The sequence below is a fragment of the Corvus hawaiiensis genome, chromosome 22 (genome assembly GCF_020740725.1).
Source record: "Corvus hawaiiensis isolate bCorHaw1 chromosome 22, bCorHaw1.pri.cur, whole genome shotgun sequence".
Lineage (NCBI taxonomy): Eukaryota > Metazoa > Chordata > Aves > Passeriformes > Corvidae > Corvus > Corvus hawaiiensis.
The window spans coordinates 2717046-2860157 of NC_063234.1; the positions used below are offsets into that span (position 1 = coordinate 2717046).

General features: G+C 46.3%; 1 protein-coding gene across 1 annotated transcript; it reads left to right on the top strand.

The window, feature by feature from the left end:
• The first annotated feature begins 10026 nt into the window (after window positions 1–10026).
• Window positions 10027–112019, top strand: SKI (SKI proto-oncogene). The gene is made up of 8 exons (XM_048326197.1): window positions 10027–11123; window positions 11231–12152; window positions 99692–99817; window positions 100287–100402; window positions 101949–102229; window positions 102627–102928; window positions 105001–105231; window positions 107248–112019. The coding sequence occupies exons 2-8, from the start codon at window positions 11241–11243 to the stop codon at window positions 107434–107436; spliced, it is 2157 nt and encodes a 718-aa protein (XP_048182154.1). The 5' UTR covers window positions 10027–11123; window positions 11231–11240; the 3' UTR covers window positions 107437–112019.
• Window positions 112020–143112: the final 31093 nt, after the last annotated feature.

Here is a 143112-nt window from a genome sequence, read left to right on the forward strand (position 1 = left end):
GAAAGTGCAGAGCTGCTGGAAAGTGGAAGTGGAACTCTCTGAAAGTCTGGTGGAAGCTCATTTGAGCAGATCCTGCTGGAACATCCCCAGTGCCTCTGGGGCTGTGGAAATGTCCTGCTGGGACACAGGGACTGGAATACTGGGAACCTGCTGCCCCAACATTGCCTGTCACCAGCTTTTGTGCTCCTCTCTTCTGACACAGCTAATTAAATATTGAAGAGACTTGAAATGGAAATGCTTTACATAAAAGCTAGTCTGACAGTTGATGCTGTCTAGAAACGAAAATGTTCAGTGCCTTTTTCCTGAAAAAGAGAACAGGGCAGTGTCAAACCAGACACTTCAGTAAATACAAATCTAGTGGGGGACGTTCACTACCTGCTTCTACCAGACTGAAGTGTCTGGTTCAAAACACAGCCTGTCTTGCCTACTGAAGTATGGAACAGGTCTTATGGACAAAAAGAAAATAATTCAGACAACACCAGTCCTCTTTGTTTTTCAGTGTTGGATTCTGTTATTGCATAGTTTTGATTTGGGAGTAGTTCTAGGAATATTGTGGAGTTTTGTTAGGGAAAAACCCAGTCACGAAGTTAAAAGCAGTTGATTTTAACTTGGTAAAAGATTTGGATTGTGATAAAGATCTGCAGGGTGGCCTTAAGCCAGTTGTATATCCTCTCTGTTCTGCAGTTCCACATCTGTAAAATGACAGAATGAATTTGTTTCATTTTCATTACATGCTTGTAGGAAAAATCTCATTATGCTAATGAGGTGTGCATGTGCTTTAATCACAGGTTCATTCAGAAAGGCCATAAATGAAATAAATATGAGATCAACGCATAAGAATTTGTGAGAAAGGAGTAGAAATCCAGGATTTTTAGGACAGCACGTTCTGAATGAGTGTGAAGTGATGATGCAAGCACTGATCTCCACAGAGAGCCTGGTGCTCTGTGTGTTATTTATAGGAGGCACAGGCCTCTACAATAAATTGCAGGTTCACCTGTCAGACCAGCAGACAGGGGATCACTTTACAACAAGAGGGAAGAGGTTGTAAATTTCAAGCAGATTCATTCCCTGCCATGATTTTGGATGTTGAGCTGTTGTAAAGGATGTACCAAAGGACATGAGGAGAGACACCAGGATCAGAAGCCGTGGTGATAAAAACCCAGCGAGCAGATCAGAAGGTCTGACAGAGTCTTTCTAGCAAAGGGGCATTAAGCTTATCAATATTATTTGCAAAATACAGATATCATGATGATGAGAAATGATCTCAAAGATGGAAGAGATTACGTAAGAGAGAGGTGAATTCCCTGGAGTCTGTGAGAGGCTGTGGAGGGAGGAATGTTTGGCCTGTGGGTTCTGGATGAGGGGGAGCGAGGCCGTGTCACTGCTGCTGTCACAGTCGGTCACACCAGTTGTGGAGCCCAGCTCTGCTGCCCTTTACTCATCCCAGCAGCTGCAGCAGATCCAGTCAGCATTCCCAGAGCTTGTCCTCGTGGCAGAGCGTGTGGGGGAGGGCAGGGGAGGGCAGGTCACCCACCTTGTTTGGTGCAGCTCGGGTTTTGCTAATCCAGAGCTCCCGGAGGGCAAGGCTGGCACACTCATTTCCTTTGATATGGATTGCTTTGGGATAAGCTTAAATCCAGGCTGAACTTTGCCTGAAATGTGTTGATTTTTCTTCCCTAGAATGGTGATGGTGGCTCTGGGAGGAAATGCTGAGGGTGGGCAGCAGCAGTTCAGTTCATTCTTTGCAGGGACAAGGCTATGGCTTGGTGTTCCTGTCCCTTCCTCTGCTGGATGTGGATGCTCTGCTTTGTTTGCTCATTGCTGGCTATGCTGAGAAATGAAAGATTTGGTGTTCAGATAAATGCCAAAAAGTCTGTGCAGCTCTGACTCCCCACAGGACTATTCTGTGAGCTCCTTTGGGAATCCCAAGAGTTCCAGCTTTATTCCCTTCTCTGACTCTGATTTTCCCAGTGAATTATTTTTTTTATTGGCAGTAGCTAGCATGTTTTTTGGATTTTTTTTTTTGGTGAGGTGTTTGGCAGCATCCACTGGGGCATGTAGGTACAGAGTGTGTGAGGGAGGGAGGGGCAGCCCTGAGCAACATACCAGGCAACTTGGAACGAAAAAATTCCAAAAGATGGAGAACTCTTTCATGTGTTTGTAACAACCCCTCACCTCCCATACTTCCTGGGATGCCTGATGATTTCCTGCAAATTAATTATGAATTTTAGGTGAGAGCGAGTAGTGTTTTAAGCAGGTCATATGTTCATTACATGTATTCATCATGGATATATGGCCACCAAGAGGTTCTGTGCTTGGGAAGGAAATAAAAGATACAGGAGACAGGCTATGGAGCTGAGCTGGACAGAGCCAAGAACTGGGGAAAGGGTTAAGAAAATAACGATGAATTCTGAATCCATGGGTAGAAGCTGCTGTGAACATGGTAAAATAAAATCAGTTAGCTGGACCAAAGCCCTAAAACAAAGCCTTGCTGCCATTGCTGAAAAGTCACAGCCACCTCACTGAGCTCTTTGCCCTGAAAGGTGTGCTGTAAATAGTTGGTTTTTCCATTAATTAAAAAAAAAAAAGACTATTTTTGTTGTCACGAGTCTATTACTGATCTTCTCAGACAGTGAAAAGTTTTGTTTGGTTCATCTTAAGTATGACTGATTCTTGAAACTTTTTTTGGTGACTTTTTAGATGTCTTAAATTCACTTATTTCAGTGCATATCTCAGAGAAATATGTACAAAAAAGAAGTGCTGTCTTTAAAATAAATGTTTCAAAAAATTTTTTGGCAAAAAAATAGCTTAGCTCACATTTGTGAAATAATTTTCTGTAAACGGAATATGTGTGTTGATGAAAAATTGAAAGATTTGAATGCAAAAGACCACTTGACCCTCAGATAATCCTTTCCAATAGAGAATTTGAAACCTTATTCCACAGGTTCTGGCTAGTTTGGAATTCCCCAGTTTCGCTGTAACTGATCAGTGAAAATGACGACCTTGATAAATGATAATCTCTAAAGGAAAAAAAGGGAAGGAAATATCCTGGCCATGCAGAAATTGTTTTACTTCTGTCACAATTAGCAATGAATATGTACAGTACAAGCATGGAGGAAGTGGAAGTTGGCTGCTCCAAGGGCTGTGCTGTCTAATGTGAGCTGCAGCAGGAATTTTGACGTGTCGCATTCGCACCCACGCTCCCCCCCTTCCTTCTTCACAATCTTCACAATAGGCCCTTCCCAAACGTTTTTTCAAATAGCTGCAATATGCAGCACAGCCCTTGCTAATCCCCAGTTCTCCCCGAGCAGGCAGGCAGTGAGAACCAGAGGGGGCTGGGGGGAACCCTCTCGGAACACACTTCTCCTCTGTGTGTACAAACATAGGCACAAACATCCCCTCAGCCTGGGGGACGTGCAAAAGGTGGGACCCGGTGCTGGGGAGAGGCACCGGCTTCTGGGAGTGAAGGCGATGGGGAGGGAAGCGAACTGCCTGTTAAATATGGAAAATGGAGTCTGCTTTTTGTTCTGGGCCTTTGGAATCTGTGGGTGGATTGGAACTGGCAGGCAGGGAGCAAACACCCACCCACCATAGGGCTGTGTGGTTCAGAAGTTTACAAGAGTGTTTGTGTTCCAGGAGCTGTTGGCCTTGAAGCCAATGGAGAGGGGGAGGAGAAGAGGGAGAGAGTGAGAAAAACACTGTGGTGTTAGGGCCCTTCCTCAGAGATATTTTCCCCCTCTTCTTTCTCCAGCTCCAGGGCTTTGGAACTGGAGCAAGACAAACAGTTACTGTGGGACAGATTAATCTGATTTTAGGATGCGCAGCACTCACAGTCCGTCATCGAGAGGCAGAGACGCCACTGTCACCTTCATGCCACATGACGGCTCCCTTTGCTCCCCCTTCTCCTGCCCTGCTGCTGTTCAGTTCTGCAGAGTCTGTGGGATGTAAAGACATGGAAGTTTTGCTGTGTTGTTACTGCAGGAGTTGAAGCTTGGTTTCTGTCCCGTCATGGCTTTCGGTTTGGAAGCTGCCACTCCAATTGCTCACTGTCTGGGTATTGCAGATACAGAAACTGAGGCACAGAGAGACTGAACAACTTGCCCAAGACAACAGGAAGTCTGTGGGAGATCTGGGAATAGACCCCAGATGTCCTGAGTTTTCTGTCTTAACCGCAAGACCATCCTTCCTGTCTCTTTGGTAGTCCCCTCTGCTTCAGGAATTCCATTTACAAATTCCACCCATAAACAATCTGTTGCATGATCCAGTGATTTACTTGCATTAAAAAGTCATTTGGAAGAGAAAATGGCACCTCTCTTAAAATGAACTGCAGCTACTGCTTGCTGTCCTTTTTTTCTAGGAGATCAAGGAGAAGGGAAAAAAACCCCCAGCTTCCAGAGCTGAGAAGCTTTTCCATTGCTATCCAAACTTCCTGCAGGCATTAGTTTGGTTCTTTAACAGAATCGGGAACTCCGTATGTGATGTTTGAGTATATCTGGCCATTTATATTTTAGTGGATTAAAAAAAATAATAATAAAAAAGCCTGAAACTGCGCTAAATCCATCTAGGGAATGATCCTGCTGCTGCTCCCCATTGTATCCGAGTGTCTCTGATGACAGTCTGGTCAACTGCCACAGCCCTGGGGGAATTCGCTGTGTGTCTGGTGCTTCTCCCTTGTCACAGTCACAGTCAGAGCTTCTCCAAGAGGAGGCTGAATGCTGGGAGGGGTTCTCATTCTACCAAAGCACACCTTTCGGTTTGGAAATGATGGAGTGGATGGATGTCCTGCATATTATCAAAAGGTACCATACACACCTTCTGAAGAATATAATTAAAAATTTATTCTTAACTATAACCTTTTATATACTCCTGTTACCCAGTGAAGAATATTCCTAGCCCTGCTTTCTCTGAAAGTGGTAACTTCTTTAGCATCAGGAATCAACAAGGACTGTATGGCCTAGATTGTTAAATCCCATCTTTAGACCTTGGTATTGTGGCAATATCTAAAAATCCCACTCGTGGATCACCAAATCCATGTGTGATGGATTGTATAAACAGAAACTTCAAGGGTCCTTCTTGCCACCAATGGCTTTCTATTAAAGCAAATTGGTGAAGACCCTGCAAGTGTCTTCTCTGAGCACATGAAGACAGCTGCTGACTTGGACCAATGTGTTTGGTTCCTGCCTTCTCTGAAGCCATTTAACACTTTAAGGGTTGATGTTGAAGTTGAGTATGTGAGAGTGCGTTCCTCTCTGGGGAATTGCTGACTTAGAGGCAGGGTTAAAGCTCTTACACAACTCTGACACCTTTTCCCTTTATTCTGAATGGGATTTCAGAATATAAAAGTACAAATAAAACACAAGAGCTTGGTGTGTGCCCTGCCCCATTACAGTGAGTCTGAGTAAATCACAGTGGGTTTGTTTTTGCAATTGCTCTTTTAATCACTGTTTGGATATTTGTCTGTTTGCTCCTTCTTTTTTGTCCTGATGGGTTTTTTCTGCTGTTCCACTGCCATGGTGACCTCTTTCAGAGGAGACTGTCCAAAATTCAGTGTCTGTGTCACTCAGTCACACTCTGTGGATGAGCAGTGCTTAAAGTCCTTGTTGCATTACAAACACTATTAACAATTGCACTGGTGTGAAAGTGCTCCCCAGCCCTTTTTGGCACACACTGTTGACAGAGCAGTGAGATAACAGTGGAAACCTTTTCAGCTTGTTCCTTATGGTGGTGCTAAGTGGTGATTGAAATGTTTGTTAGAATTCTGGGTGTGCAGTCCATGGAAAATGGGAGAAGACACAGTTTTTTTTTGCTTTGAAATTTGATATTAATAGAAAGTAAGAGCATCTCACTCCTGATTTGAATAATAAATCCATAATGGAGTTGGCAGTGCTGCTGGGTGCCCGTGCCTGGTCATTGGGTGTCCATGCTGTGCTCCATGGGTGTCCATGCCCTGGGCAGTGTGTGTCCATGCCCTGGGCAGTGGTGTCTATGCCCTGGGCAGTGGATGTCTATGCCCTGGGCAGTGGTGTCTATGCCCTGGGCAGTGGTGTCCATGCCCTGGGCAGTGGTGTCTATGCCCTGGGCAGTGGTGTCTATGCCCTGGGCACTGTGTGTCTATGCCCTGGGCACTGTGTGTCTGTGCCCTGGGCAATGTGTGTCTATGCCCTGGGCAGTGTGTGTCTATGCCCTGGGCAGTGTGTGTCCATGCCCTGGGCAGTGGTGTCCATGCCCTGGGCAATGTGTGTCCATGCCCTGGGCAGTGGTGTCCATGCCCTGGGCACTGTGTGTCCATGCCCTGGGCAATGTGTGTCTATGCCCTGGGCAGTGGGTGTCTGTGCCCTGGGCACTGTGTGTCTGTGCCCTGGGCACTGTGTGTCTATGCCCTGGGCAGTGGGTGTCTGTGCCCTGGGCAGTGGGTGTCTATGCCCTGGGCAGTGTGTGTCTATGCCCTGGGCAGTGGTGTCCATGCCTTGGGCAGTGGGTGTCCATGCCCTGGGCAATGTGTGTCCATGCCCTGGGCAGTGTGTGTCTGTGCCCTGGGCAGTGGGTGTCTATGCCCTGGGCACTGTGTGTCTATGCCCTGGGCAGTGTGTGTCTGTGCCCTGGGCAGTGGGTGTCTATGCCCTGGGCAGTGGTGTCTATGCCCTGGGCAGTGGTGTCTATGCCTTGGGCAGTGTGTGTCCATGCCCTGGGCACTGTGTGTCTGTGCCCTGGGCACTGTGTGTCTATGCCCTGGGCAGTGGTGTCTATGCCCTGGGCAGTGTGTGTCCATGCCCTGGGCACTGTGTGTCTGTGCCCTGGGCACTGTGTGTCTATGCCCTGGGCACTGTGTGTCCATGCCCTGGGCAGTGGTGTCTATGCCCTGGGCACTGTGTGTCCATGCCCTGGGCAATGTGTGTCTATGCCCTGGGCAGTGGGTGTCCGTGCCCTGGGCACTGTGTGTCTATGCCCTGGGCAGTGTGTGTCTATGCCCTGGGCAGTGTGTGTCTGTGCCCTGGGCAGTGGTGTCCATGCCTTGGGCAGTGGGTGTCCATGCCCTGGGCAGTGTGTGTCCATGCCCTGGGCAGTGTGTGTCCATGCCCTGGGCAGTGGTGTCCATGCCCTGGGCAGTGTGTGTCCATGCCCTGGGCAGTGGTGTCCATGCCCTGGGCAGTGGTGTCTATGCCCTGGGCAATGTGTGTCTATGCCCTGGGCAGTGTGTGTCTATGCCCTGGGCAGTGTGTGTCCATGCCCTGGGCAGTGGTGTCTATGCCCTGGGCAGTGTGTGTCCATGCCCTGGGCAGTGGTGTCCATGCCCTGGGCACTGTGTGTCCATGCCCTGGGCAGTGGGTGTCCGTGCCCTGGGCACTGTGTGTCTATGCCCTGGGCAGTGTGTGTCTATGCCCTGGGCAGTGTGTGTCTGTGCCCTGGGCAGTGGTGTCCATGCCTTGGGCAGTGGGTGTCCATGCCCTGGGCAGTGGTGTCCATGCCCTGGGCAGTGTGTGTCCATGCCCTGGGCAGTGGTGTCCATGCCCTGGGCACTGTGTGTCCATGCCCTGGGCAATGTGTGTCTGTGCCCTGGGCAATGTGTGTCTATGCCCTGGGCAGTGGTGTCCATGCCCTGGGCAGTGGTGTCCATGCCCTGGGCAATGTGTGTCCATGCCCTGGGCAGTGGTGTCCATGCCCTGGGCACTGTGTGTCCATGCCCTGGGCAATGTGTGTCTATGCCCTGGGCAATGTGTGTCTATGCCCTGGGCAGTGGGTGTCTGTGCCCTGGGCAATGTGTGTCTATGCCCTGGGCAATGTGTGTCTATGCCCTGGGCAGTGGGTGTCTGTGCCCTGGGCACTGTGTGTCTATGCCCTGGGCAGTGTGTGTCTATGCCTTGGGCAGTGGGTGTCCATGCCCTGGGCAATGTGTGTCTATGCCCTGGGCACTGTGTGTCCATGCCCTGGGCACTGTGTGTCTGTGCCCTGGGCACTGTGTGTCCATGCCCTGGGCAATGTGTGTCTATGCCCTGGGCAGTGGGTGTCCATGCCCTGGGCAGTGGGTGTCTATGCCCTGGGCACTGTGTGTCCATGCCCTGGGCAGTGGTGTCTATGCCCTGGGCACTGTGTGTCCATGCCCTGGGCAATGTGTGTCTATGCCCTGGGCAGTGGTGTCTATGCCCTGGGCACTGTGTGTCCATGCCCTGGGCAGTGGTGTCCATGCCCTGGGCACTGTGTGTCCATGCCCTGGGCAATGTGTGTCTATGCCCTGGGCAGTGGGTGTCCGTGCCCTGGGCAATGTGTGTCTATGCCCTGGGCAGTGTGTGTCTGTGCCCTGGGCAGTGGTGTCCATGCCTTGGGCAGTGGGTGTCCATGCCCTGGGCACTGTGTGTCCATGCCCTGGGCACTGTGTGTCTATGCCCTGGGCAGTGGTGTCCATGCCTTGGGCAGTGGGTGTCCATGCCCTGGGCAATGTGTGTCCATGCCCTGGGCAGTGGTGTCCATGCCTTGGGCAGTGGGTGTCCATGCCTTGGGCACTGTGTGTCCATGCCCTGGGCACTGTGTGTCTATGCCCTGGGCAGTGGTGTCTGTGCCCTGGGCACTGTGTGTCTGTGCCCTGGGCACTGTGTGTCCATGCCCTGGGCAGTGTGTGTCCATGCCCTGGGCACTGTGTGTCCATGCCCTGGGCAGTGGTGTCCATGCCTTGGGCAGTGTGTGTCCATGCCCTGGGCACTGTGTGTCTATGCCCTGGGCAGTGTGTGTCCATGCCCTGGGCAGTGGGTGTCCGTGCCCTGGGCAGTGTGTGTCCATGCCCTGGGCACTGTGTGTCTATGCCCTGGGCAGTGGGTGTCCGTGCCCTGGGCAGTGGTGTCTATGCCCTGGGCAGTGGGTGTCCGTGCCCTGGGCAGCGGTCAGTGGTGTCCGTGCCCTGGGCAGTGGTCAGTGGTGTTCGTGCCCTGGGCAGTGGTCAGTGGTGTCCGTGCCCTGGGCAGCGGTCAGTGGTGTTCATGCCCTGGGCAGTGGTCAGTGGTGTCCATGCCCTGGGCAGCGGTCAGTGGTGTCCGTGCCCTGGGCAGTGGTCAGTGGTGTCCGTGCCCTGGGCAGCGGTCAGTGGGTGTCCGTGCCCTGGGCAGTGGGTGTCCGTGCCCTGGGCAGCGGTCAGTGGTGTCCGTGCCCTGGGCAGTGGTCAGTGGTGTCCGTGCCCCGGCGGCGATTGCGCGGGGCGGTCGCGGTGATCTCTCGTCGGTCGGTAGAGGGCGCCCGTCCCCGGCGTGCGGGGGGCGCTTGGTGCCCCCGGACAGCCCGGACACACCGGACAGCCCGGACACACCGGACAGCCCCGGACACACCGGACAGCCCCAGCCCCGCGGGTTGGGTGCGAGCCCAGGAGCCGACCCGCCCGTGTGCCACCAGCGTGGCCTTAGTGCTGCCTCTGCCTTCCTGCTCCAGCGAGGGCTCGGGCAGCCCCCAACCTCTGTCCACCCGCGCTGCGGTTGCGCCTCTCGCTCCTTCCCCGCGTTAAGCGTCGCCTGTGGATGGAAGGAGCGTGTGACGTGTGCCGGGAGCGGGGAACACATGTGTGTCGGGACAGGGAAGCACATGTATGTCGGAGCAAGGGAGCACACGTGCGCCGGGACAGGGGAGCACACGCGTGTCGCTCGCCTGTAGCGCTCGGTGGGTTCGGGGCTCCGGTGCCCCGTGGCGCCCCGAGGATGCGCTCTCGTCCCGCGCGGTTGTCGCCCATCAGTCGCGCTCTCACGCCTGTGATTGCTGTCGGCGCGGGGCGTGTGCCCGCAGTTGACGCCGGGCAGGGCGCTGTGAGTGCTCACACACGCTCCGTGCCCGTGCGAGCGCGACCAGCGCCGCTCCGTGAGCCTGCTCCATTTCACCGCTGCCAGAAATCCAGCGGCGAGAGGGAAAAAGCCCTCGCCCTACCGCCCCTCCTTGGCGGCGCGGCGGTCCGTGAACCCAGCAGTTTATCCTCCACCCCCGCTCCCTCCCTCCCTCGCCGGCGCTGCCGCCGGGGCCGCGCCGCGCGCCCGCCCGTGCAGCAGTTCGGCTCGGCTCGGCTCGTCTCGGTTCGGCTGAGCTCGGCACGGCTCGGCATCATCAGCACAGCTCGGCTCGGCTTGGTTCGACTCGGTTCGGTTCTGTTCGGCACAGCTCGGTTCGGCTCGGCACGGTTCTGTTCGGCTGGACACGGCACATCCCAGCTCAGTTCGGCTGGACTCAGCTGGGCTCGGATCAGCTCGGTTGTGCTCAGCTCGGCCGGGCTCGGCTCGGCTCGGCCGATCCCGGCACATCCCGGCCGGTCTGGGCGCAGCGCGAGGGGGGAGGCGGGCGCTGTTCCTGGAAGAGCCCGGCCCGGGGAGTTGGTCACATTCTTGGCCGGGATTCAATGACTGAGGCAGACACCAACAAACAGAGGGGGGGAGGCGGAGGGCGGGAGGCTGAGCCCGCCTGCATTAGCTCAGCTCTCAGGCACTCTCAGTCACTGCTGGAAAGAGGAGCTGGGAGGATGTGTGCGCTCTCACCGCGGCTCCCCACGGCACAACGAGAGCACCGGCAGAAATAAGGGAAGGAAGGCGAACCGAGAGCCGAGGAGCCCTCCCAGGCCGAGCAGAGGGACCACGAGGGGCAGCGGAGCCGCTCTTCGCCCGTGCGGAGCCCCCGCGCCGCTTCGGCAGTGCCGGAGATTTGGGCCTTTTCTCCTGCGTTGTTCCTTCCACAGACCGAGCGTTCTGCCTCCTCCTGCTTTTTACTTTCCTCCCCCGCGCCTTCCCTCGGTGGATATGGACAGAAGGGAGATCACTGCAGAGAAGCAGCAGCCGCCAGAACATATTTGAGCCCCGGGTGCTCGGAGCGTGGCACAGACTTTTTGTGTTTCTGTGGGTGGTGTGTGTGTGTGTGTGAGTGAGTGTGTGTTGGAGGTGTGGGAGGAGGGATTGGTTTGCCTGGGGGTTGGCTGAGGGGGTGAGTGCTCGGATGAAGACCTCTTTTTGCCGTGATTCTGTGCTCCATCGGGGCAGCTTGGAGACTTGGAGGGTTTGAAATTGTAACGCGAACCAAGAGAAAAGAAAGAAGAGAGAGACACGCATACAAAAGGATTTATTTCCTCTCCGTTAGTGGATTGCTGAGTGAAAAGGAGGAAAAACACAAGGGTGGGTTGTTTTATTTTGTTCATATTTTTCCTTAAAAAAATCCCTTAAGTGGATTTGCACCAGGGTGGAAGATAATTGGGGATTTTTGCTGTTTGTTTTGGGAATAGAAACTAAAAAATGGAGACTGTAAGTAGAAGCAGCTTCCAGCCTCATCCAGGACTGCAGAAGACCTTGGAACAGTTTCATCTGAGCTCTATGAGCTCCCTGGGTGGCCCTGCTGCTTTCTCAGCACGATGGGCACAGGAGATGTATAAGAAAGACAATGGCAAAGACCCAGCGGAACCTGTACTGCATCTGCCCCCGATCCAGCCTCCTCCGGTCATGCCTGGTCCCTTCTTCATGCCCTCGGACAGATCCACAGAGAGGTGCGAGACCATCCTGGAAGGGGAAACCATCTCCTGCTTCGTGGTGGGCGGAGAGAAGCGGCTTTGCTTGCCCCAGATCCTGAACTCGGTGCTCAGGGACTTCTCCCTGCAGCAGATTAATTCGGTGTGTGATGAGCTACATATTTACTGCTCCAGATGCACTGCTGACCAGCTGGAAATCCTCAAAGTCATGGGCATCCTGCCCTTCTCCGCTCCTTCCTGCGGGCTCATCACGAAAACTGATGCTGAGAGGCTTTGTAACGCTTTGCTTTATGGTGGCACCTATCCTCCCCACTGCAAGAAGGAATTCTCTAGCACAATTGAGCTGGAGCTCACGGAGAAGAGCTTCAAGGTGTATCATGAGTGCTTTGGGAAGTGTAAGGGACTCCTGGTGCCAGAGCTTTACAGTAACCCCAGCGCAGCCTGCATCCAGTGCTTGGACTGCAGGCTCATGTACCCACCTCACAAATTTGTGGTTCACTCTCACAAATCGCTGGAAAACAGGACTTGCCACTGGGGCTTTGACTCTGCAAACTGGAGATCCTATATCCTCCTCAGCCAGGATTATACTGGGAAAGAGGAGAAAGCTAGACTGGGCCAGCTCTTAGATGAAATGAAAGAAAAATTTGACTATAACAACAAATACAAGAGGAAAGCCCCCCGGGTAAGTGGCGCCTGTAATTTTAAAGGGGGCGGGGGGGATTTCGGTAACATTTATCGATATACCCAAATTGTTGCCAGCTGCTTTTCCTTGGAGTCATTTAGCAATTTTAATCGTGTTCTCCATTCTCCCCGTGTGTGTGTTGCTGTGGAGCAGCAGCGCTTGAGATGGCACATTTATTTCTCTGGTTGTGTTCTGAGCACGGTGTTTGGAGTTTGTTTAAATTACGTATGTGTATTTGTATATTTTACTATACGTGGACCCTGGTCTTTGAAGCCCATCACCCTGCCCCAGACTTTATCTGGAAGTGCGTGAGTTCGGCTCTTAAGGGCTTCTTCACTCAGGGGTCAAGACAAGGGAGAAGCCAGAAAAAAGGAGCAGGTACTGATGGCTCCAGACACAAGTCCGTGCACTCTTCTGGTCGATTGAGTGTCGCCAGGGATGGAGGTGGGGGTTAATGCTCTAAATGGTTGTATGGAAATAAAATGTGCCTGTTAAGAAAAGAATCGTGCCGGTAGTGCAGGTTACTGGTTTTCAGATGAAGAGTGCGGAACGTGAATGGAGAAGTCCCTGCTTTTAGAGTATCCCTGTGGAGCCTAAATTTCCCCAGCAGACAGGCTTTTGTATATTGGATTATGTATACATCCAGCAAATGACTCTGTCTAGGGCCAGCTGCAGCAGCTCCTTAAGGTATTCCATGCCGTGCTGTGCTGAGCCAGACAGCTAAAGCACATTTTTTTTTTTAGGTGTCGCTTGTTTTTCTTTCAGTCTGAGCTGCCTTTAGATCCCAGAATCCCTGGTGTGTGGGTGGGAGGCTGCCTTGGCATCTGGCACCGGTCCTGCTCCATGGGCAGCAGTGCCACAAGGCCTTGAGGACTCCCAGACAGCGGGATGTCTGTCTGGCTCCTGGCGATGGTGCAACTGGCTGGGGATGAGCAATTCTGCTTCCTGCTCCTTCCCCCCGGTGCAAGGGGAAAGCAAACTCCTGCCTCCCGAGTTTTCCCCTGCAGGTTTGTTGCTTGGGCTCTGCCTCATTGTCAGAGATTTCCAAACTTTGGGTTTTTATGTCTGGAGTGGAAGGGCAGTACACAAGCCTGGAAAAGAGAAGCGGTATTTAAAGCCCACGGTGAAAAATCTCAATTAACTTACCAAATACCTGTTTAAAGGGTCAGCCACGCACTCTGACTAAGGTAGAGCTTTTATTTCTAAAAAAGTGCAACAAAAATACCCAACCAAAACCCAGATTTTTTTTTTTTTAAATATGCTGTGCAAACAGTACAGTAATTCCACAACCAGCCTAGGAGGCCTAGTGAGCCCATCTGACTGGGCTCCATGCTTCTGGATTAGGAAGCAGAGTCTCACTTTTCCAGTTCCAGTTTCTCTCCTGGCCCCCGGCTCAGTCCTTGTCTTCACCCCTCCTTTTCCTCCCCGGAGTGTCAGGACGCTGTGACAAAGCTGGGCTGTAATGAGGCACATTATCCCCGTGGTTGGAGGTGGATGTGTTTTTAATGGCTTGTCTATTCTCCGTCAGTCATGTGCTGAGATGGAATGGTGGGATAGATCTACATGGATGTGAGAGGAGAATATGGCTCTCAAACTGGAAACATTTTTCATGCTGGGAAAGGAATTTCCTAGGGCATGCTTCGTTTGGGAAGTAAAATTAAAAAACCTCCACATTCTTGTTGTAGAAAGGTCTTGTGCCCCTGACTTGGTCTTTTCCAGAGTTTAATTAAAATGAATGTTAGTAGAGGAGTACTTTCCTTTTCTTGCAAGGCTTTTTCAGTGTTCTCTTCAGCTGCATCATTTATCCAACACCCCAGGCGAGGCTGCAGGACAAGAACAAGAAAAGGTTACTAAACCTTGGCTGTGCCTCAGTTTTTTTGGGGACCCTTTCATAGGTCCTAGTTCAGAATATGAGAAGCACTCTTCCCTCACCCTCCAAAATCTGCCTGGAGCGCAGCACTTCTTGCAAGAGTGAGTTAAAGTTATCTAATAGTGAACGCCAAAAATTCTGTGAGGAAATGGTGGCCATCTATTTTTTGCAAAATTTTGCCAGAAATCCATCATGGTGAAATGCTAAGTCTCCTGCATAAATTCATTTGGAAGGTGGCAAGGGGTGAGGTGGGGAAGAATAGAGTGGTGTCTGCTCAGACGATGGGGTAGAGAAAACAGAATGTTTTATCTCATATTAAGTTTCAAGGCTTTTGAGCTGCCTTCGGGATGCTTCTAATTGAACCAGTGCAGTCCTGAGGAGACCCTGACAGTGCTGGCAGTGTTTTGTACACTTATCCTTCCTTTTCCTGAAGTCTTTTTCCATTGGGCTTAGCCAACGGATATCATATGCTAAGGTCATTTGTGTTGTAGCAGTGTGTGTGGATAATTATGGAGAGATTTAATCAGGCTCTAAGATTGGTAGGCTGTGGCCAGGGGCAGGTAACATTGGAGTAAAGTTTAGATGCCTAGTGAGGAAATGACAGGATGGTCCCATTCCATGTGTGTTAAATCCTGTGTGGGTTTTGTGTGTCTGTGGGGCTCTGGCTGTCTCCGGGGATGAAAGGGTGAAGCACATGTGTCTTTGTGGTGGGCTTCCTTTTTGATGTAGATCTCAGCTTTGCTTTGTTCTGTTTCATACAGAGGTGTTCCTGTGCGTGGCGTGCCATAAGCTGCTGTGTCAGATATTGGGTTTTCTGCTTTCAGGAGTGGCCTTATTTTTTCAGTTTCTCAATTTATTTATTTCTCTCTGTGTGTACACGCATTGTGTTGTGTGGTGTGTTTGCCCTGGGGTTCTGGCAGTATGTTGGTAGCATGGGATGCATATGACCAATTTTATGGCTGTTTAAGCAGCAGTGAGTGTTTTGACCTTTTCATGTGTCTCCATGAGGTTTCTGTGATGAGGTCTGGAGATTTCTGCCAGCACAGCTCTGCCTTTTAAGGGTCTGACTTAAATGGAGGAGCTGGGTTGGCACAAGCCCCTGATGCAGATTCAGCGTAGTGGCAGAACTGCCTTTTTTTCCTCTCTTTTTTTTTGTTTCCCTTTTCCTTTTTTTTCCTTGGCGTGGTTTTAAAGCTTTGCTACAAGGTGTAGTTTTTCCTAGATATTTCATTCCCAGTGCATATTTCTCTGTACATCGAGTATCTGTAGTGCATATCCATCCGTCTGTACCAGGAGATGGATGTGTAGCTGCAGAGGTCTCATCTCTCGGTCAGCGGTGTTGGTTGAACAAGACTCCTGTTGCCTGGTCTTGCAACTTGCAGAAGAATCCTTTGTCTAGACCTGTGTGAAGCCAGCAAAGGGTCTTAACCAAAAGCTGGAGGGAGTTGTGACAGCTGGAGCCCCCCCACTAGAGCAGGGACCATAAAGGCCTCAGTCACTATCCTTTACTCTCTTTTAAAATTTTCGTTTTTATATCCTCCTTGTTCATGCTTGGATGAGTAATTGACTGTCCATAAGGTCTTTCACCTTCCTGCCACTTCCCAATGCTCTTTCTTTTCTTGAGCCCTATAACTTCTCCGTTTTACTTATTTTGTATCCTTCACGGGGTGTTCCACCTTCCCATGCAGGGTTTGTTGTGCTTTGCTTTCTCTCTGCACCAACACGGCTTTTACTTGTGTAGGTGTCCTGTTTCCCTACCTGTCTCATTTCATCCACCATTACTGGCATGCAGCACAACCATTACATTCTGGGGTATTTCTAGAAATTAAAAATGTGAATAACCTGATGGGGTTGCAAAACAGGGTCCTAGATATCCACCATCAGTGCCAAAGCCTTTTTCTTGGGCTCAGCCTCTGGTGCCTGGTGCATGTTCTCCTGTGGGACTGATGTGGCTTCAGTGTGTCTGTGGCGCTGCTCTCCTCTCCCGTGTGACAGACAGCTCCCTGCTTGCCTCACATCAGGATGCTCCACTCGCACAGAATTAATTCAGACGCAGCCCTGAAGGCTTTGTTGGTTGCTATTTCCAGAAGAGGAGGGTGGGTTTGACTGTGTCTGTTTCTAACCTTTTTTCTCTAATGCTGAACCGAGCAACATTTCACAGCGCTTTGAGATTCCCCACCTGTGTGCCAGACATCTGTGCCCTGAGCAGGACTGGCTGTGAGCAGGGCCCAGGAGAGCCAGAGCTGTCCTTGCACGCGTGTGAGCACACCCACACACCCAGTGCTGCCGTGTTCCCACGGTTCAAGTCCCAGCAGCACTTCTATGAAGTAGCTGGAAGCCAGAAGCAGCATTCTGGGTACTGACACACAAATGAGCACATGAGGCCTCCCACTTTATTTCACAATGCCTCCCAACCCAGTGCTGCCACAACATGCAGCTCGCTCAGCTGGAGGAAGGTTTAGCCAGGTCAAGTGTGCAGCCGAATCAAAGAACCCAAATTGCTGCGAGTGGAGCGGCGCGGCGCTGGCGCGGCTGGAGGGAGGACGTGGGCTTTTAGGTGCTGCCCAGTGGTTGCTGTGCTGTGCTTTATGGCCACCTGAAAGGCTGCAGGAGTAGGGCTGGAATGTGTGTCTTATCCTAAAGTCCTGCCTCCTGGCAGTAGTAACCTTTATGTGTTAATAGGGTATATCCTATGGTGGGTGTAGCAGAGAGGTTCTGAGTTTATTCCCTGGCAGTGGTGTTCAGACTGCAGGATGGATTTATTCTTGATGCAAACTGACACAAGAAATACTGTTGGAAAATTTTTGCCTGAGAACTGAGGGTTCAGTTGTTTTCCCATAGAATATTGAAGTCCTGTTTTCTACTTGATGTCCAAGAATTGTTTTAGAGATGCTCCAGTAAAAATTTAGAAGTCCCTAAAACAAAAACATTGACGTCTTGGGGCAGTAGCTCGGTTAAGAAGCCTTTTACAGCTTAAAAGTTGGACTTCAAAAGTGACACCAGCCTGAATGAAATCCCATGTACCTGGGGAGATTGTCAGTGTTTAAGCAAACATCAGCAGTTTTTCTCAACCGTGCAAACAGTTCTACAGATGTTGTAGATCGAGAACAAAGCAGCAGGTACGTGCATGTGTGTTGGACAAAGAGCGTGCTGTGAATGATCTAATGGTGTTGAGTCAACCATGGCTCTCTCTTGCTGCAGAAGAGTTCCTAAGTTCCTCAAGTCAGTTCTCTTGAATTAGGGAGGGAATTATATGCAATCTCTGCTTTTGAAAATCGCTGCCTAAAATATTTAAACCTCTGCCTCTCCCTCCATTGTCTGGGCTGTCTCGCTTGCCTCTCCATTTCTGTGGTTTCAGGCTTGGGCGTGTGTTCTGCCCAAACAGTAGTGTGCTTTGAAGATGCGTGTAAACACCGCTTATTTTTTGGATGTGCTGGGAGCCCGACACCTGGTCCCTGGCAGGCTGAGAGCCCAGTTATCGCTGGCTGGGGCTGGCTGACCCGGGAGGGTGTGTTTGCACTTGCTGAGAGGCGCCTTTGGATCGGTGTTGTAAAAGCATCTGGAGGCGTCTGCGCCAGGCTGCTCCAAGCGTGTCCGGGCAGCGCAGCAGCCCTGGGCTGGAGCCTCTCGTTCCTTATCTGCACCCCCAGCACCAGCACTGCCAGAGCAGGGGGGCTCCAGAGCCACAGGCATTGGGTGTCTACAGAGATGCAGTGTCCAGTCTCACTGAAAACTCACCTTAGGTTCATCTGCCGGCAGAGTAATTTCACCGAAGCGAAGGGTTTGAATGTCCCCAGTGCCGTAAGGAGTGGGCTGGCTCTTACTGGGGATCACTGGTGATTGAACTCACATTGCTGACTCAGCTGGCCAGACTGCTTTGCCATCACATGAGGAGCTGTGTCTCCATGTGTGAAGTATTAAGACAGAGGTTTTTTTTCTAAAAAATATTTGGCTTGGTTTGGTTGTTTTGGTTTTATTTTAAAGCACACTTTGGACTTGACACTGTAATTCTTACTTAAGAGGGAACTGTCGTGGAAGAGTTACAGCAAAACCAATAGGAGGATCTTGGAAAAAATAAGACAAAAATGACTTATACTGGATTGTGGAGAATCTACTGATAGAATCCCATCAATTACTAGGCTGATCTATTTTAGCTGAGTGGCCGTAGAGCACTTAATTCAAATTAATCTTCACATACAGGAAGCATTACTTTAAAATGTAGGAATATAGCATGTTTTTGTTTGAAGTCTGTCAATTAAAGCATGTGTGCTAATGACACATTTTATTAGATAATATCTACTTTGCATATGTTTTGTGTATCTGGGTAATGTGTATTATGAATTAATAAATCAGCACCAGTTTTTTAATGCCATTCCACTCTCTGTCTCTAATACAGGCAGTGTATATTCTTGGAAAATAATTTCAAAGAAGCAGGTTTGCTCTGAAAAGATGTGCTCTGGTCCCTTCCCTCCTCCTTTACACCTTGTGCAGTCTTGTATGCCTTACATTTCATTGTCAGCATAGAGATTCAGACTCAAATCATTACTGAAATCACCTGCTCCGTATCTTCTGGAGCACCAGAGGTTAATCCGAAGGTTTGGGGCTTTGGAGCCGGTTCTACAGCTCCCACTCAAGCAATCAGCCCACAGTAATTGGAACCAGTTCACCCACAAACCACAGCAGACTCTGTGTAATAGACTCCTTCCTGTGTGTTGACTGGCAGTAGTGGCAGAGACCAGGGACAGACTCTGAACCAGAATGTCCCAGTGCTGAGGCAGAGTGGCTTCACCAAGTTAATGGCCTTAGCTGGTATTTACAGGACTGTGCTGACTCTGAGACCCTGTAGTTCTGCTACTTGAAGTATTTTCATTTTGCTCATTAATGAGGATTTGGTTTAGTAGACATTTGGTGCTCTGATCCTGGTGGACCTCACTGAATGGGGCAACTGAGAGCTGGCTTCAGACTGAAGGGGTTTTGTCTGTTGGTCACTACATGCAAGATTTGGTTTTAAGGTTGTGGTAGAGATCTACCACAGAGATCTTCTCTTCCTGTATTGTCCTTTTTTGTTTGTTTGTTTTTTTAACAATGAAGAAATATGTCTAAGGTTGGGATAAGGATCAGCCTTTTTTGCTGATGCAAATTCAAGGACCGTAAGCTTGGCCTCAGAGTTAAATCTGACGCAGTTCATGGGGTGTGCAGCTTTCCTTGGCGTTGGGGACTCCTGCTGGCTGATAGAGACTGGCCCCTCTGCACTGAGATAACGATTTTACTTTGACTTTTGGTTGGATGAGGTGACGAAAACACTGATACTAATTCGAGCTCTGATCCTGTCAGTGTGTGATGGACAGAGCTCTCTGGGAGCCAATGGGAATTCCCATGTGTGGAGCTCTTATCATCGCCTCCATCTATGGTTTGGTTGCTATCATGTAAGATTGGGCTTCTCCGAGCAGTGGATGCATATTAACACAGCCTGATAAGCTGCAGAGACATATGTGCTGTGAAATGAGGCAGGTCCTGCCGTCCTAACTCAGGCAGTCTTGTTCTAACAGTCCTGTTTAAAGAGTCAGGGAAAATGTACCCGAGGCTGGAGATTCTATGGGTATGTAAAAATTGCAGCATCATTCTGTATGCTGGAGGTAAACAGCAAAGTAGCTAATCAATAACGTAGGCTCTGGCTTTGTTGTTTATTGATTTCAGTACAGTTACCTTTGCACATGCTTTGTAGAAAATGGGACTTTTATGTTTGGTTTTCTGTAGATTTTTTTTCTTTTTTCTTGAAGAAAAAATGGAAGCTGTTTGTGTTTTGGTATGAGAATCAGTGCCACTGGAAGCACAAGGACTGCTCAGGCTATAAGGATTAAAAGACAGCAGCAATATCAACAAGATAAGGTAGAGCCTGGTGCTTGTCTTTTCCTGGGGAAGACTTCAGTGATGGATTTGGGGGCCGCGGTACCCTGTGCTTTGTTCCTCGCCCGCTGTTCACTCAGTGGTATCGTTTTATAGAATAAGGTCATTGACTTGGATTGCTTCTTGGTTTCTCAACTCTTTTCACCAGCCAGTTTGTGTAATGTCTGTCTGAAACATTGAGTAAGGGCATTGAAATAGCAGACAGGATATCAAGTGTTCGGAAGTCTGGGTTAAGTATAACAGACAGTTCTGACTGGTGAAAGGGGAGCAGCCCCTGGAGCTCTCTCACAGCTCAGTCTCTGTGGAAACAGCAGACTCGGGGCTCTGCATCCCTGTTCCAGCTCTTCCCCTCTGTTCCCTCCACACCCATATAATTAATCGTGTGTGGGTGCACCTCTTTTCTAGATATGTCTTCCTTGTTTCTTAGTGGCACAGAATTGTATGTAATAATGTCTCTTTCTAAGGATTACATAAGTTGAAGATGATTTCTCCACTGGGAGAATTATGCAAGTTTAAACTGAAATGTATTTAGAAAGCTTTTATGTGTGTGTTTTCTGACTTGCAATGCAGAGGGTGATTTATTTGCATCCTTAATTGAACAACATCTGTTGGGGTTGGAAGAAAAACCATTTCATATCTTTTCACTGTCATATCCTGCATTTTTATTAAGTCCTCTACCCCCTCCACTTCCCACATTACCTGTGTTACAGGTGGTGATTTTTGTCCAGGTAGATCAGCCAGGCACTCATGTGGGACATCCTTCTGGGCTCTGCAGCACTGTTGATGCATATCTGCTGTAGTGTTTTCTTTCAGTTGTTGGATTTCAGGGAATCATGCAATCATTGAGGCTGGAAAAGACCTCTGGGGTCCTGGAGTCCAGCCACTGATCGCCACCTTGTCTAGAGACACTTGAGTGCTGTGTAAGAAGTCGTTGCCTTTATTACCATTAAAAAGTCTGAAATGCCTCTGTAATGCTGCTCTTGGTATTCTTTGACCATTTATTAAGGAAGTTCCTGCTGCCCTTGAGCAAAATCAAAGTTTGTGTCCCAGGAGAAGAAAGCACTGCAGTCAAGAGTGTTTATTGAACTTGAAGAGGGTGAAACAACTTCTTGTTTCAGTGTGAATTTCTGTGGGAGGCTCTTTGTGTGACTGAGTCCTGGCACCTGTACCCATTCCAGAGGGTGCACAGGTCTGGAGAGCTGTTCCTGCAGTTCCACTGGCATTGGGAGAGTCATTCTCTTTCCATCCCTGTGGAATGCTGGAGTGCTGCACTCATGGTGCTGGGAGCTGCTGTTTCCAGGATCGAGCTCACAAAATTAATTCTGCTGAGTAGTAAAAAACACAGGTTGCACAGGCATCCTGCTGCTTACTGAGACAGAAGTTGCAGTAGTACCAGTTAGAAGCAGTGAATTACTTTCAATAATTAAAAAACTAACTATTAAATTTTTCTAGGTTCGATATTTTTTCACCCTACAAATTCCTCAAGATTGTTCAGGTTTACCTCTTCATAGCAGTAAAATAAGTTTTATAGCTTTTATAAAGAGTAATGGACTAAAAAAGGCAGAAAATGCACAATATTAAGGCTAAAGTATGGTTTGATTTTGGTAACCTTCATTGATGTAGTGGATTTCAGACTTACACTTCTGTTATTGTGAATTATATGTCAAAGAGGCTTTTCTGAAGCACCATCATTCCACAGTTGGAAAACTTATCTGAGTTGAAAGGATAACAGTCATCCAAAAAAAAAAAAATTGCCATTCTTAACTCCCCACTGGCAGTTCCAGTTTATTCAGTGAATTATCTCACCCATGCTGGTATAATTTAGAAATATTCCTTTGAAATAACTGTGTTTAGAGTGGTGCAGAGCTGCTGGGAGAAGTAAATCAGCCTCAGAGGAGCACAGACTGCAGCATCAGGTCCATCATTGATATTTCTTTGTTCCCATTCAGTCACTAATAAGAAACAGGGCATGCAATGAGTCCTTGCACTAATATAGCCAAAGATTTACTTTCATTTGGCTTTTTGCCCTTTTCTTACCACAACAGTGGAGTTTTTTGTAAAACCAGGGGAGCCAAATAACCTTTGGGCCATATTTAGTGACAGACAGGGATAAAAGTGGAGTAAAGTGCTCTCTTTTCCTATCAGTGAATATGCAGAACTACTGCTCAAAGGTCTTGGCCCTCACAGCCTGCAAATTAGATACTCCTTTTCTAAAACCTTTATTTCTAAAAACATTTCTGTGACAATCTTTTTTTATAATGGATTCATTGATCTTTCTTTTGCCCTGTTGATTCTAGAGCAAAGGTATTGTATTGAAGACTACTGAGTTCTGAAGGAAAAAATTAAATTATATTTTTATTATTATATGGTTTTATACTTTTATTATATAAAATTGTGAATACAAAATAAAAGTAAATCAGTAATTTTGAGGGGAAAAAGGAGTAGAAGGAGTTGGCAGTGCCTTAACTACTCTTTGCTTGTATTTGTTGTATGACTTTCTTCATTATTTGTAGCATTAACTTACTCATGTGTCTTTTAAGTAAATTTGGTCTTTTTGCAGTTTTTTGGCAATTAACCTAGCTGTGATGAGGCTTGAAAGAATATCATCTGCACACCTGTTTAATGTTAAAGATGAGGCATTCAGTGCTTTGTGGCTTTAGCTTGAAATTCAAGTTGCTTTGAGTCATCCCTTTAGTCTTTTGTTTGGGTGGAAAAAAGGAGTGGCAGCAAAGGGCCTGCAGCTAAGAAATGAAAGAGTTGAATTAGGTTTTAGAAATGTTAGTCTTGGCATTTGGGCCATTTGCATTTGTAGAGATCGTCACGCTTCGCTTTAGTTGGGGTTGAGCAGTTCGGAGCTGGGGATGGAGAATGTTCCACGTCTCTGTCCCAGTCACTCCGCAGAGGTACTGGGACAGTGGGGAGGAGCTGGAGTGGGAGCTGTGGGCTCACTTTCCACCGCATTCCCTCATGGGGATTATTGCCTCACCTGTATTTCCATGCTGTGGTGCACAACTGACTCGTTTTTTTCCTGACAGCAGCTTCTAATTCTGTGACCCAGAGGACTCTCCACTCTTTAAATCACAAACTGAGTCCATGGGACACAAACTGCTACCAAAGAATCGCAGTGTTCTCTTTGTTTCCCTTGTTTTGGGTTGTTTTGTGAAGCTTCATGAGTTCCTGCAGCTCCAGGAGAAGCGACAGTGGCACAAGCAGAGGGGACAGCGTGTGGGGAGGTTCCCAGCAGGAACATCTTCCCTGGAATCATGGCTGAGAATTGTGTGAGCAGCCCAAGCTTGTGTGACATCACTGCACTGCTTAGTCCTGCACTTCCATTGGTGTACCCATGGTGAGCTTTAACTCCTGCCATTAGAGAAAAGAGAGAATATTCTAAATGTCCCTGTGCTCCACACCTTGAGGGTCTTTACCCAGTTCTCTTGGCCTGGGATGCAGCCAGGATAATCCATGTGGCATCAGTGCTGTCAGGGAAACCCTGCCAGGGTTCGATGCAGGGAAAGGGAAGAAGTTGGAGCTTCCCTGCCCCAGACCCTGCCATGGAACCTGGACTGCCTCGCTCCAGCCTCTGTGGTTTGACTCCAGTGAGGTCACTAGACTTGGTCCAAATTTATTAAAATGTATCTCAAAGTGGAAATCACTCCCAAATGTGGCCAGGTTTTCCTCACTGGCAATAATCTGAGGGTCACATTCTGCTGAGATGTTACAAGTGAAAATTTTAGTAATTGATGGGATTTCAGTGGAGGTTTTCCTTTCAGATGTCTATTTCAACATTTGAATTCTGCTCTTACAAATTTACATGCAAATTTATAATTTAGGTTTCTAAAAATTTTATCAAATTTGTCCTTGTTAGCTGGACTAATTTATTGGTGCAGTTTTCTCGTATTATAACTTGATTTGATTTCAGTGGAGTCACACAAAACTCCATATATTCCTTTGTTTCTAAGAGGGATGCTCATTCATATGCTTGTAAAGGAGCAGCTGGATCCCATCTTAGCAGATGTGAAACCCTTACATTGAAATTGCTTTACTTCTTGTATGTGGGTTTTGTCCTTGAAAAAATCTCTTATTAATTAGATCCCCCTCACTTTTGAACTTTTTTGCTCCCTCAGCCAAAATCTTAATTCCCTGTGACATCAGAATTAACTGCTGTAGACAATTATGATGTCACAAAGTCTCAGGGAAGAGAAATATGGAGACACACAGATCCTGCTCAAACCAATTTCTTAACTAAGAAAAGGTTGCTTGGGTTTTGTTTTCATTTTAAAACCAAAACCAGTTTTTGCCTCAGATTATCATGTCAAAGTAACAGTTGAGTTGGTCCAAATTCACCCTCAGCCGTCGTGTAAAGGCTTCTCCAATCTGTGATTCCTCCTTGGGCTGGGGAGAGCTGCAGCTTTGGGCGGTGTCACCGTAGGGCCAAAAGTGAATTGCAGCCCTGGAAAATTTGGTAAAGACCAGCAGGGCAGAGCCATGTCCCGAAGGAGAAGTCTGCAGAAGTAAATTCGTAATTACCAGCTCCGTTGCTCCTCTTCCTGCTGGTTTGGACACACTTGGTAGCGCTTCTTTTCCTTCTTTTTTTTGGAGGGGGTGTGTGGTGGTGTTTTTGTTGTTAGGTTTGTTGGTTTGGGTTTTTTTCTCCAAGCTCCTTCTCTAGGCTCTGTGCCTGAGTGCATCTCGGGATTTCCCTTTTGCTGAATGAGCTGCTTGTTTGAGAGGGAGGAAGTAAGGTCCCTTCTGGATTAGGAGGGAATGGGGGTGGAGGGTGGGGAAATGTCCTGTTTCATATGCAAAGCACACTGAACTGAAAAAACCCCACATGAAAACCTTTTAACAAAACCATCCATGTCACAGACTGGCAGAGCAGCTGCTGGCTTTGTTAGGGAGAATATTAATGTTTCAAAGACTTACAGAACCTTTTAAAATGAGATAAAGAATTGATTTTATTTTTTTTTTTAAGATACAAGATGAGGTAAAAAAATATCTCCTTATCAATATCTGTGAATGGAATGTGCAAATCAACTGATGTGACACCAACTTCTACACCAAAGTGGTGAGATGTTGTTATGATCTACACTCTTCTTTTGGAGACTGGAATGCCAGAATGGCCCTGATTCTCCAGGTGCTCATGTGTACATTGGTGTAAGAACTCTCACTTGAAAAGCAGATTATTGAGAGGAACTCCTAGAACCGGTTTTTACCATGTGGAGAGGTTGTGTTCCTGACTCTGAGTCTTTACCCACTTTAAAAAAACCTCATCTGGCCTCCTTGGAGCAGAGCTTCTGCCAGGCTGGATTCATCCTGCACACCTTGGGTCATTTGGGATGGGAATGGCAGATAGTTGTGCATTTTCCTTGACTGTAGTTGATCTTAAGAGTCAAAGTGTTTCTTTGCTGCTACAGGTCTGGAGGCTTGCTCAAACCTTCCTTAAATGCACACTAAGTTTAGTGGTAGAGAGGGACAGACACTGATACTTTTTATCCTATGGTTATTGAAATGAAGGTATGGGAGTTTTCCAAGTAGAAATGGCTTCTCTTGGTTGTAAACCCATTTTTTAGAGTAACTGGGAGCTGTATGGATGAGCAGACAGTGATCATGGGTTAAATAGTAGGGAAATAGAACAGATATAAAACATTTGCTGTAGTTCTGAATATTACTATTGGGTAGTAACTGATTGCAGAGAGTTCTGTTCTAATGTTCCTCACAAAACCATGTTGAAAATCTCTGCTGGAAATTTCTATTTCATTCAGAAACTGGGCATTGTTTTTGTCTTATAACTTAGTTTATGTTACTGAGCTGCCTTCCTGTACAAGGAAGTGCTTGTGTAATGCCCAAGCCATTCCCATTCCTCACTGAATGATATGCAAATCTAGTCAATTAAGCAGGGGGGATTTAATTAGCAGTTTAAGTTCATGTGTGAAGTGTCTTGCCTTAATTACTTAACAGTTTTGTTGCAAATTTGCTAAGGTTTTTTTTTTTTCCCACAGAACTATCAAAACTGTGATTATATTTATTTATTTATTTTATTTTTTTGGTAACATTTTCCAATCCTGAGCATTGTCCAGTGCCTCTAACCTCTGTGTGCATGTGTCCCCCTCTTTCTGCAGCTCTTTTCAAAACTGGAGGGACAGAGCAGAGCTATGGTTATTGTCTCAGAGCAGAACAACACATAGAGGAAAGAAAAGAAGGAACTTTGGAGTGAAAAGCCATTTATTTGTTGTTTTTTTGCAGCTAGGTGACACCATTATAGTATCAGTAGCAGCCTGAAGGAGCCCTCAGGACCATGTCGGGGGTGGATGCTGTGGCTTTCTGGCCCAAGGGTTTGATTGCAGCCTGATCCAGGCTGTGGGATGGAGCCATCCTGAACTCTGATCCCTTGAAGAGCCTTTCTTGATGGACTGAAGGTGTCCATCTGTTTGTCTCTCATGGCAATGTGCCAGTTGTGATCCTTTTCCTGCTCCCTGGCTCCAGTTTTGGATCTGTGATGTGCATGCATGGAGGAGAGGCTGGTGAGGAACAAGAACATTTTCACATCCAAGGGCACTGCACCAGATTTACAGGTGTGATCCAGTGATTTTTTTAAAGGGTCTGTTCTTTAGGATTGACATAACTTTTTGATTTCCCTTCACTACCTTGTGAAATTTTGTCTTCCACAAAGCACGAACTGCCTTTAACTTCTCTGGGTAGTTGATGCTGTAGTGGTGACATCCTGGGTTTAGAACTTTCAGACTTGAAAATGGGGTTTCTGCTACACGGGAGTTTGAGACACATGGGTAGGAAAGTACTGCATTAGTTCTAGTGACTAATTCTCACATCTGGGCATCTTGTAGAGAACAGATTTTAAATAATTCAATGCACAGATTGAATTGTCTGCAGTAGGAGCGTTGTTAGAATCACTTCAGTCAGCAGACTTCCAGTCTGGGCAAAAGGCTGGGGTGCTCATGTTACCTTCAGGTCCTTGGGTTAAAGGATCCTGTTTAAAGATTTACTGTAGCACCCTGTGATGGGAAATTCACCCTTTTAATAATTCTCTTTATGAAGACAGGACTCCTCATTTCATGTAACTGCTCTTTATAAATTGCTTTTGTGAAACAAAGTGATCAAAAAAAAGAATAAAACCACTACACTTCTTACAGGCAGAGACTGAAATCCTGAGTTATCTCCACCACCCAACCCCCAATATTAGTGGAAATGCCAAAGAATACTGTAATACAAAGCACTTCTCCCTCTCCATGGCACGCAGCACATTTCATATCAGCCTGTTGAGGTCTTACTTCCTAAGTGCGATGTAAGGGGCTCAAGAAAGCAAAAGTTACCAAAGAGCATGGAGTGACCTGACCTGTTTGGTTTCCAGAGGTGTAAACGATGTGATTCAGAGTTTTCATTTTGCTTTTAAATTTCATACCACTTCTAAAAATAGAATAATAAAAAATACCCACTTTTAATTGGATGTGTTCATTCCTTCATTTTTTTCTTGTGCTTTCCCAAGCTACGTTCTGGAGGCATTTTCTGCAAATTTATTATTATTACTAATCTTATTAAGATCCTGCATTGGTACCAGGATATTTTTAAAGAGAATTTCTTTCCAGTTCAGCCAGGGCAACCCCTTTTGTTGAACCTTCTTTTGGATAGTGTTCCCATGTGCTGCAAAGGCGCTGACACATGACCTCGTTACACATAGAAAATCCTAAATGTCCTGCCCCTTGCCAAACCTATCACAAAACTACCCATCACCCCCTTTTCAGGATCCCAGATGGTAAATAGCAGCAGGAGGTGAAAGGGGAGCTTTGTCTCCATTCTGAGGCCTGTTTTAAGTATTCTGTGTCTGTCTGTATCCCTCTGCTTTTCCCACTCTGCCCATAAATTAGCAAGCCAGCTTTTCTGACGAGGGAAGACAAAATGTCCATAAGCTGCAGTAACATCACCTACTCAACAGAATGTTTTTGAACAGTTCCATTTATTTGCTTGTCATCTCTCTTCGTTTTGCTAGAACCTCTGCCTGCCCTGCCCACTGCAGCACTGAGGGAAAGGCGGCTTTCCCCAAATACCAGGCTGCAGTTTATAATCTCTGTGCCACATTGGAGTTTACCTACAAACGAAAAACCCGAACCCAAAAAAGAAAAACCCTACAAAGATCTGCCTGTCTGGTTCCAGTGTTTTCATAAAGCCAAAGTGACAGGAGGAGCAGCAGTTCCTGCTGGATGGGGAGTGCTGGGAGCAGCTGGGAGCTGAGTTAGGAGGGGATTTCTCAGGCAGGCAGTGAGGGGAGCAGGGATATGGGCAGGGGATTCAGCAGCAAATCTGGGACCGTTTTGAGGAGCTGTGGGGATGCACCAAGCAGGATATTGTCTCTGCACACTTCCCATGGAGTTCCCCTTGCTGGCAACAATTTCCTGTCGCTTAGTGCAGGAAAGATGTTGTTGACTTTTGTGCAGGGGGGAATTGTGTGGTGTAAGCTGTGCCGCCCTCTGGACCAGCCCTGGCAGGGTCTGTATGGAGGCAATAGCTGGGTACTCGCTGTGGGTTTGGGCTGGCAGGGGTGAAGGACGTGTGGAATTCACACATGAGCATCTCTAAAAGCCAGATGTCAAACTGACCTAAACATGCAAGAATAGGAGACTTGGTGGTTTCTGTGCCCTGCTCTGTGCAGGTTTCACACAGTGGCTCCAGTAGCACTGATTTGTGCTGCCCGAGTACATGTCCTTGTTTGTTGGCACAGGTTGTTTGTTTTTCCTTAATTAAGATACTGCATTCTCCTTATTCTCCCTTATAATTCCCCAACCACCCTGCATTCATCCTGAACCTGGAATCTGGCAGCTTTGTCAGTCTGGGATTAGTCTTTCCTCTGACCTGGGCTGTAGCTGAAGTAATGACTTTCCAGTTTCAGCTGACTGGAAATCAGAGACTGGTGAACTGAAATACTGAAGGCTTAATGAATTCCCTGGATTCTCTGGTGGTTTTTTGGTACATCTTTATTTTAAACTGTTGAATATTAATAAGGAAAGGGGAGTGGGAGTGCAAGGCCTATTTACTGTCTAGTACTTGAAAGGGATATTCTTTTTTATTTGTTTGTTTCATTTTATGTTGCAAATATTGTTGTAGAAATCCTGTATGTTTGCCAAGTTCCTACCTAGCCTTCGGATGCCAAGTTGTTGTCAGCTGGGAAGCTGCTAGGAGGGATTTAAAGCAATATTACCTCTTTTGCAAATGTGGCTCTCAAACCAAGAGTGAGTCCACCTTTGACCATTTTTTAATGAGCCTTCATTTGTAAGTTATGAGGAGAACGATGAAGAAGAGAGAGAAGAGCTCATGTGTCGTTTGCTCCTTTTTTCTGGGTGAGATTACTCTGCTTTTCACATTGTAAATTAATTAGCAAAGGTTTTTTCCTCCTCTGAGATCTTCTGTGTTTCTCCTGACCTGTAATTCTATGTATAGTCATCAAGTAAACTAGATCTGATGGGCTCAGTTCTGACATGTTGTGTTTTGACAGCACATTTTGTTCATACTGACTCAATACTTTTGAAGCTGTAGTTGCTTGGTCACTTTAATTTGACATATACTTAGTTGCTGCCAAAACTCCTTTTGGCTTCTGCCCTAACACCAGCCTACTGTTCCTGTCACCTTCTTTGACTGTCACTGGTGCTTTTATGGCTGCACAATGTGCAACAACTCACCAGGGAATCAATCTGCCTGAAAATTAGTTGTTATATAAGGGAGAGTCACAAAAATTAACTGAACAAATGTGCTGTTGAGTGCCCAGCAAAAGCACTTTGGGGTCGGCTGGTTTGTTTGCTGGGGTTGTGTGTTACTGTTTGAGATTGCCAAAGGTGTTAGAGTTTCACTTAAAAGTAGGGTGTGTTCATGTTGATGGTTTATCCTTTATCCTAAATCCAAAACCCATAAATAACAGACCAACAATGGTGGGTGTGTGGGTTAGAATCAAATAGTACTTCTCTAAGTACATCTGTAATTTGTTAAACTTTTGTGTAGTAGATATGGCTGCTAAAGCTTAGGTCAATGTCTTAAACACCTTATTACGCTGTTGCTCTAAACCAGGAGCTTCTGGGAATGCATTTTTCAATTTTTTTAGAAAGGCTTTTGATGGATGAAGCTGTAAAATGAATAGAAATAGTGTCTCCCTCTTCCTTTTTCCTCCTACTCAACGCTCACACACAGTCAGCCCTGGGGTCTTTTCTTTCTGTGTGGTTGGCAGAACAGAGGAAAAGAGAGAGAGCAGGAGACTGTCTGGGCCCCTGGTGCTGTCAGGAGAAGAATAGCCGTGCTGTTACCGCTAAATCCAAAGGGACAGCCTGGGAGATGTGTGCTGCAGCAGCCAGCGGGCTGAATTAGTGCCATTTAGGCACTGCTAAGAGGCTAATTGAGTCACTGGTACTTGCTGATTAAACCAGCAAATCCAATAATGTATGGATGTGCATGTTTGGGTTTGGTTCTGTGTTCCCTAGAAAATAAGCACGCTGAGTTTGCTGTAACCCCTTCCACTTTGGTCAGGTTACTCAGTAGCTTAAGGAATATCAAAATGTCAAAATGAATGTTTTGGGAAGAGCTGCCTGTATTCCTGTATTCGATTCTCCTCCTCCTTTTTGCAGTAGGATTGGATGAGAAAACATTTAAGCAGTTCCATTGCCAATGGCTGAACTCCACCAGTTTTAAAAACACTGCCTTAAGTGAGCCCTTGGTTTAATGTGGGATAATCTGAACTGGGAGGTGACAGAAGGTAAAGAACTGAAGCCATCTCTGGTGGGTGATACATCCGTGCCACGTGGGGATGACAAAGCCTGTGTTGGAATTTTGGTTGGCAGCTATCTCCAGCCACCCCACCTTCTCAGAGGTGTGTTAGTAATGCACAGGTGGTGCTGGCACTGTGTAATAATGAGGATTAGAATGTGGGTAAAGAGAATTCCTGTTTTCAGTGGGTTATAAGGGGAGTTCATTGAGAGTCTGTAAAGCTGACCTAAACTTTAATACACGCTTGCCGTGTATTTTCTACTCCATTGTCACTCCTGAAATGTGCCCACAGGCAGGCCCTGCTTCACTTTTGCTCACAGTGGTTGTTACAATGATTGTGGCTTGATTGACTTCAGCAGAATTATTCCTAATTTGCAGCACTCTGACTGGAGAGCAGAATTAGATTCTTGTGTTTTTCTTTGAAGTATGCAGAGCTCTCAGGGAGGCTGTTGTGCTGAGGGCATATTGCTTTCAGTGATTCTTTTTAATTTCGTTTTTAACATTTAAGAAGAATAAGACGCCTCTCAATCTAAAGCAGAAGGACTTGTATGAAAAAATAGTGAGACTCAGAGGCGAATGGTGGGTTCAGAACCTTGTGAGTCACTGCGGGGAGATTGACAGTTTGGGAACATGAACGCGGAGGAGTGAGGATGGGATGCTCAGGGGCTGATGAGATAAGGGAGTCTATGGAGTGGTAGCACAGGGGTCAGCAGCAGCGTGCATCTCATTCCAGAGTTAAACTCAGGCATTGGGAAATGGCATTCCTTGATGGCAAACACAATCTGACAGTTCTCAGCTAGCTACAGTATTCACCTCCTCCTCCTCCCCCCAACTGCGGAGCAGTGGGTGCTTGGGAGATCGTGTCTGTTCTTGCCTTCAAAGCAGCAACAAGAAAATATTTAAAGCCACAAGCACACCTTGGAGGCTGAGCAGGGTAAGTCAGGTTAGCGAGACATTTCTGCACTTTAAAACCCGTGTCCCTGTTGAGGCAGCTCTGTCCTTGGGGCAGTCAGTCTGGTTTAGCTCCTGCTCGGGGATTACGACGCTTTACTTGATATGGAGCACTTCACTTCTGTCTTTCTTCTTTGTCTTTCTTTCTTCTTTCTGTGTATGTGAAAGAATTTCCCTCTGTTCGTGGGCAGGCCTGAACTGGATCAGCCCCTGGAATTAACTACATAGGAGTTCATTCATCCCTCCTCTGGAATGACTTGGTGTTTGCTAGGTATAACTTGTTCATGGGTGGTGGTATTGTTATTACCAAAGGTGCAGGGAGGTAATGCTGCCTCAGTGGGTAGGGCAGAAGATTGAGGCAAGAGCAGGTTTTTATAGTCCCAGCTCCTGACACCACTTAACTGGGTGACCTTGGGCAAATTACTTCCCTGGCAAGTCACCTCACTTCTCTGTGAACAGGACTAACAATATTTACCTCCCTGCCCAACACGGCTCTTAAGAGGAATTTGGTGAAGCATTTTACATATAGACAGGAGTGTGTTACTGCTGAGAGTTGTTGTTTCTTTATGAATATGTATGAAAGGTGCCAAGACGTTACCTCACCTTGGCCTTCACACGTTACTCATTACAGGCTTGTGGTTGCTCTGAATTTAGGCAGTGGCAGAGACAGGGAGTGTTGTCCTCAGAAGCTGGTGACGTACTCAGAAGAGAAAGTGCCAAACAATTTCTCCTCTAATTAGCACTGTGTTAAAAGAAAAATGTATTTATTGTGAACGTGCAGTCCTTCTGGTGACATTTTAGGGATGGGGCCTCGGAAGGCTCCTGTCAAACTAAGCCTGTATTGTTTTTCTGTAGACCTTTTTGTGAGATCCTACAGTGCAACTCATACTGCTGAGGGAGGAGAAATAATGGTGAAACACGTTGTGCTATAGTTTTATTTTTGATTCCTGACAACTGAGCTTTGACAGGGAAATCAAGAGCGCAGCCCCACGAGGAGGTTGCACAAGTGCCGTCTCCAGGGTGTCACTCCTCTGGTGGCAAGGAAAACTTCCTCTTTTAATCAATTCCTCAGTGCAGCTGCTCTGAAAGGGTGCTCAGAGCTGGGAGGGCTTCCAGTTTGTAACAGAGAGACGTGATCCTCATCTCATTGGATCTTTTAAGCAGGGTGGGGAAAGGGCAGGAGTGCTGTAAAGGAGATCATCATGGATCTGGGATGTGGAGGGGGAATGTTCTTAGGCAGAAGCTGAGGAACACAGCCTTGTGTAGTGGCACTGGTGCCCATACAGCCAAACCCTGCTTATTTTATCATAAATGTATGTTCCCAGCTGCCACACGAAGAATTTGTAAATTCATTTTTAAGATTTTATGGATGTTATTCTTGAGCTCTGCCAGTATTTAATTCCGTTTCTGTTGTGCTGTCTATGAAAAAAAAAAAAAAGGAAGGAAAATTTTTGATGGAGTTGCCATAGGACTTTATGTTTTGGTTGCAGCTGTTGAAAGGCAGACAGACCTGAGTACCAAGTGCTTTGTAATAACATCCCAGCCCTGCAGTCCAGAGGTCTTCTCAGGTGATGTGACTCAGTGGTATAATGACAGCTCTCAGATAACATCTGTCCCTGCTCAGAGCCAGCAATCTTAGATTCAGTCTGCTGTGTTGGCACGGCAGGTTTGGGTCAGAGAGAAACCTGTCAAAGTTCTGATCTGAATAGAGAACTGGGCTTCGTTCTCTTCTGACACCTTTGGGTTTGTGCTTTTTGGCCAGGGCGTTAACACTCGTCTCTAAAAGCTCATGGTGTTCATTCCACGTGGTGGATATGAGGAATTAAAAAGTGGATATGTGACATGAAGAAACATAAAAGGCTGTAGAGCGGGTTAAGCGTTGCTGTTGTTCTTATCAGTCTGTAAGAAGTTTCTGGAGTGCTACAGTTCGCTCTTCCACAAGTCTTGTCAAGCTGAATGGTTCAAGAGATGCAGTGAATTTTCACACATTTTAGGGGAGGTCTATGATGAATTAATTGGGGTTTATTCACTAGTAAAACGTTTGGTGGTCAGTTTTCTCCCCAGTCCTTACGTGAGTGGATTTCTGTGCTGGCTGAGAGTGGGGCACACACAGTTCCTCAGCTCCCCATCCTTTTTCTGGGACTCGTTCTTCCAACTGCTTTTCACCTTCAGTTCATCTGGGACTTCCTGGAGGAGCTCTTTACTCAAGGTGTTTTAGTGCAGACTGTGATAAAGGCTGATGGAGGAGGACAAATTGCTTGCTTTGGTCACAGAAATACTTTTGTTTCTAACTTACCACAGGATCTGTAAAGTAGAAGTGCTTCATATGATCAGACAATGTCCAGTCTTTGAATGAACCCCCTGACACCTTCCCAGCCAGCTCCTTGTGCACTTGGTGTCTGAGGTCTCTTATTTCCTTATGCCATGTTGGCCTTAGCTGAAATCTTTGAAAGAAACAATGGTATTTTTTCTGTATCCATGTGAATTCTGGGCAGATCTGTATCTTCATTTGCATACTTAGAGATTTCACGTGGGGTTTCTCAGTTTTGTGGGTGTTCACATTTGCAGATGCAGCTTCTGTAAGTGTGTGTGTGTTCTTATGAAATTCTGTATCGGTGTGGTTAAACTGAAAATGCTTTACCTGGTAAATCAATGAACATGTAAGGTCAACCGTTTGTTAAGGTTAAAAAATTCTTAATATAAATCATTATTTACAATTTCGGCCCCATATTCAGATTATTGTTTGGAGAAAGAAAAGTTACTTTCAGTGGTGGAAGATGGAATGAAACTCAAGCTTTTTGTTAATTTTTGGTTTTTGTTAATTGAGGACAGAACATAGCATTTCCAGATTGCAAGCAAGGTGCTACATACAAAAGTCTGGTTGATTTTCACTAGAGGCAGGAATTGCTTGCTGGATTCTGTCCATTTTAAGGTTTGGGAGGTTTTGTTGTTTGTCATGTCTCTGTGGGCTCTTCTACCCCTGACACAGCCTTGATCCTGGAAGGGCTGTGTGAGCACAGTGGGGTGACCTCTATTAAACAGCCAGGTGTTGTGGCTGGTGGGGACTGTTGGAAGGTTACAAAATTTGGTGTGACCCGTTCCTTTGTCCTCGCCTTCCTCCTGACCCTGACTTGCTAATACTTTAAAAATCATAGGTTTGAAAAATTTTATTTTATTCATTTTAAAATTGCATTATCAGTAGGCATCAGGTAGAGGATTGGTGTAGATCAGAACTTTCCACAGTAGTAAAAAAGGTTCACATAAAGAAACACTTCATTTCGTGGTTTGAAACACAAGTGCACTGATTGATACTTCCTCCCTGTATTTGTGGCTGACTTCATCTTGTGACATTCGGGGAGATCTGTGTCACTTAGCACCTGATTCTGCTGTGCAAAGGTCAGGCAGCTTTCACAGAGGATCTTTTTGGGATGTATCAGGGATACTTTCCGATATTCTTACACTCATACACACTTAAACTCATGGCACCTGTGCATTCCCTTCTACTCAGCTGACAAAGGGAGTTGAGTGTAAGTGAGAAATAGTTTGTACACTTACTAGGAGTAGCATTGCCTGGAAAGCACCACTGGAACAGTGCAGATGCTTACGGGAAAGGTCTCCAGGTTTGAGGTTGGAATTCTTACCTTTGAAAGCAGGAGAGGAATTTGAATACGGGCAATTACTCTATATTAAATGTGCTTTCTTAAAGTGCTTGAAGATGTACTGACATGAATGGCTCTGTAAAAGGGTGAGTCTATGGCAATAAAAAAGGAATTTTGCAGATTTCTGCTCTGTGTGAGGGCTGATTCGACTGGAATGGATTTGTTTAGTTGAAGTGGTTCTTGTTTGAGAAAATTAGAAGGGCTTCATTCCTGTCATAACAGAATTGGGTCACTGTCTTTAACTGGGTCATAGGAGTTTCCAGCAAGAGTTGCCTCTTACCATGTTTGATGAGGGTAAAGTATGAAGCAGCCCAGTCCTGTTAACTCTTAGAAGGTGGTGTGTTTTCTGCCTGAAGTAGTTGAGAGAAAACCGCATGCCCTCCGAACGAAATGCCAGGTACTGCACTACCCATGTTTTTGGTAACTGAACAGGGAGCCAGGTTTTGGCTTCTGTTGTGGCCCGAGGCTCTCCTGTATCTCACTGAAGGAGAGAGAAAATGCAAATATGTAAGGAGCTGTGACCTGCGTGCTGTGGGCTCATCTATTCCAAAGAATCCTGCTCTAAAATTACTGCGTTAGTGAAGCACTGGGTGAGTGTGGGAAGGCTTTAGGAGTTACGGAGCAAACCCCCTCTCATTAGGGAGAGAGGGAGAGTCTCCCCATTTGTCTGCGTGCTGTGAAAAGAGGCAGTGTCTGAAAACCCAAACAAAACCCCCGGAGCACAACAACTGGCCCGGCTCCATGAGGCAGCCCTGCTCCCAGGCTGTCCCCGCTCCAGGAGGCAGCCCTGCTTCCAGCCTGTCCGGCAGTACCAGGGGCACGGGCTGGCAGGCAGAGCCTGCTCTTGTGTGTCCATAAAACCCTGGGATTTGTCTTGGAGCCGGGAGGCTCCTCGAGTTCAGCTCGGCTGGAACACAATGTTCAAGACAATACTGTGGGATCCAGCTGGAGCTTCAGCATTAGTGCAGCGTCAGCCAGATGGAAATGAGGTGGAGAGGGCTGCGCAGCGGTGGGGGATGGGGAATCCCTTCCCTTTACAGGGAGGGGAAAACAACAGTAACTCTGAAATCCATATTCACATGTATCTGCAGAGTTCAATGCGAGCTCTGATGGGCATGTTGGCAGTCAGCTCGTGCCAGCAAGATGTCACTTGTGCTTTGTGTGGGATTGAGGAAACAGGGCAGAGACGGCGCAGGGAGAGCCTGTGCCACTGCACTGGGGCTGGATGGACACCACAGAACCAGAGCAGGATTTGCTCTTTGCCTGTGTGTTTCAGCAGCCCCCGTGAGTTTGTGTGTGCAGCTGCTGTTGACCTGCTTTTCAAAAAGTACCAGATGTACACATTCTAAAATTGCCAATATTGAAAGGTACAAGCAACTCCTTCAAAACTTTAGAATCATTCCTCGATGCACCATGCAGCCGGTAAGCGGTGATAGCCCAAATTTGTCCTTTCTGACACCTTTTATTTCTGCTGATGAAAATGGATGTGCTAATGGATAGCTGAGTACAGAGCAAGGTCCATCAAGTTTTTCCTCCTCGATTTACAGCATTGCTTTGTTCTTTGCAATGTCTATGATGGGGTAAGGCATCATCTGTTTGGATAAAATGATGGTGAAACGAAGCTCCCATCTCCTATTTGTGCATGTTGATGCAGTTGAAGTTTTAGATCTCTCTTTGCACTTGATGCCAAAATTTGATATGATGAAAGTAATTTCACGTTAGTAGTTGCTTTGAAGAAAAATCTGTTCTGTTTCATCTCTCACTTTGCCATACAAGATTGAAAATTGTGAACTCTAGTGAGCTTCTGGAAAATCTGTGTGCCTATGGAGAAACTGGGAGTGTTGAGTTCATGTTTTCATGGAGAACACAAGGTAACTTTTTACTACTTCGTTTCTCAGTCACACAGCCTTGTGCTGCTCTCCTGAGAGAAAGCATAAAATTCAGCAACCCATTATCCTTCATATCTTGGTTTAAATGAACCAAAATCCACAGAGTTCACCTGAGGACGGTTGAAGGAGCTTGGTAGGTGGTTTTCCACTGGAGCCATGGAAGTTCTTCACATTGTTTGTCTCTCCATTTTCTGTTCATTTCCCATTTGAACTGAGCAAAAGCAAAACTACCTGAATGCAGATTGAAAGAGCCAGTTCTGTTTTTACAGAAATAGGGTTTTAACAAGAAGGAATCTCTCCCTCTTCTGTTGGTTCATTTTGCTCTTTCCTCTTTAAGACTAGAGGTCAGCAGGTTCTAGTGAACTCGAAAAGATTGAGAGGTACCTCATGGTCCATTCCTGTAAGCAGGCTTGGTTCAGCAATGATTCTTAGAACATCTCTGAAGATGCTGTGGGGCTCTAAACCACGTTTCAGGGCCCTTTTGAGTAACATCAGGCGTTAATTTAACATCACAGAGCCTGGATGGCTGCAGTTGGATGGGCAGTGGGGCAGCCAGAACATCTCTGGGGAGAAAACATTTCCTTCATGTAATAAAGGAAACACTTCTAAAGTAAGAAGAAGAACAAGGAGAGGAAGCACAGAGGTGTTGCACTTATTGGCCTCAGTAGGCAAGAGGAGGTGCATTCTCTCTCCTGGAATATTCTGAGGTCATTCTCCAAGGGGCTGAAGACTGGCAGTATCAGAGTTGGCTGCAGTCGTGTGTTGGATGCTGAACTGTTAATTAAATTATCCACAGCACAGGTCCCTGGCTAAAGCCTTTAAAAGTGTTCAGCACTCTTTGATCTGTGCTCGAGTATCTTCTGGGAGCAGCTCGCAATTACAGTCAGAACCTGATGAGAACTGTGGAGGCTCTCGAGCAGGGCAGTGTTAGTGGCAGTAAAAAGCCAGCAAACTCAATGATTTACTGGTGGCAGGTCAGTGCTGCAAAAGCCCCTGCCCCTTCTTTAAAAGTCGCTTTTAAAGTTCTCCCAAACCTGCAGTTCCCAGGCTCCCATTCACGACTCAGAGAATGAATATGTCTCTGTCCTCCTCTCCTGCATGTTCCTGTGGTCCTGCAATCATAAGTTGTGTTGCTGTGTTCCATTTTCCCCTGCCTGTGGCTTCTGGGCTTTTGTGTGACTTCTTTAGAATTTCACAAGTACATCACAAGATGCTATTTTGAGTCTCTACAGGATAAAGAGTGTTTAAGATCTTCAGGATGCCCTTTGCCACTCCCCATTAAGACTGTGGAGATACTCAGAAAACAAAATGAATAAACCAAAACTCTTGGTAAATCTTGGTTCAGCCTGTTCACTTTTACTTGCATAGATGAGTTCAAAAGGTGTTACTTCTTTTTTTTTTTTTCCCCCCTGGGTTTATTTTGATCCTGGCACACAGCTTTCCAAATGCCTGAGTCAGAGGCATATGCTTAATCAGCCACAGAACTGGAGCATGTCCCTCAGCCCCTCTGACACTTCTTACACACTGTCCTTGGGCAAAGGAGCTGGGCCCAGCATGAATAAACACACTGCAGGTATTAATGTTCTGTCTAGGGGCTTCTTATCCCTCAGCTGAGGGATCCTGGGATGTGTCTGAACATCCACCAGGCTGTATTTTGTTCAGGTGTAACTCCTCAGCTCTCTCATGCAGAAGAGGCTTCACTTCTCCATCAAACTTGTCCCTTCTTACATTTGTGGTGCCACCTACTCTTGGGGATAGGGTGCCCTGTGGGTCATGAGTGTTGCTGTTGAAGGACAGAGTCCCTGCCCTGCACAGAACGTTGGAGAAGCACCTGCCTGGAATCAGCTGAAGGAACCCGTTGGCCCCAGCGCTTCCTCCCTCCTGTGCCGCATTCCTGGCGGTTCCCACTCCGAGCTTATGTAACTGTCTGTGAGGCAGGAGAGGGGTCACTCCAGGTGGCTGTTTTGATCCGGTAGTGTCTCCTCTCCTCTCTAATGCTGTCTGGAAGGATTTGTTCGAGTCTTTTTTCAGCAGGAGAGGCCGGCCGTGCACTTTGGCACATGCACGCGGAGCTGCTGCGCTGGGATTTAAGGGCAAATGGAAGCCAGGGCTGTGACGGGAGGCGTGATTAGGAACACAATCCTTTCACAGCGCTTTGCTTTTGCATTTAAAGAGACCTGTGTGTGCTCAGCGTTCAGATGGCTGCCCCAGTGACATCCCAGCCTGTCGGGACCCAGTTACAGCAACACCCCCAGCAGCGCTTTGCCTTCCCTGCTTAGTTTGCTGGAGACTGTTGGAACATTTACATATGTTAAACAACCATTGTGTGACTCCATGACAAAGAGTTTTATTTTATCCGCTCCTTCGAGGAGTAAACTGAGATAGAGAGCACCCCGTGGCTTGTCTGTGGCCACACAGGAAGTTTTCTGGTGGACCTGCAATTAGAACCCTCTGGTCCAGGCTCTGCTGTGTCCTGATGACCTGATGAGCTTTTCCTCCTGGCACACAGCCTTCGCCTCCAGTGTGATGTTCTGACCTCCCTGGATAAAAGCTGGGTGCCACAATTCCAGCCGTGAGTGCCTGGAGGAAGCTGTGTGGTCCATGGGGAGGATGCCCTGCCAGCTCCCAGGGATCCTGTGCAGCCTGGGATTAACTGAGGGGACATTGGTAGCTGCCCGTATGGAGAAAATCCGTGTGCTGCCTTTGGCCTGGTGAGCTCTTAGAAACACTTATTGTTGCCCTTTGTACACAGAAAAAAACTAAGCAGGATCCTGTTTGGTAACATGGTGCCTCTTTGAAGAAGTAGAAAATCCAGAAACCAACCTCAGTGCTGGAAAGATGAAAGTTTGGATGAATGTCAAAACGCCCTGAGCTGAATTCAAAGTAGAGTTTCTGACGAGTGTAAATAACGGGGGGGGATTGCACAGCACCAGATTGACACATCTCGGTGTCCTTCCCATACAGCGCTGCCTTGTAAAATGGAAATCGTGTTCAGCTCTGGTTTTCCCCTAAACTGTATTCCACTTTTTTGTGGGAGAAGTATCTGGATGGCATTGCGTGTTAGGAGAGCTTTCTGCAGAAACACGCTGTCCAAACCAGCATTTATATTAATGAAAGCTGCTGCTGGGATGTTACTCTCCAGAGAAGATGCTGAAGGAGATACTTAACTATTTACCCAAACCTCTTAATGATAACAACAATTGACTGTAAATAAGCTCAGACTTTACATATCTTGCTTTATAGTGAGCCTTGAATTCGTGTTCCTTTCCTCTGGCTCAGTTGTACATAGTTGGACTGGCTCATGTCCCTTCTGGGTTGGGCTGGTTTTGGGATGATTTGTCCCTTTGCTAAAGAAAAATAAGGGTTACATGGGTAAATTCCTAGTTTTTTTAAGACAGTGAGTCCAGCTGTATTCAGGCGCCACTATAAAAGGTATTCACATTCCACATTCCCCTTTCTCAAAATGTTTCCCAGGCCTGTGTTAATTAATAAAAAAACCCCACTTTTTTTCCCCCTGGTGTTAACTCATTTATAGGTGAAGTGCATGTTAAATTCAGTAAATAACTTCCTGCATTTTTGTAAGTATTTTAAGAGTATCAGACTCTCTGGCAGTGTTGGAAGGATTCATGTGGTCTGTGTTTAGTGTTGGGATGTGAGTTACATGCATGCAGTAAAGAAGAGGGGTAGATCAGCCCTTCTGCTGACCAGATGTTGCATGAAAAGAAAAACAGAATACAAAATCCTAAACCAAAAAACGGCAGAAAAAAAGGTGTGCAAAGAATTTACTTCTCAGTTCGGTGTAGGTTTTACAACAAATACCAAGAGAACTCAGTATGGCCAAAATAATGTATCCTTTGTCATAGGAGTGAGTAAGGAAAACTCCATCATGGGAACAGAATTGGAAACCCTTCCATTTTTTCTGGAAGTGGGAAAGAGGAAGAGCCAACAAAGACGAAGCTGAATTTCCCAAAGAAATTCTCCCTTCCAGCACAATATGTACTTGTAAAATAAGAGATTAAGTGAATTCATCCCCAAGTGGGACAATTGGGAAACTGCGTTCATATTTTTTGGTTCTGTTCATTATGGAATATTGGACTACATTGACCATTATATTAATTTCTTTTTGGGCCTCATTAGTGAGTTATTTATAGTTTTAATTCTGTTGTATCAAACCTACAGAAACGTGTTTGAAGCTGTCTGATGTGACATATACCGTGCACCTCTGTGGGTTTGGTTTTGTTCTGTGATGGGATCTCATGGGTTACCCGAGGATCCCTGCAAGCATTTGGGCTTGTTATTTAGCAGGAGTCAGATCAGGACCACAGGGAAAAGAAAAATAATAAGCATTGCAAAGTCTTCTTGGTCTGTGTCTTTTTAGAAAATTCTATCAGAGCAGGATGAATCCATACAAGAAAAATAACGCTTAAGTAGTGATTGAGCCTGAACAATCCACATGTAAATGAGAAATTCTCCCTAAAACAACCCGAAGTCCTCATTTTGCATGTGTGACTGTGGCTTCCTCCCAGCGCTGGTGATTCTGTGCTGCTGTGGTGAGATCTTGTTCTGAACCACACTGACTAAAGACAACACCTAAGGGAGAAGAGGGAGCAATAAAATCCAGCTGAAGTATGTGAGAGGAGAATCAATCCCCTAATTAAATCTAGGTGATAAAAATTAAGATACCTTCTGAGTTCCTGCCTGTGCATATTCTAGTAAAGTTCAGCAGAAGTTAAAGTTGCGTGTAATTGAGAAGCACGGAGTTGAGGCTTTCTCTGGGTTTGAAAGGCTGAATTCTTTTCTTTTTCACTTTCTTTCTTTCTCCCCCTTCTCTGCTCATTAAAAAGGTGCTATTTGTGGTCATTAGGAGGCACCCAGAGCAATTAGGTCCGAGTGACCTTCGTGATAGCTATTCAAGACAGAAGCTGAAGCAGGATTGTATTGTAAACAACCCCAGAAAGGGGGTCACACTAAACTTTATGGCTTGTTGGTATGTCGGGGGGAGATTAGAGGATGATGCAGTCACCATCCCTGTAAATCTTATTTATCACTGCTGTGGGGGAGGATGCCATATCTGAGGGGAATCCTAGGACAGTGAGGTTGTGAACTTTGGGGTTTTATCAGTTAAAATGGCAGAGGGAGTAATGGGAGGAGGAGGGAATGAAAACAGAGTAAGGCCAAGTGACTCAGCTCTGAGTGTGAACTGCTTGAGGACTGGAGTTAGAAGGGAAAAAATGCCTTATCAGCTGTGATGTGTGAGGGTGACCATTCTGCTCATCCATCTACCCCAGTGCCCTGACTTGGAAAGTGGACAGCAGGGGACAAATGAAGGAAAGAGATTGGGCAGAGCATGCAGAGATGCTTTCCCCAATATATACCCCAGCCAAAGGTGGCTTAAGGGCTTCCTGAGTTGGGAAGTTTGTATTTAAGAGCCTTAAGGGACTTCCCTCCCTTAAGTTTGTCAGCTCTCCATTTCACCAGTGTTGTCTCCAAAGAAAAGCTAAATCTGATTGAGTACTGGAAAAGTGAAGCTATAGCCAAGCAGTCCCTGCCATTTGAACTGCCTCGTCCTCAGCTGGGTGGGATCAGCAGGTGGGTGTGCACACTCCCAGCCTGGGAGAAGTGGGTCTTAAAACATATTTGCTTGTATGGCCCTCCTGGCATTTGCAGTGGGACAGCAGAGTGCCCACCTGCTGCAGTGCAGATTAACTGGGGACAGGAGTGCCTTTAGCTTCATAATCCTGTGGGAAGAACCTGTGGTGTCCAGGCTTTTCTAGCAATAAAGATTTTTGCCCCTGAGTATATTGAAGGAGGTTGGTTTACACCAGCCCTTGAAGCAGAAGCAGCATGTGACACTGCTGAGGTGAGGAAATGGCCAGAGGAACATGGTTAGGGTGTATCAATAACCAGATTCGTTAAAATGGAGTCGTGGGTGGATCTGCTGCCTCCCCAGTAGAAATTCCTACTTCTTTGGAAAATGAATCCATGAGATTTTTTTGGGTTTTGGTGAGAGGTGTTCTAATTTCTTTGGTGTCTGCTTGAGAGAGATGAAAAGGATCTCTGTAGTGCGTTCACAAGTTGGATGATTCTGGTGATGGGGTAGAGCACGAGGAAAACAGGATTCAGGGAAAAGGATCTGGACAGTTAAAGCCAAACAGGACAGTTGCCTGCAATTGAAGTAGAAATGGGAACTGTGTTCCCTCCCTGCTCTGGGCTCTGTGGTGTTGCTCAGTCTTAGCCAAAGCAGGGGGTGATGGAAGTCCAGAGCTTGTCCACGTGGGGAAACTGAAGGCGATCGGAAGAAAAATAAGAGTTCAGTCTCGCACAGCAACTCCCTGCCTGGGATTCTGCGGTGTAATAAAAGTTGACTGTACTCCGTAGCTCTGCTGTGGAAGCTCCCTGGGCACTATGGCATAAAATGCCTTTTATTTGGAGTAGTGTATCCACACACACAGGAGCTGTTCTGGAATAAGTGTTGGGATTTCTTTTGTGTCCACAAGCCAGTATCCTTAAAATTGCAGTTTTGCTTTCCTTGTATGATTATGTTCACTCATTGCACAGCAATCAGGAGAAACAGTTGTGAAATGCTCATCCCTAAGACCATCTCTACCTGTTGTGTGCAGGGCAGTACCGAGGTTTAAATCCCATTCTCAGGGTAAGGAGCTCATCTGGTGTCCCCCTCCTGGGCTTGCTGTGTACTTTCGGTGTAGTGTAATGTTTTACGAATGGCTGACCTGCTGCTGGTTCTAAATCTGGGTGTGAATTCCTTACACAGAATTGGAAACAATGTCGGTACAAATGGGATCGGCTTCTTTAAGGTTTGGAGGTCTCGGCATCCTCGGTGGTGGGATGGGTAGGGAAAGGCTCGGCCCCTTTCAGTTTTATGTGGGGTCAGGCAGTCACGGGGATGAAGAAGGCTCTCAGTAGAGTCCACCATCTGGCAATCATAAAACAAGTAATCAACATTTTTCTGAGGAGGATGGTGAGGAAACAAGCTGCAGACGATTGTCGTGAGATCCCGGCCCTGCACAGACACCTTTATGGCTCTTCTCTGTTCTGGTTGGGTGTCTGTAATGCAGGTCAAAAGTTCAGCCTGTCCTCTCCCCCTTCTTTTCTCTTCCAAAGATGGGAATTAGGCAGCGGGCTGGAATGCCGAGAGACTGTAAAATGGCTTGTCCTCGAGCCCCTCCTACCCCTTTCTCCGTGGTCTCCGTGCTGGGAGGAGGTTGGGCAGCGCAGGCTCACAGTGCTGGGGAAGGCAGGAATTAAACACGGCCTCAACTTTGTCAGGGAATGCAGGAATTAAACACAGGCTCAACTTTGTCAGGGAACACAGGAATTAAACACAGGCTCAACTTTGCCAGGCTGTGCTCAGATGGAGCGGGCAGGCAGCTCCCAAACAATGAGCTGGCAAGGGCAGGCTGGCTGGTTACTATTTTTTTTTTTTTTTTTCCTCCCTGAACACAATTAGTAGCTTATAAAAGTTGTTCTGCTGCAGCAGCAGACCTTGGAGGAAACCACGAACATGAAGGTTTTGGAGTCTGCTGTTCAGAACAAGACATGAAATCTTTTTGAAAGGGATGAGGTGTTGTCACTGGAGCACTTCTGGGCAATGCTGACAAAAGAGCACATGACATTAAGGGGGCAAACATGTCAATGATTCAGTAGATCTGATATTTCTTTGAATTACACCAAAAGAAAGTAAAACTTGGAATAACTATATAAGGCTTTCTCTTCTGCTGACTTGCACGTTGTGTACAGTCGCAGCTCCTCCCACTGAGCTCCTTACCCAGTGCCGTGGCCATCCCTCCCTTCCAGGGTGAAAGTTCCAGCTGCCCAGATGTGACAGGAGTAACATCTGACAGATGCACTTTGTGCATTGCCCGAATGCCATGATGGTTTCATGCTGAAAACAAAGAGCAGGAGGCACTGCTGGGCAGGCAGCTCCATCCATGGCAGGGCAGGAGGGGGCTCAAGGTGTTCAAACAACTACAACACAAGTCAGAGAGCAGTGTCTGAAACCAGCAGCAAGAATGAAATACAAGGGAGGTTCAGCTGTGAACATGGAATGTTTTTAAAGTGATGGATGGTAAAAGAACTGATCTCTTTTTTCCTAAAGAAGAGAACCTGATTAAGTTCTGTTTCTGAATAATAAAGAGCATTTTAAACCAGCCATACCTGGTTAATATGAATCATTCTAGAGACTGTTTTTTCCTCCCACACAGCACAGAACCTCCAGATTAACAAATATGCTGGAATGCAGAAGGCACATCTGGTCTGCATTACTGTGGACCCGGCTGTAATCACATGAGAAAGCTACCTTGGGTTTTTATGTAGAAATGTTTGTATTATACAAACCCCTGTTGCCAAGCAATTTTTATTAAAACAGCCAGTTTATGCTCAATATAGTGTCCTGCTGAGGAGCTTGGAATGCCATGAAAATCTACACACAGCTTCACTCCCAGTGCTCGAGTTCCAGGGGCTGAGCATCACCAGAGGAGGAGGAGGTGATAGCTGAGGTGCCTGAGCTTTGTCTGCACCAACAATTTCCCTTTGGAATCTCCAGTTGTTGCTGCCATCCCGACAGCCTTGCCTTGTCACAGTCACAGTGGATTGCTAAGGAAGCTGGAATTGTAGCCACCATTTTGCCTGGTTCTAATGACATGGAAATTAAAATATCACTACCTAGGCTAAGCTAGTGCTCCAGGTGGGCCTGGATTCCAAAAGTGGGGAATTAAACCAAAGCGCATTGTAGCCAAGGGGAGCATGGCAGGGTTAGTTTTGAGGGCCGGAGGGTTTCTAATGATGCATGGAAGATTAGAAATGCTTACTTTGAAATCCCAATTCTCAGGACATAATTTTAGAAGTTGCTTAGGATAATTCTCTTAGGGACTTAAAATGATTAAGATTTACCATGTGCTTTAAAGATGCTTCACATTAGAATACTGATCTGACCTGACTAGCAGTGCTTCCCAGAACTTGAGTCTAAAAGTGTAACTGTAAATCCAGAAGTTTGGCTGAGTGAAATTTAGGTAACTAAGTATCTGTGAAACTTCTCACACTCAAGGCATGTTCATCTAGACATACTGGGGAGGTGCCTAGGATTAGAAAGTTGGAAATAAATACTACAAAATTATTCTCCTTTTATCCTGCAAGAGTCAGAACAGTTTGTACTTGTGGTAGATTAGGAAAACTTCCCCAGCATTTTTCAAGATTTGACTCTCCTGAGTTAAGAATGTTGTTTTTTTGCCTTTCCAACTCAGAGTGTGCTTCAGAAATTGTTACACACAGTAAACCTGAACAAGTGATACTAAAGGTCATGAGACAGGAAGGGGAAGGAGGAGGTTTTTTTGGTTGTGTCAGTCACAACTGTCTGCAGGAAACCACAGAAACCTGCCCCAGTCTGGGGGACGTCCAGTCACAACACACGTCGTTGGCCAAGTGGTTCCTTCCTGTCCAACAATTCTGCATGTCCTCAAACAAGGAACTTTCTTCTCTTCCCCAGCCTGTCCAGGGGGAGAGCTGGGAGCTCTCACAGAGTGTGTGCAAATTTATATCCTGCCCTGGCATAGATTGTCTTGCTTTAGTTTGTTTTAAAATGCTGTTGCTGGACAAGCAAGGACTGAGGATAGAGGGACTGCAGGTGCTGCATCCCCTTCCGGTGCCCTTTCCTGCATTCCACAGTAGGGACATGGCTCTTCCTGTCCAGACTGGCTGGAAATTGAATGTGCTCTTTCAAATAAATGTGACAATCCTCGATGGTTTTTGCCTCCACAAAGTGGTGAGGAGTTTGTTGAATTGGGCCCTAAGATTTTACACATCTGGGATCCACTACATGCTGTGTCCACATGGAAAATCTGCATAATATTTAACCTAATGGGTGAATTTAAACTCCTGCAGCTAAGTCAGTGCAGCTGTACTTGGAATGTGTGCAAACAGATCTGATAAGAATAGTCTTTTTGTTTAGATTTGTCAGTTAGGAACATCTTTATTTTAAGTACAACACGAAAAAATACGAGCCTGTTGCTGTTGACACCAGTTTAGTTTGAAACGGGTGCGACTTTTCAGTGTAGGAATGATGTTGGTGTTCCTTTCCTCATGAACAGTTTAATTGCTCTCCTTTAAAGAGAAGTTTAAATCTCCAAGGGAGTGTGTGCCAGACTCCTGACACGCATGACAATTGAACTGTGTCTTTTCCTGCCTGCTATTTAACAACACTATTGGCATATAAAATCACTTAAATGGAATGACTTGGCCTAGCTGAAAGTGGTGTTAGGTGCAGAGATAAAACTAAGGTAATGAAGTTGCCTTGTTAGCATAAAACTGAATTTTGCCTTGATACTCTTATTACAGTGATGATTAAAAAAAACCCCAACCCACCATGCCTGTCCTGTAGCAGGACTTGTACAGCTTATTAAATCCATACACAGTCATGCAGTGAAGTGCCACTTTCCCTTATTTGTACTGAACATGCTCATTATATTTAATTTTTTAGTGCAGGAGCCCTGTTAGAGCTATAGATGTACCACCTTTTTTGAACACATTTTCTTGGCACAAATTGGTGTGTTTTGTTGGTCTGTCACATCAAGCAATATCCTTGTCAGTGCCAACTAATTGCTATCAATCAACTGCTGAGCATGAAAGGCTGGTCTGAACGTTTATTAAAGCACGTTAAAAAGCACAGGACACACGATTCCTCCTCAAATAGGAGGCTGGGAGGGTGGTTCTGTAGGAAATAGGCTGACACATCCCCGTTTTGTGTGGCGGGTGGGTAGATGAAGCAGGCGTGAGTGATTTATGTCAGGATTTAGTGCCTGTCACTTGAGAGCGGGTGTGAAAGTGGTCAGGAGGAAACCATTCCTCCCTGATTGCTGCAGGGACCATCAGGGACCATCTGGCTGCTCACACACGGCTGGCAGAGCTGCTGCTGGTGGGGTGGTGGTGTAGGGCAGCGAGGAGTGCAGGTGATGCTGCATGGAACAGGGCTGAAATAATCCACCAGCATCCAACTCGGGTAATTTAGGGCATAATTGACTCGAGTCTGAATTTCTCCCTCTTGTTAATTCATCTGTTTGCAGGCTGTTTATTTCAGTGTGTGCTGCCTCTTGGATTGTCTTGGCATCCAACCTGATGTTTAAATTGCATATAATTTATTAAGATAGCAGTAGTCTGTAGCCTGGTTTTCCGGAGGAAAAAAACCAGGGAGGAATGGTTGCTTCTCCTGCCTCCCTTGTTCCTGGGTTCAGACCCAGGATCCCTCTGAAGGCTTTGCAAGCCCTGAGTGAGGAGCTGCCTCTGCAGCTCCCAGGTGTCCTTCCCATGGAACAGTTGTGTCCAGCACCTCCGTGTGGATCCAAGCCCAAAAGGTCAGAGCTCTCGTGTGTGCAAGTGTTTATTACCTTCCCTTGGGTTCTCAGGAGTCCCATTTCATGACCATCATCAGTCCTGGCCCGGGCACCAGGTGGGTCAGGGCTGTTGCCTCTTTTTTTATGGCTCCTGATGTTTTTTTTAGGGGAAGCAGTCACTCCTTCTCTTTCTCACCAGCTCGATTGAAAGTTCTAGAAATAACGTTGGCTATCAGTGTTTGAAACGTTTTTATTCTCTAGGAGAAGCTGAGTGTTCACCTTAATTTTAAAACAAGACGTAAACTTCAAAACCTAAAGCAATTGCAAGACTTCACAGCTGTCTGGAATAACAGCCTGAGTGTAGGAAAACGAGCAGGGTTGGAAATAAGGAACAAACAGCTGTGCCTCGTTTTGGCCTCTCTTTCCTAACAGCAGGAACCCTTTTCCCAGTGAAGGACTTGTAGACTACAGTTTACTGGTGCCCAGTACACTCATAAACAATTTCAAGGGCCCTTAGGATTTTTTTTTCCCTTGAAAATGTGAAACATAATTCTGGAAAATGTGACTTGCTGTGACAGGAGGCACAAAAAAAATACACTTAAATTCTGAGGAGAAGTGAACAGGTTTGGGGAGAAGGAGGAAGAATCACACTCCCCCTCCCCCTTTTTTTAATCTGTGCTGGATGGTGGAGTTGGGTAAGTAATACCTATTTTGTGTCTTGTATTCATTTAAATTGTGGTGATGGGTTTGGAAGATTTTTCCCAGATAAATATCTTGCATTCTGACCAGAAGATGTGTTTTGTCCTTACTGTTCTATTCTGGCATTCTGTTACCTATCTTCTGTTGTTTCACAAGGGATTCCTTGTGCTTTGGGAACTTTTTATGTAGTAGTAGTTTAGTTCTCCCCCTCCCCTTATTTATTTAAAATAAGCAAACAAACAGAAAGTGGACAAATTATCATCAAAACACTTGAACACCAGAGCAGTGTATTGCTCCTTCTTGTTAGAAGATATTTGTCTTACCATTCATATGCGTTGTCATTAAATTACATTTTAATTTCCTTGTGAATGGTATAGGAAAATATTTTCCAAATGGATTTCTCGAGAGCTTTGCTGATAACAGGCAGTAATGGGGCATTTTTCTGCAAAAGCACGGCAGAGCTGCTGTTCTGTATCACAGAATTTGAATGTATCTTTGGAGAAATATCCAAGAGCGCTGATTGCTTTGCCCAGGTGGACTGTTAGAGAAGTGCACGTTCCCCAACTGCAGATCAGCTTTCATCATTCACAGGGGTCTTTCCTAATCCATCACAGGCGCCTTCGAAGAAAACCCCAGAGAAGCCTGCAGGAGACCTGGGCTTTTGCTGGGGTAGCCTAAGTAACAGAACGTAGTCAAAATATAGAAAGAGGACTTTAAATTTCATATGCTGCTTTATAAATGGGCTAATGTTTCAGGATAATGTTGTTGTTTGGGTTTTTCTTCCTTTAAAATTAGGCAGTACAAGGCCCAAAAAGAAATATTTGCTCATCGAAAATGAGGGCTATGAACAGGTAAAAAAAATGAAGATGTGTTTAATTAAGATAAGGATCTTCACAGGAAAAGCAGAGGGATTATAATGCACTTAAGGTCTTAATTTTTGTGTTCTCATACTTCCAGGGAAGCCTCAGTTGTCTTGACTGGAAGCGTTGGGTTTCTTTTCCAGTGAAGCTGGGCTTTGCAGACGGTGTTGGATGAGAAGCTTTGCTGAGATGCTGTTTGGAAAGCAGTGCCAGGAGAGGAGAGGCACAGGCTGTGTTAGTCCAGGGTCTCTGTTGTGTATTTGGGTTTGCCTTTGGAGCCCATTTCTTTCAGGCCTGTGGACTTCAGGCCATGGGACTTTGCTGGGGTTTGCCAGGTGAAGCTTTGTTCGCTGCAGGCTTAAATTGCATTTTTCAATACATTAATTCAGAAGTATTTCAAGTATGTATTTTCCCCTTTCCCCCCCAGTTAAAATAAGATCAACCTAAAGTCTGTCAGCTCTCGACTTCCCTCCTGAAGCCTGAGCTGGACCTGTCCTGGAACTTCCCAAATGCAGCTTGGTGGTGTTTCAGTGCAATGAGTTGTTCGCAATCAAAGTTCAGCATCTGGCTGCTACTGAACTTTTCCCTTTTTGTCACAAAATATTGAAAGTGAGGAAGTGAGTATTTGTTTTTGGTTGTCCAAACCAAAACCACCTCAAAAGGGTTCAGGTTCTGGGAAGCAGTGAGGCTTGTGTTGGTTTGTAGGTTTGTCATAGAGTGTTCCACAAAGTGTTATTCAATCACTGCCTGTATTTTTAGTCACAGTTTATTTGTATTATGGTAGAAATTGGAGATAGTAAAAACACAATAGATGTTCCCACCACTGGGAAGTTTAGTACATAAACCCAGAGAAAACTCACTGCATGCAGTGGGAGAGTGGAGGAAGAAAACCAAACCCCACAATGTGCAGTGGTAGATGTGTCCTAAAACCAACCCCAAATCCTTGCCAGATTCCATTGGCTTGGTTATCAGGCCAGAGCAATTTCTGAACTGCAAAAAGCAGGAGTGCCATTATGTCCCAGGGAATGTTGCAGGATCATTATTCACATCACACCAAATCTGCCTGTCACTGTTTGAATGTGGAATAGATCTGATTCCCAGCTGCACTTCCAGAGGGAATCTGAAAAAGGCAGGGTCACAGGGAGGTGTCCCTTTTGGCTGTAGAACTGGTTACAAGATTATTTGCTTTTTTTTTGGTGTATCCAGCAACAAGAGCCTGGTCTGTATGTGTACACAACTTGAAAGCAGAATGATTTGCATTCGATGGCACAGACACAAAAACGGACATATGGATTGTTTTGAAGGAAGTGAAAGTTGTTTTGTTTCTGCAAACTGGAGCAGTTAAAAATACATTGTCAAAAAATTTCCAAACCCTCTTTCCCTTCAGGCAGTTCGGTGAGAGAGCTTGTTTAGGGGTTAATATTGCAGGCTTGAGTGACTTGAAGTTGTAAGAACCCTTGGAATGTGTAAAGAGGGGAAGGATTCTGCAGATAAGGCTGAACTCTGAACTCGGGGCACAATCCAGTTTACAGTTAATCTCCCCCCATAAAAGCAGCATCAGCTGTCAGACTGAGCCAGGACACCGCTCCTCCTCTTCACCTTGTCCAAATAAAGAAAGTAGGCTATTGCACCTGAGAGGAGGGCAGGGAAGGTGGATTGTGTGATTGCTGAGCTTTGAAGCACACAGAGCAGTAGTAGAAAAAGAAGGAAAAGAGGAAGTGTTGTTCTGAGGTGGCTGGGTCTGTTCAGTCTCATGGAAACTGAGTCCTCTTGCAGGGGAGTTGTTTCTTGTGGGTTGGTTTGGGTTTTTTAAATACTAAGCCCATTGCTCTGACACCCCGTGATCCCCCCCAGCCCATTTCCATTCCTGGATGTCATTGGGAGCTCTCGGGGACTGCATTGTGCAGCTGTGGAAGCAACAAATTCGGAGTTACCTGTTTGTGTGCAAGCAGGGAAGAGGGGGAAAAGAGATACCCACTGCAGCTGTGCTGTCATTCCAAAATGTTTCCGTTTCAAAATGATAAAAATCTGATGAAGATGTGACTCGAAGTCCAATATTTTATCAGTAGAAGCCTGTTATTTAGTTTGCATATTAATGTGCTTTATTTTTTTGGATTGTTATTCTGTCCTAAACTTCACCCCTCAGTGAAGTTCTGAAGAAGTTGCCCATGTTGGAAAACATGGGAGTGAGTAGGTTTGTGTGAGTCTTACTTTCTCAGACACAAAACTTTGATTCTGTAGCCACCAGTGTTGTTCATGTGTTTAATCTTACGTATTTTATGTGAGAGTAACCTCTTTGAGTTGATTCTAGAACACAGAAAAATAGTTTGTGATTATAAACAGAAGTAGGACGAGATTATTGTTGGCTCATACCTGCATCTTGATGATAACGGTCAGCTCGAGGCTATTTGAAATGTGGACTTAACAGTTGCTGAAAAATCTGCAAGGGAAAAAAAATACATCAACTTTAAATCCAGGAATTTGCATTCTTTGCCAAAAGCTGGTTGTGAATTTCCATGGACTGCCCAAGTAATGACTGGGCAGCTGGTGACAATTACATCTCTTTATCTTGATTTTAGCACCTGATGTGCGTTGACCTTCTCTCTTGCTCCTCCAGAAATGAAGGGATGAGAAATCGTAATTTGTTCCCAAAATCTTAAACCAGTCCCACAGGCAGAACAAACTCATATTTGGTCACTCTACCGGGAGCAACAATTTGTGACCTTACTAAAATCAGGAGGTTGCTGTGTCATTCTGACTCTCATTCCCTCAATATCTTTTCTTTTTACATCATTCCAGCTGATTTTCTGACCTAGGCCATCATTAATTTTCTTACAGAGTATATGGGGGTATTAAGAACTGGGCACAGGCGTGCAGGTCGGGCAGTTGGTTTCTATTTTGGACTGTTGCTGAGTGATGGACTCGAAATCCTTGTCTCTGTTAACCTGCCTGCAAAAATGGAGATAATGCTGCTTATAGACTTATATGAAGCACTTAGAGGGTTATCTTTTTTGATAGGCTGCTTGTTAGAGAAGGATAAAATGGCTTGAGAGCTTGTGCCAAAACTAGACTGCACTGAACATTTGGAGAAATAGATTTTAATTTAAATTTTCACTCTCGCTGCTGGTGGAAGCCAGAAGGGAAGGAGCACTTCAAAAAGCAAGTCTCACTGGCTTTTTTTTTTTTTTTTCCTTTTTGGACTCTTTTTGGAAGACAGGAGTGCAGCAGTTCCCACAGAAGAGGTGCAACCCATGTTTTTAATGACTGAGGCTGGGGGATCACTGATGAGGCTGAGTTCTTACTTAAACTAAGTTTCAAACCCAGCTACTTGTGCTGAAGAACAGAGTCCTGTGAGGTGCAGAAAATACCCTGTTCTGCCATTCCTTTTCAAATAGGGCCCTGCTAATATGAGCAGAGGCTCTTGCTTAGGAGATTCCCAAGGGCACGGTTGGACTTTGAAATAGAGACAATACCAGAAAAAACACCCACAGGACTTGAAATGGCACCTTTAAAGTCTGTAGGGCAGGGATGGCAAAGCTTGCTGCTGTCAGCTGGAAAATTTTTGATTAAGAGATCATTATTAGGAATGCCAGCTTCTTTTCAGTGCCAGACTTGGTGGTGGTGTCAAGGACTCACTATTCCCACTACAAATACTTATTTGAGAGAAGCCTCCTGTATCCCATTGGGATTGCAATTCCTGTATCCCACTGGGATTGCTGGTGGGGCCAGGGTGTTACAAGAGGCTGTTTGGCTCTTGCTGTGCCCTTTGGAGCTCCTGCAGCCACCCGGGCTTGGAGAGAGGCACAGGAGAGGTGAGGGAGTGTCTGCTTGGCTGGCCCTTATCACCTGCCACCACTTATTCAAAGGTTGCTCAAGGTTTAAAGTTCTGGGTTTCAGTAATCGGCCCAGGAGGACCTTACAGAGGGAAACAAAGGCTGAATACAGAGCTGTAAACGCCGTCACTAAGGAAGTGACTGGGTTTGTCTGAATTTACAACCTTCTGAGACAACCCAAAATGCTCTTCTTACATTCTGCCTTTGAAAGAAAAGTGTCCTCTTGGCTATATTTTTCAGCCCAATTTCTGCTCCTTCCCCCCCCTTATTTTTTTAAGCCACCATTTTCTTCTATGCTTGTTCTCTAGGGTTTTTTTTTTTTTTGTCATTATATCATGTTTCTCAGTGGAGATGCTTTTTTTTCTTAAAAAAAAAAAAAAAGAAAGAAAAGCAGCCTCTCATCAGAGGAATGTGCAAGCAGAGTACATTTAAGAGCCACATTCTGTGCTGCCATGGCAACCAGAGTTTTAAAAATGATACCGTCGGTGTTCCAAAATGATGCAACCTACAATGAACATCAGGAATAATTAAGAAAAGTCGTGTGTGCTCTATGCTCAGGAGAAGAAATGATGAGGGGACCGTTTCTCTATTGATTTTTTCCCCCTCCAAGTGACATGTGCTGCTGTTTGGGGTGGGTTTTTGCACTGGCAGTACTCTCACAGGGGTCAGTGGTGTGTTTGTGAGGGACCTCCTCGTTTTTTCCTGAGGGGTTTTCTAAGGTTTTCCCCTGCTGAATCTATTTATTTATTTATTTCAATAACTGCAGAGCTGGGATGTAGCTCTGGGATGAAGGTCCTGCCCCAATGTCCCATGTTTGCCTTCTTCCAGGGCCTTCCCACCCTTGCTGGTATCCGCAGCCAGGAATTCTTGTCACAATGTACAGGCTGTGGCATAATATAAAGGCTCTGCGTTTATTATTGTCCCTTTTTAAGCTTCCTTTCCATCTTTCATTCTACTGCCAGTACTGGAGAGGGAGCAGTAAAACCTGGAAGTCCCAGGGGTGGATGCTGGTGCGTGGAGGAGTCAGGAGGGCTTGCAAATGGTGAAGGTCACAGGTTAAGACCCTTCACTGAGGAGCACAGAAGTCTGAACTTGTTAATGAAATGACTGGGATTTTTAGCTGGGTTGGGAGAGTGAGGAGATTGGAAAAGAATAGCAGCCCCAGCTTTTGGGAAGTCTCATGAAGCTTAATTGTGAATATTGCTGCTAATCCCATGAACTGGATACCTTCTCCTACCTCATTTTTTTTTTCCAAACCAAAAATTAGCTTTTTTCCAAAGAAACTGTTCAGTCTATTTAGGAGAATAAGACTGAATCCTGCTGTTTGCCAGACATCTTAAGTAGAAATTATATCTGCTAATTAAATTACTATGAACCAAATAGCCATGCAAGTTCCAAACAGGATTGCTACTCTGGGGGAATTTAGTGCCTTTGCAGTTGGAGGAGAAACATTCCTTTAGTGGACATGGAAGGTTGTGCTCTTTTGCTGGTTCCTCAGGTCTTCATTACCAGCCAAACGAAGTATTTCAGACATAGGTTTGTGCATGAAGGTAGTGTAAAACACCAAAATTACTTCCACTTCCTGAAAAGCTGTTAAGTTTGTCTTTCCTTTTCCTGCTCTGCATGTGTCTATTTTTTGTGCCCGAACACAGACAAGCCTTGAGAAACAGGTTCTGTATCCCTTCAAGGTTGTTTCACGAGGCTCCTAAACAACAACGATAATAAAAGAAAAAACCCTAACCAATACCCAGAGCAGCCAGAAGTGAATGGTCCAAGGCCAGCTCACTCCCATCTGTTCCAGAAGGGTGAGATTGCACATCCCAGCAGTGTAATTGCCACCCACAGCTGTACCTCCACACCCCCACGCTCCCTTCCCCCTCCTTCCAGCATCCCCACCCGGAAAGCGAGAAAGAAACAGTTCTGTGGTAACGTGGAGTTTCTTGTTGTTAATTGTTCTGGGTGAATCTGTAAAAGAACACAGAGTTCATGCCCCAACCACTTCCCTAGAGTCTGGTATTATAAGAATCTGATTTCTTTCCTCCTTTGCTGACGAGACAGATTGAAAGTGTATTTTACGGGCACACCCTTTCAGGTTTCTCTATCTCCTCGCTTGCATTAATTTTTAATCACTTCCTCCAGTTGACATGCAACAACGCCTCTGAGGACTGGCTGGATTTATTCTCAGGCAGGCACTGCTCAGCCTTTATCAAAAAATCTAAGGTGACATGACCTTAAAAACTTCAGAAAACTGATTCTGTTTTCAGATAGGCTGGTGTGCATTGGCTTCAGGGGAGCAACACGAGGCTCCAGGAGATGGGAATCACAAAAACACCCCTTGCATAGGAGAGCAAATTCAGGCTTCTGGGTTTCCTGGGCTATCACGTGTGCCTGTTAGCAGAGGATTCCTTGTGCAGTTATGGAATTATGGAAGTGCTGCCCAGTTTTCAGGCAAGAGAGAAAGGTCCTGCTGGTTCATTAACCCTCTTGTTCTGAAGTTTTACACTCAGCAAGGGAAGTGAATACTTGGGAGGATGCGAATGTCTGTGTATGAATATGTATTCAAAGGCTCTGTATGAAATACTCCACAGATGATTAAAGATGCAGTTTCATTTCCCAGGTGATGTGCCAAATTCATTCCAATTAACTAGAAAACCAACACGGGGGGAGGGGGTTTATGTACTTAGTGTGAGTAACCTTTTCACATTTTGAAAAGTAGCCAGCACTGCGTCTGTGGGATCCCAACACTCTTTACTACTCAGTTCACAGGCACAATGGGGGCAGATTTTAGTGCTGGACCCTTGGTCTCTGTCTAGCAGCCTCTGCTGCTCGTTCGTGGGCTGAGAATCTGGGTCGGAAACCCGAAAGTAGCTGCAGGGGAGTTCGGGGGGGAGCTCCTGGACACCTGCGCACACCGAAATCCCGAGAGCAGCAGCTCTGCCCAGGCAGGTGCTCCTTTAAGCCACTGCTGGGGGTTGCCTGTCCTGGAGGCACGAGAGGAAGTCATGCGGTGCTGCTGAATGGATTTGCCTTGGACGCAGTCCCAGCCAGGGAAATTGTGTGACAATTTTAGGGCAAAGGTTCCCCTTGGGTGACATTCGACAGTATTTCAAATATCCCATGTGTTTTCCCCGGCCCGGCCCTCCTCCGCCCCGAGACAAATCAGACCGCGGAGAATTAATGAGCTGCTGGCTGGGGATGCCCTGAGCGTCCCGGGGTGACAAAGGGTGACAAGGGGTGACAAGGGGTGACAAAGGAGCGGCGGGTGCGGGCCGGGCTGGGCAGGCGCCTTTGCGGAGCCCGTGCGCTGTACCCGCACGGAGCAGAACGCCTGGGAAAGGACACGGCACATCCCCCCGGCGGGATGTCGTGCCGGAAAAGCAGCCGGGGCTGCAGAGGCCGGCAGGGAGCCCAGGCTCCCCCGGCTCCTCCAGGGATGCCTGCGGGATGCGTCAGCGGCGGCAGCCGGGGCGGGCGGGCGCGGGGCGGAACAGCCGCAGTCTGGGCTCCAGCCTCCTGGCTAGACTGGAGAAACTTCTAATTGAGTTCCTGAGCCTCCCCTCCCCTCCCTGCAGCTCAGCTGAAAAACACCCTGGCTCCCAGCCATGCCCTTTCGCAGTGACCTTGCCTGCAAATAGCGCGCAGGAATTTTTACAGGCGCTGTGCACTTGGAAAAAGGGCTGGGGGGGGGTGACAGCAGGGAGCTGGGGAGGGGGTGCTGGTCCCTCGGCTTTAAAAGCCAAATCCATCAGCTTCCCTTGTCAACCTCCTCCCCTTCCCTCCCCCCAAAAAAACCCACTGAGCCCATGAATTGCAAATTTCGATTCATTGTGCTTTCTCCTTTTTTACAATGCTATAGATTAATTTCTCTCTCTGATGGTATGACAAATTTTAAGACTCTAAAGATTGATGTAACTGATTGGTTTAAAGGGAATTGTTTTGTGTAGTGGTAGGATGATACACTGTGTGCTGAGTTTCCTTGCACATAGAATTACTCTTTGACATGTATGTAAAAAAGACATACTTAAAATGTAGGGAGAGTGTGTGTGTATGGATGTATAAAAATGTTCCTACATCTAGTTATGCATGAACATAATGTAAAATGATCCTGGTAATGGCTGTCTCCTTAGTGTATATACATAAAAAGCAGCAGCAACCACTGGCTAAAAATAACCCCAAATTCTTCTCTCAGATTACATCAATTAAACTTAGAACATTTGATGCAAAAAGTTGGGCTGTTAAATTCTGGTTAAGAATTCCTGGTTCTGGGATACTGGGATGCAGGCTGTGGAAATCCCCGGGGCAGGGACACAGGAGCCACCCGTGGCTGTGCCTCTGCCCAGGCGTGTGACGGTTCCTCCACCTCCTGTCAGCAGCACTAAGTCAAATTACGAGCTTTTCTGGGAGGGACGAGTATGACCCGTGTCAGCAGAGGTGTCAGAAGGGATATTCCTGCTGGAGCTGCATCGTGCAGTCTCTTGGATCTGGGGATGTTCAGCACTTTGCAGGATCCTGCTGTTCACACGTTGCCACCTTGTTCTCAGTCCCCAATCGCCTCGTGTAACGTGTCGCTGGTATCACACTCTTCAGGCGTATGTTCGAACTTCGTGGTACAAAAGGGAAAATTGATAATCTAGAAGTGGCTTTAATTAAAACTTGTTTTTCTTGTTCCTTCTCCCGTGTTTGTCTGGGGCAGCCCCACTCCCTGTAGTCAGCAAGCTGCTTTTCCCTGCTCTCAGAAGTTCAACTGTTGCAATCAAAGGTAATTTTGTTTGTGCAAGATACTCATCTCCAAAGGAAGGGCCAAGAATAGGGGTGAAAGAGAGGACAGCAGGCTGATGACTTAAGTGTTCCTGTCAGGCCTTTCTGACAACCCCAATAATTCTTTAATGGCTTCCTAATAAAGGGTAACATCATTATGTCTGAGAGGTTTTTTGGATCGCTTTTCTACTCATTTGCTAAAGAGGGTGAATAAGAAGTGGTCAAAACCAGCAGACCTCTGTTTGTGCCTCCATGCTGTGTTGAGAAGATGCTTCAACAGTGTCCAAGTTCTTTTTAGCTTTTCTACAAAAAAAAGGAGTAATAGACTAAATTTCATTGCACATAAATTCAACTGCAAGATTCACCAGTACACATTATGCTCCTGGCACTTTTTGCATAAGCACCCCAGAGTCTCCCGAGGGTTCTGATACCTGAGGGATCCAAAAGGAAAAAAAAAAAAAAAAAGAGAAGGATTCTTCTGTTGCAAGATAGAATTTGCTTAGTGTGACTTTCTCTGAGACATATGGTGCAGCAGCACCTGTTTTGTAAGTATGATCTCAGTGCAGAGAGAGCAGATCCTCGAGAATAGAGGAAATTTCTGCTCTCCTTCCCATAATTCCACCTGGCTGCCACCTGCTCCCACATTTAATTGGCCTTAGTCCCTTGGCTTCCCACTCCGACCGCAGGGTAGGCAGGAGGAAGCAGAGACAGACAGTGAGTGTGCAAAGTGTTGTGGGGAAACAAAAGGGACTTGGAAAGAGCAGCTCGGGGAGAAGCTGGGCTGCTTTGTGTGAGCCTCATCATCGCTGGGAACACAGCATGGCTTCTTGTCCACCTGGGCCAAATAACTTCAGCGCTTCTACACCATCCTCTGCTCCTGGGTACTGGACTGGTGGTTCTGAAATTCCCATCTTTCCAGTTCTGTAGCACAAGATAGTGGTGATAACAGCTGGGAGTAGCCAAATGTAGCTGGCAGTGATGGAGCCACACACCAGGGATAAACATCCTGACAAAATTGAAGTGTTTATTTGCATGTGCATGTCACTGCTTGGTAAATCCCAACACATCTGGTTACCACCACTGAGATTTGCCAGTAAAAAGGAGGGTGTTTTGCCTCGTTTTTCCCAGAACAAAGTGAGCATGGCTGCTCATGGAGAGGAGTTTGGAGAAGCTGATACTTAACAGATTTCATTCCTCCTTGGCTGTGTTCACCGCACCCCTACAGAGTTCAACCACCTTTTTTCACTTAGTATGACCACAGATATTTAACCACGGATTCTTAACTCGATCTAACCACACTGGTAGCCGTGGTGAAGACAAGCAGCTTCGGAAGGAAAAGGTGGTAGTGACACATGAACCTGTGGGGATCTGTCTGCAGAGCTGAGCGCTTGCTTGAAACACTTTTTGTCTCTCTACTTCTCTTTTACACGTGTGCCCTGGACAGCAGGCTGGAGTTAGAGGCTCAGAACACTTGAAGTAAGGGCTTTTTATGAGATAGGCCCTGAGTTACAGGCAGAGCTGGGATGGATCAAAGCAGTTCTTGGTAAAGCCAGGATTCCGATCAGTATTGTGCTGTAAAGTCAGCGAGCTTTCCCGTTCTGAGTGAGGCTTGCAGTTGCTTAGTGTCTTACAGCGCATTCTGAAGTGTTCTCCATCCATTTTCTGCTGCTGAAAATACTCAGGTCTGAACTATTCTGAGTTCCTGAAGCCCAGAATTTCACTGACACGTGTTAGGAGATGCTTCTCAAATAGCTCCGGGAAGCCTTTTTCCATCCTAAGGTTTTGCTTTTGCTGTGCAGTGGAGCTTGGGATTTCATTTCAGCACCTGGCTGGGAGTTAGTGGATGGACACCTTCTCCCTCTCAGCGTGCAGGAAGAGGGAGGAGAAGGACATCCGGAGGAACAAAGTGGCTTAGGAGGTGTCCAGACTGTCTGCAAAGGGTGTGCTGGATAATCTGGGGCCACTCCCAGGCAGTGTGAGGTGGCTCTTGCTGATCTGCAGCATTAATTTAAGGTTCTTTCTATGTTAGTGCACTTTCACTTCCTTTTCTAGAAAAACAGCAAACTGTAGCTGAACACTCCTGGTACTGCCCTGTAGGCCCCTTATGCAGCACTGGGGAGAGTCTGTGGAGGGAGGAGATAAGAAAACCACCTCACTTGAATGAGAACTAATTACTTTTGTCTTGGTTCTGGAACATTCCTAAGTGTAAGGCTGTAGTGGTTACTTTAATATATACAGCAATATATGAAATTGTCTTTTTTCTCTGGGAGCCTTTGAATTTTCTTTAACTTCTGCCTACACGAGAGGTCAGAAAGCGCAGGAAGCAGGGCTGACTGAACTTTCCACTACTTACATGAAGGAATAGGTGCACTGTTCTTCAAGTCCAGTGCCCACTTTTCAGTGCTTGGGTCACTGTTGGATTTAGCAGAGGAAGGAGGAGGCCAAGATGACCCTTGTTTAGCTCTCCCTCAGTGATCTGGCTTATAGCTTTTGCCTCTCACCCCTCAGTTCTTAATGGATTTTAAAACATTTTAAGGAGTTGGAAGATGATGGATGTGGGGGCTCACATGTCTGCACGTATGGAGAAGTGGACATCCGCAGGCAGTGTCCATAGCAGACATTCCAAGGTGAGCTGTCTTTTTTGGTCAATTAGAACTTGAGACCAGCCTCAGGCCTGCTCTGTCTCGCAGTTCCTGGGTAGAGACATGACCTGGACGGGTGCAAATACACACAGAGTGCATTGTTACACCTGTGCTGGGGCTGAAACAGAACTTGTACCCTTACACAAACCATTGGTATAAAATCTGTTCTTACAGGGCCTTTTTGTTTACTTTGAGGCTGCTTTATGCTGCTGTAAAGAGGGTTTAAGGCAGTTCAGAATGCGCTGCATGCAGTCTGTCACCAGCCTCCGAGCACGCAAATGGGAACATTCACAGCTGGTTCCCAGTGAAGCTGATTTCCCCAGGCCCACCTCTGCCCCTGTCACAGAGCACAGAGGTGAGAGTGAAATGCAGTAGCAGAGCAGCAGGAGCTGCCCCTCTAAATCATCTCTCAGTCAAGCAGCACCGAGCAGTGCCGGTGCCAAGTGCGCGTTATCGGCGCGGCTCCGGAGGGCAGATAAGGGAAGGTCAGTGCCCTCGGAGCACTGTTTGCAGAGGTGTCTGCACAGTCAACACAGCATCTGCTTCTCTGCCTTTACTTCATATTTAAGGCCCAGGTAGAATATGTCTGACTCGGCACAGAGGCAGCCAGGCAGTGTTCTGAGGATCTAGAGTTCCATGCGCTCCATGGAATATCGTAGTGAGGAGTCTCGCAGCCGCTCCAGTGGAAGCTGGGACTAAGGATATGTAAATTTAATTCCTTTGCCACATAAATCCTCTGTAAGTATGATCTAAATCGTGTTAATCCAGATCTGCAAAAAGGGGCCTTTCTTTTCCTTTTCTTTGGGTTTAAACTCTTTGGAATAGGAATTGCTTGTAAATGTGTGTGCTTGCAGCACTGTGCTCTTGTTAGAGGTCTGTAAAAACTTCTGCAGGGTCCCTCCTGAAAGAATGGGATCCATTGGAAGTTTTTAGAGAGAGAGCAAGGTCTTAGTGAACTGAGAATTCTTCCGTCTGCCAAGGAGGAAGCGAGGGCAGAGATAGCCTGGTGCTGTTTGATTGCAGAACAAAGAAGGAAGTCATTAGGCCACACCCTTTCTGTGTTCCCTTCCCCTGCACGGATGTGAATTTCGGACTGAGACTTAAAGAATCCTAAAGGTAGGGGTGTACTTGTGCCCTAGAAAAACCAGCCTGAGTGGTACAGAGTCCTCACGAGCTGCTGTGCACCCACCGAATCTGGGTTTGCTGCCAGCTGAAACAAGAAGTTACGTATGATTCTGTTTTTCTCCTTTCCATATTTCTTTTTTCCATTAGCTTTAGAGTCAGTTAATGTTTATACAGACTGAGTCACTCATCCCTACCCAGCCACCAAAGAATGCATTTAATTCACAGCTCAAGAAGCAAACTGAATGTTTAAATTGACTCAACCTTTGTGGAGGCTTTGATCCATTCTGGAGCAGAGTGACTAAGTGAAACCAGGGGAAGTCAGATTGCAGTACCCAGCTCACGACTGTTGCTGCGGGATCATTTTTACAAAGAACCCTGAATGTTACAGCACTTTGGGAGTGGCATCGGGGGTTCTGGGCTGGGACAATGGCTGCTTTCTGCAGGGCACCACAGTGCAAAATGACTGGGCAGCAGCCAGCGGCACAGACCTTTGGGGCTCTGCAGACTGCTTTTAGAAATGCCAGCCCCTTCCAGGGCTTGGATTTGGATACCTTGGAGGGATTTAATTTTCACAAAGTGCTGAATACACACGCTCTGAAAAACAGGGCACTGGAAACTTGTCCTGAGCAAAGCCTTGCTTGGTGCCTTTTTCAGAGTGTGATGTTAAGTCAGTCAAAAGTGGCCAAAGACGAAAGCATTAAAAGAAGCCTTTTCTCTGTCGTCCCTGTCTCATCTGTCTGTCCTCAATCCCTCTCCCCCATTATTCCTTAAACTTCTGGAGCACTGCAGGATTTTAATGCAGCTGGATTTAAGGTGTAAATAGCTAAGCTGTGTGTGGCTGGCTGTGGGAAGTATCCTGGATCTCTCCTCCAGGGACTCTGCAGTATCTGGAACGTGTCCTGTCCAGGCTGTAGTGTCATGCTCCTGTCTCTGACCACCATTCCATACTGAACCAAGGGCTCCAGAGCCTTGGAGAAAGGGGGTAAATTGTCTCTTTTGAGCTGTGCAATTCCTGTTGTACGTTTTCTGGGGAGCAGCCAGAAATCCCTGCACACTGCCTCTCTCTTCTCCCTCTTATGCACACTCTGTCTCTCTAGCTTTTCCCTTGCCTTTTGTGCCAAGAATGTGGTGGGGGAAGGGGGAACCGCACAGGAAATGCCTCTTCTTTTCTCTAACGACATTTCCAGCTGCATTTGGATGGGAGAATTCGAGGAGGGGGAAAGCATCAAATCAGTGGAAAGTTGTTCAGCTGCCAAGTCAAACTGGTACATTTTAGCTCTGGAGACAGTAGAGCCTTTTCTCCTGAAATTTGGCCCATTTTTAAAGTTCCGTTTTTGGAAAAGCAGGGGGAAAAGAAGTTAGTGACATCAGTGCTCCTGGTTTTTATTTATATGTGTATTTTTTTTTCAGCAAAAATGAAGCTAAATTGTAGCTTTACTTTTAAAGGTTGAAAGTGCAATAGGAAGGGGTTTAGGAAAGCTTTGACCAGGGTGATGCCTTTTTCTTTCACAGCAAGGAGTGCCTGCCTGCCTCTCCATCTTTTATCATCTTTTATCATCTTTTATCATCTTCTATCCATCCAGCCACCCACGTGCAGAGCCAGAACCTCCTGCTCTCATTCTTCTTGGTGTTGTTGTTCAGTAACTCTCCTGTCACACCTGGGGCATGGGCTGAAGCAACACCCTGCAATGCAGGATCAGCCCTTTTCCAGCAGCTGTGGATTGATCCCTGCAAGGGTGGCCTCGCAATTTATGAGGTGCCAAGGACGCAGAGGGGGTAGTTGCAAAGTGAAGATGTAGATAGGACAGGAGATGAAAGGTGTTCCAGCCAGACAACAGGATTTCTTCTCTTCATCTCTGTCCAACGAGGAGGAGGAGTTCTCCCTGAGTTGTCTGAAGTGTTGCAGGAGATGGGCTTTGCCTGTGACAGGCTAAATTTGGAGTTTATCTCTCTCCTTGGTTCAGTGCCCAGCATCCTGAGATGTTTTGTTCAACTCATGCTCAAACAGTATTCTTTTTTTGTGGCCCGTGAGAGTAAAACTTGTGGTGGACCAACAGAACTGGCAGGCGAGCACCAGGATCATTCCAGTGGTGCCTGTTACACTTTTAACAGCTCGAGTGCTGTGGATTTTGCAATTGTTTGCCATATAAGCTGTGTTTCTTTGAGTAAGGTGCAGTGAGACATCAAAGCTCTGCAGCAGTTTTACCTTGCGAAAAAAAAAATACAAAAGGAGGAGGAAAGAAAAGGGGAAAAAAAAGCAGCTTGTTATTAGCAGCCTGGTTGTCTGCATTTAGAAAACCTATTAAAAATGCATCATGCTGAGGAGACAGTCTGCACAGTGTGTAAAAAAGATGGGTTGCAATAATTCTGTCTCGGTGTTTTGAACCACAGCCTCAGACAACATACACAGGATGGGGAAGGGGGGTTGGGAATAGAATTCTAAGAAAAGTTGTTTATTGCAGTGCAGTCGTATCCTGGACTGGAACCAAATGAGTGACTGTGCCAGGGTCACAGAGGAGCTGCACCAGCAGAGAGGAAAAGGGGAGCAGGATGGTGGAGGGCAGGAGGAGAGCTCTCCCCTAAGCTGGGATGATACTCTGGGGAAGGTACAGGAGAGCTGGAGTTGAGCTCAGCTGGATTGATCCCAATGTCTCTTGAGCTGGGGTAAATCAAAGCTGGATTTCTGGAAGTCACATGGCAGTACATTGATGGGAATCTCCAATATGACTTAACTGAAACACAGGAGTTGTTTGATTCTTCTCTCTGTGTTTGTTCGGGTTAACAGGAGTGCACAGAGGGAGCAGAATGGAGGAAGCGGGGGAGAATGGAAAGTCCAGTCTGTGAACTCTCTGTGAGGGAGTGTGCTCTGCTCTGGATGCTGGTGAATGCCCTGGCACAGAGTTTCAGGTCACCACCAGCAGAGAAGGGGAATCAGTCACCTGCATAGGCCTTGTCTTCATGCCCATGGGGGCTCTGGTGCTGCCAGGAGCGCGTTGTGTGTTCAGGGTGTGCCACGGGCCCGGCTGGGTCACAGGCACGGTGTGCAGCATCCCACACAACCCAGCTGCTGTCCCGGGGCTTTTCCCCCCAAATCTGCAGTTGCTGGTAAGTTTATTCTTTCTCTGGCAGCACAGATGAGCAGATGGGTCATGAAGCAATGCCAACTTCTCTGGAGATGCTCTGCAGCCTCCTGTCTCTGTGCTTAGAGAGAGGAGAGGAGAGGAGGGAGGGGGAGTTGGAGCTTCCTCCTTTCCAGGGGTGAATCCCCATTTGCTCACAAAAGCCAGAGTCACCGAATTTGCCTGGCACAGACTGTTTTCACAGCCTTGAGGGTGATGTCCTTGCTGTGAGCAGTCTCTGCCCTTTTCCTTCTCCTCTCCAAAAATGCTGGGTTCCTTTATCTCTCTGCTCCCAAGCCTCTGTGGCCGTGTTGTCCCTTTCTGCTTTCCAAGTGCACAGGGGAGGCCAGTGAGTGCCCAGGGTGGGCTGGGCTGGTGTTTCCTGCAGATTGGGAGGGAAGGAGCAGCAAGGGAGCTTGGAGCCTGCCCCTGCTGATAGCAGGAATTGTTTTCACTTGGCTTTTCCATATTGTAGCAGTTTTTCTTCCCTAACATTGCAGAAGAATAACTGTAATGTAGCAGGGCTGGGAGTGCACTTTCTCTGGCCTCTTTGAAACCTTTTTATTCAAAATTCTTGTGTTGAAAGGCAACAGAAACATTGCAGAAAGCCCTACATTCCATAATTTCTCCCATTTATTACTTTGTAACTCTCTCTTTGCTTCAGTTTTTTGTGCTAAGATCTTTCTTTATGAAAATGCACTAATGGAGCACATCAGTGTCCAGCAAGGTGTTTTCTCCCAGCCTCTCCACTCAAAACTTCAGTTTAACATTGGAAACAGTCTCCTGCTCTTGCAAGCATAAATTCCTTTATTAAGGAATAAAAGAATTTATTTGTGCTTAGATAGGGGAGAACTGTCTAATGGCTACACATGGCCTTGGACACACAGCTGAGCTGTTCTGCTCCTGCTCAACAGGTTAGGGCACAGATCCGAATTGTAGAAGAATTGGGGTTTGTTCTTGTATTTGCTTTTCATGGCAAATTATTGTGTCCTCTTATGTCTGTTTCTCCAGCTGCAGAAAGTCACTTATAACCGTGTTTAATTTGTGTGCATTTTGGTGTCTGCACAGTCATACACGAGTGAGGTGTGTGGTGATATTGTCACCTGTTGTGACAAACTGCTGCTTCTTTAGTGCCATTCTGGGCACATTATTCCTTCTGCTGTGCTTGATTAATTATCTGTGATGGGCACTGTTTCATAATTTCATTATTTTATATATGCTGGAGGAGTTGGTGTGGAGGAGGGGGGCACAACGTTGTGTTGCTGTGCTGGACAGACCTCACTGGACAGATGGGACTGTGCCTTTTTCCTGAGCAGTTCAGAGCAATACCTTGAAGGATCAGATGTGCTTGGCAGCCTGTGGGTATCCTGGACATTTCTTTCCATGTCTCTGTGTTTCTCTTGAGTCTGCCCTGGGCCAGGCTGTGTTTGTGGAGCTGGAGCCTGGCTCAAACTCGCTGTTATGTCGGTTTCTATGGAGGAAAAAAAACCACATGGGTTGCCAGACCTGGAAGAGTATTAAAAAAAGGAGAAGAAGGAAGTGTAGGGAGGGTGGTGAGGGGACTATGGGGTGGAGAAGAAATGTGATCCTCTTGTGCTCTGAAGGTGGAATCTTGATTTCACCCCTTTCTCCCCATTTTTGAATTCTGAGGGGTGGGTTTTGCCTTCCCAGGCGTGCAAAGCCATACTGAAATCTGTGTGTCTTTGACTGAGGGGTTTTTCCAGCAGGGAGGGATTGTGGCCCTGAACCCAGCTGGTGTGGGGAACACATTGGGGTTCACCAGCACGGAGCTGATTTCTGCCAGAGCCTCTGGGTGAGCTGCAGAATCGGCGCTTAATGGAGCGAGTGTTTCATGCACGTGCTTCCAAACCCTCCCTTGCCTCCCTCAGGTTTTTCAGTCAGTCTCGACAAGCTCTGTGCTCTGCTTTTCTAGGAGTAGTTTCAAACTGCTCCCCCTCTCTTCCCATCCACACTGTGGGTTACATTTCAGTAGGTGCATTTCAAGTGGCTCAGGAGCAACCTCTGGCATCAGATAAAAGCCCCTGCACTGTTCCTGTTAATGGCAGTGAGTGGGTTTTATCATCTCCTCTCCATCTGCCTGGTGCAGAAGACATCTCTTAAGATCCTGACTCTAGGGAGTTGTTGGAGGTTCCTGTAAAGCAGCGAGGCCTGACGTGTGCTGGGCGGGCTGCAGGGGAACCACAGCACATCAACAAGAAATTACCTGCCCCCACATTCATCCCTGGCCTCCAGCCTCTTGACACATGTCCATTTTTAAATACCTTCATAGCTGTGTTCTGGGATGATGCCTGAAATTGTTTTGGATGGGTTTGTAGCTTTGTGTTGCTCTATCCCTAAAGGAGAGACATCCCCCTCCCCCCCAACCTCATTTCACTCATCAAAACAGCCCTAAACAAGAGCTGGTGGTGTCTCTGCAGGGTCCCAAACCTCAGACTAGAAGGAAATTCTGGGGTATTCAGGTGTCATTATAATAATTGAAACTTGGGCTGAGGTGGTTGAGATTTGGAAGCTTGTTTTGTGACCAGGCTTGAAGCTGGCTTCCAGGGAAGCTGGGAGCAATTTATGGTTTTGTGCACAAACCAGACAGAATTTCTGTGGGTTTTTTCCCCCTGAGTTTTGGTTTTATTGGCTTCAGAAATAGTCACAGGACATATACAGGCATCTATAGCTGAAGTGAAAAAACCCTCAGTGCAGTTTCTCACGGTAGAATATTGAGTTGTTCCTCATTATAGGGAATATTCCCTCCTTTAAGACCTAAAGGTACATCTCTCAGAAGTGCTGAGTCATAGAACTTTGGTATCTTTTCTTTAAAAGAAATCCCCAGCTCTCATTTGTGTGAACTTTCCTGTGCTGATAAAAGTGTGTCACATTTGGGGCTCTTCTTGCTTCCACATTTTACATTCAAAATCAAGATAAATCAAGGAACAAACTCTGTACTCTGTGGACATAATTATTTGCACCTTAGGGCTCAGTATAATTGCTTTTACAGGTAGATCATATTCTCAGAAATATTCAAAAAACATGCTCGATTTGATATATTGCTTTTACAGGTAGAAGATTATTTTTTTAAAAAAGAAAAGGAATCCATCAGGCACATTAGTGACAGTCTTAAGATAAATGTCTATTTGCTCCAAGCAGCCCAGTGTGTCTTTTCCTTTTCACCAAAGAGAGGTAATTTTATTTTCAAACAGTGTTTGCATCTGCTTGTTGAATGTTATTTTCATATGAATGTGGTTTTTGGTATTTTTACCTGGGGAAAAGATGGGTGAAAGTGCAGGAAAGGCACAGACACAGCCAGGGGATCCTCACCAGCCTGGCAGCAGGAGGGAGTTTTGTGCTGAGATAAAGGTGGATGAGCTCACATGGGATTGTGTTGGTGTTGTTTGAGGGGTCCCTGCATCTAATTTAGAATCTGGCTGTTCCCATTGGGTGTCCCGGTGTCATGTAGGATGTCCTGACATTGCTGAACAGTGTCATTGTGAGCAGCATTGTAACTGCAGCCCAGAGGTCAGCCTTGAGAAGATCCTGGGAAATGTGCAGCTCCTCCATATAATAGCTGGTTTTAGAACAAAGCCTGGAACACTTAACCACATTTCCCCTTTTATTTTGACAGTTCAGGCACTGACCACAGGAAAGGCAGTTCCAACCATCTTAATTGCAGCCTGGGCTGGAGGAAGAGACATTTCTGTTGAAATCCTCCTCATTCCAGCAGCGTGGCCCTGGACTAGCAGGGGAAGGTGTGGTGGTCTCATTCCATCACCCGTGAGGGATGGGGTGGGATGTTTGGAGCTGTGGTGTGGGACCCAAAAAGAGCTCAGAGGCTGTTCAATGCACCCTTGTGTGTGACCACAGTGCATATGATATTCGTAAAAACTCTGCTAATAACCAGCTAATAAGCTGGAAAAGTTTGATAAGGAAGGGAAAAGCAGCAGTGGGTCCAGGCTGCCACAGAAATATTGTGTGGGGTAGGGGGGCACAGCCCCTGAGGTTGCTGGAACTCCTCCACCCAAAAATCTCTGTGGTTCTGAGCATTCCCCTCGGCAAACATTGGCCTCAGCTGGCAGCTAAAGCAGGGCAAGAGTTTATTTTTATTTCTTGGAATTCGGTAGACCTGAAATCTCTGTTAAATGTTAACTTTCAAAAGGCACATGCATCAGCATTCTGAGCCACCGCTGGTAGGAAAAAAGAACAGATTATAGAGAACATAAATTAAGGCAGATTTTGGCCTTTCTCAGCCTGCTGTCTTCCCTCTCCTCTCTGTGCACGTCTGCATGACCTGAAGAACAACCTGCAGACAACTGTTCACCATCTAATAACTACTATGGTTTGCTTTTAATTTGATCACAGAAGAAACTGTGCTGGCAAGGATCTAATCCCATTCCCTCTCTTCTTTTTTTTCAGAATGTTTTCATTTAAGTGAGTATGGTGGTTGCCATAGGAAAAACCCAGCAGTTCAGAGTCAGTTGCTGGAGTGTTGACTCATAGATCGAGTGCTAAAGAGGTGTTTGAGTCTGCGGAACTGTTATCAGAAATGGCACAAAATGTCTCTCTTGACTCAGTTTGTAAACTGCATATGCATATATAACGAACAAAGAGACCTTGTTAAATAGACAGTTTTGACCTCAGAAAGGAAAAAAAAAACCTATCTGGAATTTTAGCTTAAGTTTAAGCAGTTTCTCATTCACATTAAGCTTCATTCTGTAAAGACCCCAGAGAAGAAATGTCTCTCTGTTGCATTAATTTGGTACTTTTAGGGATTTCATCTGGTCATTTTAAGTTTTTTTTCCCACTTTTTCTTCCCAACAGCGATTTGAAATTATTCCAGATTTATGTCAAACTAGATGACAATTGAAAGAATTGTAGATGTATTGAATCTTCTCCCACTTCTGAGTATTTGTGGCTAAGGACAATAATCTGTGCAAGGAAACAGTCTGAATTATTCCCCCCCCCCACCAAGTTTCAGGTTTGATTTTCTACGACGGTTGTGTAAATCTGGACTGACTCCAATTGACATCATCTTGGCATTCATTTGTTGACTTTTGTTTCTCTCTATGCTAATAGTAGTACGTCCCTCTCTGATCTCACGCTGTGATTACAGGCTCCATTTCACTGTAACACCAACACCAGATTCATTATTATTCCTGCTGTAGTAGAGGCTGGAAAGCAGAGTCATGACCTTCTGTGCTTCATGCTCTGTAAATGCATCGAGAGGGACTGACTTCCTTCTTGAAATCTAATTTAGCAGAAAATGAAGCAAATGAATGAGAGTGTTGAGAAGAGGACAAAGGTAATGAGTAGGTGTAGCAGAGTCGAGGTGGCTGTTGTGCAACCTGATTGTTTTATCATAATACTAAATATATGGATATAAATGTAATCCACACCAACTCCCTTCACCCAGCACAGCCTTTCAGTGTGCCTGAAATCAGAATAGGTATGAGAGCAGGGAAGCGTTCTAAATAGAGGAGTGTAGGGGTTTCAGGGGTAAGCTCAGGCAGGAGGATTCCATCCAGTGAACGCTTCCAGGGAAAGATGGCACGTGCCAGTCCCTCAGCTTCTGCAGAGGTCCTTCCTCAGGCTGGGAGACTGTGCCCCAAATGTTTTCCGTAACAGGTACTTTGTGAAATGAAGTTGTTCCTATTTGGGAAAGAAGTGAGGGAGAATCAGAGTTTTTGGAGTTTGGCTTTTTTGCTGCCGTTTGTTTTAAGGATGAATTCCAAAGCACCTCAGCTATGTAGTAAAAATAATAATATCTACTTTGCCCTCTCCCAGTTCCCATGTGAGCTGTGCACTCCTTCGTTCCAGCTGTTCTCATCGAACTGGGGCAAAAACATTTGCTTCTCCCAAAGCTTGTTTACCCTAAAGGCATTTGCTACCTTACTGTAATTCCAAAGGGCGATGGGAAACCATTGACAGAATCTAACTGGTCCCAGCTGTGTGGGGTGAGCACGAGCTCTGGGGCTCTGCTGGGATGTTTATAGTGCATCCTGGAATCTCAAGTGAGGCTCCTCTGGCTCCAAGTATCCTTTTAATTTACACAGATGTTTCTTCATCATCTATTCTTTTCGGGCTGTTGGAATGATCAACAATTTAGTCTAATTGTGCCGGCTGTTTGGGTTGTGGGGCTGTTTATTTTGTCTGTGTGTCTGGAATAGTCACTCTTTCAAGGACTCTGCTCCCCAGACCGCACATGATTTAGAGAGGAATGGGTTGTGTTGGCTAAAACCTTGGAGATGATGTGCCCAAGCCTTGTTCCAGGCTCGGTTCTGTTCCTGGCCCTGCTCCATGGCAAATTGCTTCACTCATCTTCGTGCTGCAGGTGGGAAGGGGCAGCGATGGTCATGATTCCCTGGCTTGGGATCAAGGGATAGGAAAGGGCTGTTATGCTGCTCACAGAGAATCATTTCCCTTTTCTGGAGATGCCTGTAGTCAATCCCTACACTACTGTGTCTTATTTTAGCATCTAGAATTATCTGTGTGGCCTTAGAACAGCGCTGGCAAGGATTGTGTCAAAGCATCCAGCACCAGTACCCCCAGTCTGTGTGTCAGCCTGGGCTCCATGGCCATTCCAGTTCAGTAGCTGCAATTTCTCAGTCGAGTTTGTGTTGCCTGATAAATAAAAGAGGTGGTTTGTCTTTTGAAAAAATAAACTTTATATTATTGGTTGTGTGGTTTTTTTGTAATTAAGGTATTGGTTGTAAGTAGATGTTTATGACAGGTCCCAAGGCAGGGTGGTTGTTCTTGGGGAATTCATCCCAGCACACCTCAGTGACTGGAGTAAGTGCAGGAGATGCTGTGATCCCTGATAAAAATGGATGTTCCTGTAACTGAGGGAGGTGAAGAGAAACTAGAAAAGCAATAGAGTAATTGTTCCCTTTTTAACAAATCTGATGGATCTTTAATAGCTGTAGTCAAACAACCTTTCTTCACCTCCTGTGATCATGATAGATAATCAATTGTCTAGGACCACTGATGTGTAATAAAACACCAGTTAGTGCAAGAAAACCCAATGTGTGGAGAAAGAAAGAGCCTTTAATGATTATAAGACTATTATTTAATCCCAGGATGTTCCTTGGAGACTTCTTGAGTTTATAGAGGTGTCCCGGCCTACAATACGTTAGGTTTGCAATTAATAGCTGGTTTTCACTGATGAAAAGTATTTATAAAGTGACTCAAGTATTGCTTTTTAACACAAGCAGTAAATTTAGATGTGCGTGGCATCAGGTGGTGTTCTTGCCATGGAGTTGTTGGTGTCTGGAGTGTGCACTCAGTTACACTGGGGGAGGTGAGCAAAATGTACTTTCTCTTTTTTAGTCTTGCACTTCTCCCTTAGACACTGTGACTTTATTCAGAAAAAGTGTTAGTTTTCCTTATTAGCAAGAATAATAATTTGAAAGCTTGCAGACCACCTGATGGAGGCCGTTTATTAAGTAACATTTGAAATACATAAAGTTGATGGGTTGGTTTGTCACTTACTGCATTTTTCCACAGCCAGCTGTGGGACCTGGGGAGGTTTTGGGCAGACTGGGAATGTGTGTGTGTGTGTGTGTCTGTGCTTTCCACCCCACAGCTGGTCAGTGCTCGCATGTTTTCCAAGTTATTTTCAGTGTGAATGCATTACCTTGGTTTGTGTTTTAGTCCTGACCAGCACTTAGATGGAATTTTCCTGGTGATACTGTGGTCGTGATTGATGGTTCTGCAGGTGTCAGTCAGCTCTGGTGGCTGGAGCACAAGGGGAGTTGTATATTCCATATTTACTGCTGGGACTTGGGGGGCTCGGAGCCAAGGTAAGCAGGGAACATCAAGAGTGACCAGAAATGAGACCTGGTCTTTTCAGGACTAAGCATTAGAGCCAAATATTGGGCCACTGATGATGGGAGTGTGTGTTCATGTTTCTGGGCAATAGTAGCCAATAATCACAGTGTGAGCAAGGCTTTTGTGGCATTCCAGTGACACAGCCCCCAGAACTATCAGTTGTGGATTTTGGGAACTGACAGCTGCTGTCATGAACTGTTCCATGAATTGATCTGGTTTTTAGGTAAAACTCCATTTGAACAAAAGCATGAAACCATTTTGAAGACAAACTGTAAAAATGGGATTGCCCCTTCACTGGTGCATTTTGTTCTTTCCTGGCGGTGAAGTGGACAAGACAACTCTTCACTGGAGTGTCAGAGCTGCCTTCTCAAAGTTCCTCTGGTTGGGTTAATGACCCATCTTAATGACCATGGTGACATTGCTGGGTGTTTCTTAATCTCTTCTTGCACGGATGGATCAAAACTCCCGTAGCTGGGGCACATTCCTTCGTTTCAGGGGCCGTTTACAGCAAACAGGTCCTGTGGAGAAAGAAAGAAATAAAGAAAGGGATGCTGAAATTGGGGCTTTTGTCTCATATTGCAGGTAACTTATATTTACAAATTGTGGTTTGGTCGGGAAGTCACCACAGGGACTTCCCAAGGGATGCACATGCTCCCAAACCAATGGGATGGGATTTCTCCCTGTCACATTGGTCAGTAACTTGCAGGGCAGGCAAGGCTTGGGATGCATTTTGATGTCTTAACTGTGGGGGCTGGATTCTACGTCTGAAATATTTCATTCCCTATTCTGCTTTATTTAGCTTTTCTCCTAAAACTGTGAGCAGTAGCATGTCCTACCCTTTCCAAAAGTTCCTTGATTTCCCTTCCCTTTTCTTGTTGCTTTACCTGATGTTTTCTTCCTTCAATTCATCATTCTATGCCAAACCAAGAAAGAATCTTTTGCATGGGGAGAGGGGAGAAAGAAATTAGAGGAAATAAAAGGTTTTATTTTGCATGGAAACTTGGCAGAGTTTGGTGCCAGCTCCCAGACACAACCAGTACTGGGCCTACCTTGCAGAGGGGGTGATGTAAAGAAATCACCTCTTGCTGGACATCCTAGAACTTGTTTTCTTCTTGTGACTCCTCCTTTATCACCTTCAAAATGGTGTGCTTTGCAACAGATTACTTTTCCTGACATTCCTCTCCCAAGTCTTTAAGGCTAATAGCCAGTGGAAAGAGCTCTTTCCTGTTGCTCTTTTTCCTGCGTGTGCAAATAGTGACGGTGCTTTGCAATTCTATCGGTGGATCTGGGGACGCTTGGCAAAGATGTGGTAATTACAGGCTCCCGGTGGGTGCTTTTCAATGGGTCGTTGCTGCAGTGAGCAGAGAAATTCATGACTCGATTTAAGCCCTGTCCCCCTGTGCTGGGACCCTCAGTGCAAGAGAGACATTGAGGAGCTGGGGAAGGGTTTGGAGCCCCAGGAGCGGCTGAGGGAGCTGGGAAAGGGGCTCAGCCTGGGGAAAAGGAGGCTCAGGGGGGACCTTGTGGCTCTGCACAACTCCCTGACAGGAGGGGGCAGCCGGGGGGGTCGGGCTCTGCTCCCAGGGAACAGGGACAGGAGTCAACCTGTGCCAGGCTGGACATCAGCAGGAATTTCTTCATGGAAAGGGTGGTCAGGCCTTGGAAGGAGCTGCCCAGGAAGGTTGGGAGACCTCATCCCTGGAGGTGTCCAAGGAAGGCCTGGATATGGCACTGAGTGCTCTGGGCTGGTGACAAGGTGGAGAGTGGGCACAGCTTGGACTCTGATCCTGGAGGTCTTTTCCAACCTAAATGATTCCATGATTCATCGTCCAGACTTCACGTAGGACTGGGCAGTACCCAGAATTTGCCCTCTTGCTGTTGTGAGTAGCTGCTGATGTCAGAAATGTCACTCCTGTCACAGCTGAATGTGGTACATCTGTATGGAGTCTGCAGCCTGTCAGTATTAGCATTCCATGGAAATGTAGCCAGCTGTCCTGAGGCACTATCAGCTCAGGAGGAACGGTGTTTTAATATGCATAATGTTACTTTTCTGATTCTTAAGGTGCTGTAGTAGAAAATCAACACCCCGGGGGTTTAGATCTTTCTGGTTTTCTCTGTTGGTCTCCCAGAACTCTGAACTGTCTGGGGTTAAAAATGTTTTGCAGGCCCCTTATGTGTTTAATTTCATCAAAGGTGGGAAAATGTCCAGCCAGTGATGGATGGGTTTTTGGAACTTGTTCAGACCTTTTACTTCACTGGGATGGAGAGGGTTCTTACACTGGAATTGGATCCAGCCTTCCCTGTGCTGCAAGGCTTCCCACTGACTTTTTGCTCTTAAATTTATAAAGAGAAGAGAGGGGGAAAGTAGCAAAAAGAGCAGACCTGAAGTATTTCAGTTGATTCTGTGTTGAGGATGAAATTTACAATTTCAGAACAGACAGGTCTGCACTTCCTGCTTCCTTTTTTCCCCTTGTCTTGTTGCCCTGCATGGGCTCCTGTGTTTTCTGAGATTTTCATCTGGAGCCAAAATCCAGCTGATCAGGTGAGTTAAATATGAGCAGTCAGTGTTAGAGGACGGTTCCTTCTGTGGAGTTTTCAGTGGAAGTTAGAAAACTTCCCAAGTTCGGGATTTTTGAGGACCCTGGTAAGTGTTAAATGCTGAGCCTGAATTGGGGCCTCATTCCAGGAAAAGGAGATGTGAGCATCCCTGAGGGAGCTTGGGACAGGTGTGTCCCAAAAGGAGCAGGTTTTGAACAGCGCAGCAGAAATGATGTTGAAACCCCTCCTGATCTCTGTGCAGAAAGGGGTTTGGAAAACTGACTTAGAAGGCAGGCCTGGTGCATCCTTAATGCTGGAGCAGCTTTCAAGCAGCTCTGTAATTTGGAATGTGAGTGACGTCAGTTCTTCTGGCCATCTGGTTAGAAAATCTAGTTGTAACTGAAAATATCCAGCCCTTTTTTCTCCATTGCTAGGTGGTGACTACACACTTATGTAATTTAACAGCTCAAATTCTTTTCCATTCTGGTGATCTCTTCACGAAGCCGTAACGGGGAGGATGCTGCGGGAAGGGGATCAGTGATTCCTCAGCTGAAGGGTCACTGCTCCGGGGGGAAGCACAGGGCTGGGGGTTAGAAAATGGGATCCTGTTTGTTCTGGGGCTGTTTGCTAGGTGACCTTGGACAAGAACGTTCTCTTTTTTCCCTACCTCAGTTTCCCCCACTTATTAAATAGTGATAATGACACTTCCTATCTCCCAGGCATTGTTAGGATCTAATGAGTCATGCTATGGAACACTTAGCAAGGCACAAGGTATTGTTATAATTACTGCCTGTGCTCTTCTGCTCAGTCCCTGCCTTTTCCCCCCCTTCTTTCCTGCTCGGCAGATCCAAACATCCCATTTTAATGCTGTTCTTTAAATACCTGTCGAGCTGCACCGTTCCTTCTGCACGGGTTGTAGACTGGGTTGTAAAATTGTATTGATGGAAGACATGCGTGAAAATGCACCCTGTGATAGTGCCTGAAAAATAAAGGGAGCAGAGCTGTCGGCCATTTCCTAAACCCTTTCTAATGGCAAAACTTGTAAGAGCCCAAGAACAAGTTGTAAACCTAAAAACTGTATGCATTGCCATACAAACTTAATGTTCATATAAAACATTTTTTTTAAATTATTTACTCATTCCTAGTAAATCAATTTCCAAGCAGAGTAACGACAACGCCCTGTGATTCATTTTTGTTTAGCATTTCCTCTAATTCTTGGTGAAAAAGTTAAATCTTTTGGTGTTACTGATCTTTAATGCTAGCAGAGTCCTGGAGCAAGGATCCCTTTAGTTCCCTCCCCTTCACCAGTGACCATGAAAGGAGAGCTGATACCCCTGGGGAGAAGAATGACAGAGAATTTGCCAGGGATGAGCTGAAGTTTTAGGATCTAGGGCGGAAAAAAAAGACTTTTTGCATATTCCTTATAGCTGCTCAGGTCATTCATGTTAAAATTAAACTTGGAACAGGAGGAACTACTCCAGTTTATTATTCCAAAGGAGTGCATGAAGGGGAAAAACTAATGATAAATAAAATAGAAACCAACTTGCTCAGTGGAGGTAAGAACTGATGAGAGTGTTCTGCCCCCTCCCCTTTTTTTAAAGCAAACACATTACTGCAGGTAAAATGGGGTTTGAATTTGCCTTACAGCAGCTACTTTGATAAAAGACTTTTAACTCCTGTAAATACATAAATAGTGGTGAAGGGGAAGCTGAATCACTGAATGCAGAGCTACACTGGCCTTACAGGAGTATATGTCTGGGCTGTATGTTTGCTCCCTGACATATTTACTTATGTGCCACCACTCCTGTGCTCTTAGGAAATAAATTAAGAAATAAATCAGTTGTCAGTGAATAAATAACAGTGAAAAAAAACCTCCCAGCCTTAAGGAAGGTTGTGATAGGCAGGAAATGCTCTCATTTGTATAATATCAGAACCAGCCACTATAAAATAATTTATTTTTTTTCCCTGAAAGCTTTTCCACCTGTCATGCATAGCTGAAAACTTTAAATGACCGTTCAGCTGGCTCCAGCACCCGCTCCGGGAAACAGTAAATCTTTGTGTTGCATCTCCTGTTACAATGCACCATTTTGGTACAATAATTCTGACTTGGAGCTCTAGAGCTTACATTTATTTTCCTAAAGCACTAGAAAGAATGATTTCATATCAGGGGGAAAAAAAAAAAAAAAAAAAAAAAAAAGGAGTGGCAATTACTCAGTCGTTAGGTTTAATTGTTCCGAATCCTTCCAGTGCTCCATGAGAAAATGTACTGAGGAGATGTGCAATATAGTGGGAAATGTGATGGAAAGGTATAATTTGACCACCTACCAGTAGCAGCTGAAAAGCAATTCCAAGGGCTGCATGTCTATCAGGATTAATCACCGGCTCATTATTGAAAATCCCTTCGTGTTCGCTCCTGAATCCTCCTTCAGGACGGGCTCCAGCTCAGCTCTTCCCCTCGCTGGAGGGAGGCTGGAGTTCCAGCCCAGCTCTGTGCTGGGAGGTGCACAGGAGCACCTTCGGTTTGGTGCAGTTTTGGAGCTTTTTGCTGTGGCAGTTGCCTTGGTGGAAGGGCTGGGAGGGCAGGGCAGCCCCCCCGGAGCAGCAGCATCTCGAGACAGTTTATGGCCCCCCTGTCTGGTCATTTACCTCCAGCTGAACTCTGCCGGTGGACGTGGCCAAGTATTTCATTTGGACAAGAAAAAAAGAGCATTATTGAAAGGGACTGACCTTTCCGTCACCCTGTTCTGTCGTCATGGTGCTTTTATAGCATTTCTCTTGACCAACCCCTTCCCTTTTCTCAACCACAGTAATTCCCCTCCTCCTCTCCCGTCCATCCTCCCTGGAGACCTGGTGGTTTCTCTCTGTTTCCACAGACACCTGCCCTGCTGCCCTCATCCCTGAAAGTCCTGGGGGCTTCTGGCAGAAGCTGAAATCATCAGCTTTAGTCCGTCAGCAAAGCTGGGAGATGCTGGGTTTCCCTCTGTGCTGGTTTAGGAGAGAGCCCAGGACACAGGAGCCTTGGGAATGGATTTCCTCTTCTGCTCTGGGAAGAAGAGCTGAGGGATTTCATGGCACTTGTGCTCCTGGGGCATTTGTTTTCTAGAGAGAGTGGCTGTTCCTTTGTGGAGCAGGGAGTTCAGTGCTTTTCCTCTGATGTGAAATCCATTTGGAAGTGGGAAATAATCTCGTGGAGCCCAGCAGTTGTGAGAACTGGGCTGTGGCTGTGCTGAGGCCCGGGGCTGTGACACTGAAGGGGTAATTTGGGCAGAGCAGATCCGTGCTGGACACGTGGGTGAGCGATGGAGAGAGAACCTGTGGCCATGGGAAATGCGTGTCATTTTCAGTGAAAAGTCCAGCCCGAAAATGGGATTACTGATTTTCCCTGAGCATGTAGGAAGCACCTACATTTGTGTCGGTACAGTGGTAACAGTGAAAATGGCAATTTATTATATTTCATTTTTATTTTCTTTACAGAAATTCCTGGCCAATCTAGAATTTTTAAAATAACAGATTTACAAAATATCAGGGAAGGTGGGGTGTTTCCATGAATTTGTGTCCAAACTGCTCAAAGCCATTTTCAGGGGAGACTGAGATGCTTTTGGGGGTGATAATTTACACTAAAGAGTTTTGATTGCCACCGGATTCCTGGGATAATTTGATATTCTGCGTGGAAAAATTCTACCTGTCCTGCTTCAGTGTATTTTGCACAATTGGGACCTTTTTTTCTGACTGTAGTCACCTGGACTGTACCTACTGTACAGTTTCACATGGGCCCTACAGGAATCTGTGCAAAATTCCAGGTGATCCCTTGTCTTGCTGCAGTTATTACTGGACACTTGGTGTTTACTGAGGGCATAACTTTCGGAGACCTGAGTGGTCTTCTGGATACAACTCCCTTGCACTGATTCTTGAACCTCACATGATTTTAGGGTGGAATCCAAACTTGACATATCCCACAAGATTGAAGTCAAGCACAGCCTCAGAGAGGTGGATGTTTAAATACTGATCACATATTTCTGCTTCAAAACTTGGCAGAAAACCCGTGGTAAAGTAAAATTTCAATGAAAGCATCACACTTGCGCATTCCTTAATCAAAGATTCATCTCTGTGTGCTTGGACAGGTAAAAACCTGGATTTTGCTCCAATTTCTGATGGATGTTTTAATTCAGTAATATTCAGCTGACAATGTACTTGGGCTGGGATAAACTGACTGTTCTGTACAGGGTCTCTTTGGCCAGTTGAAACATTTTTATTGAAAACCAAGTGTGATGCTGGAATCTTGAGGAGGGGTTTATGTAGTTCAGCCCCTCAGGTGAGACCTTGACAGGTCAGACAGCTGAGGCCTCGCCTGGATTTTGTTCTTGCTACTTTTGTTTTGCACCTCTGCAAATTTTAATCTTTGTAGTGATCGCTCTGCCTGAGCACGAGGCTTGAGGGAGGAGCCAGGAGAAGGAAGAGAGAAGACAAAGTGCTGCTGGGTTGTTCCACCCGCCGTGTCGGTGGCTTATTGATGGAGCACGGGCCATGTGCCAGGATTCCCTGGCCTCTCCCAGATCTGGGGGGGACGGAGCAGGGGGGCCCTGGCACGGTGTGGGGGAGAGCCAGACAGAAACATTGATCGTCCCTTTAATGTGATCTGACATCAGAGAAAGTGGAAACAGAGGACACAGAGGAAAATCTGCAACCTCAACGCTCCATTAGGAGACTTTATGGGATGGATTGGTGGCCTTGCTCTCCCGGAGATGAGTGTGTGGGATCCTTTCTAGGGAAAAACAAGGAGTGTGTGTAGTTCAGTTGCTCAGTGTCCCACTAGGGCTGTGTGTACATTAGTCAGACCCTTGATGATTCCTGCAGAATTGTAATCTCCTCTTAATAATGCTGTCAATAAACCCATCAGAAAGGGTAAAATCACAGTAAAATGATTCAGGCGTGTGTGGTTGGAGTGGTGAAAACCTTCCAAACAGTGTAACCTGTGTATGGTGGCTCAGCCACCTTTACACAAGGATGACTTGCTTTATTCTTAATCTTCATTTTGGGCACAGTTTCAGGTATTTGCAAGTAAAACATCTTTGCCCACAGGAAGGAGCTGCCTTTCACTCCCTCTTTCCTGCCTCGGGGCTTTCTGTATATGGCGACAAATGTACCTTGGTTTCCTTGTGGTTCTGAACAAGATCACTTTTGTTCTACTGAAAAATGTAATCATTAAAAGAGAGCCATTCATTAAAATAATCCTTTAGACTTGTTGTTTCGTGTGGAGGAGAAAACACCACAAAAATAAATCTGACTTATGCATGAGGCATAAAAGTGTTGTCTAAGATGTTAACAAATCTCAGTCAGCTGACGTGAGGGAGCTGGGAGAAAAGATGCTTAAATATTGCCCCTTTAGAGAGGGACCGGTCTTGTACAGGGGCTTTGAACAAGTTTTTGAGGATATTTAGACATTTATTTCTCTCTGCGGGGTCTTGTCAATGAACCTGGATAAACCCAGGACTAAGTTACTGGTTGGCTCCAGCATAGGTGTCTAAGTCAGTGCTAACTGGTAGATTATCTGTAGGTTTTAAAGCATCTCCTTCAGGGTGAATTGCAGTCCAAAAGTGCCTTTCTGTTGCCTTCAAGGGAATCTGGACAACTGCCTCAAATACAGGCAACTCCATGCAAACATCTGTAAGCAGATGATAGCTATGGTAAGCCCAGTTTTAAATAACCATATTCCACATATCAGTGCTTGGGTTTGAACTTGGCACATGGACTTGGTGTTGGAGAACATAATGAGCAGGAGTTCATAGGGATGTGTGAGATGTGCCAGGAAAAGGAGCAAAATAAGAGCAACTCCTGTGGAGTGTCCAGTTTTGGAGAACTTTATCATAGACTAACTTAAATCTTCTTTTCCATTGAGCTCCATGCTTTTGTTCAGAAAGATGAACTGAGCCCTTGTGAGTTTGTTGGGGGTTTCCACAACTACGTCCTGCAACAGTTTTCTGCAGCTATTGACAAGCTGCAGTAAAAGGTTTGAAAACTGAGTGTTCAACGTGCATGAGACAAAACTCATGAGCTGCATCTTGAATTGTTTCCCAGCTGGAATTAACAGCTTTTAACCCTATTAAAGAATTAGGAAAAGGAGGTTCTTTGGGGTTTGTTGGCTATGAAGACATCAGTCTTGTTTCTGTAGTACCTTCTGCTGGAAAATACCAAACTCCTTCAGAAATTGTGATACTGTTCACATTTTTTAATGTTTACGTTTGATTTACCTAAAGCCATTCAGATAACGTCAGTGGCAGAGCCAGGAATAAAATCCAGTGCCGCTGACCTTCAGGCCTGTATAACGCTCAGTCCTGCCCTAAAGCTGATGGACAAATCATTCTCCAAATGTCACAAGGGGGAGAAGGGGGGTGTGCTTTTCTTTAATTTTATTTTAATTTTTTTTCTGGGAAAACAAGGAAGAGTTATTGGAAATATCCATGAGAAGGGTATGTGCCCTTCATGTGGGCTACAGTGAGATGAATTAGGTAGAACCAGTGAGTTTTGCACAAACCCCAAGTCTGTGACCCTGGATTTAAAACATAGGTGCCTGCTTTAATTCAGTAGATCTTAGATTTGGGCTGTTGGCATTTATTTGTTCAGTGTCCTCACTCCCAGGAGTGCTTGAGGACGACTTCATCTCCCCTTGTTTTGGGTTTAGACTGATACACAAGCTAAAGAAATTGGCTCCACGAAGAGTGAAGTTGAGGTTTGGGGATTTTGGTGGGATTTTTGTCCAGCTTTAATTCTATTTAAAAAGGGGAAGAAAGTGCAAACTGCTGCTTTCCCACCCATCTGAATCTGCCTCGACTTGCATTCCACGTGGGTCCTGCTGGCTCTACAATGTCTGCTGCTGACAGCACATGATTTTAGTATCTAATTCTATTAGTCATGACCCAAATCAGCTCTAAAATGGTTAAACACATAGAAGAGGAGTAGGAGTAGAGTGTCAAGAATAGCTTGGAAGAAGATGTTATCCCACATACCAAGGAGCTGGTATCTCAAAGGTGTCACAGTGATGGAAGTGAGGAGAGGGCTGAGCTGCCAAGTCGGTGTAACAAATAAATATTGACTCCCAATGGAACGTGCACTTCTGCAGTAATTCAGAATATCCCATGGCACTCCTGGGGCAGAGCTTCCACGGAGTTCAGGGGAAGCTGTTCTTGTGCTGCACCTTTGGGAACCATTCCCATCCAACCTGCCGGGGCTCAGGGAACAGGAGCAGGAGCCAGAACCCAGCAGCTTCATCCTCAGCTGCCGAGTGAGTCACTTGGCCTCTTTTTGTTGTGCAGGAGGAAGCTGGGATGGGGCTCATGGATCTGATGGCACAGCTCGTTGGCTCTTCATGCAGGTCATGATGTAAAATTAGGCCTCATTTCTGAGACCAATTGTCAATAAAAAAGGCATTTTTTGCCTTAATGTTTGGGTTGCTCTGGTTTACTCTGTGTAGAGCTGTGGAAATGCTGCTCCATTTACATTTTTTATAATCCTATTTCTCACCACTCCCAACATGCTATCGTGCTGTCTTTGGATGGATGAAAGGAACCACAGACCTACAAAGCAGCAAGTGGAAAACTGTAGGAAAGAATGTCAGGAGCACTGACAGGGTCTGAGGGAGCTGTGCTGGAAGTTTACAGTGGATGTGTTGGAGCGAAGGGAGTGTCAACAAACCCACCTTCCAGGGTGTCTTGGTGGTGTTAATGCATTCACATCAACTGCAGCCCTTAATTCATTTGCATTTCTTCATTTCTTGGTACTTGCCAGGAGCGTCGCACCCTATCGAGAGGAAAGGTGACCCAGAAACAGCAAAAATCCAAGATTCTTTAAAAGCATGCATTTGCCAGAGATAGATATTGCTTCTCCTTGGATTTTAAAGGGGGAGAGCTCATTTGGAGCTCTCCCTTTAAGGCTTGTGGTTATAGCCCATGTTTTAATCGCTACTTTGATCTGATTAAATCCTCAGCCACAGAGAAATCAGCTTAGAGAAACATGTCTCCTGTTGAACCTGAGAGCAGCAGCAGTTCAGAAAACCAAGCCAAGCCAAATACCATCAGAAAAAAAATGGAAGCTTCAGGTCTCAGCAAGAGTCTGTGACGTGGTGAATCACTGGCACTGCTTTCCAGCAGGGTGCTCGAGCCTGCTCCTGGGGATCTCCAGACTCCCCTGTGGCTTCGTGTCCTGTGCAAACACACCTGTCCCAGAAGTGAAACCTGGGTTTGGTTGGGTTTTCATTCTTGTGCCTTCTGCCTCTTAGCAGTGTCGGGATCAGGTGTGTGTAGGATGGAGGACAGGGAGGAGTTATTGTGCTTTGCCTGGGAGTTGGGGATCAAATGAGTTTTAATCTTCTTTCAATCTGTCTGTCACCTTATTACACTCAATCTCCTTTCAAGATGTTATTCAGATCCATATGTGGGTCTCTTTACGGAGATTATAACGGAAGAAGTATCCCATTAAACAATTCCGGTGGCACCCTACAACAGTCCTTAACCTCTGGATCAATATTAAAGTTGCATGGAGAAAAAGGGGGGGGAAAACACCACTTAAAACAAGAAATGTGTTTTCTCTGATCTCACAGTGCAGCTTTCAGCAGGCTCTGTGTTCATCCCTACTGGTACAGGCAAGGAATGTCTGTCACTGACTGCTAATCTTAAATTAAACTTTTTACGTTTCACCTGATCTTGTGAGCCAGCTGGACTACAACTGTTTCATCCTAGAGTGAAAATTAAGACCTGTTTCTCTCCAAACTCACACCAAGTAGGAGTCAGGATATGGGAGTCTTGGTTAGAAAACTTCTGCAAGAAAAGTCAGTGTCTTCTGGCTGTGCCTTCATCTGAAATTCCAAGGAAGCAGTGAAGTCCTTGTTTACACTCTCACTTCAGCTCTACTAAGCCTGACCAGTTAGACTCTACCACTGTGTAAGAATTGCCATTTTAAAGCTCTTCTGCAATGGAATCAGGTTTGCAGCATTCCTGGGGCACAGCAGCCGTGGCTGGATGAGGGTTCAGTGCCTTGCCCAAGGTCATGCAAGGCTGCAGTGAGAGGCAGGACAAGAATCGTGTTTTATTTACCATGGTGGCCAGAATCTTGGCAAGCCAATTTTTGGCCATTTTTGTTCACTAAACTTTGTGAACTGTTAACAGACCCTGTTTTAGCCCTCTGGGTGCTACAAGCTCTCTTATACTCTGTACAAACACCAGTGTCTCCACTCCCCTTTCTCCCTGTTGTAAAGCTGCTCAGTGGTGACTGGAGCTCAGGAAAAGCTGGGATTCTGACAGGTTTGTCACAGTGTCCTGCAGCATGGCATTAACCTTGTCCTGGGAGAGAATTTCAGCTGAGGAGAGGGATCAGAGAAAATAAGTTTCATGGGACTGATTCTGTTTTGAGCTTTTTTTCTACCCCTTGCTGAAGCTTAAAGCCTCCACCTGCCTCTTTGGTCAGCTGAAGGTATTGCAGAGGTGCTTGGGAGCCAGGCACACAAATGGGGGGATGGAGGTGTCACTTTTCCTTTTAAATTGTGGAGCTGCAGGGGAGAAAAGGCCTGTCCAGACCCAACCCCTGAGCTGCCCCGAGTGTAGCCAGCTATTCTGGGAAGGCAGCAGCTAACAAAAGCCATGAGAAAGGCAAGAAGACAGAGGGCCCCAACCTATTGTTTCCCCTCTTCATTCCAAATAATCGTGACTCCCGTGACCTCCTGGCTCATTCCCTGCAATGAGGATCTGGGGACAGCTGCTGCCCTGGACAGCTGAGCCCGGTGTTATCCCGCAGCTCCTTCCTCCCACTCCAGCAGAGCAGCAGTGGCAATGATCACCTTCTCTCCCACAACATTAATCTGTACTCATTAATGAAGGTTTGGGATTCTGGTTGGTATTTCAAATGCTGCTTCTCTCCCTTCTCCTGAGATTTGCTGCTTTATCCCCATTCCCTGTTCCATTTGCAGTTGTTACAGTGCAGCTCTGCCTGTTTCTTAGGGAATTTCGCTGAACTTGGCCTTGTTGAGCAGGATTGTGATTTTGTCAGAGTTCAGCAGAGGTGGGGAATTTGCAGCCTGGTTCAGTTCTTTTCCCTCCTAAGCAGAAGTTTTCCTATCCTGGTTGGAGGAACCTGCCCGAATTTCTTGGACAATAATTCTCAAGCCATGTGTATGGAACAGCTTTGATGGTTGCAAGGGATTTTTGCCTTCACATATTTGAGGCCTTTTCAGCTTTTGGCTGTTGCACCACTTAAATTAGGTTTATATCCACCTAAAGGTGATAGGTTTTCTTTCCATTGGTGGCTGCTGGCAAAATTTTTCTTGAGGTGAGCTTTGATTTTCTCAGCCTCAGTTGTGTTTAGGTGAAATGTCAACTTCCCTCTGCTTCAGGCTAAATGTACACCACAGCCACTGTGTTTAAACCAGCAGGTTGTTGTGTTTTTCCTTGGGGAGACAAAAATCGACCCTGGCTGGAGTCATCCCTCCATCAAACCCATCTTGTCCCCTTCTCCTTGATTTCTGTGGTTCATCACCTCCTCCAGCCTCTTCTTGCCATGCATGGAGAGAGAAGGGATTTTCAGCCAGAGAGTGACACCTTGTCCCACTGGGATAGGGACCAGTGTGATCCTTCACTGCTCTCTTCAGTGCAGGCCTTGGGCTTCACCTGGCTTAGGTATATTCTGTTAAACCTTCAAGTTAACCTGCCTCAGTTTTTTTAGTACTCAATCTCAGAAAAATGGGGCAGAGAGATCTGTAATGTGAGGTAGGTATAGACTGAGGGGTTGGGATTGTTGGTAAAACAGGCAATAAATTAAATACAAAGCTTTAGTTGGAACACATCACTCCTGATGTCACCATGTAACAGTAACATCTGAGCCCTGACTTTGTCCAGGCTCTCCTTTTCTGTTGGGTTGCACAAGTGAACAAGGGGATCAGTCTAATTTCAGATTTTTCTTTTGTGCTTGACTTGTGCACTTTTTTCCTTTGGTGTTTCAGTGCAACGAGACACATCAGTGAAGGGTGATTTGTAACTATGTGAAATCCTTGCAGCAGTTTATTCTCAGAGTTTTGTGCTTCTTTAGACATCCTTTAAAGCAAGTAAAGCTGTGGCAGTGTAAGAATGGTTAAATTATCCTTATGGGGAACTCCAAAGATCAAAGCAAACCTTGGGATTACCCTTCTCCCAGGACTGCATTGTTGTTGGATTCTTCACTGGGATGTGACTGATTGTGCTGGCATGATGAGTGACACTGGCATGGATGCTTTGCTTGGGTTTCAGCTGGTCCTTTTGGGAAGATGTCAGGCCATTTTTCCACGCAGTCGTCTTCCTGGTGTTCATCCCTGTTTCTCTGTAGCAAGTGCAGGCACCTGGCTGAGCGCCCTGGTCTGGAATATGTGGTGCACACCCAGATTGAGTGGCCCAGGAATACCCAATGTCCTGCAGAGAGCAGCAGCACAGGACCTTGTGCCAAATCTGTCCTCTGGAAAATGACCGGGAGTTCTCTTCTTCCTCCCAGGAGCATAGGAGTTTGTGTCTGACTGCAGATATCTGACATTTCTGTTGCCACCCCACAGATCTGAGCCCTTCATCCATGTTAACCACAGTTTCCTACAAACTCAGCCGATGGTTATTAAAGTCCCTTCTGTGCATGATCCACCCTCACTTCAGCTCCTGGCATTAGAGATTTCCTGTCCCTATTCTAGGTGGATACACACCACCTCCTTCCCTGATTTGTTATTTATTTATCATTCCTTGTGTGCTGGATGTATGAAAACAGCGCTGAAATGCAGAGCCTGAGAACCTTTTGTGTCACTGAGCAGTGACGTTCCTGCAGCTCCCACTGATGTGACAGCATTTGCTCTCGTGGAGTCAGGGTCTGAGTCAGGCTTCTCTTTGATCCAAGACTTTTAGGTCAGCCTTTTACTGGCAATTTATATCACTACTATGGCCAAAACATCACAGTTCTACTCTGCCCAGGGTATGGAACACCACAAACCTCTGCTTTCTGTAAGGTCTGGCTTCATTTGGTCTCAGCTTCTCATGATGGTTTTAACCTCCTGTACTTCTCAAAGCCTTGTGTGTGTCAGTCCCTGCATTAGAGGCTGCCACAGAAAAGTTCAACCCAAGTGGGTTTGAGGCTTCCAAGTATCAGACAAAAGAAGAAAATTAAATGTGACACCTGGAATCCTGGAGTTCAGCTCTGTGTTGGTCCCCATGCTGGGTTTGGTGCAGTGTCAGTGTTGTGACAGCAGAACTCCACAAACAGAAGGACAGCAAGAAAGGCAGCCTCAGTCTGACACCTTGGGAATCTTGCTTACTTTGCAGTTTGGAAGTTGGTTGTGTTGACAATAATAAGAAAAAAAATCCGTCCCATGGTTCAAGCAAAGCAAAGTGGGGGAAGGGACGTTGGCATTTAGAGCTCCAAACTTTCCCTCAACTCCTTTCTTTGTGTTTCTGATCTCAGGCTGCAGTCCAGACTCCGTGGTGGTTTGTAATTAAACCCAAGGCTTGAAGGTTCTGTGGAGTTCTCGTTGCCTACCAGGTCAAACTGAATCTGGTTTCTATCATGGAATATTTCAGTTCAGTTACCCCTTGAGGAAGTCTGGGAACAGACAGGCCATTCATATTAAACAGATGACCCAGGCTTAAAAAAACCCTTTTTGTCTGTTAAGCTTATGGCTAAGATATTATGAAAACGGCTTAATAATGTGCCCTAACATTTATACCACACTATTTTCTTACTTTAATTTTCCAGGCAATTAAAAATAATTGAAAGTTACTGCCAAACCCCCTGAAGATATACTTTTTCTTTCAAATAAGCTTATTTTCATACTTGTGAGGTCACCAGATATTTATTTGACCATCTTTATAGGGGTCAGGCCCGTTACACACACAGAATGGGGGTGTGGAATAGAACTTGCATTGTAACAGCAAAGTGAGAAGTGAGAGCCAAGCCCAGCACACGTCGTGAGGGGCCGTGTTTATTGCTGGGGCACCACAAACAGGACTTGTACATCGACCAACCCAGGCCTAAATTCTGCAGTTCAGCACTAAAAATCCCTGTTTAAAGCCTGTTAATTCTGAATAGAGGCAAACAGAACTTTGAATGCTTGGTGAGGATGAGTTAGGGTCAAGCCTAACAGGGGGGCTTCTCAGTAGAAGGGTCTGGTTTGGGGTGGCAGTGGAGCCTTTTTGGGGGCTCTGGGCATTCTGAACCCCCACATGGTCACTGTGGCCATGAGAGGGGATGCAGTGGGGAGGGAAAGCGGGAGTTTTATTGGTGGATGTGGAGTGTGCACAGTCAAACCTCCCTGATCTGCTCTCCTATTAATAGAGTTGTAGCAGACACAACCCATGGCTGCACAGTCACGCTGCTCTCAGTGTTGCTCAGCCAGTTCTCCCCTAAAGGCTTAAAATCTATCATGTTATACAAGAACTGAAAGCCTTCTTGGAGTGTCCCAGATTTCCCCCTCCTGTCCATCCTATTCCCCTTCCATTTTTCCCTTCAAATTATCTTTTGCTGCCTCATCTGATGTTACACAAAGTAGCTTTTTTGAAATGTTGTGCCTTTCTCTCTCTGTATTCACATACATGGGGCATTTCCTCTTAGATCTCTTACCTGTAGTCAAAAGGTGAGTTTATGTTGGGAAAAAGGAGAGAAATGGGTGGGCTTTTTGTCAAAATTCTGTCTGTTGGATGAGACAATTTGCTAAAGGCTTCTTCCTCTGTGATGGTGTTCACGATGAACATCCCAGTGGAGGGGATGATATTTTCACAGAATATCCTGAGCTGGAAGGAACCCACAAAGATCATCCAAGTCCAACTGCTGGCCATGCACAGGACACCCCAACAATCCCACCGTGTGATTTTGCTCAGTTACTTCAATTTTTTGGTAACTGTTGGAAGTGTTTCTCTTTTCTCAAGGTGACCAGGCCTTCTGAAGGACAAAAATCCTTTTCTGAGTGCATCACCCCTGCATGTTGTGGCTAAAACTAATTCTGTTTAGACAAATCACTCACTGGAACATGGAAGGTTCCTCCAAAGCAAACCCTTCCTGACACAGCAGAGCTGCTTGGCTTTGGCACAAAGAGCAAACTCAAGGGCCCTCTCCTCTCCTTCATTCATCCTCCTCCTCCTCCTCCTTCCTCCCCTCTTAAACCACCCTTAACCCCCCCCTTAACTCGATGTCTGGTGGAAAGAGCATGTGATGCTTATTTCTAAAGGCAGCAAAATAAGCTTTGGTAGTCTAAGACTGTAATTGGTTGTCTGCCTTTATCCTGGGAGCTCTGGGGACGGTTCAGAAGTAATAATTGTTACTTAAAGTGGATGAGCTTCTTGTGGCTTTCTTAGAACTGCAGAGCACCATGGTTGTCGGGTGCTTAGGGAAGCATCTGCCTGTCTGCAGCTTTCAAAACATTTTGTAAGCAAAGAATTTAGGTTTTTTCCTCTCTCCTGTGTATGGAGAAGTTACTCCTCAGTGTGTTCTTACAGCACTTGACGGAAAACTGAGTTCCTTGGAAGAATATTAAAATTGCTCAGTAACTTAAAGCCATTGGCTAAAATATCTGGAACTATATGGTTGCTCCTCCTTCAGTCATCTTCTGATACAAAGACTCAAGGTGTGAGTTTTTAGATATCTGAGGACTTGCTCTGGTTTTTTTTTCCCACTGGAACTGGGGGTTTTCCATGGCACTGCCTTGTAACCTTAATAGGATTTGTAACTATTAATCCATGGTCACTCTATTGACTTTCACTGATATTTATGTAAAGCAGTCTTGGGTTTAAAAACTGCACTGAGTGCTGAGTGGAGCAGAAAATCCAGACTCTGTGGTGATGTTACAGTGACTTTGTGAAGGTATTGGAGGTAAATGCAGTTGTTTCCCTACAGCTCATTGTACTTGGGCTCCAAAGCAGAGCCTGTCCAGGTCCTGTCATTCCACACACACTGCATCCTCCAGAATACTCTGAAGCATTTCCTGTGGTCATCTCCAGTAAATGAAATTCAGTGAAAAATAAATGTAGGGCAGTGCTGCCTTTCTGCAGCCTGAGGATCCCAATTGTTTCGTACAGTTTTTATTCTGTATGACCAAAAAAGGACCCTGCAGGCGGCTGGATGAGCTGATCAACTGCATTTCCCCGGAGTGGGAGGGTGAGGATGCAGAGCAGGAGCCCTGTAAATAATCCAGGTGAGTGTGAGGCACAGTGCAGACGATGGGGGCTGTGCTTGCTGTGCTCCGCTGCCTCTTCAGCCTTTGAAGTAATTCCCAGGGATGTCCTCAGGCTCTTGTCCCAGCTTAGGCTGACAAAAGGCTCTGTCCCTGCCCTCACCAGCAGTGTCACACGCTCACACACATGTGCCAGGCCAGGAGAGCCAGCCTGGCAGAAAGACTAGATTAGGTGCTGGGAGGATGAGTGGGGCGAGGGCTGACTGTTTGATTCTTCAGCTGAACTGGGGGAATTGTTAAATCAAGGCTGGTTACTGACTTGGCTGTTCTCTGCACTGTTTGCTTTTCCTCACAAAATTAAAAAGGCTGGGTGCTGGCAGCTCTTCAGTTGAGGCAGGGGCAGATTTCTGTGCCCCAGGGAGTTCTGCAGAGGAGCTGGGGGAGACCCAGATCAGGGCACTCTGGGGCTTGGCAGCTCCATGCCCAGGTACTGCAGAGGGGTTTGACAAAAGAGCATCAAAAGCCCATCAGTTTTATCAGTTTTAGAACTCCCTCTCTCCTTTCTTGGCTTCCTAAACTGTGCTGGAGTTAGTGGAAGTCACAAGGGGAATACTTGTCCTTTTATATAACATTGGAGACTAAACTGAGGTTCTTGGCTGGCAGAGTGGACATGTCTCCACAATCCAGAACAGACTCCTGGGAGAGTTTGGAGCTGGAACTCGAGTGCAGTTACAGCAAGGGAGCCTGGTTGCATTGCAGAGAAAATGTGAGGAGAAAATTTTGTTCCCAAACATCTTTTTAATTACCAGAACTGTGACCCCACAAACAGCGACTGGGCAAAGCAAGTCTGTCCACAGGGGAAATTCTGCTCTTCCTTGACGAACCTGATGGCATCACTGCCCTCCCCTTGGCTCTTTCTCAGTGCCAGCAGTGCTCCCTGTGTTCCTGGGACACCCATGCCTGTGTGTGCAGCACAGATCCCTGTCCATGTTTCCCTCCCTTGGTCCTGACAGGGCATCCCAGAGTTCCCAGGCAGCTGCTGCCAATAAAAACAGCCAGAGGAAAAGGGGCCATTCTCTCTGCTGAGCCCCTCTGACCTGGTTTGTGCTGGGCTCCAGCACGGGCTCTGCTCAGCCAGGGGGAAGGGTGAGTTGAGCTGTTTTGTTTTGGTTTAAACTACAGGGCAGGGAATTCTTTTCAAGCTGTAACTTTTCGTTTTCACTGGAAGGGCAAAACAGACTCTTAGCCAGTGGAAAAGAGGCTTCCAGTTGCATCAGCCAAGAGGCAAAAGGCAAGCACGTCATGTAACAAATGATCAGCTCTTGCAGAGGCTTCTTTATCAGAAGAATCACGGGTGCTTCACTTGAGGGGTTTAACACTGAGGTTGAGGTAGCCACAGTCACACATGGCTTTTCCTTTTTTCTGGCTTATTTCAGTGTTCCCAACTGGGCAGAGGGTATCACCCCACGATGGGTTTGTGCTCTGCCCATGGCAGAGGGATTTCTGGCAGAATCAGAATCACTCTGAATGGGAAATACTGATTTTGTGAGCAACTACTAAAGATTCATAGAATTTTGAGAACAAGAGAATGGCTGTTAAGAAGTCATCATTTGTAGAAGACTTGGAGAGTTGTATGGATTTATAGATCCATATCTATATCAAAGAGTAATTTTACGTGATGGATGTACCAGGAGAACAGTGAATTAAAAGAATAATTGTAAAGATCAGCAATTAAACAGCAGGTGAGCTGCCTGAGCATTTTTTATCAATGCAGGTTTCCAGGTAGAATCTTCATCATGGAACTTGGGAAAAAGTTCCTAAGTTGCAGTGAAGTCCCCAGTGGCCCAGCAGCTTTAGCAGTGTGTGGGAAATAGAAAAGATTTGCCTTTCCTCCCTGCATTTCAGACTGGAGTTTGTGGATCTGGGGTGTGCCTGGGAGGTGCTTGCTGGGTTTGCTGTAGCACAGCCTGCTAGAAATGCCTTGTGTTTGCTCCCAAGGATAAGTGCAATCAGCAGATGTCATCTGGCCTAATTTTTGTGCTAAAGGAATAAACGGAAAGAAAAGTTGAGACAGGAGAGAAAACGGGTTTTTTTCTTTCTTTTATGCTAGCCAAGAAGCTTTGAAAATGGATGATGAGTTGTGCCAGGGGCTATGTAGAGTGTTCTAGAAAATAATTTAAATTTGCCTTTACAAAATGAATTCATCAAAGGGTACTTGTAGGACTTTGCTTTAAACTGTGATAGTGCCTGAAATAAAATAGCCCAGTCCCTTTTCACTTTTGCTGTTGGAAATTCTGGATGTGTTTCCATAGAAATTAAAGATTTTTGCACAGGTGTGAGAAAAACTCAGTTCCCAGCTTTCTCAGATGAACCTCCCATGCTGCCAAATGACCAAATCATCTCCTCTTTACATCCAGTTCTCAGATGAACTTCCCATGCTGCCACATGACCAAACCATCTCCTCTTTACATCCAGTTCTCAGATGAACTTCCCATGCTGCCACATGACCAAACCATCTCCTGTTTACATCCAGTTCTTCCAGACCAGCTGGGAAGGTGCATTTGCATTGAAAAATCAGATTTTTGCACTGCCAGGAGCCCCCTCTGAGGAAGAGACAAAGCCCCCGAGGCTCATCCGTGGGCAGGGAGAGCAGGTCAGTCCAGGAGGGATTTTTCCACAGCTCCTTCTCTGCCTGTGCCTGGCAATTGCTCCACGCTGTGGTTGGTGGAGATTCCCCCCAGGTCGCACTTGGGGGACACACTGGCAGCCAGCATGTGCTGTGAAGGCAGGAATAGAAAGCAAATACTTCCTGTAATCACACGTCCCAAAATGACAGGGGAAAATGAGTACTTGTGCTTCCACCAGAGCAGCGAGAAATGGGAAGATGGAAAGTCTGGATTCCTGCCCAATGAAACCAAAATTGTAAAAAAAAAAAAAAAAGGAAAAAAAAAAGAAAAATAAAATAAATGCTCCATACACTCCCTGGAACTGACACTGCAGTGTGGTCGGTTTTTTCTCTTTTAAATATCTACAGGAGACAAGCAGTAAATCTTCTTACAGCTCCGTGGCACAGCTTTATTTTTAGCTTTTTTTATTATGGAGACAACCCTCCCCAGCTTTCAATCTGTACCTGAATATATTTATTCCTCTAATCCACGTGAAAGTGCAGTCCTTACAAAGACCTCTAATACCTTATTAATCACTTCTGGACCACGTCACAAAGAGGCTTTAGGAAGAAATGTTCTGGCCATGGGCAACGTGCTCCTGGAGGCTTAAAGGGTGTGGATAAAGGGCTCTTTTCCCACGTGGAAGAAGCCTCCACTGGGCAATTTTTAATTTGATTTTAACTGGGAATCTGAAAGAAATCTGAAGACAGAGCCCTCTCCCTTCTCGTGTGGTTCAGCCTGTTCTTAGAGAGACTCAGGCCTGTGATTCATGAAAGCAGCACATGGAGAATTCCAAGTTCAGTTCCCAGGTGTGGGAATTGTGGTCTCAGTAACCTCCAGAAGTGGATTTGAATCCTTGTCACTGGTCAAGGTACATTCCTTCTGAAATGCCATTTTACACAGCTGGGGAACTTCATACATCCCTGTGCCAGCAGGAGCCCAAAAATGGGTGCTCCTAGAGGAGGAGTGGCCCCACAGGCTCAGGACTTCACTGGGCTTAAAATAAAACCTTGCATCCATCTCTCTTCCAAGTAAAAGCAGCAGATAAATGTCATGGCACCCTTTAAAAATGGGTCAGTGGTGTTACCCATTTTCTCTCTGCTGCTCAGCTGGGTGTGACTGGTCTGTGGTCACACAAGTGAACCAGGAAAGCCACCTAGAATAGACCCTGGAAGTTCTCTCTCTCAGTTCCACTTGTATTTCTCAACGTGCCCTTCGTGGAGCAGGAACAGGGCTCAGACACTGATTGCTCAACCGTGGTTTATTTTCTGGAGTTCAGAGTACCATGAAATACAGAGATTGGCAGCTCCTTCGGGGGCACAGGGTGCTCCCTGTTGGCTCTTATCTCCTCTGCTGTGGTTTTTCCTGTGCTGTCTGGCACGTCTGGGCCCCAGCAGAGCCTCCCTGGGTTTCTCTGGGTTTGCATCAGCCCAGCTCTGGTGGTTGCTGCCCTGCTGAGAAAGTGGCTGAGTTTTTGCACCCAGACGGGGAATCCGATGGGACAGGAAGCTCCACCCGTTCTCAGGGTGTAACTGAGCTCCCCGGGTGAGAATGAGCAGCGGCCTGAGCAGGATGAGAGGATGCTGTAGATTTGCAGCCCAGTTTTTATTTTCTCTGCTTAGCCCTGCTTTTCCAGCTGCGGGTTTTCCAGTGGAATCGTTTCTGATTTACACCTGCCTTAAGGATGCAAAATGGAATTCTTCAGCCTCGCAGTATTTTCCCTATTAATTTTTCAAGAGGTTGGAATACAGATTTCTCTGTGTTGGGATAGTTCAGTAGCTTTGGGGACAGTAAATCTTTAATTTCTAAAGATGCCACACGATGTGCCAGGATTCTGCTGGTCTGAGGCCCACATTTCCCACCCCTCTTCTAAAGGAGGGGTCGAGGCCAAGGGATGGATTCCCCAGTGAAAGCAGCACAGAAGTGCAGTCACCCCTGGCCTGGGAAAGGTGACCAACACAGATAAATGTGTGCCACTGCCCTGTTTTACCAGATCTGTGTCTTCAATCAGGTTTTGGGATTTCTTGCCTAACTCAGACCCAGTTACAGGGAGATTTTATCAGCAGAGGGTAAATCAGGATTTGGAGCGTGGGCTGATTTTTGAAGGTACATTTCTAAGCTAAAAATTCCACAGGTATGGAGGCCTCATAAATCTTTTCCACTTGTTGATGTTTTCATTCTGAACAAGGCAAAAGCAGCCCAGTTTTCAGTACCACATGTTGTGGGTTTGGGGTAGAGGAGCAAAGGATGAGGAGAGAGGAAAAACCTTTTCTCAGGTGCCTGGCATTGGGATACAGCAGGGGACAAAAAGTGAATTATTCTGGAAATGTGTTTTGGTAGATACTCAGGCACCAAGAATCTTCATACCTGTGAGCACTCCCACATCTTAAAATAAAAGAATTCTTTTTTTGGCTTATTTTCCATTGCTGCTGTAGCAAAAAGTGTCGTCGAGGTGCCTGACCTGGAACTGCTGGTTCTGTTCCTGGTACCGAGCTCTGGGGCAGGTTTGTCTTCCTAAGAAGGAGAGGGTCAAAAATTTTTTCCACTGGTCTCATGGTTTGTTACTGTAATACTTAATTGAAGTAGAAAATTTGATCTGACATGTCAAATGTGGCCCTGGTTGGCTGCAGGCCAAGCTGAGCCACCTAATTTCGGTTTGCCTTAAAATGGCTGGCAAAGTTCACAGCCCAAATTTTCCTGTGGAATGTACGTCTGAAATCTTTTTTTAGTGACTTTATAAACCTTCCTGTATCTTTTTTCCCCTAAAATTTGCTTGCTTCAGAAACCAACAGTCCCAGAGCTTAAGTAAATGTTTCACGTAAGCATTTCTGGGCCCGCTTTGAATCCTGAAGTTTCTTCCATCTGTGGGTTGGAGAAAATGTCTATTAACGAGTGGCTGTGCCCAGCACAAAGCCCATTTGACAGCAGATGATTAAGTTGCCTCCAATGGAAATAAAAATGAATAGGAAATAAGGAAATATTTATTTCAGTCTTCTCGAGTTTTTGTTCAAATGTTTCATAAATCACTTACGAAGATGGCAAAAAAGTTACATCGGGTTTTCAGTGTTTCTTTTGCAACTTGGTGTGTTTCACTGTTTGGCAAAGAGGAAAAAATGAAATCAAATCATCCCCATTTGAAGCAGTACCGAGGTTTGCTGGCTGCTGTGGCTGGGCTGGAAGTGTCGGAGTGGGGTATCTCGGTGCCTGGAATCTGTCCTGGAGTGGGATGTAACGGCTGAGTCACATGGAGAGAAGATTTGGTGTTCAGTGTCTGTCTTCTTCCACATCTGAGTCTCTTCCTGTAGTAGAAACTACTGGAATTGTTGCATTTTTACATTGTTAAAGTGAAACCTAAATCCAAGGTGGGTTTTTTACAAAGAGGCAATTCCTGCCTCAACCAGCAGATGATCCATATAAACCAACCAAGTGGGATAGGGATGGAGAGATTGGAGGAGTCATCACAGCAGTTCCCAAACCACGTTGGCAGCAGCCCCTTCTTGAGTCGAGTGCTGCTCCACGTCGGGCAGCTCTGGGTTGTCAGGAGTGTCCAGGGGTGGGGGGATGACTTCAGGTTGGAAAAACCTGCAGGCTCTGCCCAGCAGCTCCTTCTCTGTGTCCTTTCCATCCCTTTGGGGGAGCACAGCCCTGTTTTCCCCTGTGTTTTCCTCCTTTGCTGCTTTTTTCCAGCTGCAGCCCACGTTTCCAGATCATCACGGGCTCCTGGACAGGGAAGTGAAGGAGCATTCCCCAGGTTTTGGGCTCAGACCCTCCTGGTCCTTGGGATCAGCCTTGACTTGAAGGCGAAAGAAGGGGGACAGTGGAGAAAGCTGGAGATGATTCCTTAGAGAAGCAAACGAGATCATTCTGTTGGAACATCTCCCCCCGGCCTTTCTGGGCTGAGCCTCCTCCCCATTTCCAGAGCTGGCTGTGCTCGGGGTGCCGGCGGTGCCGGTCCCGCTCCGGTCCCATTCCCGGGCCCGTCCCATTCCTGCCTGGACAGAATGTTCAGGACGGACGGACGGACGGGGGGAGGGATGGGTTCCATGCTGAGTCTTGCCACCTGTTGCCTGTTTCATTCCAAGCCCCCCTTCCTCCCCACCCTGCAGCTCCCCTCCCTGCACAGCTCCCCATCCCCAGTGGATAGGGCTGGGATCAGGAGCCACTTGCCAAATGCCTTTCTGATGCTGTCACTAATTCTGCACAGGCAGCATCTCTGAGAGCAAAACCAAATCTTTTCCAGTTCATTGTCCTGTGTTTTGTACAGAAAGGGCTCAGGAATGCCTTTTCCTAGTTGGGCACAAGGGGAGGGCCCGTGCCACGGGGGGGCAGGAGGCAGCCCCGGGGAAGCCTGAAGCTGTGCCCAAAGAATCCGCTGCAAATCCCATGGAGCTGGAATTTGGCACTGGCACGGGCTAATTTTGTCCTGGGGGTTGCACACACACACACACACACACACCCACCCCCTCCCATGTCATCCTCCTTCATCTGCTGCGTATGGAAAGCTGCCCCGAGCTCCGTGGTGCCAGGGAATGTTGTGCTGAGCCCTGCAAGCTTGGCTTGGTGACGGTGCTGGGCACACTGGGCTGTCGAGGGCAGCGAGGGGGTGCTGCCAGATGGGCTGGCATGGGCTGGAGAATCATCTGCCCTGCTCCCAGGGGAGCAGCAGGCTCTGCTGGGACATGAGGCTGTCATTTCCTCCTAAGCGAGGTGCTAATGGGGTGCAGTTAGAGAGCTCTCAGGTAGGGAGTCCGGAGGAGGGCATTTGGACAATTCCGCGGGTTCTTTTCAGGTAAATCATTTAAATCACAGTGCTCAGGGTTCAATAGTCACCTGGAGAAGCAGCCTCTGAGTTCCCAACTGAAGATGCCTTGAGGGGACTGATTTTCAGGACACAGGACGTTGGCAAGTAAGATCCTTTCTGTCACTGGGAAGGACACCTGGGCTGGAGCAGTTCAGGCTCCCAGGATGTTGCCATCCACAGGTTCTCCAGACACACCTGGATCAACACTTGTTTGCCCACAAAAATCACAGTGAGGTGTGAGGATGAAACAAGTGAATGCAAATATGAGCAATTATTAATTACTGCAGTGTGGTTCTGCCACCTTTCTGGGAACCAGGCAGAGTGGGAATGGGGAAAGGTGGAGAGTTAACTGCAAAAAGACAGAAAAAGGAATAGAAACGGGGGTGGGATGTTTCTTTTATTGTTTCTGGTCATGATGCAGCACAAGGTCCAGAACCCTCTCCCTCCCTGCTGTTAGAGGTGTTTGTACTGGCAGGGCTTCAAGCTGGTATCCCCAGTGCACCAGTTAAACCAGTAGTTACCAATTTTTTTGCAAGCCACGCTGGGACTATAGGAATTTTATTCCTTCACAGTGTTGAAGGAAAGGGATTTTGCTTGCCAAAGGGCTTTCTTATGCTTGAGGATGATTTATGGGCCAAGCTGAGCCACTTGTGGAAAAGGCAAAGCAGCTCTTGGCAGCACCCCCAGAATCCACTGCAGCTGTGGGGTAGTGAAGTCATCGGCATAACAACCACTGCAAACAGAATAACAAAGTCTGTTCTGTTCTCGTTTAAAATAATCTTTCCAGTTCAGCAACCACATTAAACTTACCTTTCTGCATACAAAAATCATAAAAGGCCAATAGTTCTCTGCAGCTTGGAGCGAGTGTCTCACTTCGTTCACTCCCCATCTCTCCTGCGCCATCCACACTTGACCCGAGTGTCTCCCATGAAGGAGTGAAGTGTGTTATGTCACAGCCTGTGTCTGCCCCTTGTTTGCACTCCTTTGTTTGGCTTTACGTTTGAAAAAAGCGGAAAAACACCTGGTTTCTTCCTTTTAAATAACAAAATTTGCTTTTGCCTTGTAACTTGTTTCTAAGCTGATTGCAAAATGAGGAATTCTGACTTTGACTTTTTCCTGCCTGTTTTTGTTTCAGGTCTCATCAGATCCTCCTGCTTCCAAAAAGCCCAAAATAGATGACTCTGCTTCCCAATCTCCAGCTTCTACTGAGAAGGAAAAACAGTCCAGTTGGTTACGGTCCTTATCCAGTTCATCTAATAAGGTGATTGTTGAATCTTTTGTAATCAAGAGAGATCAAATTGGCACAAAGCATCACTCCACTGAAACCAGAGGAGAAAGTGAGGGAAAGAACATGCCCAGGGTTTCTAAAGTAGTAACATTTCTATAATTTTCCTGGTCAGCATTGAGCTACACAGTCCCCCCAGATTCCTTGCCACCTTCCAGTGCTCATTGCCCTGAATTGTGACAGGGAAGTAAGGAATTCCCTCGTGCCTTTGAGGTACAGGAATCCTGCAAGGCTCAGGAGCTGTTTGTGATCCCTACAAACTACACTGAACTTGTTGAGTGCAGTCCCCCTCCACCAGTGGAACCCCTGAGCGAGGAGGTCACGGCCAGTGCGGAGCAGTTGTGGGGATAACTGAGGGTGCCCTGGGAAGCCCGAGTTCCCCTCCGTGGTGATTTTATGGTTTCAAAGGTTGTTGGGAGTCACTCATTTCCTGCCCTGTCCCCAGAGCATCGGCTGTGTCCATCCCCGGCAGCGCCTCTCCGCCTTCCGGCCCTGGTCCCCCGCCGTGTCCGCCAGTGAGAAGGAGCTCTCCAGCCACCTGCCCGCCCTGATCCGGGACAGGTAAGGACACAGGGACAGGGGGCTTGGGAATGGCAGGTGGCTCTGGGTTTGTCCCCGTGCTCAGTCAGAGCCTTTGCAGCTGCAGGGATTTAATTTGCAGAAAGGAAACACAAAAAAGTGTTGATGGTTTGTGAAGTGTGGGGTTTTAGGTGACACCTGCCATGAAAGTGCCAGGTGGAGGCTGCTGGGAAGGGGCGGTCACTTGGGGGCACAGTCATTGAAGTTCTTGGGCTTTGCTGCTTTAAAGGAAGACGGAGTCCCTGTCCTGGGGCGGTGGTCAGGGAACTCCAGCCACTCCCAGGCCCCTGTCCGTGGTACCTGCAGCAGCTCCTGGGGCTGGGCAGTGTTCCCAGCACAGCTCCATCCTCCCCCATCCCCGCAGTGCCAGGGAGGCCGAAGGACAGCAGAGACTTCCCCAAAGCCTCTGTGGGCCCTGGCCCTGGGGAGCCCTGGCTCCTGAGCCTGTCAGACCCGTCCAGACACCGAGGCCACGCTCTGCTCTTGGAGAGGAACAGCACTGAGTGAGTCACCCACAGCAGGTGGGACTGTGGTGTCACACTGAGAACAGAAAGTGTGGGGGCAATTCGACATCCCTGTGCCAGACTGGAACTGTGCAGTCTGAAAAACCTCCAAGCCAGATTTCTGCCTGAGGGTGATGATTTCTTTGGAAAGTTTGACTTAAGTGACCAGGTGTTTTTAGGGAGTATTATGGAGAACATACTGTGCTGCCCTAATGAACAAGTTTCTTAGAAACTGCGGGGATTGATTAAAAAAAAGAAAAATAGAAGGAAAAAAGCCTACCAGCATATCCTAATTTTTAAACTAGGTGGAGAGAGAAGTGGTGTAAGAATGTGCCCTTGGTATCTCTGTGAGAAATTTGGCTGATTTCAGTATTGGATAAAACCCACCTTCAGCAGCTCTAGGAGAAATTTTAACTGATACCACATCATGTTGTAGGTGCTGATTTGAAGTTGCAAAGTCTTTGCTCTGCTTTTTGCAAAATTCCATGTGTTTGATGTTATGGTATTGCTGCCCTTTAACACCAAGGTTTAACCAAAGGTTTGTTGGGTGTTGTACCTTTGGTTTTACACACAGACGCTCAGGTGTGTGTCAGAATCACAGAGGCACAAGAAGATGCTTTTCCACTCCATGGTTTTCCTTGAGGAAGTGCTGTTTTGAGATGACAGAACATTTGTGGATAGACACAAGTCCAGCTGCTCAGCTGCATAAAACAGCAGTGCCATGAAGAGCAGGAGGAAACAGCTTTAGGACTTTTAGGCTCTGGGAGATCTCATCTCTTTGGTGCTCTTAGGATATGTGGCACTTGGGATGGGATCCCTTCTCAGGGACAGCCATCATCCCCGGGTTTAATGAGGGCAAACCCACTAAAAGGTACCATGGGCAGGTTGTCAGCTGGTGTAAATCAGTGGGATTCACTGCCATTCCCACGTGTGTTTGCAGCTGCAGTGTAACTCTGGATTGGGAAGCTCTCCAAAGGCAGGAATGTGACCATTTTCTCCTTCCTTTTGCCTCCCCTCCGAACCAGCTTTTACTCCTACAAGAGCTTTGAGAGCGCCGTGGCCCCCAACGTGGCCCTGGCCCCTCCAGCCCAACAGAAGATCGTGAGCAACCCTCCCTGTGCCACCGTGGTGTCCCGGAGCAGCGAGTCCCTGGGCTCTGCCCAGCCGAGGAAGAGGAAACACGGCACGGAGCACACGGCTGTCCCCGAGGCTGCGGCCACCGCGGCCACCGCGGCCACCGCGGCCACCGCCCCCGAGGAGGACAAGGAGTCGGAAGCAGAGATTGAAGTAGAAACCAGGGAAGAATGTAAGTGACACTTGTGGCTGCCTTTGTTTCGGTTTAGTTGGGCTGGGTTTTCTGCAGGAGTTCCTGTGCAGCTTCCATGGGATTGAAATGGAATTCTGGAAGCCCAGTGCCTCAATGGTACCTTTGTGACATGAGTTGCACAGTCACAATTCAAACAAATTGCAAGTCAGTCCCTTAAGTCAAGGTTGCATTTTCATCATATTTCAAGTATCAAAGTATAAAATGAGTAGTTTTTAAATTTTCTTTCCTTTTTTAAATTGATTATCAAGTGTCTCTGTACAGAAGGGCCTCAGCACATTTTGACCTATGTAAATATATAAAATACATATGCGTTGTATATAATTATGTACTAATTTTTGACATTTTCAAATTAATTTTTAATGTTTCTGTTTTCCAGTCACCTCCTCCTTATCCTCGCTCTCCTCCCCATCCTTCACCTCCTCCAGCTCTGCCAAGGACATGAGCTCCCCTGGGATGCAGCCCCCAGCCCCTGTGAACAGCTCCTACGAGGTGGCCGCACACCCCGACTCCCACAGCAGCGGGCTGGAGGCTGAGCTGGAGCACCTCAGACAGGCCCTGGACAGTGGCCTGGACACAAAAGAAGCCAAAGAGAAGTTCCTGCACGAGGTGGTGAAGATGAGGGTGAAGCAGGAGGAGAAGCTGAACGCGGCCCTGCAGGCCAAGCGCAGCCTGCACCAGGTAAGGCTGCCCTGCCCTGCCCTGCCAGGTACAGCCCAGCAGGGAGCTCTGAAAAAGGAATTGCCTCATTTTTCCCAAATAGCAACAGCCTTTGCTGGGGCTCTGTTTGTAAATCCAGCCGGGAAACCAAAGCGCAGGAACCAGTCCTACATTTTAAGCTTGCCACCTGTTTTTCCTTGGGTTATAAATCCATGGTTACCAAAATCAACATCTTTTCATTACTGAAAAAATCTTCTCGTCCAGCAGAGTTTATTTTGTTTTCATTTCACTGAACAGGAAACATTTCTGGAGGCTTTAGCTGGAGTTTTAAAAGCTTTGTGAGGGAGGGTGTTCCTGAGACATGGCCACAGCTGAAGTAAGGGCTTTGTCAGGCATCCCACTGGCCTGCTGAGCTTCAGTCAGGGAGGCAGCTCCTTACTTCTGGACTTCCTGGATCCATCAGTTGTATCAGTGGTCAGACAGGGCTGCAGATCAGGACTGAGCACAGTGATGGGTGAACTGGCTTTTGTTTGAGCTGGGGTAAAAAAAGTGCAGAGAAATAGAAGATGGAGCCAACGTAGAAGATTTGTGTGTTGTCTTTGAATGTTTTGTGTGGAGCTGTTCCTAAGCTGGGGCTGGAATCCATGGGATGGAGTAAACAAGGGCCTGGTTTGATCGAGTATGGGACACACAAAACCAGCATTGGTTCTCCTTATTTTTAGTTACCCTGAGCAAATTGCTGAATTCCTTTGTATTGCAGTAAATCTGTGTTTTATTTTATGTATTTAAAGTAAACATTTATGAGTAATACCTAAATAGTGTGTACTTAAGGCAGGAATTACATGAAGCAGTTGAGTGTTAAATCAAGCCCTGTGTCAGAGGCAGAGGGACTCTGGTGTCCAACCATTGTTTTCCATTTGGGAAGGTGTGGATTCCCAGTTCCACACACAGAAAGCTTGTGTGTGTGTGTGTGTGTGTGTGTGTGTGTGTGTGTGTGTGTGTGTATACTCCAGAGGCTGTGTTTGTACTTCCAGGGGCTGTGTTTGTACTTCCAGAGGCTCTCTGTACTTCCAGGGGCTGTGTGTGTATTTCCAGAGGCATGGCCAAGCTAACAATGGCCTGGCTGGGAAGTGAGATTGTCAAGAGAGTGAATTTCCCATGACCCTGCAGTGTTACTTCACAGCAACCGGGGCTGGAGGGTTTGACTCGGACAGGGAGGAAATGCTGCTTCTGGGGCAAAAAATAGATCTTTAGTTTCTAATTTAACCATTTAGGAAACGTGAGCCACATCTCTGTGCTTGCTGTGAACGTGTATTTGAACAACTTAAGAGTTTCTTCCTTTGTACTTTGAGGTTCCTTATCATTATCACCTCAATTAATGGCTCCCTCGTGGATTTGAGATTCCAAGGCAGCAGCTCCCAGCCTGGACAGGGGGAGTGGCAGCTCCCAGAGCAAAGTGTGGTTTCAATTCACCTTCAGGTTTTAGCCTGGAGTTTTCCAGCTTTTGTGACAGAGCAGCCCATGGGCTGGTTGTCAGGTGTCTTGGGGCTCACCCCAGTCACCTACAGCACCCCAGAGCCAGGAAAAAAACAGTTTGTGCTTTGTCCTTCCATTAAGTGGATTTTTTGGGGCTTGATAAAATGGAACTGATTTCTGCAGGAAGTAGAGAACTGTCCTGTCGAGCTTTGCCGTACACAAAGGACACTCAAACTGCACTTTCCACGTTGTGCATCTTCAGAGCCTTCAGCTCCAGCCCAGGCACTGCAGTCGAGTGGTTTGGAACGTGGAGCTGGTGCTGGAGCTCTCTCCAACTGCAGTTCATCTTTATTCAGGCCCAGATGGTCGCAGCTATTCTGCTTGACAAAGCAAAATGGGGCTGTAGCACCGAGCTTTTTGTTATGCTGGGCTTCAGGGTAGCTGGAGTGCAGGAACTCCACAGGATTTAAAGGCGAAGGGCTTGTACAAAGTTCAGAGTGGGGTTTAGCCATGGGCTGCCTTGGTCACAACCAGCAGGAGGTGGGAATGTGGTTTGGATGGCTTCCCTTGCAGCTCTGCTTCCTTGCACTCACTCCTTACCTGCTTCTGTGTCCCAGGAGCTGGAGTTCTTGAGAGTGGCCAAGAAAGAGAAGCTGAGGGAAGCAACAGAAGCCAAGCGCAACCTGCGGAAAGAGATCGAGCGTCTGCGAGCCGAGAACGAGAAGAAGATGAAGGAAGCCAACGAGTCCCGGATCCGGCTGAAGAGGGAGCTGGAGCAGGCCCGGCAGATCCGCGTGTGTGACAAGGGCTGCGAGGCCGGCAGGCTCCGGGCCAAGTACTCAGCACAGGTGAGACCCAGCAGGGGCTGGAACAGCTCCCTCCCCCTGCCTCTGCATCCCCTGCCAGGCACTGCTCCCAGCCCTGCTCCTGAGCTGGAAGCCTGGCTGGGAGAGGCATCAACAGAGGGCAGGGGCCAGCCAGGGCTCCAAAAAATGGGGCCTGAATTTAAACGCATTCCGTGCACCTGCCACAGAGATGTGCGGGGCCTCCTGTGTTAAAGGGAGCCCTCAAACACAGCCCTCAAAAGCTACTGTTTAACATACTTCAGTATGTGTATATTTATATGTACTTCAAATACTTCACATAGTTTAACACAGCCCTGAAAAGGTCCTGGCAGAGGGAATTCCAGGAGTTGTGAGACATAGGTGCTCCTGGAGGTGTTGCCAGGCCTGAAGTGGGAGCTGCAGGTCCCTGGCGTGGTGGCTTTAAGGGTGCAGGGGAAGAGCAGAAGCAAAGCTCACACTCTCCAGGGCTCTGATAAGAGGAAGGGGAGTGGCCGCCTGTGCCCGCTGAGACACGTCTGGCCAGGAGCAGGAAATGATGTGGGGCTTCCTCCCAGCATCACAGGATGTCTCACTGATAAGGGGTGATAAGGGGTGTCCAGACTAAACAGAGCCGCCCTGGGGCTGCTGTGCTGGGCGTTCCCCCTGGGCCCTGGGGAGCAGCACCAGGGCAGGTGAACACGGGCAGGGCTGGGCTGGGGGGCTCAGGTGTGTCCTGGGGTCACTGGGGATTTTCAATCTCCTAATGCATTCCCTCCTTGGGAAGGAACAGATGAGGTTTCCTAAGCTTAAAGGCTAAAAATCACCTCAAAAAGAACTCAAGTAGCCAATTACTCCTCTTCTCTGAGGCCAGGCCTGGCAGGTTGGCAGTGTCCCCTGCAGCAGCTGCCTGTCACAGCCACTCCTGAGTTCCCCAGAGCTGTCCTTGGGCAAAGGGCACGTGGCAGCTCCTGTTTTGGGGCTGGCACAGCTGGTAACACAAAGCTCCTGTGAGAACTCACTCCCAAGGCTGAATTTTTTAGGATGTCATTATAACTTTAAGTTCTTAACTTGTGAGAAATTTTAAGATAAAGCTTTATACATCCTTGTAGCTACAGCTGAGGTGCAACAGGAAGTTGGTCACACATTATTTTTGAGGAAACCACGGTTCTCTAGACAGGCTCAGTCTGACAGAAATAGCATCAGGCCAGGAGGGAGAAGACAACAGAGTCAGGGTGGAAATGTCTCTGTGTAGGCTTAAAGTATTAATGCTTAATACTCATTGAGTAGCTGTGGTTTATGCCTTCTTTTTTCTTACCCTGAAATCTAAACATGGATGGGGGAGGTATACCTGCATTTTAGCCCAAACCATTGGAGGTTTCCTTTCCTTGTTAAATGGCCATCTCACTGCAGAAATCTCCTTTTTCCAAGGGTGCTGTTCTCTGGTACTTGCACCCTCCAGTCCTGGGAGTTTTCTCTGCCTTTGTTGTCAGAAAGTACCAAACAGAGAGATCAGGGAGGCCAAGGGCAGCTGCAGGTCCTGCTGTGAACAAAGTGGGGACACTGCAGGGCTTTAATCCATAGCTGGGACAGGCCTGGCCCATCTGCAGCTGAGGCCCTTTCTGGTCCGTTCCATTAAAAATCATTGTGAAAGAGCTGAAAGTGAATCCCCTGTGCCAACACCTGGGGTTTGCTTTGCTGAGCTGCTGCCACTGCCTGAAGAAATAACAGCCATGCTTGAAGAAGTGACCAGAGTTCTGTGGCACTAAGGAATTCTTGAACTATTTCTTAACTCTTCTGGTTTTCACCTTCCTTTCTGGAGCTGGAGTCACTGGCCATATTTAGGTTTCAAAGATAAGCAGGCACTGTACTGCAGTAGTGTATGGAAAAAAGGAACAGGGAATTCCTTCCTTGCCTCAATCTTGATAATCCCATGCCTGGGTACACATTTTATTGCTTCCCTGACTCTGTGCAAGGTCTGTGGAGAGGCACAGGCTCCGTCCTACCCCATGTCCTACACCCATGTCTGTCCTGTCCCCACAGATCGAGGACCTGCAGGTGAAGCTGCAGCACGCGGAGGCCGACCGGGAGCAGCTCCGCGCCGATCTCCTGCACGAGCGGGAGGCCCGGGAGCACCTGGAGAAGGTGGTCAAGGAACTTCAGGAACAACTGTGGCCTAAAGCCAGCAGCCAGCCCAGCAGTGAGAGCACCTCGAGCCCCATGGAGAACTGACCCTTTGTCCTCCAGCACAGGGAGGGAGAGAGTGGGACTGGGAGTGCACGTGTGAGTAGTGGTGTCCTGGCACACACTTTAGGAATATGGATTCTCAGTAGTTGGAAGGCAAATGTTGTTACTCTCTAGAACAGAAGCACTGAATTCCGCCTCTTTTTTTTCCCAATCCATATAGCACAACATCTTACTGTGCCTAGAAAACACAAAGTGTTTGTAAACAAAATACTTTTAAGTCCACAGCAAATTTTCTACTGGCAAACTCCAAGCAAAGCAGCGTGGTCCAGCTAAACCCGGAGTCCAAGGCGAGCACGGCAGTGGCTTTGTGTTCTCCTGCCTGTTGGAACATTTTGGAATTTAAAAACAAACCAACTTTTCTTATAAGCTATTTAAAATAATTCATTACACAGACTTGGTATTAAAAAAAAAAAAAATTAACAAGATTTTTATAATGAACCTTTAAAAGCAAAACAAAAAAAAAGACAAAAAACAAACCTTCGATGCACAATTTTTAATGACTTTATAGGCTTTGGGATTCTTTGTGCAGAAGCCCCTCTGTGGTGATGATGCCATGTCAGGAGCAGTTTTCCAGCCATCTCGGAAGCCATTGCGGTTCCATCCCGTCACGTGGGTGTAGGAGAAGTTCAGAGTGCTTTTCCAAGTTGATTTTTTTTTCCTTAGAATGAATTATGTCCATTTCCCGCCCTGGACACAGGAAGAAGGGAAGCTGCAGGAGTGTGCAGGGGGTGAGAGGAGGAGAAGGGGTTGGATTGAGAGCCCCAGCCCGGCCCCACAGACCCCCCTGTGTTCAGAGACTTCACCCAGGAGCACTTCAACCTTGGGAAAAGAAAGAGAAAAAAGGAAGAAAGGAAGGAAATGGATGATGAGTTGGTAGAGGAACAAAGCAGAGACATCTGTCATTCTGAAATCTTCAGCTTTCAGTTTTCTGGAAAACTCATCTTGTTGCACCATCTTACCATGAATTCAGTATTTCCCTGCTTCCATTCTGAACTGTCAGTCAGGATTTCTGTGCCCAAGGAGAGTCCAACGTCGCAGTGTCGGATACTACAGAACAGAAAACCAACCTTTTTGCTGCTGTGAATAAGCCTACATCTTTTTTTAAAAAACTTTTTTGTTTTTAAAAAGAGAAATTACTTTAATTTTGGGATCCAAGCCGCAGCCCCGGGATACAATGCAGCAAACCATCACTGCCTTGGGGGTAGTGCTGAGGCTTTTTATATGTTGTTGTTTTTTTTTTAAACCTGCACTTTGTCAGAATCTTACTCTGCATTTTATTCCCTATTTCTAAAATGTACATGTCGAGCATTTGAGATTGTGCCCTAAGAGCTGTGCAAACCATGAACCCAGTCTGCCACCACTGACACCTCCCATCAGCATCCTTGTAAGCAAAGGAGGATGCAGCAGGCCCAGAATCCCCAGAGCAGGAATTCCCCCTGTGCTGCTGGTTCAGTTAGAACCTGGTTTTGTGGCTGTGTATCTGACCCGAGCTGGGGAGCAGCAGAGATGCTCCCAAAAGTGCTTAACAAATAAAGCTGGTGCTTTACTGATCATGAGAAAAGTTAATTTTCACCCATAAACACTCACCTCTGACACACTCAAGCAAGTGAAAATGTGGTCTGGGGCTGCAGATGTGCCTTCCAGCTCATTTTTCCTCTCAGCATCTTCTCTAGGCAATGCTGACACTTTTTTTACCTTAAAAGAATAAAAAAAAAAAAAAAAAGGGAAAAAAAAAGAGAACCCCCTATGCATCATCATACCCAGAAGTTATTCTAAAAGAAGAAACATATTTCCAGTAATCTTTATTTGCTTTTGGACATTGATGCAAACTATGTAAGCTTCAAAATTATTTCCCAGTAGACAGAAAGCGGCTTCCAATCCTAAAATTATGGTATTTACTTACCATACATTAGAGAGAGTTTTGTTTTTTTTTTTAAACAAGAGCTGTTTGCTTGAAACCATTATAATAACCATGATAATAACTGTGAGCATTAACAGAGAAGTTCATATATATGTTTTAGGTACAAAAAAGAAGAAATATGAAAGGAGTGGAATTACTGGGACAATGTAAAACTGTTGGGAGCAAGAAACAGTCACACCAAGTCAATGACCTGAACCTGTCTGTGGATACAGGGGTTGGCCCTTGTGTGTTTGGGATGCTGGAGACTGGCTCTAGGTGCAGATCTCCTTCTAAAGTGCAATGCAAAAGGAATTTTGATTATGCTTGAGCAGGTTGTTGTTTTGTTTTTTTTTTAATGTGGGGTTTTATTTTCTTTGTATGTTTTTTTCTGCGATTATTAAATCATATGCATGGATTAAACTCTGCCATATAGTCATTAATGGGCATTATTACTGTCTTATGTAAAGGGGTTCTTTTGTTATGCAGTATGCAGAAAAATGTTCTCAGCCTTATGATTTCCAGATCTGTATTATCCACTTATTTCTTCAAGGGAAACTAAACAACTGTAGCTGTAGCTGATCACTTTTGTGCATTTCAAGTCTCTCATGCTCTGCTTTACTGCCGTGTTGGGAACCACACAGAGAACAGACCCCGCTCCTGTGGCGGCTCATGGAAGCCTGGCTTTGGAAATTTTGCTTGTTTGGGTTTTTCCCCCTGATCTTTGATAGCTTCTCTCCCTTTATACCCAAGAAAAAATGGCAACATGTCCAAGTCCAGCTGGTTTTTCCCAGGAAAAGCCACTCACCTGAGCACACCATGAATTTTCCTTTTTGTGTTCAGGGAAATGCAGTCACTCACTGGGCATGAGGCTCCCCCGCTCCTGAAGGAGGGAAATCTGCAGGATTTTCAAAGGAAAAAACCAGAACAGTAAATAGTCAATCACCACCAAGCAGCCTCACCTGTGCTGCACAGGTAAAGGGTCACAGGGGCAGCAAGGAATCTCCAAACCAGAATTACAGCTGGGGCTTTCCTCTCTGCCCCACATCACAGTCACTCCATGCAGGGCAATACCTGCAGGTGAACTTGCCCCAAGACTGCCTAGAATTTGGTCCTTGGGAGTGAAAGGCCATTTCTCTCAATTAAGGTTTAAAAGCTCTAAGATAAATAAGGTGCAAGAAGAGCAGGAACAAACATTCTCCAGCAGCAGCCACTGCCCAGGAGGGGCTCACAGGAGTCTGGCTTAAACTACTGGGCATTTCCTAACCATGTTTAACAATCAGATTGTTCTTTCTGCAGAATAGATCAGTTATTTCTGCAGAGTGTATAATTTAGTTCTAATTCAGAGTAATTAGAAGTGTGTCTGTCCCAGCCCCAGAGGCCGATTCTCACCAGGGTGGGTCTGCAGAGCAGCCCCCCTGTGTGAAGGTGCTCAAGGCCAGGGAGCTCTGGGGTCATTCCTGTGTCTGCAACACCTCAGTAAAGCTGTGTGAGCCTGGTCCCATGGAATTCCTTCCTTCAGCCCCCACTCCCTGCTGCATTCCCAGGGAGAGGGGCTGCCCCTCCATCTCCCCCATCCTCTGTGCTTTAGTTTCCTTTAAGAAGTTCCAAGGGAGAAGAGGTGTTTCATACAGGCTGTTGACTCTCCCTGTACCTACAAATATATTACTACTTGTATATTCAGTTTAATTACTCCTTGTTTCTATTACTGAACGAAGACTTAACGAAGGGAAAAAAAAAAAACAACAGCAATAACATTCATATCTATGGAGCAGCTAACTCTATACATAATATTCTGCTTTTCAAACAGAACTAGCCAATGTAAAAAAACATTAAAAGTAAATTCAACATGTAAATACTTTTTTTCATTTTACACTGTTGTATTATAAGTGTATATGGTGTTTACTTTTTCAAAACTCTTTCTTACCTGGTAGTTGTCTTGTTTTATGAGTTGTGTTTTTAACTGAGAAGAACCTTTGCTGTCTGTTAGGAAAAAACAAAACAAAATCTTTTTGCAAGTTTTCAATGTGGGTTATAACCTTTCTCCATCATTTGCATTTTATTTGTCCTTATTTTCACTGTAAAGTATTTTATTACCAAAAGGTTGATTTTTGTTCCATTCTGCCCTCTCAGCAGTCCATGTGTTTTAGAGAGAAGTTTTTTGTTGGCTTGGTTGTTGTTTTGTTTTTTTGGTTTTGTTTTGTTCTTTTAAATCGAAAGAACTCACAGAAATGACATTTTTTCAATTGAAGAAAAATAAATCTTTACATTTATAATAGCCAATAGCATTTCAGCACATTTTTGTTATCCTGGTCTCTCCTATGCTGCTGCTAATGACAATATTATGACTTACTCTACTATTCTAGAACTATTTTTATGTAAGTAATGTATGCTTTCTTGTTTATAAATGCCTGATTTAAAAAAAAATAAGAAAAAAGCTTGGCATATTTATCTATTTCGCTGTGTACCTTGATAGTCCTTTTCCACCCCCTTTTCCACATCCCCTCCCCCCGATGCAGATAATATTGTAAAATAAAGGACTTTATGAGATTATGTATGAAAATAGCTATGCTTATATACCACAGTGACTGAATGTACAGTGTATAGACGCATTACCGAAAATAAAATTGTTTGTCCAGAAAAAAATAAAGAGCTCTGGGATGTTTTTGGAGTTCTCTGTGCTTTGCTGAGGTGCTGCTCCCCCTTTGATGTGCCAAGGCCACAATCCCACAGCACCTGGTTCGTGTCTTCCTGGCCAGCCCAGGAAAATGACCCTCCCCAAGGCATCATTTAACACTAAACCTCTGCAGGGCTGCACAGGACACTGCTGGAAGGAGACTGGAATTTAATTGGGATCACTGCATTCCCCTGCATGGGGAAGCTCCAACACACAAGTGAAATTTCTTTGGAATAGTGAGAATTGTAAGCATAGAGAAGTTTGTTCTAGGTCAAAGAAAAAGAAACACAAGAGGGGAAAATGCAAAAACCAGGAGATGGAAACATATGTCAGAATAATTCTCTCATGGTTTTCTGAGAAGTGGCTGCAGAATTTCCACAGCTCTGGGACATTTCTGAAATGCCCTTGTAAAGCAGTGGAAAAGCTGGAGAATGAGCAAAGAGCTTAAAAAAATAAATCTCTTCTCCTTATTTGTGACTCACTCAGCTTTCCAATGGACGGGTTTGTGTCCTAAATGCAGCTCCACATCCTTGGGGAGGGATCTTGTGCCCCATATCTCACCCACATCTGTGTCCTTCCACCTGCGTAGCCTTACTGTGACTCTGGGTCCTGAAATTAAAAGTTCAAATACCTTTCCTCCTGCTGATCCTTCTCGGAGAGACTTGTCATGGTATTCTTATTACAAACTAAATATCAAAGCAGATTTGGATTGATAAGGCTTAGTAGCAGAGGCCAAAAGAAATGATATATTCTGTCTCCAAGGACCTCTGAGTGCAGAAACGCAGATTCGTAAAGCCCAGTCAAGCTGTCTTGTGTTTATGGCTAAGGGGTAATTAACTGGGTTTGAAAATTCTGGTTCTGCTGACAGAATAACTTTAATTTACTAGGAATGAGAAACATTGAGACCTGAACCTGCTCAGTAACAAAGTGAGCTGAAATGACCCAAAGTAGCTGAAATAAATATAATAATCAGAAATAAAAATCCAATTTCCTGAGGCCTGGAGTAAAAACTTTTCATGTCTTACTCAACAGCTTGTGTTACCCAGCCATCAGGAAACACCACTAAAAACCCAAACACGGGATGTACGTGGCAAATCCAAACCTTGTGTGGGGCACAGATGAAAGAAACAGCCACAAAATCCCCCAAACCGGGTTAAACAGAGCACCTCAGTGGCTCCCACTGTCCTGTGAACAGCCTCCCCAATCCCAACCTGGCAGATGGAGCACAGGGAAACTCAACACCCATGGAGCAGGGAGAGGCCGGAGGGATTTTGGGGAGAAATGAAGAGAGTCCTTGTTAGTGCCCAAGGGATCCAAACCCAACCTTTTAGGTGCTCCCCACCTTCATTTGCTGAAAAGACATTAAAGAAACACATCCTGCAGGGAAGGGATACAACGTGTGGAAAATGACAGGAATCTGGGAAGCAGCAGAAGCCCAGGAATGCCAGAGTTAATGGAGATCTGAGCTCCAAGGCACTGTCAGGAGGAAGAGCACAGCTCTAATAAAACCCAGCTGTATGACGTACACACCACTGGAATTTTTATGAGATGGCTTATGTGCACTTTAAGTATTACCTGACTGCAATGCAAATTCCCACACACTTTTATTTGGGAGAAAAGAAAAGTTTCCACAGCTCTCTGGGCTGGACTGAGCTGAATTGCTCGGCACAGCATCTGTGGGGTTTCTGGCTCATTGTTTTGGATTTACTTTTGTATTTGTTTTCTGTTGAGTCAGCTCCTCAAGCTGGAACCCTGAGAATTTCACCCTTCTAGCACCACCCCAGAGCCACCCTGGCCCAGCCATCCCAGTCCTCTGGTCCTTCCACCACTCACCCCCAGTGAATGCTCTTCCACCTCCCATACTTACAGACTGTTGAGGAAAACTCCAACGAATAAGAGGAAACCTGCACGGGTCAAAAGAAAATGAGGTTTCACTGCTTCAAAGGTCAGATTTGCTCCAAAAACTCCTTTCTGTAAATGCCATAAGGACCATGAGCTTGAGTGACCATGATCTTGGGAAGAAAGTTTACAAAGAGCCCTTTATAAACCCTGTTTATAACACAGTGTTTTTGGGTTTCTCCATGTGCTCGGTTCCAGACCTGGAACAGAAATTCCTTTATTGTCTGGTTGTCAGAAAAGATCATTAAACCCTTCCCTTTATGTGGCCAAGGATCAAAGCAGGTACCACCCAGTGCACGAAGAGAGCTCTTGGCCACACAGCCCACTGGTGAAACCACTTCAGCCAGTACAGATGGATTCCCTTTGCAGCATCCCAAGTGACAGCGCTCTGCTGTGGCCCCTCTGCAGTTACATTCCTACTGCTCATGGTCCCAGCAGGAAGCACCCACCAAACATCTCCTTTGCAGTGCCAACTGCAGGCCCAGCAGGGCAAAGTGTCCCTTCCCAGGCTGCTGAGCATTCCCAAATCCAGCTCCTGGATTTCCAGCACTGCTTTGCAGGGTAAGTGACCAGTCAGACACAGAGAAGTCAAATTTCCTTCAGTTACCTTTCCAGCCCACAAGGTGAGTGGAGCAGCAGATGAAGGCACGGCACCAAACCTTCCATGTTCCATTTCCTGGCATGTTAAACTCCCCCACAAACCCTCTGCCCCAAATTCCAGCCCCCCTGCCTGGCAGCAGCTCCCAGCTCAGGATTACACTGCAGTGCCAAGGGATTCAACACACACAGCATTTTTAAGCAATAGAGGTTTCCTAGTCCTGGCTCTGCAGCCTGCAATTACTGCATCTTTGCTGATGTCAGCCCTGCTGCTTTCCCTACAATGCTCCGCATGGAAAAACTGGGATGGGACTTTGGCTACACCAAAAAAAGAACACGGGGTTGTACATCAGGACTGCAAACAGACACGAGGCTCCCACCTGGACCTGCTGCTGTGGGGTTGGAGGTTCTGCATGGGAAGTTCTGAACTCCTTGTGCCCACCTGAGCCCTGCTGGTGTCAGTGGATGCCCAGGAAGTTGCCAGGGAGCAGCAGCCCAGGGCAGCTGCCACCATCCCTGCCCAGCTCTGAGCACACCACATGCAGCTCCCGTGCAGGGATCCCGTGCTGCTTAATTCAATTTGGCAGATAACACTGGGGAAAGGCATTGATTTCCTCCCCTCACTCCCTCCTTCCCTTCCATCAATTTTCCCAGATAAGCAGCCTGTGGCTCAGGTCCTGCTGGTGACGGATGCCTTGTAATTGCTCTGAATGGATTATCCCCAGACATGGAGCAGGCATTTACAGTGCACAGCTGTAATCAGAAACACTTGCACCCAGGAGAGGGGCTCCGAGGAACAGACAGCTGGCTCTGGCCTCTGCCTTTTCTCTCTGCTCTTATATTAAGCCTAACTTTATGTATTTATATTTTTAATACAGTAATATCCAGGACATCCACTGAAATCAGGGTCCAGATGGGCTCAGTGCCATCCCAACCCTTAGAACTGATCTCAGCTTCTGAGAACAAACAGTACAACTCCGGCTACAAAGGGATTGTCCACCCTGCTCACATCTTTCTAAAGATCTTGCAAATTATTATTTGGCTAAGTAAGAATCCACCCACTTCAATGGGTAACATCACCCTAAACTTGGGAAATCCATGCAGACATATTCTGTCCTGGAAATTACTGGCTAAAAGGCATTAGATGAGCCAGTTCTCACCTCAGTTTATTGCTGCTTTTCTCCCTCTGCCTGGACTAATTGTCAGCAGTTTGTTTACCAACATCCCAGTGACTTTCTAATTTGTATGTCTGGGGGGAAAAACCCCTGAGTAACTACATGTGAGACAGACTGTTACATAGGAACAAAACACAGCAATGTCATCCACTGTATTTTAATTTTGTGCAATTATCCACAGCGGCCCAATACCAAGGGGCAGCAGATCCATGACCAGGATGCTTAAACTGAAAATCTGATCAACATCAAAGTGTTTTGCCCCGCAAATTTCATTAGAGGTAACTCAAGGAATGAAGGAAAACAGCAGACCAGGACTCAGCAGAGCAAAGCTGATCCTGTTCCACATTCCCTGTCACTGGAAGGCCTCGTTCACTGGAGTTTCCTCCTCCAGCACTGGTTTTTCTCTAGGATCCCTGCATTAAGCAACAGAGCATGGATTGTGCTGGAGGAACCAGGACTCAGGTGCTCTCACCCCCTTTGGTTTGGGGCTTGTGCCACCCTGGTTTTCATTCTCTGCTCCTGCAGCACCAGTTTGGTCACCCTGTGCAGGACACGGGCAATGGCACCTCCACAGGAAAGGTTTTGTTTTCAGTATGAACAGTATTCCTCCAACCTTTAATTCTAACCAAAACCTAATCCTACTCTGAAACAAAGTCCATCTAACCCCACGTTCCAGCTCCCTCTGCTATCTGTGAAAGCAACAGGAATTCTTTCCTGGAGCAAATAACACGTTGCTGCTGGTTTGGTGCTGGAATTGGGAATCCTTCCCTGCACACCCCACCCCTCCCTGGCCAGCACAGCCCTGCAGGGCCTCGCCTGAAGCGGTGCCCATTTCCCAGAACTCCAGGGAGTGACACCTTAGAATGTTGCACACTGGTTTATTAAACGTGCAGAAATCAACTACTCGAAAAAGCAGCTTTGTTAAAAAATCATACAGCACAAACCCCTTTCCCACTTTTGCCCCCCAGAAGCAGCCTGCAGGCAGGGGCAGAGGGGACAGTGGGTTTGGGACCACACGTGCACACCCTGGCTCGTGCAGCTGGGAGATAATGGGCTTTGCAGGTCACTGGCTCTTGAGCACTGTTATCTCTCTGTAACATACACCTTGTTGTGTCTTACTGCTTAATTACAGCTGATACACAGGCCATAATATTGCTTATCATTAGCCAGAGGATGACAATTACCATTTAAGATTAAACAGCTTGCTTTCTTCAGCCAAGTCTCCATGTGACAATTCCTTGCCCAAGAAAAGATTTGCACATGCAGAACAAATCCCCAGACCAACTGGGGATGTGCCCCTCACGAGGAGGTGGAATTTTGGAAGCACACATTGCAGATGAACACCACCAACAGTCACTGCAGGGCCTGGTTCAGCAGAACCCTGAACTTCATGTGAAAACAGTGTTTCACAGAATTTCTAAAGTCTCTTGGCTTTATCAAGGCTCTTGTTTCTGAAAAGGACACAGCAAACAGAGAGTTGGAAGCAGTTGGAAAGCCTGGACTATTAAAAGATCAGCAAAACTGCTGAGGCTGCACAAGCGGAGCTGTCATTAAGTAGCTTCGCCCTTTCCACAAAACACAGATGTGTTCCTGTGCACAAACATGTAATTGTGTTACTGTGCACAGACAACATGAAAACTGCTGGGAAATATTCTGCACTAAAACCGACCAAGGCCTGAGGGGAGATTTCACTACTGATCACCTACAAAAAAAGCATAAAGACTGAGTGAGAACCACGTTCCTGCACCTCTGCTGAGCATTTCTGAGATTGCCTCAGAGCAAAGCCTTTGCCTCCAGAACATAAATGTGATAACATACAGTCGTGGTGACTCGTAGTGTCACAGGTCAAGGGTTTAAATCTCGTGTCCTGTATTTTGTCAACTCCCATTTATCCCATCCAGCACAGCACAAGGGTACCGCACATAAATCTTCCAAAAATGTGCTCTGATCTTTCACCTACAGTAGATTAAAAATAGCCTGGAGCAAGAGCTTTTAGCATTTTGTCATAGCAATTTCACCTTCAAATAAGACGGATCGCCAGCTCCACGGGGAAGGAATGAACCCATCCCGAGATCAGAGCATGGAAAAGGCTGAGTTCCACCTCCAAGAAGCAGGAGTTGTGCCCTGGGTGGAAATCCCTGCTGAGCTCCCCCCGCTGAGCCCTGTTGCAGCACAGAACAATCCAGGGAGGCTTTTCTTTCCTCCCTGCACACTTTTCATTTAAGCCTCATAACAGTTTGGGGAGCTCAGGCAGAAGTCTCAGGTCCTGGTTTGGATTTTGCAGTCCTCCAGCATGACTTCGGGCACAATGCCCATTTCAGGTTTTATTTTTAAAAAATATTGTTTGAAGACAGGTGCTAATTTTGGCTATCCAATATAATTATTAGAGCTCCAGCCACTCAAATTTTCTGAAAACCTAAGGGCCAGAAAGTGAGCACCCACAACAAAACATCTTCCCCTCATAATCCTGCTGTTATTATTCTGTTATTAAGCCTTGTTGTTTCTTAGGGTCTTGTGGTGATCTTGCAGCATTGAGATGCACATCACTGTTACCAAGGCACAGAACATCTTTTCACTACCTGCACAAAGCAAATCTTGACAACAACCTCTCCTGATCCATTAATATCTGCTGGACATTAATGGTTCCCTTTCAAAACTTCAAGACCTAACTGCCTGAAAGTGAATCCACCTTTCTGTTCTTACCAGTTGGTTTGATAAAAGGTCCAGCCTATTGCTGCAACTGGGCTTTACTTGCATCTTTAGCTCACCACAGCCACAGTTGCCAAAGTGGAATAGAGGTCCAAAGAATTTATTCAGGAAACTAAAGCTTCCAAAGCTGCAGCTGCTTCCATACGAATTGAGTGATCCATGGCTTCCCAGCAGCTCTCAGAGACTGGAACATCTGTTTACCAGACACCTTCATGACATTCTACCTCAGTGTGCTGAGGTCTCAAGAGTCATCACATTAAATCTTGCAGAGGTGCTAAATAAACTGCACCCCAAAAAAACCCAAAACCCACAGTCTTGCTCATAACCCAGAAAATCCTGAGAAATTGAGAATTTGTACTCTCTGCCACAATTCAGGGCCCAACTTTCAGGTTTTCCAGAGAGGTTGCCCTTTTATTTCAGGCTGATTGCAGATCCCATTGTCTCAGAACATAAGTAGACATAATATCGTATATTATAAATATATATACACAGAGAAACAGCAAACCAGTCTGGGAAGTCCCCAAAGCAGCACCTGTAACAGAGATGTGCAACTCTCACTCGTACAAGTTATCAATGAGCACTTTCAGCATCATATGAGATAAACTGGAGCACCACCTGTGAGTCAGAACTGGGTAAAGGCTACAGAATTTACCCAGTATTTCCCACTGGTTCCACTTTTCCAAAACACATTCTCATTTTGATCAGGTTTTACCTTTGCACCAGGGAAAGAGTCTCTGCTTTGCTCTCCACTGTCACAGCAGGAACAACCTCCCACAACGGAGACTTCCACACTTTTCTAATGGGATGCTCATCAAGAAAAGAGCCGTCACCTCGCTTCCTCTCAAGCCCACAGTGCAGCTCTTGGATTAGAGCAGAAAGCATGGGGAAAAATATATTTAGGGCTTGGACTAGATGATCTTTAAAGCTCCTTTCCAACACAAACCATTCTGTGATTCTATGACACTTCTGGTATTTGTGTTTATGTTTTTCCTCAGGTTTTTTTAACAGGCCTCAGGGAACCATTTGTGGGGCCAAAGTAATGTGGATTCACATGATCCCATCACATGTTCCTGTTGGTTTTGATGTCAGGATCAAGAGAAGAGATCCTGTGTTATTTTTATGCTTCTGTTACATTGATGTTATTTTAGCCTCATTAATGGACCTGTGGAAGAGGAAGGGCCCATGAAAAACACACATAAATGCCAGGACGTTGGGTTAATTCAGATTTAACTGAACATTGACGTATCCTCAGAGCTCCCTTTGGGGAGTGGGGCAGGGGGCACAGGCTCTTCAGTGACAACAGTGCAGATTCCATCTATTGGACACTGCAGTGTTCTCTGGCTACAGAAACTCTGCAATGCAAGAAACTCTGACACACAGAAATCTGCAATTTCACGTTCTGCAGCAGTGAGAGAAGAGAGAAAACAAAGGTACAGCTGCTAAACTTCCCACCAGAAGCCAATCCAAACGGAGGGAACAGGGGGAGTCAAGCCAGGGCCAACAGCATCATTAAAGGGAAGATGAGAAAATAAAGAAAAACATGTTTATCACAGTTATACTGAAAGATATTTGTGGTTTTTATCACTGATCTTTTGGTGTCCTGTTGATTATTTACATTTGAAGGATCGAGGTGAGTATGAGATTCAGCTGCAGCCCCATGTGATTTGTGACACCATAGATAAGGAAGGGCCTGACTCTTCCAACCCCAGTCAGGGATGGAAATGAACATCTCCCGGAGCCATCCAGTCCCTTTCAGCACTGAAACAGGCAGCATTTCCCATTTTCTTCCAGCTGCCAGTCATCATAATACCTTCTCATCTGTATCCTCAGGATAAATCCTTATGCATTAGAGCCCAAAGGACCCTGACAATTCCAGCTAATGCACCCTCAAAGGGGGACTTTCTCCTTCCTCTGCAGGGTCTCACACCCTTCCCGTGGCAGGAGGAACCTGGCGCTCAGGAACTGAGGCCCAACACTGCCCTCTCTGCCCCTGCCCTTGGTCTCACACCACACTAATTTTCCATTTATAAGCAGTTTATATGGAGGCAATAAACTATTCTCAGGTGTTATAAACATTTTACAGGCTGGGGCACTGCACACGCTGGGGTGAACAATTATTTACTAAAGCAGCCACTAATCATTTACAAAATGGGTATGAACTGAGGCTGGGTGTAATCCCCTGCTCTGTGCAGTGCCTCTTATCTTGGCTGCCCCACTGGGACTGGCCAAGGATCCCCACAGTTCAAAGATTAACCACACACCTCAGGGGAGGAGCAGCCAAGCTTCCCAACAAGGAGCTGTGACAGGCTCACACCTACCACAGGTTGGAGTAACAAAAGTACAATAAATACAGGAAAGTGCACTAAACCTCCTTATCAAATGACCCAAATTTCTCAGTCCTGATTTTTCATTATCTACAGTTTTACCACCTGTTTGTAGGGATATAAAGAATTGTGCCAAAGTTCCTGCATGTGGTGCTGCAATCTTTAAACCCACCTTTAAATTTTAGGTATCCTGATACGATGGGTGCTTTTCTTGACCACCTGGGAGTGTTTCCTGTCCACTCTGGAAGGATACAAAGGAATAGCTTTATTTCTTTTGCATTTTTAGTGGGATGAGTCAGAGAGTCGTGAGCTCAAACTGCTGAACATACTGGTATTTTCAGACACCTCAAATGCTTCTATGACACAGAAACATTATGAAATATAAAACATTTCTTTACTGTCAAACCAACACTGCCTTGTCCTGCCAACAACCTGCCCGCCGATTGTGTTTTCTGTGGATTTTTTTTCCTCAGCATGAATTCAAATCCTGTGCACTTCTGCCATATTTCAATTATCCATTACATAAGTGATCTTCTTGCATTAAATCTGATTTAGGATGAGTTCACAATACAGGGTATCTGCACACAGCACTCCCTTCAGCAAACCAGCTTCCTCTGGCAGTATTTTTCATGCTTCAAAACTACTTGTGAACCCCCAGAACTAAGAGTTCCTCTTCCAGCACCTCTTCCCGCAACAGGTGTGTGCTTTCCACGTGGAATTATGCAGCAGAACCTATTTCCCTCTTGATCATTACATCCTGCTCCTGCACAGAAGCTGACTTAGATGATAAATCAGCCACCCCCAAGCTCTAATCTGAGGAAATGTTTAAGCAGATCCCTGACAAAGCCAAAGGGAACTGCACAGCCACTAAATGGGGCTATTCACTTGCTCAAGCACGTGCTTGAGCACTTTCCTGAATGGAGACTGTGTGAAGCCAAGGGCAGCCCGGTGCACAGCGTAACCCTGGAGATACAAGAAGTGTCCAGGCTGTGTTTGTGAGCCTGATAAGCTCTAATCTGATAAAGACTTCACCAACCCAGCTGCGTCAGAGCCATGCTGGAGCAAGTGGATATTACAAGGGTGCTGCTTATCTGGCTGAGAACAAATGGAAACTCATTCAAAGAGCTCAGTGCCTCAGAGATAAAGCTGGGGAGGCCTTGTAGGGCGGGCACGAGGAGATGAGGTTATCACAGAGACAGACAGGCCTGAAAAACCCCACCTCTTCATTACAGTGGCAATTAAAAGATAAAAGTCATAGACCTTCAAAAGCTGTAGAGGTGTCTCATTCCAATTTAAATCAGTGGATGTAAAGCACTTACGAGCTTTGAAAATCTCGATCCTAATGGCACTGATTTTAAAGGGCAATCAAATTTATATTACACTTTTTAAAAAGACCTGCCTGTCCCCATTCATTTTTCATGAGTCGTTAGAACAAACGAATCTACAAATTTAGGTTAAAAAGGGAAGAAACCATAAGGGAAGCATGTTCTGTATTTCATACTGTCCCCTGTGATGGAATATCAGTTCCAAGCAGGATCCCAGCACCAGAAATGAGCCCTTCAGTTTGGTGCAGGACAACAATGAAGACATTTTTGTATGATGAACACCTGTGTACCTCTCCAGTTGACTCTGCGACAGCTACAGGGACACAATGCCTTCAAAAATAATGCTCAATAACTCCCTAAATTAAGCCACTGATGACTAGCACTGAAATTTCAAACAAAAGTATTTCTCCTCTCAAGATATGCCAGAGCTAAAGGAAGTTTAAAATAACTAAATAACTCTTTTTTTCTTCCTATTTCTTGAAAACCACTCTGTAACAAGTCCAAACCCTACGGCATGGGCTGTTTTCTCACCCAGTGAAACAGAGCACCGGCCAGTTTCATTTCCCCAGCACTGAAATGCTTAAATTCCCTGCTTTACTGAAGAATTGCAGCTCTGAGCTCCACTCCGTGCACTGTTTCAGTTCTCAGGAGGTTTGTTTCCCACAGCTGCTCTTCAGCCAAGCTGTGAATGAACCTGAAAATTCATTTGAAAACCCCTCTATGGTTTCTCATGCTTTCACAATTACAGTATAGCTTTTTCCTCAACATTTACACCACCCCCTGCAGGGAATTCACCCAGCACAGGGCTAAAATTTACCAGGAAGGCTTGTAAACCCTGATAAGCATTTCATTTCAAACAAGGCAAAAACTTAGTTTCAAGTGAGTCTGGGAAATTTTCTTTTGCAGACTCCGTGATTGTGTTATGGAAGTTTGGACTTTCAGAGCTCTGTGATCCGGCTCTGGAGCCCTCCGAGGCGACTGGGAGGACTCTCGTTAATGTGAGCGTTCAAAGCGCTCCTGTCTGTCACTTGGGCTGTGACTCAGTAGGAAAGTACGAGAGCTGCGGTTGGGGACAGCCCTCCCTGTGCTGATCAGAGGCTGAGGTAGAGCCTGGGGGACTTTGTGGGAAACGGCACAGGAGCCACTGCCCGGGGCTGGACTTTCTCCCGTTCCAGCAGACAAGAACAGGGTGTGCAGGCTCAGGGTGTGCAGCATGAGGCTGTGCAGGGATCAGGGTGACAGGTCAGAACCAACTCTTCACCAATTTCATTTGCATTAGTGATCACTGAGGTCACAGTTCGCACATCAGAGTGACAGTCACCATGGGAACCACTAAAAACATCTGCTTGATGTTTTAAAGAGCTGGGGAGCTGCTTGCATTGGACAGGAAAGTCTCCTGCCAGAGAGCAGCACCCAGCACTGGAGCATTGATCTCCTTCATGGCTCAATCACCCCCCCACTTCCCAGCCCCGTTCCTGGCACATCCCGGGCTCCAAACACACCGGGTGCTCCAGGCTCCTCGGGGCACTGCCACTGCTTTGGTCCTGGGGTAAGATTCTGCCACAACCTAACACAGAGTCAGCCCCCAAATTCACAACCTGGAACCCCAAGAGAAGCTCTCGTTTTTAATTCATACTGATAAATCCAAAACATTTCAAATTCTTCAGAATGTGTATACAAAATATTGATGGTCATCACCTTATTATAATATGCTATATATAAATATATCTTATCTCTAAATCTAGCTACTTAAAATCAAGGTAATAACTAAACAAAACCCTGCAAAATGAAAATCCACAGTATGGGTTAGTTTCTAATGAGCCCATACAGAAAAGGATGCCTCCATTCTATACATGAGCCCATATCTATTTTGTTTTTACAACTTACAAATGCCTGGATTTTACATTGGCTACTACCCCGCTTTTCCTAGACCTTTAAATAAACAAAGAGGTGAACCTAGGACACTTCTTCTGTGGATTAGCTCTCGAAACTGTGGTGTTTTGGGGACAGGAACTTCCTACAACGTACGAGCACAACTCTAGAGTAGTAAATCTTTGATCTTTCCTTACAGCCAGCACATCACAAAACAATTAATATTGTTCACAAGTGTCTTACATATTCAAAATGTGCTCCTGCATAAAGTTCATGCCCGTGAACCCCATTTTAAATCAGTACTTGTGACTGATCAAAGGAAATCACTGACACAGAGTCAGCTACAATGACACTCGCTGAAGCATTATTTAAATAAACACCATGTAAACAAGCTCCTGAGACACGTTCACGTTCTCTGAGAAGCAAAGGTGACATGAAAGGCAAAAGGGGGGAGGGGTTTAGGCAGATTTTCACTTCGTGTAAGAGACAGTGGTACGTTTACCAGTACAGTAAATGTGCACAGGAATGTGCCCAAACATTGAGGGCAGCTGACACAGAACAGCTCACGCCAGGACTGGAGACCTCTCAGCTCTCTGAATCCAGGTGACTGCATAAAAACCACTTCTTGGGAATGGTCTCCAACTTCAAACCCTACCTGGGAACAGCTGAGACAAATACCAGCCTGCACAGGCCAAAATTCTGCCAAGCGACATTCCGACACTTCAGTAGTACAGTATCATGTTCCACACTTGAGGAACATTCCTGGGAACATTCCCAGGCATCCTTGATTTTACTAGCATGGACACAGCCTAAGATTTCCAGATGCTCACTAGAATAAAGTTTTGTACTTGGACACCGTCATCTGAACAGAGAACCCAGGCAAACAAACAAAAAACCCGGGCTTTATTATGGCAGATTGAGGATTAGGGTTAACAACATCTCCTAGGAGGGATTCCAGGTCCAGTTTGGAAGCAGCACCACGGAGCTCTTGCCAGCGAGCCATGCGCTCATCAGACCTTCACTCTACCCCCTCACTCCTCTCCTGCCCTGGAACAAACAGTCACTGCAGGTCTGGCAGATGCCACTCAAACCCCACTGGCTGATCTTCACTTTGGAATTAAAAAGGGGTCTTCAAGCAGAAATTCACCCCAGCTGTGACGTGAAATCACAAGTGTGAAAGCCCACACAAAACACAGGTTCCTGCCCACGAGCCTGAGGTTTCCATTCTCACCTCCTTCACCCTCCAAGTCCCCTTTGATGAGTACAACAGTGTCACCTTAACCCACAGAGACATTGCTGTGTGCTGTGTGCCAGCTGCCATGCAGATGCACCTTCAGGCTGGGACAAAAAGTTCCAGGAAAACAGAGAAATACTCCAGGATGTTCAGAAAGGAAAACGGTGGGAAAAATCACTGGAAAGGGAAGAGAAAACAAAGAGCATTTCTTTGTTCCCAGGTAATCTAGGAGTATGCCCACATTTGGGTGCAGTACTGACCTTTTCCCCATTTCATAAAATGAAAATAGAGCTGGAAAAGGCACAGAAAATGGAGGGAAGGATTATAATAATTAGACTGGGGAACACATTTTCTATAGAAATATTTTTAAATGGCTTAAAAATTTTGAAAATTACTTGAAACAAAACCCAAAATTTTCATTAGCTTCCTTTGATTTCTAATTCCTGATGTTATTGGATCACATTTTCATGAGGTTTTTTCCCTCTAACTTCAAAAGCCACAGAAACCCAGCTTTTTAAACACAAAAACCAACATTCCTATGGTATGAATCTAGAGGTGGGCTTGACAAAAACTCCCAAGTATCACAATGTTAAAAACCAAAGAATTGGCAAAATACCTCAAATTTGAGGAGGTGAAGAAAAATGAGTGGCACTAGATGGACTTAAACAGCTGTCCATATTTCAGCCCAAGATTTTAAAATTTCTGTCAAAATATTGCAGTGAAAAACCAACATTCTCCATGGAAAGCAGCTATTTTCAGTGAAAATGCTATTTTATCAAAACTCTATTTTCCATTAAACACAGTTTTGACAGAAATTTTTCAGCTATCCTTATTCAGTGTTATGCTCTGTAGCTGGAAATGTTAGCAGTTTTTAGGCTGTCTCTACAACTGCAAAGACTTATAGGGACTTGGCAAAGATGGAAAATACAAAAAAAATCCGATTTAAGACTCATCTCTGTCCTTCCATATTACACACATCCCTGGAAATTATTTTACAGAGGCTTAATAGAATACACGACAGTGACACGGCACAGCAATGCTACTTCAAAGCTATTAATATTTTCCTGATTTTTGTTCCCCCCTAAAAATTATTGGCAAAGCATCTCTCCTCTTTTAGCCCTGGATAATTCCTTTTTGGCTTAACAAACTACAGGGGCATTTTTTCCCTAGGCAGGTGCTGGTACCATTGGTCAGTGTGTTGATTTTGGGATTCTGTAGGTGGAGCTGCTCCTTCCTATCCTTTGGGATTTGTGGACTCTGCAGACTTCCCCGCTGGAATTACACGGGGCTCCCAGGCTGGCTGCTGCTGTATCACATTACAGCCCAGTCTGAATTAAAACTGGGGGGAAACAGGGAATCAGAGGGTGCAAAACAGGTATTTGGATAATCAGAAATCCACTACTGGAGAGGAGGAAGCAGCCCAGAGAACGTTTGAGTACTGTGTGATAAGTAGCACTTTCTTTAAGCCTTCCAAATTGTATTTACAAGGGTTTGGGGCTCTGCAGCCTCCCCACTGTGTGCTGAACTTTGGCTAAACCAGCAAATCCTCGGGAACAGGATCCCACCGGTGATGAGGGGAAGGAGAAGCCATGACCTTCACACAACCCAGTCCTGGCCTTTGCCTGAGCCTGCAAAGGGACAAGGAACTGCAGAGTCTGGAGCACTGTTACACTACCCCACCCTTCCTGCTGCTGGGGGGATGCCTGTCCCACAGGAATAGTGTGTTGGGATATCAGCTGGTGGGAAATCAGAGTGTTTCCATTTAAATCTGGGGCCACATTCAGAGCTGCCATGAACCAGGGAAACACTGGGGTCACACAACGTTACTGAAAACAGGACCTGGATTTTGTTGCCACTGTTAAAAGATGTTTCTCTTGCCCCTCCTTCCTCTTCATCTTGCTCAGAATTCACAGACTCACAATCATCAGCAAGGGTCCCTGAGCTTGCAGTCAGGGCTGTGGGATGAGAGGCAGTCTGTTAGAGCTTTTTAACCCACAATTACTCACACAGCCCATTTGCACACGCCAGCCAAAGTCAAGCACTACCCAGGCGCAGAACACCTCGGACTTAAGGGAATGAAAGAGCAAAAAAGAAAACCAAGCCTGAAGCAGATCCAAGAGAAGGAATCTTCCATACAACATCCCCACCTGACTGACTAGAGAATGATGCAGGGAAACAACAGGCTGTTTCCAAATCAGAGATGTGTACACATGTACACTCAGAGTTTCTGCTAATTGTCTCTGTGGAACCCCTAAATATCCACAATATCATTATAAATCCTTCCTTCCTGCAAGCCAGCATTCCCCAGCCCGTTCCATCTCTCACTTCCCCCACAAAAATGACAGACTGACTCTAAGCTCCCACCTGCATAAATCTCCTACAGACAACCACAAATATTTTAGCTATGCTGATTTATGGAAGCACAAGCAAGACTAAACCAGGAGATCTATCCTCCATGCACGGTGACTGATGGTTCGCTGCAAATCTTTCCATTTAAAGCACTGTCACTTTTGCAGTTCCACAGAGAGAAAAAGAAAAGAGGAATAAAATAACCTGCAGTAATGCAACTTATGGCAGCTCCTGGGGGAAAAAACCTCAAACATTTGTGCAACCTGATTTCTTCCAAGTTTTCCTGCATAAGATCCTTGCTACTAATTGAAGAAATTCTATTTGAGAGAGGATGTGAAAACAGCTGCAAGACCCCTCAAGTCCTCCTTCTCTCTTCTTTCCCCATCCCATTTTCTGACTTTAACTGACCACAGCAGTCCCAATTTGCAGCCAGTGGGAAGTTGGCTTTGAGGCTGATGCTTTAGTATCCTTGGATTGAAGGAATGAACGAAGATGGAGATTCCCTACTCAGATTTAACTCTATCAGTAAACAAAACCAGGCTGCAGTTCCTGATTCCAGAGCCATTAACAGGAAACGGTGGAAGAAGCTTTGGAGGCCACTAGGCCCAGGCAACTCCCCCTGATCCTGGAGAACACCCACCAAAGATGGGATCAGTCTGACAAGAACAAGACCAGCATGGCTTAGTTTGCTCACGGGAGATAAACAAAACGAGACAAACTGTGCCCAACAAGAGCCCTGTCAGCATCTGCCTCGGTGTCTCTACACTGAGTAACAGCCCCACAGAGGCAAGAGATTGCAGAGGACACTGAGCCCATTTAGTTGTTTTAAGATTTGTGTTTTGCACAACGACATCAACAGGGACAAATAATGCTGTTGTGGCAACACTTTACTGCTCCTCTGCTGAGCAGTTTCAAGAGCTGGGCTGGGACCTGAAGTCACAGAGCAAATCAAGAGGTTTCTGCATCCCAGCTCCACTGACACCACACTCTCAGCACTGTTCCCTGCCCTGCACTTCCTTTGCACTGGGCTGAGAGGTCCCAGTGTCACCTGTTGTCACAAGCAGGCTGGTCCCTGGAGCAGCTGGGCTCTTGCTGCTCTGCTCTCTCTGAGTGGCACATGGAGCCCTATGGCAGCACCGTGTAGCAAATGCCTTTGGGGCAGCTCTGAAATTTGACTCACCCTCCAAACCTTGCTGGGCACAGGGCAGCTGCGTTTTCACATCCCAGCTCCAAGAAAGAAAGAGGGATAGTTGGTTAAAGAGAGCAGCAACAGGTATTTTATGTTTTCGGAATGCAGAGCAGGACAGGCATAGATGAACTGCAGTGGGTGTTTCAGGGCATGTTGCATTGCCTACATGGTTATTATACAGAAGCCTGGGCTCAGTTTCCTCTCTAGGGTCTCTAAATAATCACTTCCTTTCTCTAGGCCTTAACTTCCTCAGTTAGTAAAACAGGGAAAGTTAAATCCACCCTCCTTAGAAATGCATTTAATGACAAACTTTTGTGCAATACCTAATTGTGCAATATCATTAATAAAGGAGAGGACCAGCTGCCAGGTACCTTGGGACATTCTTTTCCATATCAGTGACAAAGTTATACAAGTTTTTCTTTAAGTTTCTCATCTAATACTCACTAGTGAAACTTGAGAATACCTGTACTAACAGGAAATTTTGCCTCTTCTTGCTGTGATTAAAAAAAAAATGAAACAAAACAGTGGTAACATTCTGTACTTTTTTTTTTACCAGCCTGTAAATCCAACTCAAAGATGGGAAAAGAAAATCCCGATTTGAGAAGCAAATTAAAAAACCCCAGAACTCAGTGACAGACACTCCAGTAAGGCCCAGGTGACTCTCCTGGATCTGAGGGTTCCCCTGAAGCTGTGCACACTGAGACAGCACTAAGTAAAACCTGAATGTGGTTATGCAACTTGCAGCACCTTCAAACAGACAATAGAACAGAAAACCAAAGAAAAGCCAGAGAACAGGGATGAAAAGAACCCTTTGTAAACAATTGGATAGCAACCACTCCTTTAAAAGCCTGTCTTTGCAGATTATCCTCTTCAAGCTGCAGAAGGAGGCCAGGGAGAGCCTTTGTGATGCGGGCCCAGCACACAATCCCCGTGCTCTGTGCACCTGAGCCCCAGTGCTCACACAGGGTACAGGAGGAGAGCTCTACTCTGCATCCTGAGGCAGGAATGGTGGAATAAATGAGGGGTCCACGGAGTCTTCGCAGTTCACAGGCTTGACCTACTTCAAAGGAGGACCAGGGAGGGCAGTGGCAGGTTCATGCTGTGAAGAAATTGTTGCTGCTCCAACCCACCATGCCAGATTGCAGGATGCTGCTGTGAGGTCACCTGAACAGATTCACTACAGAATTCAAAGCCCCAGAGTGACCTATTTTACGTCTGATAGTGAAATAAGATGCTGGGAATCATTTCCAGAGAAGTACCTGGTCACTGACTGCAGTGAAATGTCAGTGTAGTCAGCACAGCCCTCTCTGGTACTGCCTGACCTCTCAAATAAAAAAATACAACCACTCTCACTTTTAACCCATTATTTGTTTACTTTACTTTTACATTTTGAGAGCCCTAAAAAGCACATGCAGTCAAAGACAAACCACACAAATGTGATGGAGTCACTTTCTAATCTCAGACTTCTGTAAGTCAAAAGTAACTTCTTAATGAGAACAATTTAAACCAGGGGGTTATACAGTTGAATAACTGATGAATGGCCATCTGAAAGAATTAAGAGACAGGAATTTAAAACCTGAAGCACTAATTTTTGTGCCACTCCTTTCTGACTACCAACCCCTGCACAAAAAAGGTGGTACGTATTCACAGTTCACTAACAAACATTAAGACAAATTTCCCAAATGAGCTCAACTCCCAGTTTAGATACTTAAATGATGGCTGAATTTCCAAAAACACGTGGGACAAGGTCAAGGCTAAAATGGTGTTTTGCTTTCTTTTGGTCCATAGAAAATGGAGTTTTGGCAAAATCCAAAGGTTTCACTTCAACAGAAAAGGGGAACTCGTTTGCCACAAACCAGGAAATCGGCACTTTCCAACTCTTTCTGCAACTCCAAGGAATTGTTTTTCATAAAAAATTCCCAGCAGAAGCCAACAGCCTCAAAGGACAAAAATGGGCCCCAGGAAAGGAACTGCTTGTCCCTCTACCCTGACATTCCCCAACAAAACAGACTTTTCCCTGCCCCGCTCCGACAGCGGAGAGCTTCAGAACACAAAACACGGAGCCCACGGATCACAGAATCACCACCTCAGTTCTCCTTGTTTCCTCCCAAAGCTGCATGACCTCACTGCTAAGGCATTGATCCTGGATCTGTGCAGGGAATAGGTGGGAAGTGGCTGGATCCTGGCTGAGTCGTTAGCTCATTGTGCTCATGCTTCCCGGTGCCCTTCTCACAGCATCCAGTATTTTTGGTTTTGCCTTTAAAACCCGCGCAGGGAATGAAGAGGCTGGGATTATTTTTTTGTGCAGAGGAGAGAAAAATGCATTTCAAACTGAGCAAGAAAGCTGCCTCTCCAAACACCGAGAGTGAAGGCTCAGGAAACCAAGTGCATGCAGGATTTTGCATATATAAAAACATTCTCACAAAATGAGGGAATCTGTAACTTTGCAGCCTGGATTTTTCCCTCTGCACAGGGACCAAAGACACTGCTGATGTGCTCCAGGTGCCTGGCATGCCAAGAGGGATGGATTTGTTGAGTATGAGCTGAGGATGCCTCTGCCTGCTCCTCTCGCCGCAGGTTGCAGGATTGATGTTATAACAGGAAGACTTCAAAACTGCAAAGAACATTCCTTTAAACACAAGGGTCAGATGGTTCTGATCAAAAGAAAATAAATCCAAAAAGCAAACAAATGCATTCAGGAGGACAAGTTTCACCATGAAAGACAAGAGGGTCTTTTTTCTTTGCCTGCTATCGCCGTTATCATCCCTAAAATAATGGTTTGGGAAGCAGGTTTCAATATATGCTGAACAAATATCTGTGGCCAGCCTGGAAGGAAGGGTGAACTATTCTGGATGTTATAACCAATGAAATTATTTAATAACATCAGCTAGTACAGCTTGCTTATAACTTTCATAAGCTTTCACACTGTATTTTACTTACTTGAGAATTCTTGACAGCTGTTAAGATGCTTTCCAGGCACCCAATTAGGGCAGAGAAATGGTACAATTCCAATAATTATTTTCAGAATTTGTCAGAAAATTAGAGTAAATGATCGTGACTTTTTTTTTCCTCTCTCCAAGAAAAAGGAATGATAGCTGACATGAAAATGTTTCTGGAGGAGAAAATACTAAGGAAGTATTTGCACGTGGCAAACAGGCTGGAATCTGGGTAAGAACAAATCCACACCGGTTCACAGGGCTGAGGAAATCACTTCTCCAGACAGTCACAGACAGTCAGGAAGGTCTGTAGCAGGTTTTATTTTTGGCTTGGTTAAATGCGATATATAAGACTTTCAGATACACTGCAGGGAGATAAACCAGCATAGAACAGAGGCAAGATCTGGTCTATTTAATGAAACACCTTCTGGTAACAATTCAGCTACATGAAAGAGGTCTGAATCCTGCAAACCTCACCAGGCTGAGCGGTGTTTGTGTTTATTGAGGAGTTCATCTGAGTACAAACCTCTTCCCACCTCTGGATGAGCAGAAGCACACACTACAGCAAAACCTGGACACAACAGGGCCCAGCTCTGTCCTGCTCCTCAGGCTGTTTGTGACTTGGCTCAAACCTGACTGTCCCCCAGACCTGCTCAGCACAACCAATACCTGGCACCAGGCACACGGCCTGGGCTTAAAAACCTACCAAAAATAGATAGCTTGAACAAAATGGGATGTGTCCAGCCTTATACATAAATTTGGAAGTATCCACGCTCCACCCAAGGTAATGCTGTGTTATCTGCATTTCTGTTATTCATTTGGCTTCAGGATTTTTTTCAGGACGAGAACTTTACACAAAGTGGAAAAGAAAGCTCCTGAGCTCAGTTTATGGCTGACACCAGCTGCTTCTTGCAAAATCTGTCAGGTCACCCCACTTTCTGCATATAAAGTAGGTTTAAACAATAGTTTAAGATGCATTGGGTGAGCAAGATGAGCACACAGAGGTGAGCTGAAGTGTGCAAAGTGCTTCAAAATCCCTGAGCTGCAGACACCAAAGTAAATAATCATCATGTTAGAACAAGTACAGTGTTCAGAAAGCTTTATTCCATTATAACTGGGGAATTCACACGTCCAAAGGACACACTGTCCCTTTTCTTGAACCAGATAATTTGCTACTACTGCAATCACAAAGCCTGACATGGTGCTTACATCCCAGGTCCTGGTGTGTGTGTTGTGGTCACCAGGACAAAAGCAGGGCTTCTGTGCAGGGCAGGCCAAGTGCAGAGAGCTGTGAGTGCCTGGAATGGTGAGGGAACTGGGGCTGGGAAATGGGAATGCATCACTCCCCTGTGCAGGCACAGAGCTGTTGCAGCAGGGCAGGAGAGCCCAGCAAAGATCTCCCTGTAATCTCAGTGCCCCTGCACAGATCCTCATCCTACTAAAGCTCATGGAACTGGATGGTGGCAACAGCTCCTGTGCTCCTCCAGTGGGACACGAAACAAAAGGTTGGAGCAAAATGATCCTGGATGGAAGTTCTTGGTACTGTTTGAGTGGTGAGGCCAACCACTCTGACATCACAGCTGCTCTGTGTGGCCAAGAGAGTGACTGTCACAGTGAAAGGGGAAAAGGGGCATTCTGAAGGAAGACTGAAGAGATCTGAAGCCCAGATAGACATTTTCAAAGCTGGGCAGAGCGGCAGATGCCTGTCCGGTAATTCCTCCTGCCTTCGTCTTCTGAGCTGTGCAGTGGCTGTGACTAATATCAGTCCTCCCACTTCTCCAGCCTAGTCATTTCAGCTGATATTTTAGAGTGTACCACACTGTGCTGACATGCCTCCACCCTCTGCGAGCTTTCCTGTTCTAGAGAGAGACACAGAGAGAATGACTCATGCAGCTCTCCTACTATTTGAGCCTTTTAAGCAAATTCAAAGGAAAGTTTTAAAGGTGCTCTCTTGATTTGGGAATGCCTGGGTGGGGTTTTCTTTTTCTGCGCACGCTTGTTTTGTCAAATTACATGTAATTTTCCAACCTCTATGATGCTGAGACGTTTTAATAATTCATGAACCTTCCTGACATCGTCAAATTGCAATTTGGAAATGTCAGAGGTACCCACTAGTATAGGCATTTGTGAATGCTACAGGAGAGGAAATGGAAAAGAAGAAGGATGGTAGAATTAGGTTGCTAAATGCCATGTCTGGTTTGTGCTCTGTTTGACAGCCATAATTAAGAGCTGAGGTGGTAGAAAGAGGAAACTGAAAAACCTGAAAGGAAATGGTATAAAAAAACCTGATACTGATGCTAATTGGTAACTTTGGAACATTCTGAGGAAAAAGAAATACTGGAGACTGTTATTTAACAGAATATTTATGCCATTTTTAAATGCAAAGTATTTTATCACCAAACCTGGGGGCTTTGGGGTGACCTAATTGTGGTCTTCCATTACCTGAAGGAGCCTGGAAGAAAGGTAAAGAGGGACTACTTACAAGACCCTGGAGTAACAGGACAAGGGGGAATGGCTTCACACTGAGAGAGAGGAGGTTTAGATTGGATACTAGGAAGAAATTCCTGGCTGTAAGGGTGGGGAGGCCCTGGCACAGGTTGCCCAGAGAAGCTGTGGTTGCTCCATCCCTGGAAGTGTCCAAGGCCAGGCGGGATGGGGCTTGGAGCAACCTGGAATACTGGAAGGTGTCCCTGCCCATGGCAGGAGGTGGAACAGGCTGAGCTTGAAGGTCCCTTCCAACCCAAACCAGCCTGGGATTACAAAACCAAAGGTACAACAACAACTAATCCTGTCTGGAATACGAGCAAAGAAACAATAAAACCATCAGGAACTCAGAACTTGAAAGTACCTCTGTGGGTTTGACCAAACTTGAGATGTTTTGAAGGATCAGGCTATACTGCAAATCTTCATGAGGACACTGCAAATTCTGCTTGCAGCTTCACCCAAACACAGCGAATGATGACAGCAATGGGATCATACAAAAAAGAGGTGGATCACTACAAGGCAAATCCTCATCCATGGCAGGTGCATGCAGCCAGGACCTGTTATGGTCCTGTCACCATGAGGGACACTTTGTTTCTCTGTCATGTAAAAGTGTAACACTATTAAACCAGTGAGGGACACTCCACACTCTCTCTGGGGAGTCTGTTCCAGTGCTGGTAAAGAAGTTCTGCCTCATGTCCAGGTGGAACTTGCTGTGCATCAGTTCCTGCCCGTTCCTCTGGTGCCATTGCTGGGCCCCGGAGCAGAGCCTGGCCCTGCCCTGAGCTCTCCCTGCAGCCAGGGACACCCGGGGCTGAGGGCCCCTCTCAGCTGGGGCTCCTCTCGAGGCTCCCTCAGCCTTTCCTGGGCACGGAGATGCTCCAGGCTCTTCCTCAGCTCCGCAGCCTCTGCTGGTCCCGCTCCAGGAGCTCCCTGTCCTTGCTGTGCTGAGGAACCCAGAGCTGGACAACACCCCAGATGTGCCTGACAGGGCTGAGCACAGGGCCGGGATCACTCCCTGTCCCGCCGGGAATGCCGTGTCTCAGAGGGCTGAGCACAGGGCCGGGATCGCTCCCTGTCCCGCCGGGAATGCCGTGTCTCAGAGGGCTGAGCACAGGGCCGGGATCGCTCCCTGTCCCGCCGGGAATGCCGTGTCTCAGAGGGCTGAGCACAGGGCCGGGATCGCTCCCTGTCCCGCCGGGAATTCCCGTCCCGATGTCCCCCGGCCCCGCTGAGCTGAGGGGGCCCACACGCGCCGGCGCCCCCTGGCGGCCGCAGCCCGCCCCGTCCCCCCTGCCGCCGTCGGGGCTCCCGGGGCGCCGCGGCCGCAGACGGGGCGGGAGCGCCGGGAAACGGCCCGGGAACGGCCCGAGGGACGGGAACGGCCCGGGAGCACCCTGGAAGGGGAGGCGGAACGGCCCGGGAGAGCCCCGGCGCCGGGGCCGAGCAGCAGCTGCCGCCTCCAGCGGGGCCGCCCGGGAAGAGCCGCCGTCGGGAGCGCTCCTTCCCTCTGGCTAGAGCTCTCCATCCCTCCGGCCGGGAGCTCTCCATCCCTCCGGCCGGGAGCTGCCGGGGTGGATCCCCCGGTGATTTCTGACAGCCGTCGGGTCCAACCCGCGGATTTTGCCTCATTCAACCTCCCCGGGCCTGCACCGCGCCCCTGCCCGCTGCGAACCGAGCGGGTGCGGGAAAGATGGGTCGGTGTGTCCAGGGTAGGACAAAAACCCTGAGCAAAACTGAGCACAGAAGTGGGGATGGGATTAAGGCTCTTCTGAAGACGTGCAACAAACTTCCCGCAAACCTCTTCACAGTTACCGCGGGTGAAACACTGGGAAAGCCTTTCCAATTCATCCACCGCCGCAGTCCCTTTGACGGGGTAAATTTTGCCATCCCACAGCCAGGCTAAGCCGTGAACACGCACGTCCTCCCAGGTCCGTGTCGGCAGCGCCCAGGAGCAGCGTCTGTCCCAGTGGGACTCCGAACCGACATATGTCAGTGACTCACCCAGGCGCCTGCCGGATCATTAGACCATGAATACTTCGCAAAAAGACAAAAAAAAAAAAAAAAAGAAAAAAAAAAAGGCAGCCCAATAGCAGCTTCTGAAAAAAAAAAAGGGACAGCAACAACAGCATCAACACTCCCAGCCAGCTCAACCCCCCTCACAGCTGGACTGTTTGTCTGACCTGGGAGGCAGCATTTTATCACTTAGAGATTGCAAGTTCGATTGCAAAGCCTAGGCTGATGGCTGGCTGGATAATTTGTCTCTCAGCTCCGAGAGAAATGATGGAAGTCAATTTGACAGCTGCGAGGCTCCCTAAGGATTCCAGACCCAAAGTGCACGGAGCAGTGACAGACACGCCGATGCGCTGAATATCAATGAAGCTCTGCCTGGGAATAATGCTGAGGCAATACAAATTGCACATGTTCAGCTGGAAGGTTATCACTATCATTAGAGTTATTAATTATTGTTATTATTATTTCTATTATTAAGACGTAACAGAAGCCAAAAACTCCTCGTGGTCTCATAGAAAGCAGATGAGTTTCCAGCTCTGACCGACATGCTGCTCTGCAGGTCATGCAGCCACATTGATGGAATCACGGAATCACTGAGGTTGGAAAAGACCTCCAAGGCCATTGAGTCCAACCTTTGACCGATCCCCACCTTGTCCCCAGCCCAGAGCCCTGAGTGCCACCTCCTGAGGCCTTCCCTGGACACCTCCAGGGATGGGGACTCCAAACCTCCCTGGGCAGCCCCTGCCAAGGCCTGACCATCCTTTCCATGGAGAAATTCCTCCTGATGTCCAACCTGAACCTCCCCTGGCACAGCTTGAGGCCATTTCCCTTTTTCCTGTCCTTTCTTCCCTGGGAGCAGAGCCTGACCCCCCACCTGCCTTACACCCTGCTGTCAGGGAGTTGTGGAGTGCAAGGAAGTGGAGCTACAGAGGGTTAAGAAGCTCCTGCACCAGAAACAGCCACAGAGCTTTCCACCAGTTGGAGAAGCAATAGTCCTTGGTCTGGGGTCAGGGAAGAAATGGACTCATTTGGGCCCAACTTTCCTGGGAGTGGAAACTCCACGGCCTTCTCTTCTCATGGTGCAGGGAGCTGCCCTGTGGGTCTGGGAATGATCAGGCAGGATGCACAGCCAAAGTGAGAACCAAAGGGCGAGGTTCTGGTGCGTGTTTAAACCAACAACACGAACCCACTGAGCTGGGAACTGCAGAACTTGACCATCAATACCTATCAGACTGCACTTTATAAGCTTAAAATAATAACTCAAGCTCCTATCGCTCGGTTTCTGGGATGGGTGGCAATAAAACCGAACATCCTTTGCTGTCACTTGCAAACACAGGTGTTCTCATGTGAAAGCCAACTTCGACTCTTTGCTTATTCCAACTTCTCAGGCTCCCTTGGCAAGCCCTGGGCAGTTGGCTTAAAGATCTTTAAATCTGAAGTCAAATGCAGCATTAAAATAAAAGGGGGAAACAAAAAGAACCCCCACCTCTAAGCAAAATGGCTTTTGTGCTCATATTCAAAACCATCCTTTTTTTTTTGCCACTAGAGGAAGAGGGGTCAATTAAAGCAATATACTATAACCTGCTTACATAGCAAATTTATTCCTGAAAAACAGATTTACAAGGGAAACTCAGCTCAGTGGCAACACCATCAATTCAGTCTGAAGCAGCACGATTGTTTGGCTAAAACTATGGCAAATGCACAGACACTAACATGCAATCCTGCTTTATTAAATCAAACCTCCAGTGAATCTGTTATCACCATAGTAACACTTAGTTATTACATGGAAACATGTGGAACTACAGTTGGATATTAGCATCTGGTTAGCATCTGCACAGTCTCTTATTCACATTACTAAAATTATAATCCAGGCAGTGAAAAACCTAAGTAAAACTATAGCTTTAAAGCCAAGTCCTGGTCTCAGGTGCATTATATTTAATGTACAGGTCCATGGTACATACCCTATATCTGGGTTTATAATTAGGGGCTTGGGGTGGTATTTAGAGGTTAGTTTATGTATCTCCTAGGATGTAAATGCACAGAGTGCTGGTTGTAATAACATCCATGCAAAAAATTGCAAAACCATACGATAATTGCAACTGACCTTCCCCCGAGCGCTCTCCCAAGCAGGTTTGCAGGGCCTGCTTGGAGCATTCCTGAGCTCTGAGTACTTCCAAGCAGAGCTTGTTTGAGTCTTATTTATTTTAAGCCACCTGCCACAACATTTTTCCTGTCTTCTTCCTCCCACATAAAGTGTGACACTTTGTATTCAGGCCAGTGCCATTTTGTGAATAAAGCTCAGAATTCTGCAGGCTGAGAGAAGGGGTAGGTTTAAGGCCCAAAGATCTACACACGGTCGGGATGAGAAGTGGCTGAGGTTTATCACTAGAAAGGGAAATTCCTGGGCTAAAAAAAATAGGAATAAAAAAGGAAAACTAGTGGTTTTCTTCTGGGCTAATAGTAGATTGTGATAAACTTTTTTCCTCCTCTGCCACTGAAGCCCACATACTTCAACTTTCAGTAACCAAGTTTCTAGATTTATAGAGAGAAGGTGGAAACTAGTAAATATTCTCTGTTATTTAAACATAATTTCTCTTTCTTTTTTTTTCAGGATGTAGCACATAGAAAACATAAGATGAAACAAAGCACTGCACACTTCAAAATATGCCTCTCCTTGCCTGAGCAAAGTTTGTCATGCCAAAGGAAGGAACAGTTTCAAGCACACTTAAATTTTAAGGGAGTCAGTAAATTGAGACATGCATATTCATGATGAGCATTTAACTGCTACCACGGAAAGTTTGAGGGAGGTTTTGGGTGGCAAAAAGACAGAAGAACACTTGAATCCATGAAATACTGAGCTTCCTGATCTTTCCAGGTGTCCACTTATCGACACAGCCTGCAAAAAACCTGCACAGCCCAAAGTGCTGTGGCAGCCCTAGAGAACTCAGAGAGGCCTTGTAGGTTCCCAGATGACCAACCCAGAGAGCCTCTTCAAGGGCATTTCCTCCTCTTTCCTCCACAACCCAGGTGGAGCAGCTCCCTCATTCATTAATTAGTGCCAATGGAGTAGAGACTCTCCCCAGCTGGGTGAGGGGAAACCAGCCAGGCTTGGTGGAAACCATATGGGGGAAGTCTAAATGGCAGCACTACCAGAGCAGGCGAACAATGCTGGCACAATTAGGGGATGAGATTAACATTACTGGTGTTTTACAAAAACTTACTTTCTTCAGTCCACAATAAAAAGCACTATTTTGGCTCAAAGTACTGCCAGAAGCTGGAACTCAGAGCAACAGGCCCTCCAAGAGCCAGGTGCAGGCAGAGAGCTGCACCCATTGCACCCTGCAACTGCATTTTGGTTAAATAAAAGTGCCAGTACACAATTAAACAGTAGCACAACACACACCACCACTGAGGGCAGACAGCAGGAACAACAATGACTGAGACAGGGATTAAATTAAAATCTGCAGCTTTTTTTATGCTTTTAGTCACGTGTCAGGTTCATAGATGCTTTTTGTCTTTTAACATAAGTTCTGTAACTCCCTCCTGACTCCCACATAAAGCAACAGGCTACAGACAGTTAAAGACATGCTCCTTCTCTGGATAAGAAGCAGCTTTAACAACCCCAAAGTTGCACCAGGGAGAAGCAACTAAGAACAGTTGCACCAGTCAGAGCAGGTGAGACCCTGTGTTTAACTCAGGAGTCCTTGTGAAACTCAAGCCCCGCTGAGCCAAGGCACACAAACTCTGCAGGGAGAACACAGGTAGCCCCCAGGGCTGCTCCTGCCTCCGTGGCAAAGCTCAGGTGCTGTGTGTTCCCTGGGTTTCCTCAGCACAGCTCTCACCCAAGACCATTTTAAAGTTACTTCTTGCTTGCTCTTTTTGATTTTTTCCCCCTTTTTAAAGAGCAAAAGAAGCCCAACAAGGACCCACACTGAGCAACCCCAGGCCCAAAAATAAAAACATACTTGGTACATACCCCCACTAAAGCCAAAAGCAGCACCACAGCAGGACTGATCCTCCTCTGGCTCTGATCTTTGGTGCTCCCTTTGCCACTATTCAGTTCACCTTCCAGGAGAACCTGCTGCTTCCAAATGGCAATTTTGTAAGCACCTGTGAGAGAACTTAATTGGAACTAATTATCTGTTAGTTGTCTGGGACCTGAGGAGTCACAGCAATTACTTCAGTCAAGAAACAACCTGGGAGAGGGCATTGCTTCTCTTCAGAAAAATGAACTCAGCTACTCCCTGAAGGAAAGTTCTTAAAGAGATGGAACCTGTCAAATGCAAGTTAAATACAAGTCAGTGAAACCACAGCAACCAATGATTTATTATTGCCATTAATAAACACATCCCTAACAGGAATCCGTATATACGCTCATCAAAAATAGGTTTATTCCTGCCAGTTTTGTTGTGATTACAGAATTGTTATCAAGGCCAACACTGCCATGAAGATACATAAACAAAGGGAAGAAGATGATGAGCAACCTGGCATATTTGGGCAATGGTCTAATTGGGACTTATTTATCTCCATAGAGAAGAAAGTAAAGGCAGAAGTGAGCAGTAAAGAAGGAAGGAAGCTTAGCAGAAAAGACTTGAGTTGGAAGAAACAGTTGTGAGCTTAAAGCAGAAAGAATTCAATGAAAACTGCAGAAAATTCTCTGGTGATTTATAACTGTAGAGTTCTCATTCTATGAAATAATGATAACTGAAATTAAGTCCTCTTTCAGCACTACAGGACGTTTCCTTTGTGATGGAGATGAATCCCGTAAGAGCCCCAGTGAAATATTACAGTGTTGGCCGAGAGAGAGCAACAGCAACTCTGCAATATCTGTTTGCCTGTGTAGCACAGGTGCATTTTAACCAAGTCTCCCAGGAGATTTGCCTAAGGCCAGACTGTTGCGGTAGAAAATGACTAGAAAAGAAATATGTTTAAGTCAAAGCAAAGGTAAATTTGGCTGGACTGCTGCCTAATGGGAGGAAGAAGGAATAACACAACTCTTTAAAAGCAGCTCTCCAGCGGTTAGATTTCCCTGCAGCACATGTGCTTGGGAAGAGACAAGCCAGGTATTTACTTTCAATTTTGTTGAAATGCAAAAACAAAAAGAAGATGGCCCTCCTGGAAGCATAAATAACAAATTCAGGACAAAGAAAGAAAGTTTACAGAGTACCCATTTTTAGGAGCAGCCAAGGTGGAGGCTGTAAATGATATCAAGAAGCATTAATACAGTATTTACACATTCTTAAACCAGCTTAGCTCTTGACTTCAGCACCTGTGGAATCAAGCAGAAGGTGACCAAAGAAGGAGACAATGATGGTATTCAGTGACGGAAAAGAAATGCCAGTGAAAGGATTAAAACTGTGGTTACATTTTTAGGGCAGGACTCATTTTGGTGGAGAGTGCCTGTGTCAGTGTTGGTTATGGCTGGATGACAATAGGCAAGATTCTCTTCAGGTGCAAAATATTATTAATTTTTCTCAGAAATCAGCAGGATCTCCTTGACAGCAACTCTGGGCAGTTCATGAGCTCTTACTCCCAGCATGTGATGTGAAGAAAGCAGAGGGTCTCACCTTCCCCCTTCCCTTCCTGGGGGAAGTCATTCTCCACCAGCCAACACTTCAGAAAACCTGGATTTTGCAGGTAGCTGGGAGAATCCTGCTGGATAAGACCCTACATGCTTGAAATCAAAAAGCACGGCTGTGTTTCATGGTCGGCTGCATCCGTAAAATTTTTTATCATGTCTCTGTCTGTTGGGTAATCTCCATTAAACTCGATAAAAACTTTTGATAAAATCCACACAGAGAGCAAAGAACAATGAGGAGGAGGAGAAGAGGCCAATTTTAACAGCTTCTATATGACTTTCCATAAAATCCATGGTTTTCCTTTCTGCATAATTTACACAAAGACCTTGAAGATGATAAATCAGGGGAGAGGGAATAAAAGTTTATTTGCATAAAATGGAAACAGAAGAAATAGAACTACACAGAATACATTATATTCTACTCCGAGGAAAGTCACAGACCTGTTTCTATAAGCTTGGGAAGGAAGCCAAAAAGCCTGGAAATACACAGAAAGCTTTAAACAATTGATCTTACTGGGAGGTTACACTGGTACCTTTTATCCTCCTGGTATCCAGATGTTTCAGAAAATACCCAGAAGTGAAACACTTGTAGGTTTCTAGGGAATAAATTGGAGAATCATGCCCTTCTCCCCTTCCCGGGCTCTCCCTGGCCTCCAGTGTGGCTTTCCTGGGCACTGCAGGCACCCTGCCCCAGGGGCTGTCTCTGCTCTTCCCAAAGATGGGTGGAGCTGGGAGTTGAAAGGAGCATCCCGAGGGAGAACTGGGAGTTCTGGGGGGCACAGGATGTGGCAGGGGCTGCTGGGCACTGCTGGGGGTTCAGAGAAGGGGAAAGAGAACATTTGCCAATCTGCCCCGTTATTTCTGTGATATTCCCTTGATGCACCTTTTAATTCAGAGCTGCTGGAAATGGCTGGACTTGAGTGAGGGCTGAGCTCGTGCCTTTACAGAGTTCAACCCCGGGCTTCAATTCCACGCGCGACATCGTTGCTCCCGCTTTGCCCTGGGAGGTGCATCTGCAGTGCCCCCAGTGCTGCAGCCCCCACTCCGGAGGGCTTCACACAACACCCCAAGATATCATTGAACTACAACTGCTGGGAGGTCAGAGGGAGTCTCCCCTATTAACCACAGCCTGATGTGCCTTCCCGAGACAGATTTCAAGGAAGAAAAATCCTCTGACAACCCCCACCCCCTGCCAACATGAAAACTGGAGCATGCCTCTTTAAAACTAGCCTATTTAGGCCACAGATGCTAAATGAATTCAGCAGACAGACGGAGTAATGGAATGTCAGTGTTCCAGTCTGCTGCCTTGAAGCAATAGGGGTTTTTTTATTATTAATTTCTCCTCTCATTTTCCAGTGCTGCCTCTGGGCTCCATGCTTTAGATGCAGTATTCTTGTCAGTCTCGC

Excerpts from the sequence above, each read along its gene's own strand:
- SKI (XM_048326197.1), top strand. The coding sequence starts at position 11,241 with ATGGAGACTGTAAGTAGAAGCAGCTTCCAGCCTCATCCAGGACTGCAG. Across the intron at positions 12,153-99,691 it reads ACAAGAGGAAAGCCCCCCGG|GTCTCATCAGATCCTCCTGC; the intron begins GTAAGTGGCGCC and ends TTTTTGTTTCAG. Across the intron at positions 105,232-107,247 it reads GGGCCAAGTACTCAGCACAG|ATCGAGGACCTGCAGGTGAA; the intron begins GTGAGACCCAGC and ends CTGTCCCCACAG.